Genomic DNA, 144179 nt, shown 5'->3' with positions numbered 1-144179 from the left:
ACTCCACTGTTTATCGGCTACTCATTAGACACATCTCCCTTTATCTATTCAACGTGGAATGCGTGGGGATCTATATAATGCATCATGATGTTGATTATACACCCATCTGAACAAAAATAAGCGAGTAACTACACAGCAAACGCAGTACGGACAACTATATAGCTTCTCCGCGCGGGGTGTGGGGGATACTGACAACAGTGATGGGTAACATATTTGTAGGGGAATTATGAGGGTTTAAGAAGAGGTGAGCGGAGGGTAGCAAAGAAGGGAGGGGTAGGAGAGTGCAGGGCACTGCGTCAACTATACCAGAGAGACAGTGGAGACAGCAAGGTCAATTCACTCCTTAACGTCACACGCCCTAAAGCCCGCCCGTTCCGACGTACTATTATTAACAAACTTCAATTTCAGAGTGCGAAACGATGACTTTTATTTTATTCAATTATTTTAGATGTTTCCTTTTTTTCTATTGTGTTAGTTCTGTTGAAGAGTGTCTCGGCTGGATGCCGAGTTAAGAACTTTCCCCTCATTTGTTAACCAAATTCCGTTTTTAGTGACGCACTTGATTTCCTTAACAGTTATATCAGTGACATGTATTGAAATAATATGAACCCAAAATAATCTTTTGCATTAGTCATGAGAGAGGACAATTTTTGATCACCATTTGTGACATGTTTGTTCACAATGTCATGGTTATTTTTATAATTATGGTGATGGAGACGGCGGCCTTTACACGGTTCACCAAGAATCTACATTGATCTAGATGGTTCCTTGATCGAGTTCCAGTAAATGTTTTAATTTAATGATTACTGTTTAGGCTGAAATCTTGTGAAACTTGACGGGCACAGCCCTAAATAAAGCAAGCTAAAAAGATACAAAGCAAGGTAAAACACAACCATAAAAAACACTAACGAATACAAAACAAAAACAACATCTCCAGTAGATGGAAATGCAATAGTTTTTTTTCTTCTTCTTTGCAGTACCTGTTTGACAGACAGTAAATCGACACTTCTGAAGAGGTGGTTTTGCTCTTAGAAACAGCGATAGACAAGAAGTTAAAAAGAAGCGTCAATAGAAAAGCGTCTAATCACCTGCTCGATTGGAATGTTCGCACCGTGAAAAGGAGACGGAAGGATTCCACCTTAATTTTTAAATTCGTTCCTTTTCCTCCTGTCATAGCTTCATGTATCACGAAGGAGTAGATACTACTGGCATAATTTAATAATTTACACACTTGATGGCAGATGGATTATACAAAGTATGGATGTGGTTATTGCTATGGCAAGAGCTCCATCAACAAGCGTTCAGGTAACAGACTGAAAGATCCACTTTATTTCAATCTTCTCCCTTTTTTTGGCGCGTGTTTGTTACATTTGTGTTTTTGTTGATATATATATATATATATATATATATATATATATATATATATATATATATGATGTAAAAATGTGTTATAATGACATCATAATGATCCGGTTCAGGCAAAACAGGAATTCATAGTGGAATCAGTTTGTTGTTGTTGTTGTTGTTGTTGTTGTTGGTTTTTTTTCAAACACTAAAATCACCACAGAAAGATCCTGAAGAAATTTTCGTCAGTGTGTGTGCATTCGCAAACAACTGAAATACACAAAAAAAGCCCATCGTGTATTGCTGTACGATAATAATATGCGCTACATGAAGCTCCTTTCGATAGCAAACGAATGTTCTCGAGAAGACGGAGCTACTTGTTGAGTGTACCAATTCCTTCAGATGTTTTTAACCCTTCCTGTACCAAAGAGTAAAAGAGTGTGTACAAATTCCACACACACACACACACACACACACACACACACACACACACACACACACAATAAATAAACAGAGAAACAGTGTGGCAGGCAGAGGGTTAATACATGTGTGTAACTTCGATACCTGTGATCACGTGGGTTGAAGGGTGAGCAGCTGCTTGAGTCAAAGATAACAATATCCTCAGTGACGTGATATAACGTCATAATAACACAATAGAGACTGTGAGAGATGATGTGTGTGTGTGTGTGTGTGTGTGTGTGTGTGCATGCGTGCGTGGGTGCATCTGTGTGTGTATCAAAGGAGGTACTACCTCCTTGTTGGTATATCTATAATCTGGGATCTTGCATGAAAACCTCGAGTTACGTATGAAATCTGACTTTCCCATGCGATAATTGTGAGAAGATAGACGACACAATTGTGTAGTCTACACACATTGTGTGTTTCCCACGTCCCACCTTGTCAGCATGGAGCTACTGCCGCTGTAAAACATGATTGATATATTCGCGGCATGTATTTTTCGCGATATTGGTGCCGACGGCCTTTTTTGCGGCATAAAATTTTCGCGAACTGCACTGGCATTCAAAGCATATAGTGTAGACAAGAACTTTCGCGTGCATTTCAATTTCGCGAATCTTGGCGCTCGCGAAATTCGCGAAATTTAAATGCACGCGAATATTCCTCGTTTTACAGCCTACTCGTAGATCCATGCTGTCACCGAGTAGATTCTAGTTCGCGAATGGAAATGAAGAAGAAAGTGAAGAAGAAGAAGTAGACGAATATGGAGACAAAAATGAAAAGGATAGGTAGGAGGAGGAAGGAGAAGAGGATGCTGATGATAATGATGATGGTGAAAAAGAGAAGGCAAAGAAGATGAAGCGAAGAAGGGGAAGGGATAGGGACAGACATAGAAGGAGGAAGAAAAAGAGTACTTCAGCCCCTGACTGGCCCTACTTTCAATGAGGGGTCATAGCGTCATCGATCGCTATCAAATTCCCTATTGATGGAACAGCGCTTGACTTCGCTGCTGAGAGAATCGGAGTGTTTGCACATGACTGTGAAAAGTGAGCGATTTAAGCCATTCCACGGGGTTTTCTTTGATTTCAAAACAGGAATAAAAGAAACCCCTGGCTATGTTGCTGCAGTTCAGCGCGCACGGTATCACCCTTTCGGGATGCTATGGTTGTTTTCGTTGTGTTTTTGTTTTTCATCTAACACTGAACAATTGCCCTTGAAAAATAGACCACGATATCTGTGACAATCGTAATGTCGATAAACAACCTCAGTGTCGTCATGCGTGCAGTTCACATCCTGTTGATCTATGTGTTGATAATCCTAACCTTCTAACAAAAAAAAAAAGCAATCGGCAAGAAAACAAAACCTTTTTTCACCTCTTGAGTGATTATAAAAGGTCAACCCTTTGTCTGCAGGGTGAAATGCTCCATCATAGTTGATAGTGTAAGTGATTTGTATTACTACTTAAAACATTGGTTTATTTTCTCGTCAGTTTGTTTGCTTTAATATTAATTAATACCAACAATGATGTGCGCCTCCAAGGCTACGATTGCCGTGCACTTTGATATCTGTAAGGCATTTATAACACATTTTGTTGCAGTCGCGTTATCAGTATTTTCTATGTTCTGGAAGTGATCGAACACAAGGTGATGAAGTTTGCGGACATGAAACGTGCCGTCCTCTAGAGTACGATAAGAGCACGATATCAATTAGTGGCTATGGACGGGGGTTAACAAGTGACCTCTTTCATTCATGCCCAAGCGTTGGCGGCATGGGCCTCCGCATCGCGGATAACCTGGCAACGCATAAGGGCGGATTATTAGGTGCATTTTCAACAACGCTTTGTTTATCGCTGGTAGAAAATGAAATGAATTGAAGGAAGGGAAGTATATTAATGTCGAGAAAAGGGAGTCCCGTTATCGGTAAGTCGGAAGAGACTTCAAAAGGCATCTATTCGAGATGAATCCCAGGCTTACAAATCAACGTTTGAAAGAGACAAGAATGGGGTAGGAAACTATGAAGGGGTTCAACAACTTCCCGCGAACAAAGCTTCAAAGTTCCGAAAGTTAGCGCGCCGCCGCCCCCATTGTTGCGTTTCCTTAGAGGAGCTTCATCTTCATCAAAGAACGTCTTGCAGGAACAAGGCGGATGAAAGAGGAAGGGGTTGTGCATGCGTCAACCGACTTCAATGGGGATCATCCGCGCTCTATTGACATTAATTGACAACGGACCCTGTTCGGGGATACCGTTATGGGAAGCCTACCAGCTTTTTTTTTCCATTGAAGAGTCAAGGAGGTTTTAACACTTTAAAAAAACGAAGACTTACCCTTTGTAGACAGGCCGCGTGCATCACAAGGATCATGGTTATGGAGCGAGCGAGCCGGGGACAAGCGCCGCCCCTCACTCCAAAAGGCCGGTAGAGATTTCCCATGGCGATGTCCTTTGGACCGGTCATCGTAATCAATGGATCAGATGCACGATGATGCGTATATTCCGATAACGATATCTAATACCGAAATGGTATCGTATGTTCACTTCACATAAATAATACAGACTGATAGTTCACCTTTCAGTCCAGCTCCAAAATGACATTGTCCAGTCCAGGATCTAGAGTTTGTTTCACCAAGTTCCGTCTTTAACAACAAGATTGCCACAACTCCAAAACAGAAAACGACACCACAAAGTTTTCCATTTTATCTGTCTTTCTTGCTTTTGTGTTTCTTTTCAGCTCAGGAAGTGGTCTCATGTCGCTTACGAGTTTTCCCTGCTGCAATTGAAGAATTTTTCTTGCAATTAGGTCTCGATTTAAGATGAAAAATAAGACGAAAAAGTGGAACAGAACCCTGCACTCCTGGCATAGGATGATTTAATAAATCTGCTTGCGATACAGAGTGAATGTATTTGGTTTATGCCGCTGATCCCTTCGCTGTAAGCACAGGTCCATAGGCCCAGCCGAGGAGAGCGGTGCCACTGAGCTTACTGACAAATCCGCGAATGAGGGTTGGCATTAAGTCCTCAGCCTAGCTTGGGGAGAAAGAGAGAATTAAGAAAAAAAAAAAAAAAACGAGAGAGAGGGGAAGAAGGAATCAGTTTTCCCCTGGAGTCAATCTCCGCCTAACATCAGAATCCGCCCACCTCCTCCCTCTTTCCTCTTCAGTTCACAAGAACAAGGCGGGTGTTTCTAGAGTGCCTCAAACGCGTTCTCCACCTAGCTCCCTTTGTTGTTATTGTTTTCCCGTCGCCCATAATACATACAATGCGACTTTCTTAAAGACCTCCCGGTATCCAGCGTGTGGCATCAGGGTATTATCGTCCCCAGAAACGTGAGATGCCGTCGAAGTGGTGGTGTGTGGCGCGAGCAGCAGGGATGAGGTTTGAGCCGAGCAGAAACATTATCCAGAGGACCAGAATTTCGGTCGAAGCGGAGATTTACATGAATCCGAAACAGAACTCGAGCCGTTATTTCCCTCCTGGGCGCGAAGCACCAACTGATGCGAAGAAGAGAGGGAGAGACAACTCGAGCAAATGGGAGTAGGGAGGGATGGGGGGGGGTTAATCAAAGAGTGGAGGAGGGAACAAGAAGTGCTGTAGTGTGAGATAGCGAGAGCCCAGGGAAGGGGGGAAAGCAAGAAAGGATGAGCGCACGAAAATCCGAAGTGAAAACACACGGATTGGTTATTGAAGGTCTTCTTTCCTGCCGGCTGATTTGAAAGGCTGGCGCGGCTTGCCTCATACACACGTGTAACTGCTACGGGCTCGTCGAGTTTCAATGTTTATACCGCTGTGCGCCTCTCCTCGATAAATACGGGTCCACACACAAGGAGGAGTCTACAGAGTATCTTCAGGCTGATGATGCGGCGACGATGATGGTGAATGATCAGTGGATGATAAGCACACTCGTGTTCAACGAAGTAGAATGACACTTGTCAAAGCAAGGCTACTACATTTCTACCCGACCCCCCCCCCCCCTCTCGCTATTTGTTAATAACGTTTTGATTTTCTCGCCTTCGTTTATGGTGATTGCGTAACAAATGCACACAAGCGCGCGCACACACACGAACCATAGTGCCGTGAAAAACGCTGTATGTATTTACATTTCGCCATCGCTTTCTTGAGGATGCGGACGAGGTGGACGCAACTACATCCCATGGAAATAATTATCTTGTACTGTATGTCTCTTTATAGACAATATCAACCTTGTTCTCTATGAACTCCATTAGACGCTACCCCCCCCCCCCCCCCCACCCCCGGCTCTCCATCCATGATTGTGTACATCAGCGTTTGTTTTGTTTTTACTAAAGTATACTTTTCCTGTTTTGTATTCTTGGCACCAAGAGACCTTCGCTGCCGTTATCCTTTCCAAAACGAGAGTGGGCTGAGATAATCTCTTCTGATCTCAGTCTAACCCTCGACATGAACAGGGGATAATCTCGGGAAAATGGGGATAATCTGTCCATCAGTGTTTGGATTATAGAGCCTCGCTGATCCCTCTCATCGCCCCCATAGAGGAGGAAAAGGGGGAGGAGGAGGAGGAGGAAGAAGAAGAAGAAGAAGAAGAAGAAGAAGAAGAAGAAGAAGAAGAAGAAGAAGAAGAAGAAGAAGAAGAAGGAGAAGAAGAAGAAGAAAAAGAAGAAGAAGAAGAAGGAGAAGAAGAAGAAGAAGAAAAAGAAGAAGAAGAAGAAGAAGAAGAAGAAGAAGTCAAATGACACCAAAAACACCACGGAGACAAAGAAAACAAACCATTTTTACTTCTGATCGGGCAATCCTTCCTGAAATTATCAACAACTCTCTGCCATGCACACTCTCTCTCACGCACGCATTCACACACATGCACACACACACACACACACACACACACACACACACACACACACACACACACTTACACTCTAGATGTCTCAATTCCACCAATTGTAGATTGCTCTTATAATTGTACCACAACCTGCCGTGTATGCCTATTAAAATTTAGCGTCATGACTCGAGGGTCGAGGTCAACTTGATATCAAGAAAACGGCCAGAACAACAACAGTAAGATAATTTGGAAAAAAAAAATGATTTCAGTGAGGAAGACAAATGTCAGGAACGTGTGGAAATATCACAGAAATTCCGCCATGTCAGCTCAAGGTGTAATAAGCATTGTGACCAGCGCAATCTGCCGTAGAGTCAAACACAAGGGAACGGAGACGACATGGACAATATTCATTGGGCTCCAATCTTACGCATCATCTCATCTTGGCGAAACGCACCACTGTTGATACGTTAGATCCATTGGACCTATGTGAAAAAACATTGACAGATTGAGTGGCTGACATATTGATCCGTTTCCAAATCAACTGACATTACATACCGCCACATGGCTGTTAGCACCAGAAGGAAATAAATAAATCAAAGTCGTACAGATACAGAAGGTGACCAGAGAGGATATTCGGATCACCTAATAATCATTGAAATCGAGCCTAGATTTAGAGTGTAGTAGCAGCTGAAATGATGCATGCAGTGACCACGGATGCATCAGTTAAAGGAATCATATGAAGAGTTTGCTCGCAAAAACCGATAAGTCCATTTTTTTTAAGATTTTGAAGTACGGTCTCTGTCATAAAGTACAAAATAATACCTTTTAAATGATATATTGGTCACTTCATATAAAGGTACATTTTTGAAGTTATGGTTAAAAGAAGCAAAAATTTTCTTATTATTCTCTCTATTTTTCTTGACCTTTAATCGCAAATATCTCCAGTTGGCAAATATGGACTTATCGGTTTTTGCGAACAAACTCTTCATATAGTTTTGGTTTGAAACCTAATTTCAGGTTTCTAACATTTCTTTTTGTGAGATAATAGAAAAAAAAACCCTTATGAAATATGAAAGAAAATGTAATTCCAAGAGGGATTCCTTACCTATTTTATGAAAATTGGTTTTGAAATGGCTGAGATATCCAAAACAGGGCAATCCTAATAAAAGGTCGGATCCGCATTTTAGCAGTATCGCTTTGCTCGACTTTGTTTTTGGATGTCTCAGCCATTCCAAAACCAATTTTAATCTGATGAACTTGAATTCCTGTAGAAATGGTATCCTCTATGACGTCATCTCATGCAGTCATGGGTGGTTTCTTGGTATCTCTCAAGAATATTAAAGCATAATCCTCACTTCCACCAATACTATACAATCCCTTTAACACCTGCTGGGCGACTACCACCCTGGTTGAGGCGAAAGCTACAGCCCATCTTGTATGTTTGCTCTCAGTGATCATGTCAAAAACAAACAAACAAACAAACAAAGCAAAACCAAATAACACAAAATGAGACTCTTTCTATTAGTATTTTTCTTTATGATCGGTGCGGTTTCAGTCAGGATGTAAAAAAAAAAAAAAAAAAATCATGCTTAATTTGCGTCTGAATTCCTACCAAGACGGAAATTACGATAAGAATTGTTCTCATTAAGCACAAACAACCTGAAGATCGATAGTGTTAAGTCCCCCTCGGAAGGCTAGGCAATATTTTCGTGAGGATTTAAATTTCGCGAATTTTGCAAATTACTGTTGGACCGCGAATTTAACAACACGAGAAAATTTCGCCATGCGCTCTAGGATATACAATAGTTCACTCACTGAGTGTCAATACGCGAAAACAGCATCTCGAGAAAAAAAAAAAATGTCCTTGAACTCCTCATTCACACACACACACACACACACACACACACACACACACACACACACACACACACACACACACACACACACACACACACACACACACACACACAAAATATCTTTAATAGCATTAATCTAAAATAGCAGCTTATACTTGTAGACTCTGTTCATGGCTTAAAGAACATTACCAATGATGGTGCTGATAAGACCAGGGAGGTGAGCACCTCCCTGATTAGACCCAAACTGGGGACCCTGCGATTGAGCATCCACGGGTTTACCACTGGGCCACCATAACTTCTTTTAATTCTGCTCAGTACGATGACTTGAGATGCAGTAACTCCTTGCCTATACTTATACAGTAGCCTGTTATGGCCACGCGTGGGAAGTGTCAGAAATCGCTCCTTCAGGTGACACTAATCTATTTCTGAATATCGCCGAAGACCTCTCCTTTGAAGAACAATGGACATTCTTATCTTCTGAGCTCATCACTTTCTTTCTGACCCTAGGACACCCTCTCAGTCTTGTTTAGTCTACAGATAGAGATGGAAACGTGTCAGACGATGACGTTAGTACTGTAATTATATATTTTTGTGTCTGTTTCATTTCTCTCTTCGCTCCTTTGTCATGTGCGACGTTATTGGTGTCATTCAAAGATAAGAGTTCTAATTAATTCTAAAACAATGGTCTGAGTTCAAGACCCGGGAGTCCTTGTCCTATAGGCAGGGATTTTATTTGTTGTTTTATCATTATTATTCTTATCTTGTTCTCAATGTAATCTGAGATTACAGGTTCTACTCTTTATTTTATTTTTTTTTGACCGCACACGCACGCGTATAATATTGGCATTGTGTTGCTACTATTATTTGAATGATATTTCATAAATTTTATACATAAGAGGCAACTGAAAATGAAGATTAAAGAGAAAATCTTGAATGATGAGGTCATTGACCCTCCTTTCTTCTTCTTGTTGCTCGTCTCATACTGTTTCCTCAGTGTTTTCCTCTTTCTCACTTACCGGATTAATTGATTTGTATAAGATACCTTTGTGCCATTACAGCTTTCATTTTATAATGTTGATAAAAATAACTATACCTCAGGGCTTTCTTTCTTCTTCTTTTTTTTTTGGGTGGGGGGGGGGGGGGTGGGGGTGGAGGGGGGGGGGGGGGGGGGCTTGGTTTGTTATACCGTAGTCTGATTCTTGCATCTTTTCCACTGTTTTTTCCCCACTTCACATTTTCAATACTCCCTTACTCCCACCTCTTCTACCATTATCGCTTCTCGTTGCGCGTCTGACAACAATTCCACTATTTACCTCCAGTAATGACGGTATAGCTTTCCGGTTCTCGCTGTTTGATACAGTGAAATCGACACTTTTTCTTTCGTTGATTATCCAGTACTCCAACTTCTGCTGTTTTTGGGGTGATGCTGCGCATAACCTTCAACTTCCATTAATGTTTGTAGTACTCCTCGGATGGGTAACAATTACATCCAATCTCTATGTCATACCAAAAATAAACAAAACAACAAAACAAATAAGCTAACATAATTGTAGAAGAGATGGAGGGTGTTGTTGTTTTTGTTTTTTCCTTAAATGGTCGAACAATTTGCGAAATCGTGGATTAAAAGCGATCGGTCACATTTCCGTCAATACTACAGGAAACGCCACTTCCGTCTTACTAATGGGTGCACCTTTTAGCCTTACCTGCCTGCAAAAACGGTTTAAGGAATTTAAACATCAACAATTTTATTTTTTTTTTACTCTCTTTCTTCGTAATAACCGTCACTTTTTTTTACCGTGCTCTCATTTTCGTGTGTTTCGTATAGACTAGTTCTAGCAAGAGTGTTCTACGTGACTACTCTGAATTAATTCGTCGTTCGTCCTCGGTTTTAACTCGTTGTGTCAATGTCAAATGTACTTGCATCTTGAATTTACGGATGTGTAATAATTGGCCTTTCGAACGTGTCTACGCTGCCAACAAAAAAAAAAGATAATTCTACATAGATGGAAAGATAGATAGATAGATAGATAGATAGATAGATAGATAGATAGATAGATAGATAGACCGATGAATAGAAAGACGGTTCTTTAGTTAGTTAGTAAGATATAGAAAGATAGATAGATAGATAGATAGATAGATAGATAGATAGATAGATAGATAGATAGATAGTCAGATAGGAAGATAGATAGTTAATTAGTTAGACAGATAGAGAGAGAGAGAGAAGTGAGAGAGTGAGAGAGAGGGCGCGTTGCTTAGTAACGGAATAACGCTACAAATCCATTAAAAAGTGGAAAAGGAGTGGACGATCTCACCAATTTGCTAGAACTTGCGTTTTGTCTTTATCGCTCAATAGAAGATGCATTAAGGAATCGATATATTAAGTAGGATTATCTTTGCACTTACAAGGTTATAATCACGTTAAGCCTGAAGCCTTTACCCGCCGTGGGATGGCGCTCTTCCGTGAAATTATTCTAACCTGTAGCAGTTAGTCAATGTCAATACGGCTCATTTTGAGAGTTAGTGAGCTTCAAGGTATTCTGCGGGTTTTAACCGCCTTCTAACGTCATCAATGATAGCATCTGTTAAATTATACTCGTGGGATTTGGAATGGAGTGAGAGAGGCTGTAATGTAGTTAATGTGGCAGTTTCAGACTTTAATGACTAAGAGTGGGTGTGTATCGTCACATGGAGAATGATTATACCATGACGATTATCCATCTTACTCAGGGAAATTTAAAAGGGTGTAACCAATTCAATTTGAGATCTTATTTTTTTGTTCTCAGACCTAGTGCTAATGAGAACTCGTTAAGTAGTATGATACAATGTAACTTAATGGGAGGAAGAGAGAAAAATGTATTGAAATAAGAGAGTGAAGTCTGGGATATATTCATATAGGAGAATTTGACTGCTGACAATAAGAGAGGCTGTACAAGGCATTAAGAGATAGTATAGTTATCATAATTATCTCTCTCTCTCTCTCTCTCTCTCTCTCTCTCTCTATTAAAGAACTTTATCAGTATTACATACATATGAAGGGGAGAGAGAAAGGTGATTTTTTTTTTGTATCCTTGCCACTTTCATAGTAAATTTATGTTCATAGTAATCATTGTTCATAATAATCATTGTTCATGATAATCATTGTTCATGATAACTTTATTCTAGGTGTTTAATTCCCTGTGAATAGATAGATAGATAGATAGATAGATAGATAGATAGATAGATAGATACATAAATAGATAGATAGATAGATAGATAGATAGAAAGATAGATAGATAGATAGATAGATAGATAGATAGAAAGATAGATAGATAGATAGATAGATAGATAGATACATTGATAGATAGATAGATAGATAGATAGATAGATAGATAGATAGATAGATAGATAGATAGATATATAGATAGATGGAAAGATATATTATATATATTCCTCCCCCTCCCAATTGTCGATCTAGGTATGCATCCATCTCCCTCGATCTATAACATCTCCTACTTCGGCTCGTTCCCTCTCTTTTCTCATCAGAACACAATATCTCCGTCCTGCCTGTCTCATCTCAAATGGAGGTGATTTTATGAGGAGGCGAGAGGGAGACGGGTAGATGACACTCAATTTTCATTTTATACCCCAAGTCCATATTTTTTTTTCTACCTATATGTAAAATGCTCCTTTATGACCAGATTTCACTGACTTGTTATTCTTTTTTTTCATTCTTTTTTTTTTTCGTTTTGTTTCAGGTCTACATTCTACTCTATGCTGTGCTATATGTGCTATGAAAGGGTTTACGTCACCCATGTATTGTGTTACAACAGTAAGCCTTAGAGGGGCTTTAGGTATCTTTGGATGTATGTATAATCAATAATTATTATTGTAATATTGTTCAGAGAGAGAGAGAGAGAGAGAGAGACGGAGAGAGAGAAAAAAAAAACAGGAGAGAGTCTATGACTTTAAACAACGGGACAGCTTAGTAGCGACGATTGACTGGATATTGAATAATGCACAGCTAATAGTTTCAGTGAATCTAGCCTCCTAGCTGTGTCTGTGTTTCATAATTCATGTCTCATTGTATTGCTTCACAATCTCCTATTCTTGGACTTTTTTGTAGCTTTTTTTTATTCATGCAAACAATCGCCAAGGCAAAGCAAACAGCGTAATCGTGATATGAAACTATACAGGATCAGAATGTAATGTAACATTGAGTACGATCTCATCAAAAAGTATAATTAGTAAAAATATTCATATAATAAATAATATAGTAATGTTTTCATCATGACTTTATGTAGTAAGTAGGGCCTACATCTTTCAAATATAATTTCGTAAGAAAATTATACATTTCGGCTTCCTCCGCTTGCTTCTTACATAAAGGGTACATGTACCGGTAATATGATACCCCCGCATTTTTTCTAAAAGAAGTAAGTCAAGCGCTTTTTCATTATGTTAGAAATAAGATAAATATGTTGAGTTTCATTACATTTCAATTATATCGTTGCCGATGCGTGACGTCAGGAAATGCTGTAGTCTTCTCATGCAGGAATGAAGGCATTGAACTCTAAAAATATATATATATTATAAAGTTTGAATGAATTGTGAGATTTTCCTCAGACGTTACTGCTGCATTCACTCATTCCGCAATTTGGGGCTTTATTCTTCTTTGAAAAAAAGAAAAGAAAAAGAAAACGGGATCTCTTTATGTAATACTAATACGTTAGTGGTGGCGATGAAGTAAAAAGATCGGAAACACCGAGGAATCTAGGCTACACACTTGTAAATCAAATTAGTGCTTCACATGAGTAAGTCTTAGAATTAAAAAAACAATCATACACACAAACTAACAATAACAAGCAACGACGGCACTAGAACTAGATAATACAAAAAAAAAAAAATATCTCGATATCGTCTACCAGTCTTTACAGTATAAATACAAAACCAAACACTGTGCATATGCGTACGCGTTTTTCACCAAAGACGAAGAATACACCGCCCTTGCGTTTCTTCGTACTAGTGTTACGTGTCAGCGTATATTCCAGCAACGCCTTACAGATTTTATCATATAACAAGTGAAAACTAGCGATCGAAACACAAAGCACAGCTGTTTCTCCCAGGGTACAGCTGAACGTTAGTGATACACACACAATGTAATGCATCACAATATAAAATTCCTTCTCCTCTTTGCTCTTTTGTTTTGTTTTGGTTTTTTTTTTTTCTGTCAGACAAACAATATTCATTACAATCCCGTGACATCGCAATTCTGATGCTGTATCATTCAGTCACAGTAAGTGATAAAATTCGTGCCGAAATGCCGTCTCTGAAGCGGTAAATAGAGATATGGGTTTATCATAATGAACTAGATAGTACCGGAGAACATGAAACTTCGACAAACAAATACATTAAACAAGCAAACATATGTTACATGATATTATGTTACTAAAGCGTTCGCTAAGATTGTTATGAACTTGTTCGATTTATATAATTTATATGCTAATAAATTAAAATTATATTTATATGAATCGAACAAATTCATGAATGTGAAAAAAAAATTTCAACTGGACAAAAATGTTTATGTTTAAGCATTATCAAGGTACAAGACAGCCTGAGAATGTCATTAGCCCATGTAATGCAGTTAAGACTCATTCAATTCGTTTTACAGATGCACATGAATTAGATTCAATTAGTCCAGATATCAAGTCCAGCACTACACTTTCTCGCTTTAGAACACTGTAATTCAAACAGCACACTTTCAAGAACTGTTATTCATGAATTAGAAGATTGTTGGTTACTATCATAGATTTCTTCTCTCCTCTGCTCGGATCCTTGCATTGCATTTGAAATGTGTGTGTGTATGTGTGTGTGTGTGTGTGTGTGTGTGTGTGCGTGCGTGCGTATGTGTGTGCGTGTGCGTGTGTGTGTGTGTGTGTGTGTGTGTGTGTGCGTGTGTGTGTGTGTGCGTGTGTTTGTGTGTGCGTGTGTGTGTGTATGTGTGTGTTTGGGTGTATGTTTTGTGTACCAAAAGAGCATTGTGTGTGTATAGCGAGTGGCTGGTGTGAAAACCTGCTTCTCATCCATTCATTATGAATATTGCTACGTTTTTTTCCCCCACTTTTTCACAATGCGTATTACTATCAGCCACTGATTTGTCTTGTATAAATCTTGTTTTCGGGCACCACCATTAATTCACAAGCTCTATAGATGATGCAAAAGGGTCCAGGCGTTGATTTGTTAAACACATGCATGTATACGCATTGCTTTTGTTTCATTGTCTACATAATGTACTCACTTTTTTTTCTTCTTTTTTTTGTGCCGAGTGAGTTGAATTGAATTAACTGAATTGATCAATTGAAGCAACCAAGCAAATAGATGAACAAGCAAATAAACGTCAGCAAAAATTTAACTTTCATGGAGGAGGCAAAAAATGCACTTGAATAACAAACACCCCGTTTCAGTATGATCACCACCGACAAGGCGTAAATCTTCTAACGCCGCATTCATTTTGAGATGTCAGATGAGATAACAGGAGAAGATTCCAGCAAAGGTCGCATTAAGAAACAAACAAATAAGAGAGACATGTTGAGGATTACCTTTAAGTGCAAATCTATTTGAATGGACTTGCACTTAAAGGAACATTGTTTAAGCTGACTCCTTTCTTCTTCTTCTTCTTCTTCTTCTTCTTCTTCCTCTTCTTCTAATACTACTTCTACTACTACTATTACTACTACTACTACTTCTATTACTACTACTACTACTACTACTGCCTCTATTATTACTACTACTACTACTTCTACTACTACTTCTAGCACTACTTCTACTACTACTACTACTACTACTACTTCTACTACTACTTCTACTACTACTACTACTACTACTACTACTTCTACTGCTACTACTTCTACTTCTACTACTACTTCTACTACGTACTTCTCCTTCATTGTCTGCTTCTTCTTTATCTTCTTCGAAATACTACGATTCCACCATTTAAATATAGTAACTCCCGGTGGCCACGGCAGTCACGTTTCAGGCTATAACACGTGGGCAAAGCGGGATGGACGTGAGGCAACGCGGGGGGACGGGATGAGCAAACGCGACAGGCCGTGATTGCCATGGATGCCGTGTGAGATTCATAAACTGTAAAAAAAAAAAGAATGTCATGACAGTGAACGGAGATCATGATAAACCTAGTAGACCGTAAGAAAACGGTTTGTACGCAACAAAACGCGACAGCATATAAAAGGCCGTAACATGTTTCAAGTTTCAAGTTTCAAGTTTCAAGTTTATTTCATATTTCCATTTCTCAGTGATGGGATCACAAAATGATTGACAATAAAACAAAAGTACAAAACATATACAACCATATCTTATGTTTGAAGAAAAAAAGACAAACTAACATTACACACAAATATAAATGGTCATTTTCATCTGAAGATATCACAAATAAATGTCAGAAATATGATGGGGCCTACATAAAAGCAATGACGCTTGTAAAAACTGTAGGTTCCCGAATTTATAGGCGTGAAATTATACGGAGAACGGACATGTTTATCTCGACCAACTTAAATTGTACCAGTGCAAAATCAGTATTAAAAACGAACTAACGAACCACATGAATACTTTAGTATCGCTTAAGCGAGACTGTACATATTTCGCCGTGTTTACACACACACACACACAAAGTGCTATAACGGTATCGTGAAGTAACTTGGAGCTGCAGACAAAGACAAAAGACTGGGGGTATTAAAAAAGAGAATGTTGCTAAGAGCCGGGTAGTGTGTATCCACTAAGTAATAGCCGTTTTAGTTTGCGTTTGAAGGTGAATAAGGATAAGGAAGAAGTAATATCTTGAGGGAGGTCATTCCAGTATCTGGGTCCAGTAAACATACATGTAATTGTTTTCTTTGCAAAAATAGTGCGAGTACGGGGAAGGTGATAGGCGTCACTCTGACGAGTGGGGTAGCAATGAATAGAGCGATTTCTTTTGAACATGTGAATAAAAACGGATGGTAATTCATTAGTTGTTAGTTTATACATGAAAATTCCAAGATTATAATAAAATAGGTCTGGAATTTTCAGAATTCTGTTTTGATGAAAAAAACAGTTGGTATGAGCAAAATATCCGGCGTGGTTTATAATTCTTATTGCTCGCTTTTGAATGCGAAGAAGGGAATCTAATAGTAAATTGATTGCGTTTCCCCACGCCAAAATTCCATAATTAAAGTGTGGAGATATTAAAGAAGAATATATACTCTGCAAAATATAAACAGGGAACAAATGTTTAAGCTTGTTTAAAATTCCAATATTTCTGGACAAAATTTTACTTACAAAATTAATATGAGTTTTCCAGGATAATTCTCGGTCAATCCAAAGCCCTAAAAACTTCGCGTTATTGACCTGCGTTAAACATATATCATTTATTTTGATCTCATGTGGGACAACTCATGAGATCTCATGTGGGACATGTCGACATGGAGCTTGATCAGAGGAACGGCGTCTGGACATGGTATGCTTACTTGAGGTCTCTAGTGATTTGGATGACATAGCAATATAAATACTACAAAATATATCATACCAATATGTCTGGATATAACAGTTCTTATATTCCTTGGGATATGATCTGGTGATTTTCGCCAGACTCATTTATAGCCGAGCATGGAGAGAAATAAATTGCACTTTAAAAATTTAGTATGTCGCGCAGACAACACAGTGTGTCAAGATCAATAAACCGTTGGCAAATTGCACGAATATACGCACGTCACACTCGGCCGCGTAATTGTAAACATGATAGTTGGCACTCCATGTAGTAGAAGTTTGGTAAACATGGGTCAGACACGTTTCATTTTCGCCATTTCGCACGACTCATACGAGTCGACGACCTTGCCCGCTGTACTATGGGAATGAACCTAGTGAAGCCATGTGTACCATGAAAGCTGCGAATTACGACCTGAGACAATACCCATGCTATAACGATGTTTCAAGAGTGCAACTAATATATTATTTAATCATCTGTAAAGGGTTGCTGTTGTTGCTTGTGTCCTTTGCCCATGATTGCGTGCGCTTGTGTGTGTGTGTGTGTGTGTGTGTGTGTGTGTGTGTGTGTGTGTGTGTGTGAGTGTGGGGTGGGATGGAACACAAAACTGAACGTAGCAGCATATTTCGACCTTTCCACCCGCTACTCTTTATGAGATCCAACCTTTCCCTACAAGGTACCCCCCCCCCAAAAAAAAAAAAAAAAAATGATAAAAAACAATACAGATGTGGTCGAATGAGGAGAAGTAGACTGCTATTGTAGCAGCGGAAACAGTCATCCCAGTCACATGATTCAGATGATAGTCGAATAAATATGATGTAATGGTCTGAAAGTTGATTCATTGAATGTAATGATTGGTGACACGGCATTTGCTCCACTTGCGACAATTGCTCCGGTCTTACTTTCTCCAAAGACTTGTGATGGGTTTTAGGTTTTTCTGTGATGTGCGAATTAGGGTTAGGGTTAGGGTTAGGGTAAGGGTTAGGGTTAGGGTAAGGGTTAGGGTTAGGGTTAGGGTTAGGGTAAGGGTTAGGGTTAGGGTTAGGATTAGGATTAGGGTTAGGGTAAGAGTTAGGCTTGTGGGCTAGGGTTAGGGTTAGGGTAATGTTGTGGGTAGAATTCATGCTTGTCCGAGCGTACAAATATTTCCTGGGAGCAATTGTCGCAGGAGCAAATGCCATGGAACCAAATGCTTACCTTCGCTGAGCATGCGCAGTGCATGGCTCCACAGGGCCATCTGTCGACTGAATAGCCGTTCACCCCCATCAGTATGTTCTTCCTTGCATCTAGAATACTTGAATCCATGCCTTAACGAAAAAAAGGCGTCACAATGTGTACTATGCAATTATGATTTTTATGTCTCTCGACCAAACTGACCAATAAACTGACAGCAAAATTCCCCATTTGTATATTATGTTTGTCTTATTAAATTGGACACATGGACATCGTTTACGTGATTAACAGCTTATGCATTCTTATAAAACCTGTAATTTGAAACGGGAATTAGACAATGGTGCATTATTGAAACAATTATCAGCATCGTTTTCCGTGATTAACAGTATACGCATGTTTTGTTTTCCTTCGGGAACCTTAAAACACGCAGCGACTAATTGGGTGACCTCTGCTCTGAATTGTCAAAGTACCTCTAATTGGATGGGATTGCAACTTGGCTTTACAAGCATGACAAGAGGGGTATCAATTCTCTCAGGTCAATACGTTTGTTGTAACTTCGTTACGCATGCGTTATTCCTTCAAGTTTCCTTTCCGCCTCTTAAGCTTTACATTTGCGACGCGGACGTTTGAGACGACGATTGCGCTGCGGACGTTCTCTTCATCTCTCCCTGCGTCGTGCTGAAAAATAGCATTAGATTAAGCGAGGACGCAACCCATAAAAAAGAAAAGAAATGGAGCCCCCATTATTACGATCGGTGCGTCAAGTTAATGTAGCTCTCTGCGTCGTAAATTGAGCGAACGTATTTTAATAACCCAGAACGCGTTGTGGAAACTCAGATGACAATTTTGCGCATGTTCAGAACATTTTTTTTTTCTTCCGAACGTTCGCGTCGGGAAAAATCTAAAGCTCCTTAATATCTATCCATGCACCTTGGTGAGTTATAACGAGTTACCTTCTCGTCCTGTGAACAACAAATATGCTTTATGCCTTCTGTGGTTATTCTTTCTCTATTTTACTGCATAAAGAGTGTCGAATATAATCTCCCCTTCATTATCAAGCAGTCTGTATCCACAAAACAAAAAAGCTCTGAATTCGTATCTCTTCTAATTCCAATCTCCAGCTCTGCACAGGTATAGGCCTGTGTGTATGTGTGTATCCATAATATGTGTTTATACATGCATATGTATAATTGTGACCCGCCACGTCAAAAGGATCCGAAAGTCGCTGACGGCTGAGCCGAGCCAGAAAGTAGAGTTTGAAGTGAGGTCATCAAAATCGGTAAAAAACACCGAATTTTTGTTTACGGTGTAATGTTGTAATCTAATGTTTCGCCTATCATCTGCAGAAATTGCGAAGCTAAGTTTAATGATTAAAGGAAAGGCAAGAAACTAGCGTTATTCTGGACCATGATTTTCCGACTTTCTGTGGAACAAAAACGTGTTCGAAGATTTGGATTTTAATAGCGCCGCCGCTAGACCATAGCAATGAGGGAGTGATCTTATTGGTGAGTGGGTTGCATCCTGGTTTACTGATTGGTCGTGCGTAGAATGCTGGCGTTAAGCTTGAATGAACATAGCGGAGGTTGCTACGAACAGACCTTCTATTGTCAAAAGGTGAAAACTGTCTTTGATCACGATTGCGTCGGAAAGAAAACTTTGAAGGCGGTTTTCTTGAAACGCTGACTTCCTGTAGACCACTCGACATGGTCTCATTAATCATCAATATCTCCGCAACCAGGCACTATTATAAGTCGTGTTATACATGAAATTAAAGCTGAAAAGTAGGGGAATAATGTCATGTTATTTTCAGAAAAATCGACCTGCCTCGACTTTCGGATCCTTTTGTTGCAGTCACAATTCACAGTCACAATTGGTTAAGGCGTTTAAATGATAGATTTAAGATTGATCAAAATGTTGATTTTTTTTTTTCTCTACCGTATTTCTTTTAAATAATCTGTTTCTTTTATGACAAAATTTGTAAGCGCTCTGAGTCTAATGGGAAGAGCGAATTAGACATTCATTGTATTGTATTGTACTGTATTTCAAGTGTGTTTCCAAGTTTGTTTTTTTTTCATCTTTCTATTTTTTTGTTTATTCTGTTTCCTTTTTTTATGCATACCGGATTGACAGAGTGCGCTTGTCCGAAAGCACACGGATGAACTCCTACTTCTACGTAATTGGCACAAACCAATGCATGTGCAATCCAGCTGCTGCCACATGGGTTGTTCTGCTGAGCGACGAGTCTGTATGGTGAATTGCTGTAATAGCCGCGAAACGCCTCATAATGACACTTCGTGTACACAATAAACGAATGCTTTAAGGGTGACTGACAGCGCCCTTATAGTTGCCAAGTTTCCAACACATACATATCCAGACAGACAGACAGACACACACACACACACACACACACATACACATAAACAAAAAAAGCACAATATCATATTGTGCTGTATTAACTTTACTTATTCATAATGATGGATATTATCCGGGGTGGAGCTATGAACTAAAACCAGCATTACAGGGATCTGGCGCCTCCGTCATAGATAACCGGGGTGAACGCGTTCGAAAATTGGGCAATGAGCCGGGGGTCGACACTCACGCATGCGCAGTACGTAAAAATACGTCATAGCACGGTGACGCCGGGCTCAACGTGCAAATCGAAAAGTGCCTAATGAAGAAGGTCACAAAGTCCACACTGACGTCGCTAGTTATTAGCTTAATCACGGTGAAACTAACCACGATCGCTGCGTGAAAATGTTGGACTTTATTGGTAAAAAGGTTTTTATAATTTACATCAATCGTCCTCCTCTTAAACTAGAAAGTAGCTGTACTCGAGGGAGGTATCGTTTCTGCCCCTGTTTTTGAGTCCTCGCTTCGCTTTCAGCTATCCTTTATACAACATCCACAGAATATGCAAACACTTTAGTGACTAAAGTGTAAAGAAACACAAAAGAAACCGGAGTTCCCTTTACGTAATAATGATTGTGGATTATTTTTGGATAAGTTATGACATTAAACTTTCTCCCCACATGACTTTGTGGTGGCAATAACTTAACAATTATTATGATAGTAAACAAGAGTTTGAAGCAATTATTGTTCCTTAATTGAAAGTTTCCTAGCAAGTTTTGATTTAATTGTCACGAAAATATGATGAAGTGATGGGTTTGGGCACGTATCATAGGAAATACAATGGTCCGCTATCCTTTATTATTATTTATTTTATTCTCCCTCTTGTCAATACGAAGTTAATGGTAATTATGTTTGTTAGATGATTCCTTACTGGACCGATTGGCAGACTAATCCAAACCTGTAATGTATAGAAAGGAAACGCCTCAAAATATTGAATCATTTAACGCAGTTTGATGTGAACACCTCTTATGATGATTTTAATAGAAAAATACAATATTATTATGATAAAAATTGTCCATTGGTAAAGTTTAAAAAGAATAATAAACATGGGAAGAGGCCTTGGATAACAAAATCGATATTACGTTCAATACATACAAGAAATAGGCTTTATAAGATTTACATAAATGATCCTACTGATTTTAATTTGAGAAAATATAAGATATACCGAAATAGATTAACAACTGTGATAAGAGATTCACGAAAAGTATATTATTCTGATAAGTTGAGACAAGTTAAATCAAATATGAAGGCCACATGGAAAATTATAAATGATTTGGTTGGGAAAAAGAACAACAATTACCAAAAACAGACTTTAAATTAAACGATTGTATTATTGATCAGGAAAATGTAGCAGATGCATTTATTTTTTTTTTTGTTAATGTTGGTCCTAATCTGGCAAAAACATTCATGATGTAAATGAAGATTTTTTGAAATTTTTGCCAGACCCTATTTCCTCATCGTTATTTTTAAACCCTACAAATCCCACAGAAATTATTAATATTACGAAAAAGTTGAATTCTAGTAAGGCAAGTGGATGTGACAGAATAAGCACATTTAGTACTCAAACAAATTATATATCAAATTGCTGATCCACTTACTCACATATTCAACCTTTCCATACTATCTGGAAAATGTCCCAATTCTTTAAAAATTGCTAAGGTAAACCCAGTGTTTAACCTGTTGAGGACGAGTCCCGAGTATACTCGGGCAGGTGTCTATGGGAAATGCATGTTGTAGCAAAATCAAACCGTCCTCAACGGGTTAAGAAAGACGATTTTTGTCAAATTAGTAATTATAGACCCATTTCTATTCTTCCTAGTATTTCCAAAATTATATGATAGGTTTTATAAATTTTTGCATAATCAGGCAGTTTTGAATTTACATCAATATGGTTTCCGAAAGAATTATTCTACCGATTTGGCTTTGGTCCAGTTGTATGATCAAATGTGACCGTGCACCTCAAAACGAACATAAAGTCGCACACACTGAATTTGCGTGAGGACTGAAAATAAGTGAAATGGGTAAACCTAGCCGAACTTGACTTTTTCATATTTTCTGAAAGAGCGGGTCTTCTTTTACGTAATGCTATAATTTGGTATCATAAAACGGCCAGGAAAGTGTGTATTTTAACAGTTTATCTCGAACATTTTTGGTAGAATAGTGTGATTAGGTGTGTCTTTAGGATCCCTTTTTCATTTCTGAAAAACCTCGCCCACACTCTTGACTTTCAACTCTAATAACATTTGAAAGGATAGTGCTACTACTTTGAAAGTTGGCATTAATTATGAACAGAATGTGTTAATGAGGCATGATTAATTTCACTTTAATCTGATAATCCCTTCATTGTTGTTACTCTGGTGGTTTACTTCCTGTTTTTTTGTCCCATTCATCGCACAGCCAGCACGGTTTGGTAAAGATTAAGCGCTTGAATAGACACTGTACTTCAGAGTCTCTTTTCTCAGTTCACACTTTTCCTGAGTTTGTGCTTTCTTTCCAATATTTAGATAGGTTAGGAGAGTCCATTTGATTTGAGTTATACATCATTTTAAAGCTTAAAGTCTGCTTTTTCAGAATATGGTCTTAACTAAAAATTCATGTTTGGCGACTTTTTGTTTCTTTTGAGGTGCAGGGTCACAAATTACAAACGCAATGGCAAGTAGAAAACATGTTATAGGAGTTTTTATGGATTTATCTAAGGCGTTTGATAAGTTACAACATGATATTTTACTTTAAAAGTTACAGTTTTATGTTGCACTCTCGTGGTTTAGGGATTATTTATCATGTAGACAGCAATGTGTTATACATAATGACATGTCATATAATTTTTTACAGAAAAAATGTGGTGTGCCCCAGGGCTCAATATTAGGTCCCCTTCTCTTTTTGTTATATATCAATGATATTGTTAATTCGTCGTCTATATTATCATTTATATCATATGCCGATGACACGAATATTTGGTATAGTTGGTATCTACACTTAATGCAGAGTTACCAAATGTATCAAACTGGTTTAAGAATAATAAATTATCACTCAACATTGATAAAACACATTGTATTTATTTTAAGCATATGAAAACTTACACAGATGATCTTGTAAATAATATTAGGATTGATAATGCATTTCTTGAACGTAAAGTTCTATTAAGTTTTAAGGCATTTTTGTTGATGAAAACCTAACCTGGAATGATCATATACGTTATGTTACAACCTGTATTTCTAGAAATATGGGTGTTCTTTCAAAGATGAAAAGTTATCTTCCTGAACATACTCTTTTTATGCTTTACAATTCTTTAATCCTACCACATATTATGTATTGTAATCTAGTGTGGGCTACAAGTTCAAAAACTAAACTCAACCCTATTTATTTTAATACTACAAAAGAAAGCCATTCGCATCTGTACTGGATCACAATACTTAGCCCACACCAGTTCACTTCTTTATCAGTTAAAACACTGAATATATTTGATATAAATACATTACATTCTTTGCTTTTTATGTTTAAGTATTTGAACAACTTACTTCCAAACATTTTTCACGATTTCTTTAAACTGAATTATACCGTTCATTCATATCCCACTCGTAATTCGCAAAATTTTCATTTAATAAATCCCAATTTATTAATTGCACAAAAATCTATAAGACACAATGGACCAAATCTTTGGAATACACTCCCAGATTATGTTAAATCATGTAAAACTTTATATTCTTTCAAGGCTAGATTGAAAACTACATTACTGTCAGATTATAATCTATGAATATAGTATTTGAATATATATTTTGTTTTGTTTGATCACATTCCTTTTCCTTTAAATTGGATTTAAAACTACAATAAATATACGCAATGTTTCTGTGTCTATCATTTCATTTCATTCCCATTATCTTCAGCATCACCACTATCACTTTCATCTTCATTATCACATTTTTCTTTATCATTACCCTGTCAACATCATCATACATCATCATCATCACCATCATATTTCACGTTACTCTTATTCGTATCTATGCACTAGGAATATAAAAAAATAATGTATTTACAGTGTTTTATATTTTGTAGTATTTCTCCATTCCGCAAACAATATAATTTTTTGTGTATTATGTAGATAGGTCCCTAGGCTGCCACGTGCTCAAGCTTTTGCTTGTAGTGGCAGTCCTTCTTCCGCATAATTTCTCAGGTAATTATTTGGAAAATTGGTAATACGATTTATAATTTGTTAATGAAATTAATTTACACATCGATTTTCCTTCTTTGAATCATGTACTTGTAATCTGCTTATACTGATATTCCATGTGATATTACTGAAAATGATTTTGATTTATGTATGGAATTATGTTGGAAGAAAAATAAATCAAACAAACAAACAAACTAACTAAAGTACGTATCAAATCATTGAGAAATGTATATCAGAGCTAGCAGTTGGTAACGGAAATGGACGATATAACAGTAGGCATATGTAATCCATTATGCTCTGACAGAAGGCACAGTTCTAGCTGAACCCTTTTGCCGATTTCCGATGCCATCGAAGATTTGCACTACCTGGCCTTCACGAAGTTTAATTGAACTGCCGAATGTTGATAAACAGCAATGACACGCGAACCTGGAATGAGGCCTGTTTTACAAAACACGTTAAAAGTAGACCCCTTGGCAGTATATACCTGCTTGTCTCCATTGCTAGTCCCCTACGCATAAGGCAGTATCACTTCCATTCATCGTATACTGTCGATTACAACCCAGTTCACTTGGAGATCGGAATACATGTAGTGAACTAGTTTCCCGCGATCTGCGCGCCCTCCATATAGCTAGGCACGTGACGCTTTTCGCATCCACGCCACGAAAAGCGGGGCAATTGGAAAAAAAAAAAGCAGTGAAGAATCTGAGTTGGATGGAGAAGAGCGGAAGGAGGATGATGGGGTGGGTGATAGTTTGTCCCCTTTGGCACACGTGAAATTACCACTGCACGTTTCTCCTTGCTTGTGTGTAAGGCGAGTGAAAGAGCTCGGTGTCCGATAGAGCAAAGTTTGCGTGTCGTGGAAGGATAATCAGGGAACGATCCTATACTATTCAATTTCAATCCAATTCATTTTCATTTTTTTTTTTACTCTCTCGATCGGTAGAGGTTTGATTGAAATGTATGATGTATGAATGGATCTAAAATTGGTAACATTATATTTGACGTTTTATCTGTATTTTTTTTTTTTACGTTTTCAATCAAAAACTAGGTACCACTGTAAAACCAATCTCAAATGACAGACTAGGCGTTTTCACATCAGCCCGATGTTTCGAAATAGCGCGCTATTTTCTGAATTGGGAAATAGGAAAATATCTCGAGCTTAGATTTTTATCGGGCTGATGTGACAACGCCTAATGATGACTAACCCAATTTCGATCAATATAACTGAATTGTAACAGTCGGTAATTGAACAACTTGTGGAAAACGAAGTCTATATTATCAAGGCTACTCATTTACTTTTCATCTCAAACCTTCATTATTATACGAATATCTTTGTCACTCAATACGTTACGCTCACTCACGCTCGCAGTCCTATAGGGTTAGACAAGAACAACACAAACTATCACCGACCCAAGATACAATATTATTAAGTACCTGCCATTGTTTAGGTGGCCTTGATATTGAATGAACGCAGAAATACTTGGCGAATTGAAATTCCGCCACAACCTTATATCGTCAACCATGGTACAGTTCCGGTTGAGATGTACAACGTAGCTTCAGGTTTCCAACGTTTTTTTCCTTTAATGATGATTTCTGATATAATGAGATACCTGTTGTGAAATATGAAAGAGAATCTAATCCGAAAAAAGGATATCAAAGTTTATTTGATGAAAATTGTTTTTGAAATTGCTGAGATATTCCAAACAAAGCGATCCTAGTGAAAGGTGGGACCCATCTTTCATTAGGATCGCTTTGCTTTACTTTGTTTTGGATATCTTTGCCATTTTAGAACCGATCTTCATCAAATACAGTTTGAATTCCTCTTCTGCATGCTTTTCTGCATATCATAAAGTGGTTCGTAAGTTTCTCCCTAAAAGTTAAAAGCTGAGTCTTCTCCTCAATCTATGCTATACCATCCCTTCAAAAAACGAACCTTTGGAATAATGAACTCTCGGAATGACGAACATCACCCGTCTTGCCACGTCAGTGGGTCTACTGAACAACTCGATTGGACATCTCCGAGTAAATCTGGTTTCAGAGTAAACTAGTGTGTTTGTTCACAAACCAGAGTGCCCCCCAAGCAGTGCTGTTCTAGAGTTCCAATATAGAGAGAGTTGCGACAACCATAGATTTGAACGCCGCCATGTTTCCAGAAATTGCACTATTACGTAAATTTTCTATTCACGCGCGGTGAGAATCTGTTTCTTTTGAAAAGAAAGAATTTGAACCTCCATTTTGTTTCCAAAATGTGTTCAATTTCGGACCTCCCATGTCGCAACACTCTCTATTTAGGGACTCTATGCTGTTCGAATTAGCCAGTTCGGGGTTAGCTCATGGGCACATGGGTACAAATAACCTTTCTTCTTTCTCAGTTCATTAGGCACTCCACTAGTTTCAAGCGACAGAAGGCATAAGCTTGCCCAACGTAACAATTTATGGAATTCATCAGTCATGTTCAAACAAAGGATGAACTTGCGTAGAACAGATGACCAGAATGATCCTTCCATTGGCATTTTGGAAAGCATCCATTTCATTATTTTGCATTGAATGTATTCACAATCTCTTCCATTAATATTATCAGATACCACTTTTGCTGTCAGGTGGATGTGCTGGCAAGCACCACTTAAAAGGATTACTTGAATAATCATTACATCACAGATGCTTATCTCAGTGAATTTAGAAACAACATGCTCTGCTGGTACGATTAGCTTGGCCTTTTTCTGCTCATCGGCTCAAAGTGGAACCCCGAACTGGCTTATTGCACAATCTACACAGGTTAATACACATCAAAACAAATACGTCGTGATAGCGAGTTTGAGTTTGATAATAGAATTTGATTGCAAAACGAGTTAAGAGTCATTTTTAAACGTAATAAAATTTTTTCCAATGACACTTCACTCGTTAAATAAAAATGAATATTCCTTAAGTTACGATAAAGGGTCCCAATTTTTCTCAGAATTTCCTTATTTTTTTTTAGCAAGTTCAATCTCAAATGTCTTTAATTTACCAGAATGAAGTTGAGATCTAATCCTGCAATTTTACACAAAAAGACAGAAAAAAAGGAGACATGAAGTTCGTTTCTGATTTGAAAGCGCTTTTCTTTCGCTTTAATATTTCTTAACAAACGTGTTTAGACATACACATAATAATTATGCTTTGTTCAGTAACACAATGTGATCAGAGTTACGCGTGACACACAAATGTATATGTTTTATACATGCCTTCTATCTGTCATTTTACCTTTGTATGATCTGGTACAAAATATACACTATTTACACATATACACACCAAGAAAATAAAACAACAACTGATGTGAGTCTCGATATGCCAGAATTTACAATTACAGCTGGTAAACAAACAACACAATTTACACGCGTACACAAGGCAAGCGAGCTAAAAAAAAAAATATCAATAAAAAAGGCAAAGAAAATACTCCAAAACATTTATTTCAGATCGATTACGAAATCACTTTGCGTCTGCAGTAGGATGTCCAGGTATTCTGCAGTAGGATGTCCAGGTATTAAGCCTCGGTCACATATGTGACCGTGCACCTCAAAACGAACATAAAGTCGCACACACTGATTTTGCGTGAGGACTGAAAATAAGTGAAATGGGTCAACCTAGCCGAACTTGACTTTTTCATATTTTCTGAAAGAGCGGGTCTTCTTTTACATTATGCTAAAATTTGGTATCATAAAACAGGCAGGAAAGTGTCTTTTTTAGCAGTTTATCTCGAACATTTTTGGTAGAATATAAGTGTGATTAGGTGGGTCTTTAGAATCCCTTTTTCATTTCTGAAAAACCTTGTCCACACTCTTCACTTTCAACTCTAATGTCTTTTGAAAGGATAGTGCTACTGCTTTGAAAGTTGGCATTGATTATGGACAGAATAGGTTAATGAGGCATGCTTAATTTCAGTTTAATCTGATAATCCCTTCATTGCTGTTAGTCTGGTGGTTTACTTCTTGTTATTTTGTCCCATTCATCGCACAGCCAGCACGGTTTGGTAAAGATTAAGCGCTTGAATAGACACTGTACTTCAGAGCCTCTTTTCTCAGTTCACACTTTTCCTGAGTTTGTGCTTTCTTTCCAATATTAAGATAGGTTAGGAGAGTCCATTTGATTTGAGTTATACATCATTTTAAAGCTTAAAGTCTGCTCTTTCAGAATATGGTCTTAACTAAAAATTCATGTCTGGCGACTTTTTGTTTGTTTTGAGGTGCAGAATCACATATATTCATACGAACGTAAATCTCCCTCTTCGGGTGTTTGTAGTAGTTTGTAGAAATCTATTAGGGGAAAATTGAGCAATATGAATCCCATTTTCTTTGCTCAATTTTCCACAAATAAATAATATTCATTCCAGCCAGTTTTTCTGTTTGAGTTTGTTGAAATTCGTACGAATGCCTATTAATTCGCAAAAACAACTCGGGACTTTTTTGAGAAACGAAGTGATTTTCTGTTATACAATGACCTTTAGAGTCCGTATGTTGTTGTTGTTTTTTTTTCGCAAGAATACCTGGAGTTCTCGTTACGTCATAGTTACGGCTATGTTACGATTGTTGTCCCAAGATAGTCGTATATACGTGCAGCTCATGACGTCATTCTCAAGTCATTCGTAAGAAGATCTTTTGCAAACAGACGCTGCCGTGTTGATAGTTCCGTATTTCTTTCGTAGATAACAGAATGAGGATTAGAACTTCGTTTGGCGTTTCGAACGTGGTTGGCTTCATACACTTTTGTACGCCCTAATACCCAACAATTGCCGAAATTGTGTACGTACTCCTTACGAGCAGCTTATACGAACGTCTTATGAAGGTTTGGAGTGGATCGTACGGACTCAATACCAAACTCTTTCCTACGAAAGCCGCAAGAGCCCTTCATGAACAGCTGAAAGCGTTTTTACGATCATATCAAGAATTTGAGGCTTCTAGAATTGTCTTGTGATCCTACGAATCCTACAAAAAATCTTGTGTGGTTCTTACGTTGTTCTTACGACGTTCGTACGGCCGCTTTACGGTGGTTTCTACGGTGGAAATAAGTGTTCTACGAACACTTATTTCTTCCGGCCTTCTTAAGAATATCTTACGAAATGGTCTAAAAATTGTTCATACGGCGTTCGTAGCAGTTCGTAAAGGCATTTGTGACCGAGCCTATTAGAACATGTATGTGCAGTTGAGATTATGTAAGTCTATTAAGTCAAACGCTTCATAGATAAAAAAAAAATCATTCAAAATGATTACTTGATTGAAGACAGACTAGACAAACAAGCAAAAAACTGAACTTAGCAATTACGTACGTATGCAAATAAGTGTGTATTAAAATCATGAGTGTATGTAGTTATGGGTGTCTGTGTGTGTGTTTGAGAATGTGCATGATGACGTTAAAGAACAAATCTAATGTTTATATTCCCTCATGATATTACCCACATCGATAGATAACGTCAGTCAAGGCAAACACACAAACGAACAAACAAGACCCAAATACAACAGATTGGAACTAAAAGCAAAACAAAAGTAGAACAGAAAGAAACTAGATTTGAACTCGTCACTGAGACGAGTTATGTGATACGCAGGACCAGAAACTTAGTTTGCTGCTAATTCGTCATCTTTGAAACTGGGAATTCACATATCAACAAAGCAATAACAAAAATGTCGTTATGAGAATAAACATATTACCCAAAATACCCTCTTTAGAAAAATGATAAAATGTGTGATGATATTGATAGCAATAATAATAATAATGATAATGACAATAATAATAATAATAACAACAATAATAAGAATGATAACAATAGAAATCACAATTTATATTGCACTATTTCTATTAATGAAATGCTCAAGACGCATTCGTAGATGAAAGTATAAATATTAAAAGAAAATGAGAAAGGTCTAATATTATAAAACAAATAAGCCTTCAACTTTATAGGTCATTTATGACTGTCATTTGCATGACCAAGGGGGAGAGACATAACCTGTAGACAGGGAATTTATCTTGAGACAAGTTTGTCTCGAGAAGTTCTATGTGTGATGCGCACAAAATTTAGGCACATTTGGGCGAAATTCTTTCTGAGATATTTGTTAAAAAAGAAGAGAAATTGCGTGTGTGTACGTTTTTTGTGTATCTGCGTATCATTTTAGAATTTAGTGCCATGGTTTTCTTGAATTGTTTATGTAAACAAAGTCTTGCAAAATATACAGGGAGAGTTGAAAATGTTGATAAGATTAAAGTAAAATTATGTCACAGGGTGTTTTAAAGATCATCTTCCCTTCAAAGCTTGCATTTTTGAGAGATCAACTTAGAATACCGTTCAATTCAATTCTATAGTTCACTATTTGACATAAACATGACATACACAGAGAACAATGTAAACAATACAATGTGACGTTAACAAAGTATACAAGAATGTGAAATGAACAGTGCATACAGCAATGAATCCATTTGCATAATCAAGATGAATTTGCATAACGACTTCATTTTTTTTTCTAAAAATATATTAACCAGTTCAACTTCTATATGCAAACACAATTTGAACACATTTGGACAGACTCCTTCCAGCAATATAAAGGGAAATTGCATGTTAGTGCTAATTGAGTGTGTGGTGGTGTTATAAGTTTGGTGAATTTAATGTATAATCTATACCATGAGGATTTTCACATGAACGGAATCAAACATGACACGAAGTGTTTTAAAGGTCATCTTCACCTTCAAATTTAGCTGCTACGACATGAGCTTTGACCCTAATTTTCATAACCAAAATAATATTGTATCAATTTGCCACTTAGATAATCCAATTATAAATGGATTATGGGTTAGAAATGTTGTCAGCTACCACATATCGAACTTTCAAACAAAACAACGCACCCCCCCCCCATAAGGGCAAAGTAATCAAGAACTTGATGTCATAAGTTAAATTCCAATATCTAAATTCAGATGGCTTTTGATGACGTCATGATGACGTCATAATGTACAATGTATGTAATGATGAATGAATCAAATTTTCATCAAATATTCTTTTGGAATATGGAACGGAAATGGCGGTCTCTGGAAGATCTGGCGATCTCTTGCCGAATAAAAAAAAGACTTTATCTATAAAAAAAAAAATCATAATTGCACAAGAGGGCGAGTAGGGATTGTAAACCTTGACACTATCGTACTTACAGGATGACCGGAATAGACACGATGAATGGATATGGCTATGTTTGTCTGAAGAATCCTGCCATGAAAATTGTTCATGGACATTTTTGTGTGAATTTGTCGCGTCGATTTTGAGACAATCGACTTTACAATTGAGACTGAAGATAAAAGAATAAAGAAAAGCTGACCCTGACAATTACAAAAAAAAAAGAAATAATAATAATACTATGCTATGACCAAAGCGGATCTATTAACAAAAATAGAGTACGGATTTCATAGAAAACTTGAGAACAGAGTTCTATTTTCTACATTTTCTATAAGGAATCTACCACAAAAGAGTTTGACATGATTGTGCCCTCTAACAATCGAGAGAATTCCTATAAAACCGGAAGAATGGCGTGTAGAATGTGTCTGTTTTTGGCATGGAACCATCAAGATTTTCGTAGGGAAGAGATGTGTGACTTCGAGGACAACAAAAGGTCGTGTTTTCAGTATTTGGAAGAGTGATCAAGGAGAAACCATAGAGGTAGTTATGAAAATGGATGGATAGATCGATGTGTGATGTTAAAGGGACAGTATAGTATTGGTTGAGGTGAGGCTTCAGCTTTTAACATTTTGTGAGATACTTAGAAACCATTTTATGAAATGCAAAAAATCAAACAATTCTAAGAGGAATTCAAAGTCCATTTGATGGAAATCAGTTTTGAAATGGCTGAGATATCCAAAAACAAAGTAAAATAAAGTGATCCTAGTAAATGATGGGTCTCATCTTTCATTAGGATCGCTTTGTTTTGGATATCTCAGCCATTTAAAAAGTAATGTTCATCAAGTAAACTTTTTGTATTCCTCTCAGAATTGTATGCTCTTGCATATGCATAAAACTTCTCGTTGTCCAAAAAAAAAAAAAAAATGAATCATCACCAAAAAGCGTTTAATCTGAAGCCCCATCTTAGCCGAAACTGTACCATCTTTTTAATGCAGGCAAATCACCTGGCAGATAGGCAGACTACAATGTAAGGATGAACCGACAGGGAGACAAAGAGTGATAGGCATGCGATAGAAAAATAGATAAATAGATAGATAGAAATATAGATAGATAGATAGATAGATAGATAGATAGATAGATAGATAGATAGAGAAAACAGAAGAGAGGGAAAGGGGGACAACGAAAAAGAGAAGGCTCGAGTCTAGCAACTTCGAGCACGGTGTAAAAAAAAAAGCGAAAGGGAGAGCGACAGAGTGCTTTTAGCTCGGTGTAAAAATGGGTATAAATGCAAACGAGAACAACAGCAACAACAACAAAATGCAAACAAAAGAGGCAGTAATAGAGAGAAAGGTATATTTCTTTTGTTTGGGGGTGCCAATTCGGTTGTAACTTTTGAAACTGACAATTTTTACATGGTATTGTTGTCTTGTTTTGTTGTTGTTGTTTTTTTTTGTATGTACATTAGGCATGAAGAGAAAGACGGTGATACATCCCTACTGGAAAGAACACAGTGTCCCACAGTGTGTACACAGTGTGGTCACATAGGCAACCATGTGAAAAAGCTCGAATTGAACAGTGTGGAGATGATTTCACACTGTGCTTTGGTTTCCACAGAGTATTCATGGTATAATGTTCTGTGTCACACTGTGAACTGATGATTCACAATGTGTCCACACTGCTAAAACGTTCGAATGTAACAGTGTGAAGAGATTTTACACTGTGATCACAATGTGTTCACATTGTGTTCACACCACACACTGTGTTTCTCACATTGTGGGACACTGTGCTCTTTCCAACAGGGATATTCATGTTAGTAAAAAACCACTTCGTATACACTGTGGGGTGAAAAAAAACACCGCAACATAGGATACATACGAATTCACAATGCCATGTTTGTTTGTTTTTTAATATTATGGTAACCTACTATCTTACTTGTTGGTATCTCACATAAAGTTAATGAAAGGAAGATAATCACCCCTAGAAAATGTGTTAAAAATACATGCAGAGGCCAATCCCTCTTGCAGTATACACGTGGACTCAAAATGACCACTATAACTTGTCGCAGCAATAGCTCACAAATTCATGCGCAATGAATTGATAACAATTGGTATTTTCTACCTTTCAAATTCCTTGGTGACATTTAAGTAAATTACCTGTACACCTGGATCTCATCTGGCAGCATATCCGCCATTACTGCGGTGTCTCATGCGCGCATGTATATGGTGAACGCATGATAGCCCTAGATATTGCAGCCTGTGTCCGAGCAAGTACATCATCGTGTATTCACCTCACGCGTGCGCATTGGACACCGCAGTATTCATGGTGGATGTGCTGCCCGGTCGGATACGTCAAAAGTATGCAGCATCGATGCATTCCTTATATCTTCTTCTATTTTTTTTTTTCATGATTCAGTTCCGTCAACACTCATACATGAATAATTTCACTTTCAATTGTCAAACCTTCGGTTAACACCAGAGCCTGTGATATCTTTTGTAAAGCATATCAGCAAATATTGAGTATTGATATGCATAGTATTCGCTCAAATATCGATGTTCTTTAAAGCGACATTAACAAGAAAATTCACTTGAGTATTCACAGGTAAAATTTCTTACGACAGCATTAGCTTTCATGATCTGACACATGTTGAACGAACCATGCATACACAAAGATGATTATAATATTTCAGAGTGTAGATAACAACACATCGTATGACCTTTCAAGTTTTAGGGTGTACATAAAGTTACTTGAGTTTGGCAACATTCATGTGCCTAAAAATATGATGTGGTGTCAAGTGCCAAGTGTTAAGTGTCAAAGGCCGTCTTGAAAATCTCGGACGCGTTTCAGACTCGTTGAGAACGCCATCAATCAACTCTGGTCAAAATTAAAAAAAAATTACTACAGTTTGGCCAAAAAATTTGTGTGACGTGCTAGGTCACGTTCGTACAGCGCCACTTGTATCTTGTATACTGGTTGTACATGTAAACAGACGGATGAATTGTGAAAAGTCGGATCAAGGACTCCGTCATAGAAGATACACGCATTCCTTATGGGCAATATCTTAAAACTGGGGTGTTCCATTTTGTGAAAGAATGTCGGGGTTAATCAAGAAGGGATATTAATTAATGCAGAAGGAGTTAGTTCTCTCAGACAATACCAGCTCACCTGCAGTATTTAAAGATGTGTCACACTTGACGTTTGAATGTATATTGATTACCTTTAATGGGACATTGCAACATATTTTAAGAAGGCATCTTTATCATTTTGAGACAAAAGACCTGTGATTAGGGTGTCGCTTGTGGTGTATGATGATGTTGCCCGTGTTGATACTATCGCTTCTTCCATGATTGGTAGATGTGAAACAAACGACAAGGAATAAATCAAATTTGTAGGCATTGATGTGGATCTTGCATTAAAACAGAAGACAAACAAACACATTCGATACAGCATGCGTTTGATCACAAGCCAGACAACGGTAGACAAATTTCGAAAGATCAGTGAGGTTACGCTAGCAGCCAATCAGTCTTCCTCATGCATATTCATAACCACTCCTGGCATTGACCTAAGATTTAAAAAATCGCAATAATGATCCGAAGTGAATGCATACGTTAGAAGGAGCTGGCTTTTGGCTTGCCTAGTATAAAGGCAACCATTCGATGCATATTATCAAATATCATCTATGACGACATAACATCAAAGTATCCACGACTTTCACATTGTTCAAAGTATGATGATGTGTACTGGAAGCTGACAGTGCAACATTTTTTTTTTTTTTGGACAAACGTTTGAAGAAGTCTTGAATACAGCACAAGGTAACATGTTCAGTGTTGGCATCCATTTTGAATTCCAATAAAAAAAAAGAAGTACAACGTTGTCGTTTTGTAAATGTGTTCATACTGGTGCTCCTGTTCATTTACCATGCGTTCGCAGCAGACGATTTCCGGTTGCTATTTTCTGTTGTTTTTGTTTCAGAGTAAACCAGTTTAATCTGCTCTCGGGACGACGTTGACGTCCACGTGTTTAATACGATGAGCTGCGCTTGTTGATCAGTGGCTTCAAGGTGAGCATGCCATAATAGTCTTGTAACGGCGATGATAGAACCAAACTAACGATCTCAGAAAGGGACGGTGCATTAGACTTGTTTTCTGCGCATGCGTTCAGGAGGAAATGTCGGACAAATTGTAAAATTATCAACCACCGTTTGATTTCCTCATTTTGGACATTGGATGAATTGATAAGAATGATACCAGACTATCAAAGCGAGCATGCTATATAGTTCATTGGTTTCTCTGGTGTCAGCCTTTACCGATTGAAGGCATGCAGGACGAATCCTGTTCTTTGGGGAGAAAAAATAGACAACGTGATCTAGCGACCATAATCATCTTCTCAAGCGCATTGTTAGTATTATTTATATGAGTGTCTCAGCACACAAGTTGATGCGCCGTTAAGTGTTGCGTTTCGTTCGATTTCGCTGGGGTATCATCCGGGTACTTGACCTCTCCCGCTGCGCGCACGCCCGTCTGGGGGCTTCCGTTGCTGTTCCCATTGTCCAGCCTTGCGGAACCCTGGCGTCTATTCTTCAGCAGTGGAATATCTTCCTGAGCGGGCGATGCGCATTGTTTCTCCGCTTCCTTGTCAATCGGGGGTTTTTCCGTCATGGTTCCGAGCTCGTATTTCTCGAACTCGTCCGATTTCTCCTTGATCGGCGAGTGGGCCGGGGCGGTGGAGACGGGTGGGCACGGCTGCTTCTCCACGTTCCCGCTGATGCCCCCGTTCAGCGACGCGGCCATGTCGGAGTTGATTCGGCCGCCGTTCGGATGGCGAGAGGGACTGGACCGGAGGGTGCTCAAACACGTGTTCTCGTCGGTGAACCACCGCGAGTACGAAGAGTTCCGTTGGCGGCCCCCAAGTCGACGCCTCATACACGGACAGTCTTGCTTTCGCATAAGCTTCACTGCAGTGCGCTTGATTGACGATTTGACCTGTGGGAGAAGACAGATGTAAAAAATAATAATCATTATATTACATGTGTGATGTATGGTGAACATTATCCATATCCATGCACTATTGTTAAGTCATAACATGAAAAAATGCAGACATATTGCTTGCTCAAATTTTAAATGGTTTATCTTTGCCGGAACCATGTCATCGGCATTTGACTTGAACATTAGAAATCGGATCCACTTTTTACTTTGTTTAACGTGATTGCTATACAACATTTAATCCACACCAGGTTTCGTGAGTAAGAAAAAAAAACAATGTTGGTGCGGTATGAGTTAGGGGCGGCGCAGCCGTGGGGGCCGTGGGGGCTTGGGCCCCCACACTTTTTGTGCACCATACAAAGGAAGACATAAGGTGTCATCACTTTGGGCCCCCACACTTTTTTCAACCCGGACGTACGTAAGTGGCACTAAATGGGATGGGAGGGGAGAGAATGAGCTGAGGACCCTTTTTTTTTTTTTTTTTTTTTTTTGCTTGTCAGCTGAAGAAACCCGGAAGTGGACGCGGGGACGGGGAGAGAGGAGCTGAGGACCTTTTTTTTTTTTTTTTTTTTTTTTTTTTTTTCTTTGCTTGTCAGCTGAAGAAACCCGGAAGTGGACGCGGGGACGGGGAGAGATGAGCTGAGGACCTTTTTTTTTTTTTTTTTTGCCTGTTACCTCATCAAACCCGGAAGTGGGCCCCCACACTTTTGAAAACAGTGCGCCGGCCCTGTGAGTTCGAGTAGGACAGCCGTGACAATCAGAGCAATTAATTTCTGTTTTTATTCAATATTATAATAGATGTTGTCATGTAAAAAAAGTTATCACGTCCAATTCATTATTTATTACCATTCTCACCAATAGAGGCAGAGTAACCATGTTTTAATTGATAGTAAGTCACTTTTAAAAGATCCCCTCAATATTTCCATCATGAATTAGTTCGTTACTACAAAAAAGAAAGAAAAAAATACTAGTAGGTCTACAATTACACGTTAGGAGACAATTAGATATTTTATACAGATGGTGAAGATTGAATATGCGCATGCACGAACGCAAACGAAAAAAGAGAGAGAAATGTTAGTAAGTGATTGGATAATAATTGATTAGCTGGGTATCTGATACAAAAATGGATTAATAAAACACAACAAAATTAAATAGAAGGGCTACACATTGTCCACAATGAAAAGATACCAGTACCATGTCAGTTCCATTGTATAACTGATAAGGAAATAACGGACGACCACGTTAAGCATTCGAATTGTTTGCATGGCATTAGACAAACAAAATAAGACACGTGCGATTTAGCGCCTGGGAGTGCGACTTTAAAGGACCATGTTTTTGAGGGAATGTAAAAGGTGAGAAATAGAATGCGAACTTGAGGAATCGGCCAAGAGCGAATAATCTCGCTTTGTCGGACAGAGTGGCGAAGCGACGCGTCGCGACGCCCGCATGGCAGCACGAAAAATGTGTATACTATTTCCATTTGATTGCAAACCCATATCATAGAAAATCTCTGCGAAGTTCTTCTGTTTTGTCTAGGTCTACATAAATATTTAATTTCATTTTATTATGTTTTCTTCATAGATATTAGCAGCCCTTGCGAAAAAAATAGGGTCCTACTTGTTACCACTTTTTTCTGCAAAGCGTTTTACATTATCGCTGAAAACGTTTCGAAACTTATCTCTCTTGTATGTAAAAGCAAACACTAATGATGTACGACGATTTTGTGTTACCAGCATTAAGTCTTACTGGCTTTCCGCAAGTCAACAATAATTATTATGGATTACGTCATACCATGACATGCGCAGGAGTTACACTTCTTGGCCATACTTATGGTATAACTATGTTGTCGCTCTCTGTACGTTTTACCAGTTATCAATGTTGCCTTTTTTTTCTTTATATAGAGGATGACGCTTGCAGCTATTGGGCCGAGAATGTCGGCAAGACGTCCCATAATTAGCTTTGTTTGTTTCGTTTTGTTTTGTTTTAAAATGAGGTAAAATGACAGTTACTTGATCGCCAAAACAATAGGATACTCTGCAGCAAAAGATTAGGTGGAAAAAAAAATGTGTGGAAAGGATGGACATACACACACACTCAACAAAAACAAACAAACAAACAAACAAAACGATAATAATGGGGTTAACATGATGACAAAACTACATTTTATGAATAATGAAAATGTAAAACATTACGCTGAAAGTGAAGTTTTACGTAGGGCGTCCTGATGTATAAAACCTTGTACTTAAAGGGGATGGCTAGTAACTGATCAGTGGGAATCAGTGGGAATGCTGTGGGATGATTGTTCCAATCCTTGTGGGATTCATTTAAGAGTATATATCTACTGTTGTGTGAAAATTATTTGCTTCAGAATGGTCTCATATTCAAGCAATGTGCAGTTTAATGTTTCCAAGTTAGCATGCCTGTACAGTGACGGGGCATTAAACTGCACATTACTTGAATATGAGACCGTTCTGACGCAAATAATTTTCACACAATAGATTGTACTCTTAAATGAATCCCACAAGAATTGGAACAATCATCCCCAAGCAATTCCACTGATTCCCACTGATCAGTTACTAGCCATCCCCTTTAAAGTAACACCAGCAAAATTGTGGAAGAGAGTTATAAAAAAGGAAGGATGGGGAGTGGGAGAAAAGGAGAGATACACTATAATGTTTTATGACAGAAAGATGCGACGAGGGGAAATGCAATAAATGAATTGAGAAATAAAGTGGTGGGGGATTAGAGCGGGTAAATAGAATTAGTGGATAGAGAACAACGTGATGTAGAATCACGAGTGCGTAACAACATCGGAAAAGGAGTGATACCGTAAAAAAAAAACATTTTGAGAGATTTACCGAACACTGTAAAACAGAAGTCTATATAATCGGCAATAATTAGGACATGTCCCAGATAGTGTACCCACGTGATTATCTACAACAGTTTAGACCAATGAAGCTTGGCACCTGCATGACTCGATAACAGTTCCAATGTCGTTGTGAATGAGGATTATTGTGTCAACAGAGTGGTTACATAAGGATGAAGACAGAAGAGATGCACACGATAGTAAATGCTTATAAAGTAAAGACGAGTTTCCAAGCAGAATAAATACACACGTGATGAAAAATATCCCTCCTAGAATCATATCAAATGTTCACGCTTAGATACCCTCCGGAGTTGCGCAGATGATTTTATTTTTTAATTTTTGGTGTTTCTTTTTTCCTCGAAGCAACAACTTAATTCTGAATTTCTTCCACGAATATGTCTTTTTCGTCTTCTTAACCCGTTGAGGACGGGCTGATTTTGCTATACAACACGCATTTCCCATAGACACCTGCCCGAGTATACTCGGGACTCGTCCTCAACGGGTAAGATTAATTGTGTTTGTTTTTTTCTGTTTCCTTTTTACTGTACCTCGACGACCCCCCCCCCCCCCCCCCCCAACAGAGAAAGATTTGTTTGTTTTTGTTCGCTTGTTTTTTTTCTTTGAGAAGTTTCCTTTGACAGAAGATGAAGACGGACACTCTAATGTTTACTGACCTGATCTTAATATCACGGGAGTCTTCTCTTTTTATTTTCAAATTTATAATTGAAAGATTTCATCGCAGCACGAGCTAACTCCATTCTTGTTAAGTTGAGATATTTGTGATTAAAGTTGTTACAACAAAGAAAATAATAAAAATATGCAATATTTTCAATCATAACTTCTAGAATATTCCTTATGTTACAAGTGAGGTATCACCGGAAATGTTTATTTCGTTCTATCTGACAATGGACATATTTCAAAATATTTAAAAATGGCGCTTAGCCCATTTTGCAATGAAACCCTTCAATGGTTAGATTGATTTGTCTATTTGTTTGCTTGTTTGTTTTGTTAAAGATAATCTTTTTTCGCTATCAGTTACACAAATGAAGAGACCTTTTTCTGCAGCTACTAAAACATTTTTTTTTTCATCAGTGACAAACATTCTGGTTTTGTTTTTGTTTTTCCAGCAGGAATGCTTATGAGCGTTCTAATACAAGAGAGCACGCGGACCCTCCCCCCTTTTTTTTACCTGTTTGTTTGGATTTTTAATTTTTGTTTCTTTATTCCTGAGTATGATTATGCATAGAAACAATTTCTTCGCAGTTCATTTCACTGCGACTAGACATTTTCATCGTGCAATGTAAGTACAAAAAAAAAAAATCTTGCAGTTTTTTGGAAGATATGTTATGTTGTTTGTCTTGAAGGGCCATTTCGTAAAAAGTTCAAGTTTACATCACGAGACATTCACTGCCCAAAAGTAGATTAAAAACGGCAAAAGTAATCCAAGTTAATTATTCTCTTGGAGGAACTCGTTGTGTGAAACCATCGATTTTGACAAGATAAAGTAAAAAAAAAAGTGAACGCAAAGCAAATGATGAATAGTAGAAAATGAATAATATGATTCTAATACATAGAAAGTGGAAGTGCACACAAGCAAGATTACGACTTCAGGAGAAAGAAAGAAACAAAGTACGTATAATGAATGTTTCAATAAATGCAGTATATGAGAAAGGTGATAATATGAATTCGTGATGAGCGAGTGGAATGATTAAAATCGTGACAATAAGAATTGATAAATAAAAATAATATGAAAAGTAAGCGCAACGACAATGGCAACGACGCGATAGATGGATGCGTAGATAATGATGACGAGTATGATTACGATGAAGATGACGACGTTGATCACGAAGACGACAATGAAAATTTAGCAACACGGATGACGAGTGTGTCGGAATGAAATGAAACGATTGTTTGTTAATACCCTGTTAATTGAACGCATGGTGGCGGGCGGGCGGGCGGGGAGCTATTCAAGGCCGCTTTGTGCGTGAGTTTTGGTTTTGTTAGAGCATGGAGCTGGAGGCTGTGTTACGGAGGCTTTGCCGTACCTCGCTGTTGAGAAAGACGTAGATAACGGAGACCTGCAGGCCCTGCGTGCTCGTCAGCAGCGTGTTGATGTACTGGAGCACGAGCGTGACGGTGATGCCCAGCTGCGACTCGACGATGGGGACGATGATGAGGAAGACAACGTAGTGGACGCCGAGGAGCACGACCAGCACCATGGTCGCTTTGGCACCTCGCCTAAATCGATGGTTGATTACAGGAGAAGTATGTTAAACTGGGCATGTAAATAATGATGCATGTATTTCGTACGTGACTAATAATAATCATTACTATACAAATGATGCACAGGATAGAGTGCGTTAGTGTAGGCGTATAGTGCACTCGAGGGTATTTACAATTGTGAAACATGCACGAGGCGAAGCCGAGTGCATGTTGCACTACATGTAAATACCCGAGAGTGAGCTACGCTTCCACTAACGCCACGAAATAATCCTGTGCATCATTTGTTTTATAAAATGGGTCGAAAATTCGAAAACTAACAGCATTTGTCAGCGTTTTTCACGTACCTTTGTGGGTCAAGACGTCCGAGGATGTTCGTCCCAAACGCCACATGATTGTTGTGCACAAGAAAGGCCGGCTGGCAGCCCGAACGAGAAGTTGTTTACAGGATTGACAGCGCGTATGGTAGCGCGCGACGCACTTGTAACAACTGATTAAGTACGCACTGCTAGTTTTACGCTTTTTTGCAAGGCCGTGCATGATAGTAAAAATTAATGCACGCACACGTGACTCATTTCAGCGCTTCCAATTGGCTACATTCTTGAACCCATTTTATAAAGTTGTTTATTGCTGTGTACCGCAGCTGTAAATAATCAGAAGTTTGAATCAAAAAAACAGATAAACGTCATTTATATTCTTTTTTAAAGGAAAGTTTAATAATCATCAAATAGTGCAAAATAAAATGTTGTTCCTTTGATACTGCACTTGTTACAAAGATATTTTTTAAAGATATCATTAACATTATCCCATACATTTTTTTTTGTTCTTCAGCAGATGAAATCTCAGAGATCTCAAAGTGTTATAGATTATGTCTGTCTTTGTACGGAATCATCTTGGAATGAATGCGGTTGCTTTTGCTTCCAAGGCAATTCTGCTCTAATCGTCGAAGCCACAAGAAATCATAGTCCTTATGAAAAAAAGAAAAAAATACTGTAATTATCAAAACCGAGGGAAGAGTGTGAGAGTGAAACTTGTGCGGCCATTATAAAATGTTTTTTTTTTAATAACTTTTTATTGGATGTAAACCAACAGGTAAACAACATACAATGTATTTACATTATTTACAAAAGGTACACATAAAGTCAATATCAGCAAGGTCAACAAATCACATGCTAAGTATACAGAATATTGGTTATACCGAAGTTTCAGCTGTCAATATCTTGTGGGAATTGGGTGTTATTTATAAAATTATCAAATATTACAATATATCATCACACAAAACGGGCGTACAATTTAAAAAAAAAAAAAAAAACATTATGGAGGGTTAAGTTGGATTGTCCATTTATTCAAATGGTTCGGTAATTTGTCTTTCTTTTCGGCAATTTTCTTTTCAATATTTTGTTTCATTTTTACAAAAACCAGAAATGCCTCAAAGGTTGGATGGCGATCTTGAAATTTGCACACACATATAAAATACTTCAAACATAAAAACAGAAAATTGATACATGTTTTATGTTTTGTTTCCTCATCAATACCAAACATTAGATGAAATGATAAAAAATCCTCATTCATACCGGTTTCTTTTGAAATCAAATCATTATAAAATTTTTACATTTACATCAGTGCATTAGTCTTGTTTCTGAATATCACTCCTATGTATTCTTTTCACCTACCATGACTGCTGTTCCTCGTTTCGCATTTGTTCACGTAATTTTTTACACAAGCAGCGCATAATGTTGAACAGGAAAATGCAGTTTATCTGGAGTGAAGGAGCGGAAGAGTAGATTAAAAAAAGAATAAAATGTAAGAAAAAGAGGACTCACTTGCAATGGTTTACGTAAGGAAAGCAAACAGGCAACATTTAACTACAGGATCAGAGACACAATTTATTTTCACTGAAACGCACTAATTTCTCGTGTCGGCTGGCACAGTACGACGCCTGGGACACACACCACTCAAACACAATACCTTATTTTGTATGATAATAATTCGTTCAATTTCCATCTTGGAACAAAGGTATTGGCCTAGAGGTCTTGGTACGGGAGGTAGGAATCCCAGATCATTCAATCAATTTGTCTGTAATGTCGTCCGATGAATTGACCCTCCTTTAAAAGATTATTCAGTTGCAGTTTATTTCACGAATGCACTAACAACAGCAGTAAAGATATCGTTACCACTACAACAACTGCGTTACCACTATGCCACGACTTCTTACTAATAAAATTGTGAAGACCTTTTTTTTTTTTTAATCGTTCTTGTTACTATAATACTAGTATCATGCATTATTTTTACCAATACCAGAGTGTATAAATGTACTAATAGCGTATATGAAATCTTATTTTTTGGCGAAAGGTGTTCAAACTACATGATTTTTTTTTTCATGTTTTGTTTAGGAAGTCCTTGTGTGTGTGTGCTTTTTCTTTACAATCAAATATAACAAAAGAGAGGAAACACGTTTGATTAAAAAAAAAGAAAATGAAGTCACCTTACCACACAATAAACGCACATTTCATTCAAGCAATTACTTACAAATAGAGCCAGTCCTATGGGACCTATTACGCAGACATAGTCTTGGATACTGCCGTTTTCTGCCAAGGAACCCGCAAACTCCCTGTTGATCAATCGAGAGAAAGAGAGGGAGAGAGAAAAAAAAAAACCACGAAAATAGCGCCATCAATGTTCAGTGCCTGCTACGTCATTCCAGGGAAGCACTTGAGTACAACGAATCAATTTTGTAATCGAAGTTATGTTGATTCTCATGCTAATATATTGGAAAGGAAAACAAAAAGTATAGTGATAATAACAACAACAATAATGATAATGAAGATGATAACAATAAAAATAATAGTTATGATGATGATGATGATTATAATAAGAAGAATAATGAACTAAAATGGTTGCTCTGCTTTAGTCTCCAAAGTAAATGTGATTAGAGAATTTTGGACTTCGTAGAGCTTGTTTTATTTACCTACTACTTGCTCAAATACAAGTGGTAAAAATCGATGTTTCAATCTTCGAGCAAATTGCAAAGAAAAGCAAAACAACCTAAACGCCTTTACCATTGACAGAATCCACAAGTTGTCATTCCAAAGAAAAACAACAAAAACAAAAAAAAAAAGAAAATGGAAGGTATCTAACATGTTTGAGCTCCACATTGCAAAGCAAAAAAGAGAAACTGCGTTATAAAGCAAACCAACACAAAACATTTCAACAAACAAAAAAGGAAGGCAAACTGAACTGAAACAAAACAACAACCGCTAAACGGGTTGAATGGCACTCAACTTGTCCATTGCAATACCTACTTTGTTGTGAAATTATATTTAAGGGCAAGGCAGTTCATTGAGGCAATATAAGAAATATAATAAAAAATATTGTAAAGATAAGCGTTATTACAGCATTACCCGTACTGATAATGGTACTAGCAAAACTTGGCTTTGTAGATTGAAGGGATGGGAAAGTTTTGGTTGAGACCTAGGGCCCGTTTCATAAAACTTGTCATCAGTGACAACTGCCACGTATCTATGACAAATTTGCTCTCAGCCAATCAGATGCAAGGATTTCAGTAGCTTGTCACATCTATGACAACTTGTCACTGATGACAAGTTTTATGAAACGGGCCCCTGGGCTTCAGGTTTCTTACTTTTTTTCGGAGGGGGAGGGGTGAGATAATGAGAAACCTCGTATATGAAAGGGCATGTAATTACAAAAAGGCATTCAACGTTTATTTGATAGAAATTGGTTTTGAAATGGCTGAGATATTCGAAACAAAGCAAGAATGAGTGGAACCTCTTTTTATTAGATCGCTTTCTTTTACGTTGTTTTTGGATGAGTATTTTGTAAAAAAAAATATAATGTAAAAGCTTATCCTCATCTCCACCAAAACTAGAACATTCCTTTAACCCTCTGTCTGTCACGTTTATTTCCTGTCCGTAGGTTTATAATATGTAAAATTTGTGCACATTTTGACTAAGTGGCACAGAAAGGGTTAAACATGTCTACAATAATAATTATGTTCTTGGGAGCAGTCACATGTACGTAGACGTTACCCTCAGTTTTCATCGCTATTCATTTTGATTTCGTAGTAGGACGAATGGTGGCGCTCTTTACTCACCCACTCGTAAAATGAGACACGATGGCCCAGATGGACACGAGCATGGCAGGCAAAACTGTAAAGACGTGAGAGATCGAACAGAACGAGTAAATGAGTGTTGAATTCCAGATAGAGAGGGATAATAATGAACGTCACCTTCGACTGATATAAAATAGTAACTGTTGTAGTCCTATAAAAACCTTCACTACGCTTTTTTTTGTGTGTGTGTTAAGCATGGCAAAATTCTGATAATTATTATCTCTTCTATTTTCTAAATGTCTGTTTTATTGCACCCAGACTTTCTGTCTGTCCGTTTTCGATTATGTTTCTTTACTTGTTTGCTTTTATTTCTGTCGAGATCCGTTGATTACTCCCATATTATTGTCGACCGCTTGTTCTCTGCTTACAAATGAAGAGTTTTATCGCAAAGCGAGCTAAATCTATTTTTGTTAAGTTGAGATATCTGTGATTAAAGCTGTTAAAAACAAAGAAAATAATGAGAAAATACAGGATGTGTTTAATCGTAACTACTAGAATATCCCTTGGTATGTTGCAAGTGAGTTATTACTGGAAAGGTTTAATTTTGCTCTGCATCCGATGATGGACTTACTTTGAAATGTTTGAAAATGGCGCTTAGCTCATTTTGCAATAAAACTCTTCAAATTAACAAGATGATATTTGATGTAGAGATAATACTTACGCCATCCAATAAAGATGTAGATGAGGAAGCTGATTCTGTTGGCGTCTATCCTTAGGGCGAAGACCACCAGCGTGTGCAGATAGAGGCCCTCTACGAGCATCCAGAAATAGTTCGTCATCAGCGAGTAGTAGTAGAGCGTGTCCAGAAGTCCGGATAACCACTTGGGGATAAAAAAACAACAACAATGAGAACAACAAACAAACAATTAGTGAATTAGTTACGGTATTCAACGAAAGACGAACGATCGAACAGAAGAGAAACTTGTTTTTTAAAAAAAACCCAGATAGTTTGCTATCTCGAAGTCCTGTCAGAATTCATCACTTCACCCAATGTCCAAAGTTCAAGCGCTATAATAAATCTTGTTTGTTTATAGTTTGGATTCTCCAGTGTTTAAATAAGTTATTGTGTGCTTTATGGTCTTGATGTAAGGGGTGGACAGATCGTGATTTACACACTACAGAAAAATTAAGAGTCTTCTGAACATACAAAAATAACAATGTCGGCTATTGGGCGATTTTATCAGGCTTTCTTGTTAACTGGTCACGCAATAATTGAATCTGAATAAGAAAGATAAAGTCCAAAGTCCATTAGACAGATTTTTGAATGAATGGGAATAAGAACAACATCTTGATATTCTGAACGTTCAGTTATGGTTATGTTATCTATCTTTATCTTGCGCTACTTTGCAAGGGTCTTCAAAGATGACAGCCAAATTTGGACTTGGGGGCCCTTATTGTATTCCGGTATTCAATAAACCAGTTCGGAGTTAGCTCATGGGCACATTGGTTCTAATAACCTTTGGTTTGTTTTTTTTTTTCTTTGTCGGTTAGGGGCACTTCACTCGTTTGCAGAGCGACATACATGTTGTAATAGGCTTTACGTAACAATTTATGAGATTCATCAATACTGTTCAAGCAAAGAATGAACCAGATACAGTGCTATTCAATGTCATTCTCCCATTACAGCGCAGGCTTCATGCTTGAAGATAAACACACTTTTTTGTGTGGGTGGTTAGCTGGTGGTTAGGTGTCTAGATGACCAGAATGCCCGTCCATTAACGCTTGGGAAAGCATCCATTTCATTATTTCGCATTGAATGTATTTACAATCTCTTTCTATCAATATTGCCAAATACTACTTATGCTGTCAGATGGATGTGCTGGCAAGCAACATTTATAAGGATTACATGAATAATCATTACATCATAGATGCTTATCCCAGTGAATTAAAAAATCAACATGCCTGTTGGCACGATTGACCTTTTTTTCTGCTCATGCGCAAAGTGGAACTGCGAATTGGCTTATTGCGGTTTGGATGAACTCCACACACGAGGATAATAAGCGCCCTCAGTGTCTCATGAGGGAAAATGGCAGGGTACATTATCCGTGAAAAAACAACAGCAACAAAATAATAACACAAAAAATCAAGACTGCCCGTAACCATGGTAATATACCTTAATCTTTCCTTCATACGCAGATCTGATGCCGAGAGCGACGAAATAGACAAAGTAACTAAGAATGAATGACGAGATAAGATGCCAGTGAATGTGGTTCCTCCTGCACCAGAGACGTCTATTGAGAGAGAGAAACAAAAAAGAAGTGAAATGAAATCTTTCAGCAATAATGATGAATAAATATCAAAGTAGTTATTAAGAGTTTAATAGGGCAGACACCGACATAATCTATTTTCCATTAAGCTTTGATGTATTCAAGATTGAAGCTGCTGAAAATAAATATGGATACAGTTGTAATTCTAATATCTTTCAAATAGTCCTTGTATTGTAACGACTTCAGTATCATTGAAAAGATCTAATAACGTGTTTTTTTTATTTGATAACCTTACGTTGATTTATTTTGCATTTAAATACTCCATTAGAAATCATATATATATATATATATATATTATATATGTATTCTAATTATTATATAATATATCATATATATATATATATATATATATATATATATATATATATATATATATATGGAGAGAGAAGGGGAGGGAGAGAGGGAGAGTGAGGTATAAGACCATAGGGTGATGAGTATAAAGACAAGAAGAGCATCACCACCGAGTTTGACCCATGTTTCGTCTTTATTTATATCTATTCAGTTATCATCGTTATTCTATTTTAAGTCATCGTCAAGATGAATAACTCATTTGTTTTAACTATTCATTTGTAACTACATTGAAAAAAAATAATGATAAATTGCACCAAAAAATATCGTGCAGAACATGTTGACGATTAATCGGTTGACTGTTAAATTCACACTGTTTTGTTGATACGATTTCTATCATTGAAGAAAGTGTGATGCATGTTATGTTATTTTTATTGTCGAAAAACAGAAATAAATTTAAATTGAATTGGATTGAATAGCTGTGTATTTTCATTGGCAAGGACTGGTGGAAAACGCCATAGTAGATTTTTCTTACAGTTTGTATGACAAAAAGCATGATGATAGTACAACGGTTCAAGGGAAATATCAATTATCGAGACTATATTGAATCCGTCGTCACCCTCATGACCATATATAGTGACTTTCTGAAATAATGTAATGGCATGCATCTCCATACTGTAAGGATGGTCAGTACAATTGTGCTCCGCACATACTCGGTTAGCATTATGTAAACTTGCAATGCGTGTTTTTTTTTGGTTTTTTTTTTTTGTTTTTTTGTTTTTTGTTTTTTTTTTTGGGGGGGAGGTTGTTTTCCTTCTTTCCTGATTAGATAACAATATCAATGGCACTCGTAGAAAATTCTGGGTAGTTCTTTGAGTTTTGAATTTCACGTACACCTTTGTTTTGTACTTTACGTACACCTTTGTTTTGTACGCTGCATTTATGACATGCCTTTCGGCAACGTATCACTTGCAAGATTGATGTTCCACCTACCTGCTAAAGAGGAATATTAGGAAAGCCACAATACACGCCAGAGCGGAGAGACCACATCCAAACTGATTTATGGTTGTGATTATCTGAAAGGCCACAAGCAACATTAGGCAAATTACAATCGAACAAAAGAAAAAAACAAAAAAAAAAAACATACATGCTTCCATAATCTCAACATAACACTTACGTTGTAATCAACTTAGATAATACTAAACTTAGATAATGCAAGCTCAGCTTAAATGATACTAACACTTTTGAGAATGCTAACATTTTTGCCTTACATAACTGTTTTACCAGTTATATAACAGATGACAAGAAACAGACGTTAAAACCAAAATGACAAAGAAAAAATGCGGTAAAAATTACATCATAATTACGAAATTTATACATGTTGCAACTGTATTCCATGAGTGAAACTAAAGTTATGAAAGAACAAAACTCTATGACAAAGAAAAATTTAATCGGCTGTTTTCTTCCGAGCTTCCAGGAGACAGCTGCCGTTTACTACTCACACAATTAAATGAGTATTGTTCCAAAAAACCCTGGACACGTTTGTGACATCATGTCATGAAACAGCGCCATCATTGTTCAACTCCCAGGGAGAACTGTTCTCCTTGGGAGTTGAACAATGATGGCGCTGTTTACATTCACGGCGTTTGATTACTAGTAGTAGCCTGCATGTTGACAGGGTTGGCCTTGAGCGTTCCGTACATCCAAACTAATGGTGATTACTGTGCTCCGCCTATTGGTTTACAACCACGACAACGGTTGATTGTCTGCTCTTTAGAGTTAACAAATGAATGATCTCGTCACTCTTACCTCACAATGCAGGCATTTGCAGTACTTCCCATTCAAGTACATCTCCTCCGGAGATATGGATGTGCTCCACGTCCCGTTGAGGGTGCACTCTCGAAATGCTGTTGAAAATGGAAGAGAAAGAGAGGAGATAATGGAGTAATCAGCACGCATGAATTGATTAAAAAGAATATCATTCAGAATAAGCATAGAATCTGCTCATCCTTTACCAAGTTCTTCTGACTGATGTGTTAATACCAGCGTGTCGAACATGAATAAGAAAGTAGGAGAAAAATACAATCCTGGGCATGCACTCTTTACCCATCATGCATTGCTTTTCATGGAAATATCATAATTGTAGAATAGATTTGCAAAAGAGTAAAATGAAAACAACAAATAAACACAAAAGCAAGAAAGAATGACACAATGTGAAGCAGGGTGTGCAGAGCACAATATATAGGTGATTCACAAGGCGCAAGGGTCATCGGTTTCTCTGATGGTACTAGATGATAATTCAACTCTACGGACAATACAAAAAACAAAACAAAACAAGACAAAAAGGGGCATAAACAGAAAATAAATGCAAACAAACAAACTAAAAACAAACGAACAAACCGAGATCTTGCATGGGTCTGAATCCCATGTGGCGACACACATCCCTGTACAAGCTATTGTGCCCATGCTGCCCTTTCTAATGTATGTACTTACAATGCCACGCGTAAATCTGAGTACCTGACCAAGCTGGGTGGTAATAACGGTAACCTCCGTTGACTTATAGAGCTTACAGTATTAAAGTGGCTACCCTTATGGGGTCTAGGCCATTATCATTGTGACAACTATTATACGACTACCATTACTAGCTTTTATCTTAACCACGGATACGGTCTTTTCTTTTTCAAAAGTATGTCGTTTTTACTGCTCTTTATGATGGATTTGCGAAATATTACTCAAGCGTTGGAGGTATGTACCCGGTCTATGCATTTCCGAGAAGTGTATCATTGAGGACAAAACATGCTGTCCAAGGGTACGAACTTGAGACATTTTCCGTTTTAAAAAAAAAAGAAAAATATGAACACAATTCACTCTAGGTTTGTTTATTTTTTTTTCGTGTTTCCCATTTTCTTTTTTCATTCTCCCAGTCTTGCTGTCAGAGCTGCCATTAGCATTAATTACAACTATCCGTGTCATGTTTATCAATCTGATCATCATCAAAATACACTCCATCACCATAAGTGCCCACACATATTCATTTCATGATATTTTTTATTGTAAGTAGAAGTAGTAATGGTAGTTGTTGCCGTAGTGGTAGTAATATTAGTAGTATTAGTAGTAGTAGCAGTAGCAGCAGCAGCAGCAGCAGTAGTAGTAGTAGTAGTAGTAGTAGTAGTAGCAATAGAGTAGTAGTAGTAGTAGTAGTAGTAGTAGTAGTAGTAGTAGAAGTAGTAGTAGTACCAGTAGTAGTGGTAGCAGTAGTAGTAGCAGTAGTAATAGTAGTAGTAGTAGTAGTAGTAGTAGTAGTAGTAGCAGTAGTAGTAGCAGTAGTAGTAGTAGTAGTAGTAGCAGCAGCAGCAGCAGCAGTATTAGTAATATCAGTAGTAATGGTAGTACTGGTACTAGTAGTAGTAGTAGTAAAAGTAGTAGTAGTAGTAGTAGTAGTAGTAGTAGTAGCAGTAGTAGCAGTAGTAGTAGTATTAGTAGCAGTAGTAATAGTAGTAGTTGTAGTACAATTTTAGTAGCAGTAGAGTAGTAGTAGTAGTAGCAGCAGCAGCAGTTGTAGTGACAGTGGTATGAGGATGACGTTAGTAATGACTACTGCACTAACGATAATGATGATAGCAATATCAATGGTGATATTAGCAATGATAGTGATTTTAATAATGAGAAGAATCGTAGAATAGTAATCAAAATATAAGTGAAAGTAGTAATGAAAGAAGTTAATGTCGGAGGAAGATTAGCATCAGACAAAGTAGAAGCATTAACGGTAATTATCATCGTCATCGTAATTACCCATGGTGGTCTGATACTGGTCGGCGAGCTCCGGGCATGGCAGATACGTTGTCTCGCCCGCTTTGGTCGGCGGCCAGCAAAGCAGCAGGTCGTATTCGGCATGGCAGTGGACCCCTGGAAAGAAATTGAGAGAAAGAAAACGTAACGTTGAGAGGTCGTTATTTGCTCAAATCTAGTTAAACTCGCAGGTAGTAATAAAAGTGCAAAATGGCATATCATAATAATCGATGTATTTATTCATATGTCATATAGATGTGGGTAGGCTTATGTAGGGAGTGAAATAGCTGCATCGGAAGTAAACGAGAAAACGGGGAGTGTAGGAAAAATGTAGATAGGCAGATAGATAAAGAGAGGGGGATTACACAGAGTACATTATATTACAGAGTTATAATTATTGGCAATATGAAATACGGCACTCCCACTGGGTTGCAGCGCATGAAAGATAAACATTGCTTCAATCTGCGATCAATATTTGAACATCCGGCACGAGAATGACCCTGTGGGCCTAAAGACACGGCCTGTAATTGCATCTACTGATGAACCGTTACGTCTTCCGTCGGTACTGCTCGAGAGCAGGGGGGCAGCGGCAGCAGTGCCCACACATGCATGCAAAGAGATTAACGTTCTCCCATTAATTTCTTTAATCACCCCCAACGTCTGGGCCACCGAAAGTTAATCTAGGCATGAATATTGCAGCAGCGGCCCTGTGAGGGCGCCTTTTCACCTCTGGGACCGAAGCTGTCTTCCGCGCCGGCTGGCGTTCATTCTCGTTATGAATGTTTTCCCGGTTCATGCCGTCGTCACAGTTCATCAAAATCTCTTTTGAAAACCATCAAGGTACGAAGGGCATGAGCTCGTGGGGTTTTAAGAGAATCTCCGGGACAGAAATTGATATCGAACTAAAGGTTACCCAATGTTGTCTCATATACATAGGCAGATAATTTACGGACAACAATTTAATCTATTTCAAAAGTCGATCAGCTTAATCTCGACAATCATTTTTCCGGACAGATCGATTTGGGAGTATCCGTATGGGTATGCATTGCACATCTTTCTCAAGCAAGGTGCAATGCTGGCGCTGCATGGTTGTAAAAATGATTATAATCTAATTGCGTTTGTAGTTGTTGTTGTTGTTGTTGTTGTTGTTGTTGTTTTCAGCCAGGGTTAAGTTGTTATTCCTCAAGACTGTGCCAATTTAATGTTTCAGATTCACACAAGGTGGATCGAGGCTGACTCCGACAAACATTTTGTGAACGCACAAACGTATTAAAACTACAAACGTTTGGAGTTACCTATTATAGACAAAGTAGCCAGCCATGCGTACGCTATACTTCCCGTCCCCTCGAAATATGACTACAAAAGGATATAACAGCAATAACAACAACAACAGCAACACGCGCGTTGTTCAATTATGTTTCAAAGCAAAACATAAGCGCAGAGACCATTAAAACGTCTGTGCGTGGTCCCTTCATCTGTCTGTCTGTCTGTCTGTATGGTTTTAACTGAGACAAGCAAAATGATACTGACATTTTCCATTTCAATCAAAGATCTTCCAAAAAAAGAAGAAAAAAATCGTGCTTGAAATTGCTCAATCTTCGCATAACTCGACCAGGCCAGACGTTGTGTTCATTGCACCTTATTGAGTCAACATAAATGCAAACTGCTAGATGCAGATTTAAGTTGGCACTTTCATGACATGCTTTAGGGTCATGGACGCATTCTAATACACTGATATTAAAACTCGGGGCCCCCTGCTCATCTGAACCTAATATCATGAAACAGAAAACAATTATAATGCAGTCTAAGCAACAGCTGGGACCCATCATTGTAAACAACAAAAACAATGTTCTCGAGGAGAAGAAACAGATAAATCAAACAGAATCATGCTGGTATTATAATAAGACGTACATCTCGTCAATTGGTAACAGAAATCCTACTTTCATGAGTAGGCTGTGAATCTCAATTTCAGCAATGATTATAATACTTTATTATAAAACAAAATGTGACCCGCTACAACAAAAAGGTCCTGAAGTCGCGCACGGTCGAAGCCGTGAAAATCGAGTTTGAAGTCAGAGCATCATATTTGGTCAAAACTTACGATTTTCTGATTTTGACATATTATTGGAGTCTGACATGTCTTCCATCATCTGTTGAAATTTTGAAGCAAAATGATGAAAGGAAAGACCAAAAAATAGCGTTTTTCTGGGCCATGTTTTTTGGCGTTTCAATGAAGCAGAAACCGATTCGAAAATTTGGATTGAGCGCCACAGATAGGCTCCACCCCTAACAACGACCGGAGTGATCTCATTGGTCAGTTTGCTGCTTGCCGCTAACCGAAGTGTGAAGCTCGCACACTGCTAAGTCGACTGGAGCGTGCGGGCGGGGTGCGCTATGCCCAGCCGCTTCTCCTGGCATCCTGGTCACTGAGTGGTCGGTGAGGAGACGGGCGACGCTGTGCTTGAATGAGCATTTCGGGGGTTGCTAGGGTTTACCTTCTATTGTCCGTAGGTGAAAACTAACTTGCGTGTCCCTTGATCACGATTGCGTTGCAAGGAAAACTTTCAGGGCGCTTTTTTCGAAACAGTGATTTCCCAGACGTCTCGACATGCTCTCTTTTAAACATCGATATCTCCGCAGCCGATTATTTTCATAACATGAGTTATATATCAATTTAAAGCAGAAAGATTAGGGAATTTTGTCATGCAATTTTCAAATAATCGACCTCGCCCGACTTTAGGATCATTTTGTTGTAGCGGGTCACAAATGTTCATCAGACCTAACCGATATATTTTCTATCTTTCCTTTTGTTTCTATTTTTTCTTTCAAACTGAGCGAAAATGCGAGCTCGCGAAGAAAATTCCAATTAAAACTCAAAAATTCACAATTTTACCTCCGAGAGAATTTACATCACAATTATTTTAACAATAACGTTGTTGCAATAAAAGAAAGCACCAGGATCATAAGGAGAAGGAGGGGGGGGGGCAGACATTATAAACGATCACGACAGTGAGCTAGAAAGAGCTTGTGCACTCTGATTGTTTCGTGCACTACCAATCTATCTCCTTCCGAATGATTGTACCACGTGCTTCGATACTGTCATCCTGACCAAATTATTAGCAACGTCTCTGACAGCTTGGTCACCACCGGGTCTGACAGGCAAGACTACACCTGCGAGTGATACATGAGATCGACACTTCAGCCGCTTCCTAACGTGAGCGATCTCGAAATCTCTTTTCATCATTCGGAAGGAGTTTGTGTGAGCATCGCAAAAAAAGAAAGAAAGAAACAAAGATATAATAGTAAGAAAGAAAAGAAAGAAAGAAAGAAAGGAAGGAAGGAAGGAAGGAAGGAAGAAAGGAAAGAAAGAAAGAAAGAAAGAAAGGACGGACAAATAAAACTGACAGTTCCCTTGTCAGACCACGTCCGCATCACACCAACCAAGGTGCTGCCATCATCTGGGGTTCTCAGAGGAGGAAAAAGAGGTGTTGGAGGTGTGTGTGTGTGTGTGTGTGTGTGTGTGTGTGTGTGTGTGTGTGTGTGTGTGTGTGTGTGTGTGTGTGTGTGTGGGGGGGGGGGGGTACGAGGAGGGGTAGTGCCGATTGCCAATTTTTTAAAGCAAAGAAACTAGCACTACAACACTTTATACCAGGTAAGACATCTCGGCGTGGACGCCTTTTAGCTCTCTAACCAGACAATCAACATGCCTCTTTCGATTAATGAACGGGACCAAGCAACAGCACCAGCAGCTGCGGCAACAACAACCATAACAACATCAACAACAATAACGGCAACAACAACAACAACATCGACAAAGAGAGATAAAAAGAAGGAAGTAAAGGCGAGGGATATAATAACTGCAGCAGAAAACAAGGGAGGGAGATAGAAAGAAGACGAGAAATACAATAATCACGAAAGAGACAGGAGATGAAAAATAAGAGAGGAAAGAGCAAAGGGGGAAGTATTGCTGATAATAGAGAGCAACAACAGATAAAACGAGGTTACTATCTACGTACTAGGAGTTATAATTCGATCATTCTCAGTAACATCATTCTCTGTATCGTATCGTACTGTCATTGAGAAGTACGACATACGTGATTATAAGTTTTATTGCCATTTTTATTGTCATTTCAAGGCATGGTATTACGTTACTGAAATTCGATTTAAAGAAAGTAACATGTCACGCCACCAAACACGATTTGTAAAGAAAAAGTGGAAGGGTCTCTATGAAATGGAGGTCCTGCCTTTAAGAGCTCGGCAGCTCCTGTTTGAGGGTTTTTGATCGAGAAGCTCGGGGGAGCACTCGGGGATAGTGTCCGTTCATTAACTGCAGCTGCGCGGCGTAATGTGCAGCCGGACTTAGGGGCAAGCGGCCGCCTTCTTTTGTACCCTGCGGTCTCTTGTTTTCGTTTCGGAAGTTCAAGGCAGAGCGGCGATTGATTCAAGGGCCCAATTAGTTTTGACCATGAATACAGAGCTTGAGACAAGGTAAAACAAAAAGAACCAAACCAAATCAAACAAAGTATAGATGGAAATACGTATATCTATAATGCATTTCAATTATACATACTCACACAGACACAGACACAGACAAACAAACACAAACACACACACACACACACACACACACACACACACACACACACACACACACACACATACTTCCTCGCGCATAGACACACACGCACATATACACACACACACACAGCAAACAAACACGCACGCACAATCGGAGAAACAAGATATACCAGCAGCAGCCAGCAAGTCTTACAACATTATTTTTTCCCCTCCATATGGCTTACCACTTTGAGCGCTACGTCATGAATTATAATTTCATACGCCGTGAAATATCCAAGTTAACGAGTCTGCCATGTGCGTACAAAATGTCACAGTCGTATTAAAAAAAAAATAGCACTCTGCAACATATCAATTGAACATGTATTGGCAACCGTCGAAAATGATATCCAAAAATAGTGCAGAACATATAGTGATAATTACACTTTCTGCTATGGGATAGCATTCACACTGTAGGCTAATAATCACCAGCGACAATTCCAAATATATATTTCTTCTTTTAGTTGTTTTTTTTTTTTTTGACCGATTGCTAGAAGCTGTATATTCATAAAGCAGAATACTTTGATTCCCTGCATGGGAAACTTAAGCCAGACATGATAAATGTCCACATAAATACATGACGATGTAATCATCGCATGTTGTTGTTGTTTCCGTAGTAGTAGTAGTACATATGTAGTAGTAGTAGTAGTAGTAGTAGTAGTAGTAGTAGTAGTAGTAGTAGTAGTAGTAGTAGTAGTAGTAGTTGTAGTAGTAGTAGTTGTTGTTGTTGTTGACGTTGTTGTTGTTGTTGTTGTTGTTGGTGGTGGTGGTGGTGGTGGTGATGGTGCAGGCAAGCACACTTCTCGAGAGCTAAAATATTCGGCAATTTCTCTCATCCTCCTGTCCGATCGAGTCCCATGATTAATTCAGTATTTCTTTTCCATTAGCGCAAATTCGAGGGAAAATCCGCGGAGGTCCTCTCAACCATCTACGCACCCAACTCTTGAGTCGTGCTCACCCCTGTGGTTTGTTTTCAGATCTTATTGTAGGATCTGTAAAAAAAAATGCATTCAAATCAGCGCTGTCTAGGTAGATACTGTTAAATCTCTCAAAGCCATGAGACAAATCAAAGTGGTAGTAAAGGCAAAAAAAAAAAAGATGCTCAAAATGCAAAGGCGAGAATATATAGCGAAACTCGTAAAAAAAACGGAAACGGAGAAATTTCTTGTTAAGACATCCTTGTCGAATCGTTAGAAAAGAATGGATATACAGAAGAAGAAACAGAAGAAAAGAAGAAGAAAAAGAAGAAGGAGGAGGAGGAGGAGGAGGAGGAGGGGATGAGGATGACGATGAAGATAAGGAGGATGGATACGAAGGAGGAGATGAAGAGAAAAAAGAAGGACGATGGAGGGAAACTGAGCATTTATCAAGGGTGCCAAAAAAACTTGATGTCTAGCAAATGATGGATCTTCCAGCGAGTGAGCAAATATCTTGGGACCAGTATAAAGATCGTTTATCAGAATGCTCCCGTTGCTATTTGACAGATCCCTCCATGAACTAATCGCATTCCTTCGGTCGGACAGATGTACAAACATCTGGAGGATCGCAAACATTATTAATTACCGCCGTAAACGTGAAATAATAAATCGTCCCGAACGCGCCGCGTATACATCGACATGCACGCCTGAAAATTCGACGTCCCCCCCCCCTCACCCTTGAAAGAAATGATAAAGAGAAAGAACGGGGTAAAAAAATAAAGCCATAACTCATTTTCGGAACTCAGCGGAAGCAAATAACCTAAAATAAACCGCTTAGAAGATGATTTTCCTACTGAGACCCCGGCGTGTCTGCGTGTATATGCGACGTGTGCCAGTGCGTACGACGATACATGTATGTAACATCGCCAATATCATCATTATCTTTCTGCAATGGACTCGTGATTAATCATCCACGGGAACCTGTCGGGTCTTGAGCAGACTCATCGAGAATTTTAGAAAACTCGTATCGTATGAGAAACAAAAATAATCGTTTGATATCTGCATTTGAACGGACAAGGTATGAGTAGGAATATCCTAAACGGACAGTGTGACATCCAAGCACTGGGAAGGCATTGCCTTTTTTCCTGTGTTCTCCAGAATGCAGAACACCGATTATGAAGCGACATATTCTTTCTTTAATACCCGTGAACATATTTTTCCCTTGTCTTTCAACTACAGATTTGACATGCAGTCGACATTGCCAAAACCAATCAAACGCAGAGGCACGGCACACGTGTTACGAGTTAAATCGCGTAGTGTGCAATTTGTTAGGGCGCACTTATCTTTCTTCCCTATAGGCCTACTTGTCATCTTTACCTCCTCGCTTCTCCCTCTCTCCCCCTCCCTCTCTCCCTCTTCGTCTGTCTCTCACCATCTCTATCTCCCTCTCCATTCCTTCGTTTTCTGCATTACATCATTGCATTGTTACCACGTGAGGGCAAATTCGAGTAGCGCACTTTTCCCCGTCGAATAATACGGTAACCATTCAGAGAATCGCAGAGCAATTTTGCAGCGTCTAATAGTCTAGACGTAACCGGTTCTGATGGTTATGTATAGCTTCGGATATCGTTTGAAAACATATCTTCCGTTTCGACACAAACGGCAAGTCGCGAGTACTGCCTACGTACTGAAGTATGAACCGTTACCACTGAACCACGGTAGACATCTGCAGTGAATGTACATAGGGTGATTTATATTTTGTCATGTCATTTGGGACTAATCAACTTTCTTCAGTTCCTTCTTTCAAATGACGTGAAAAGAAAGTAATAGCCTAGGAATGACCTTCGCAAGCAATATGTACAGTTACAAATGACGGGTGACATGACCTGATGCAGTCAAGCATAAAACGTGAGGGGGGGGGGGGGAGAACAGAAACAAACACAATGAGTAAAGAGTGAAAGCAATTTAATACGTCAATTCCCAAGCATTCTTATCATTCGAATTGCAACAGAAGGTATGTAGTATCAAACCTTTCTTTATTTTTCTTCAATACATAACTGTAGTCAATGTACTAAGCCAATAACAAAGTTCATTGTTTACTACAACGCTGATCACACACACACACACACACACACACACACACACACACACACACACACACACACACCATTATTATTATCATTATTATCATTGTTATTATTTTTATCATTATTATGATGACGATGATAATGATGATGAAGTTGGTGAGTAGATTCAACAAGTCAGACGTCAACCATCATCACGACATTGATATTAGTTAAACAGCAGTCAATGAAAATTAAATCAGAAAAAACAAAAACAATTTGGGAGATCGGACTTTACAAACATAACGCCATTTTTTTTCAACCTATTGCATTTGTTTACTTGTTTGTATGTTTGATTTAAAGCGCACTTCCAAACATTTAAACAAGCTGTCATACACAAAATAGGATCAGATAATATCAAAATCGAACAAAAAATTAAAAAAGGTGTGGAAAGTTCTAGTTCACATGTTTTCATCCACGTGGTACTTTAGTCAAGATCACTCAAATCTGCAGTGGTGATGATAACAAGACTAGGAGAGAAGACAAATATATAAAGATATTCGTCTTGATTTCATGTTTTCCCAACGCGTCGAGATTTATTGGATTTCTGCAAATGTCAATGGGAGATATATAAAGCGTTGATGTTATGTTTTCTCTTATCTGCGCAATTTATACTGATCCATGTGTCACCGTTTTGAGATATCGCGTAAACTTTTCAAAATTCCATAACGCTCTTACTTTGCATACATCCTTCGGGTCTGGATTTGATTGAACTTCAACTAATGTTGTTTGTCTGAGTATACTCCAGTCGTTATAGTCAATTAAAATATCATATGGAATAACTCTTCAAACGCATAACCTAAGCGTGTATCACTCCATACGATATTCTCAAAAAACAACAGCCCCCTTTTTGACAATTTATCTTTATTCTATCTTCTTCTTTTTTTTTTTGTATGCGACTGCTCCTTGCGTCACCGTTTTGCAAATTCGGGGTCAGATCTTATCCGTGAAAACATCATCTAATTCTGCTCCTCCGTGTATACCCCAACCCTAGAAGCCAATTAAAAGATGATTTGAAATAAGCTCTTCAAGAACCTAATCTTAGTATGCATCGCCGCATGCGATATTCTTAAAAAAAAACACCAAAAAGAAACAAAAAAAAAAACTGCTGCCTCCTATTTTTGACTTTTCTTTTGTAGGTTATCGGATAATAATTGGAGCAGATCTGACATCACTGAAGAGCCTAGTGTGTAAAAAGTCTAAAACTATTGGTATCCCATAAATCGATGTTTGACGATGTTATCAGATTTTTTTTTTCCAAGATGATGAGCCAGATATTTGAAATACTTTTAATATTTAAACATCGATATCTTGATTAAATCACCAGGCAATTACATATTGTGACTGGGAAGATGTGTCATAAGAGCAAACAAAAATTGAAAAAAAAAAATATCCAACAGATTACAGAGATCTACTCGTACATGTAGAAAAACGGCCGATTTGCCACCCAGTTCATCAACTGGCATGTATTGACATGTTTGATGTGTGGACTCGAAAAGTCTCAGAGAGGAGATATAGACATATCATTTTCGTGCAATATAATATGATCATGATAACATAAAGCTATCTTTCTCTCACTCTCTGTCCGTTTTTTTTCCATCTATGTAACTTCTTTCTCTTTTCCTCCCCCTCTCCATATGTATCTATATATTTATATCTATATCTATCTATCTATCTATCTATCTATCTTTCTATCTATCTGTCTATCTATAATAGTATAGCGATCTAACGCTATTTAACCTACATCTACCTTTTTCATCGTGTGCTCTTGTGGAAGTGTGTCTGTCCTTCTCTCTCCTTCTTTCTCTCTCTCTTGATACATATATATATATATATATATATATATATACATATATATATATATATATACTATATATTATATATATATATATACATACATATATATATATATATATATATATATATATATATATATATATATATATGTGTGTGTGTTTGTGTGTGTGTGTGTGTGTATGTATGTACATATAGGATTATATGTCGCTGTCTGCGTCTGTTTGCCTCTGTCTGCGTCTGTTTGTCTTTCTCCTCCGCCCCCCCCCCCCCCCCACCCCCGAGATGGGACTCACACGACTATCAAACCTGCCCCCACGTGGCTGCCCACGGATCCAGCCAACGACTCCCTAGGACATCTGGCTCCTGACCCTTAATGAATGACTTCGACAATGTGTGTGCTCTCCACTTGAGTTATGACAATTACACTTTTTTACTCCCGCGCTGTTAATCTTACGCAAACGAGTGATGATTAACTGGTCATCTACAATGCCCATGAAGTTTCTTCTACACGACCACAAGAATAACGTCAGTAAATTACAATCATGTTAAATTAACATAAATTATGTCACCATAACTCAAACATTTATCATTAATGTGTGTGTTAAATGATAATTATATAAAGAGAATATGAGGAGAGCGAAAGAAAGAGATAGATAGGTATTATCATACTGTACATACATAGATACACAAAAACTGTAGTATTTCAAGTCAAAAGAAGAGACAGATAGATATACAGATTTACAATTATTTACGTTTCCGATCTTCTTTTGCTGGCACCATATTATACCTCATTATATCCGCCTCGTGTTTTCTTCTTATTACCATCTCATCCGTATTTGAAGCAAACTAAGCTATACCATCGCTATTTTCTGTCGTTTTCAGTAAGTTACATCTAGAATTCTAGAGCTACATGCTGATAGACGAGCAATTCCATGAGCATAGATATGTAAAACAATTTATTTTACTTGGCACTTTGAAAACGAAAAGCTCGCCTCTAGCATCAAGGGGAAGGTCCATAATGTTTTCACACACTCCCTTTTCATCGACACGGGGGCGTGGCAAACTAAGGGGTAACGCAAAAATGACACGTAATTATCACCAGGGAGTATACTCTCTAGTGATAGTGAGTTTTTTTTTTTCTTTTAATGCACTATTCACAAGTTAAAAAAAGAAGAGCCTTTCACACGCTGCAATGGGGACAATTTGACACAGCAGGGAAGGAAGAGTCAGACAGACAGAGACAGAAAGACAGACAGACACACACACAAACAAACAGACAGAGAGGAAAATACAAAACAGCGAATGCCGAGAAGATGTCTCGATCTTGACTTACAGACACTCCAGGAGATAGCAATTAAAATACAGTCTGAGAGTTCGCTCTCCACCTCGATTTCCCCCCCCCCCCTTACATTCTCGCGCATACAACCGACTAGAGATCGCGGGAAGGTACATTCTCTACCCAGCGAGACGTGTCAGGATCGCACTGTTTGTCTTTGTTTTGTGGAGAAGGTAATCATCACATGTCAAGAACTCGATTGAACAAGCCTTTCTGGAGTGTCACAGCTATGCGTGGGAAATGAACAGATGAACGAGCACTCTCGCAGGTATCGCTAAGTGCTTATCGTCTTCTTCTTGTTTTTCTCCTCTCCTCATCATCGCATTATTTTTTTTAAATATAATATTAGATATGTTTTGAATCATCTTTCCTCCATTTTTCCGGGGGCGGTTGAGGTATAATGAAGGTTCTACAAATCTTCATGAAACTAATACTGAATAGCCATTGTATTCTTAATTTTTTTTTTCTTTCAATGACTACTACTAACATGAATTTCTGTATGTCTTTATTGGTATGATTATTCAATAACTTACAAGTAGCTGAAACCCAGTCAATCAATTCCCCATGGCTTACCTCGCTATAATATTTGCTAAATGATAATGAATAACATGTTTTTGAATCATCATTCCTACACTTTCCTGTGGGCGGTTGAGGTAAAACGGAGAATCTACAACACTCTACATAAAGCCCATACTGAATATCCATTGCATTCTTAATGACTATAGTATTAACATGAACACCAACATGTCTTCATTGGTATGATGTTACAATAACTTATACTGTAGCTGACATTCAGTCAACCAAATCCCCATAGCCTACCTAGCAATAATCTTTGTTAAAACTTAAAATGATTAAATGAAACGAAATGAAATCAATGGCCTGAGTGGCATTGGGAGGGAAAGGGATAGAGATACATTCGAAGGAGAGAAAGAAAGAAACGGATGACTGCAAATACCAGAGATGGTAATAGGTCGACCAGTGATAAATGATGTTCACTGCATCATATCCTCACTTTCATTGTCCTTGGTAATTATTGTAATCGTGACACTGTAGTGTAGTAGTAATATAAGTAGTAGTAGCAGTAGCAGTAATATCAGTAAGAGTAGTAGTAGTAGTAGTAGTACTTTTGTAGCAGTAATAGTAGTAGTAATAACAGTAGTAGTAGTAGTAGTAGTAGCAGTAGCAGCAGCAGTAGTAGTAGTAACAGAATCAGTAACAGTAGTAGTCCTAATAGTACTACTATTAGTCGTAGTAGTAGTATATATTGAAATATTGATATTATATAGCTATAGTAGTAAGAGTGGTATCTGTAGTAATAGTAGTAGTAGTAGTATAGCTGTTGTAGTACTATATGTATATAGTAGTACAATGTAGTATTAAACATAATAGTGGTAGTAGCAGTAGAAGTAGTAGACGTAGTATAGTAGTTACAGGTTATTGATGAGTCCGCAATTCCCGAAGGACGACACCTTTCCAAGGTAAAACAAAAAGTTATCTGATTACACAAAAATGTTATCTATCTAAATCTTCTGATTGCACCAATCTCCTCACGCGTTCTCATCTAAGGTAGATGGTAAAACACCACGTGGTTTCAATAACCGGACAAATAATGGTCGTCAAATATGTTTTCTTTGGGTCTTTCATGGGCACTTTGAAAGCTAAAATCAAACACATCCCCTCTCTCACACACTCTCTCACCCCCCTCCCTCACACACACACACACACACACACACACACACACACACACACTCACGCAAACACACTTACACACGCACGAAAACAAAAACAATAAAAAATTATCATCTGCAAAACACCTTGTTTAAGGTGTCAAAAAGCCTACATGCTTTACGCACATCATTAACCTTTTGATGGTACATGAATTGGCGTGACACAGAATGTGCAGTTTTCTTTTCTTTTTTTTTCATGTTGTTAATTGGCAAGCGATTGCTCAACAGCAGCTATTTGCAATACCTCGACCATGTAGTTTCCGTCTGCCCTGCTCGATATTCCTCTTTAAGGTCGGACCACCTTTTTTTTTCTTGTTTCTTCAAGGGTTGCCAAATGCAATGTAGCGATGATTTCACATGCGGCATCCATTTTCCTTCTCATCTCCTACTTTTTTTTTTTTTTTTGTAAACGGGAACGCCCCGCCGGCAGTTGGTTTTCCAATTTGTCTTTGCCGTTCTACACCTCCCTTATCGCGCAAACACATGATGCATATATTCACACATCCTTCATCATACACGCAGATCCCTTAAAGGAGCAGGCGGGAAGACGAATGTTTCCGAGGGCTTCGAGCGCGCCTCCCGTCATAAAGGATGCACGATGGCCGTGACCTCACAATGACGCTTTTCTCTTCGCATTTTGAAACCAGCGAATGGTATGTATAAAACATGTTTCCCTTCTCCCCCGCTCCGTCTATATCCTTAGTGTTTCCTTATTCGCAGCTCTTTGCCGATTTAACCTTCCGCGTGCCACAATAATTTCCAGTCCAAGTTGTGTGTGTGTGTGTGTGTTTTTGTGTGTGTATGTGTATGTGTGTGAAATGTGAGCATATATTACTCTTTGGCACAGAATGGGCTAATGAGGGAAGGGGGAGGAGGTGTTATAGCAATAAAATTCTGATGTCCATATTTTCGATATACAGTTCCACCCCCCCCCCCCCCCCATGCTTCTGAGCCTTGAGCAAAGGGCTGGAACTAGACTGTCATAACCGAATAACCATTCATATAATTATAACATATACATCAACATTGGGTGGACAAACCCCATTTCCTTACCGGTCATTTTTGACGTAATCCGTTTTACTCACCAACCTCAACTTGTGAGTGAAGGTTTACGACTTTAGAAACTGTAAAAAACGATCGAAGTAACCCCTAAGACTCCTTTTAAGCCTTCTAGAAGACATTAAATTTGGAGATGTGTATATATTGTGGGGGGGGGATGAGAAAAAGAGGATATTGCTTTTTTGCCTATTGTAAAACTTTCAGAGAGTATCTGTCTTATCATATTATCATATCATTTTCATTCATTTTCATCTAAGAAACTATCATTCGTTCTTTTGTTTCTTTACTGTAGGATCCCTCTTCTATAGGGGAAACTAATGGTTATGACGAATATGCCCCCTATTTGCCGATTGTATAAAAACTCCAGAAGAATATATGTGTATTATCAGATATCATTTTCCTTCATTTTTATCGAAGAACATTAATTTGTGAAATCTTCCGCTTCAGTAGGATTATAACGAGATGCCCTTTTAATGGACCATGTAGCATCATGTATGTATGTATGTTTGTATGTATGTATGTATGTATGTATGTATGTATTCTCTCCCTGGTCCTTGCTCTATCTGGAAAAAAAATCGTAATGGGGGTATCTCTCCTTATTATCGGGTAGGGTGTAGTCAAGTAGTGGGGGAAGGGGTGCATTTATTCCCCGCCCGGACGTCAACCTGTGCTCGTGTGTACGTTTATCGCGTCCATTCTGCCTAGAGTAAGAATTAAGAGGACGTGTAATGGATCCCCACCGTTTGAGGGGAAGGAAAAGAGAGAGAGAGAGAAAAAAAAATCGACGTCCAAAGGAAAAAAGAAAGAAAGAAGAAGACGATCGCATCGCGCCAAAAACTTGTGCAATTTGACACCGTAATAGTCAATCTCAAAAACCATTCAATCAGGCATGAGCACTCGCCACCGGGTTTTTGAGCTGCGGTGAATCTGGTTCTGCCTGCAACATGCTGTTAAAAGAACTGCAATAAATGTAAATAGACGAATCAATAATATATATATATATATATATATATATATATATATATATATATATATATATTATATATATATTATATATATATATTATATATAATATAGATATATATATAACTGAAACCAAGTACATGCTGTAGTCACAAATAGTTTTTTTCAGCACACAAATTTTCGAGCGATTCGCTCTTTCTCATGTGTTGATACAACACATGAGAAAATGTGTATATATATATATATATATATATATATATATTATGGGCGGAATTCAAAACGACAGTGAATGTTTTGAGCAAATTGAGCCCAAGTGACAAGCCCCTTCGTAAGTTCTTCCTGACATTTGTGAGTCATGTACCCACAACGACCAATTTCAGATATCAGTATGCTTTGTATTAAAAAAAAAACCCAATATGTAGCTGTTGAAAGCAATCAAGTTGGTTCAAGTAGACCAACACATATCAATCATAATCATGATACAGATGGACATATAAGTTTGACCAACTGGATAAGCAGCTTGTATACTTCCAAGATAATACGGGATCAGAGCATTCCCCAAAATCTGATTAGATTTTCTCCGAATGTCTCCAGATAGTCACAAATTATAACAACTGAGATAGAAGCTGTAAGATGGTGGTATTCTAAGTCGAGGCAGGGATTATTCTTCTCACATTGAATTATCACCACCCTAAAAGGAGAAAACTAGTGGAATTGACAGGAGGAAAATAATTATTATCACCTATATGAGGTAGTTTTGCGGGGCAATTATAGTTGGTATTTTGATCGGTCGTCAAGTTCAGCGGGCAATATTAGTGGGTATCACCCTTCTTCCGGGGTTCGCCATTCACTTTACATGTAAACATTCTGGTCAATCACAAAGAGGAGACATTCACAAATCCGGGACACACGCACCGCAGAAGAACACCAATAAATTAACTCATACAAGGTCGACCTCTTCCAGCAGCACTACGCGTCAAACAATGATGAGTCCATTTGTGCTTAATAACTGCACAGTGACCATCAGTTATTACAACTCTCCAAGTTGAAACAGAAGCAAAAACAAAGTGTACATAGTTCAGAGATTTGAAGTTCGCCTGTTATAACTACATAATATGTATCTTGGAAGTTGGAGTTGAATGATGTACATTGATGAAAAATTTAGCAACTATTCGACATGTTGGTGATGATCTACAGGTAAGTCAAATGTGGCTTGATCTATATCACAGTGTATAGCCGTATTCACATATTTTCCTAATTTACCTAGGGGAAAGGTAATAATTATGATATTGACTGGCCTTGAGGGAGATACCAGAAAATATTGCCCGCACTGAAAAATATTCTTTCAGTTTGGGCAATATTTTCTGGTATCTCCCTCAAGGCCAGTCAATATTATATAATTATCAGACATGACATTTAATGTGAAAAGTAGAATTTCGAACTGTTACTTATGATGTTTATTAACGGTTATAAATGGTTATAAATGGGAGTCAGTTTACGAATGACCAGTTCTAACAAACGCTCGTCTGCGTTCACCCTCCCCCCCTCCACTGCTTCGCCTGTGCATTATACCTTCACAATGCTCCAATTCTGTAAAGGAGGTAGGCCTACCTGGTAAGATTGGAGCTGGTGCTGGCTTGGGAATCTTGGGAATATACCAGCTGAGGAATTAAGATCGTGTCACCATTTCATAAAACAAATAATGGACAACTCTTGGTCTGGCGATAGTAAACCATGAAACAGTTTCGAATCACTCTCTCAAAGTTATTATCCAACGGATAAGTTTATTGACGCCCTGTGTAATGTGAATTATTTGCATACTTACTAATGACATACATGATTATAACAGATTTTTTAGCCAATTATTGCAAGGCAAAGGGATTATGTAATGGCAAAAAAATGAAGTGAAAGTGTTCGTCATTTCGTCAAGCATAGTCTTTTGAGTGGGTACCTCCACTTTTTTTTCACAGAGTGTATAAATAGAGCGTATGCTTCTTTTTGTACTTAACATGTAGACATGAACATGTTGTTATCCCTGTCTGGCTATGTATATTATCAACGACTCGCATGTCAAATTTATCATGATGTTTCTTGTACATTCTGTTGGAAAAAAAATGTGAAATAAAGTTTGAATTTTGAATTTGAATTTGAAAATATGTGTGTGATTTCATGTTTTATAGAGATTGCAAATGTTTCAATGTTTAGTACATCTTGTGTATGAATATGTGTGTGTACAGCATGTGTGTATGTGTGTGTGTTTTTTTTTTCTCTCTCTCTCCCTCTCTGCTTTTCTTTCTCTTTTTATTATCGTCTGTCAACATTCAAACGTCTTGGGGGCGCGGATGGATTTCAGGGGAACTCGCCATTTACGGCCGCGCAGTTAACGCCACTGCGTCTGAGTCGGGTAGACAGGCAAGATTAGCTATCCGGTTCGCGTGTGGCATTTCCGCAGCTTTTTTTTTTTTGGTTTCTTTAAAGACACCATAATTACTCGTTTCTACCCGGGGACGGCGGATGCATATTCGCGTTGCTCTGTTGACTATGGCTACACGTCTCTTACTCTCTCTCTCTCTCTCTCCCTCTCTCTCTCTCTCTTTGTGTCTCCTTACTTTTTTCTTCTTCGTCTTTTATTTCATGCCATGAGATAGCTGGGTTATCAAATCATAGGAGCGAGACACATTACAGACGATAAATAATCTCCCCTCCGCCTCCCCGTGGTTAGCGAGTAACACATTTTTACTCATTCAATCTATAGGCTAGAGCCCCTTTGGTTAGACTGCATAATACATATACCTCCTTCTCGCTTAAACCCCAAATTGGACCATTTGAAAAAAAAAAAATCGCGGTCAGCACTGTAGAATCCAATAATTTCCCTTCATCCGCGACCTTATTAGGACGTAATCGCCTCGATATATCTTGTCAAAATAAATGAAGATGGACAAAAGTGCATAACTTCTCACTTGTTTGTTTTTGCATCTGCGAGTCGAAAATTGAGTGCATTATAATATCCAGATCGCAAAGCTGGTAGAAGCTGCAACCCATACAGATAGCTTAGGTCAGTTTATTGGTATTAATCATTTCAATATTAGTGAATTATTTCTTTCCCACCCATCCCCACCCCCTCCTCAAAAAGGAAGATAAGTTCACCTTAAATCGTACCCTTTAAAGCTGCTTTAAATTCCCTACTATATAGTCGTACGACAATGTTGATTGACTTGATGATCGACCGCTATGGTAATACAGTGATCGTCTGCCAAGCAGGACTGTCAACACCACCGGAAGCATTACACTACTCAGCTATAATGATTACGACTTTCAAATGGATGTGTCATGCGTATATTTGATCACCTTCGAGGGGTACACGTTTCAGTCTATCTAAAACAGGACGCTATCATAGTCAAGCTATCTTCAAAGCATTCGACGTGTGCAATTTGTCATGGAAAAGAGAATGTGCTTATCTAAGCATGTATCACTGTACCCACGCGCATGCTGATTGTAATCAATACGTCCCGGCAGTCACGACAGGGTTCATTGCTTTAAATAGGGGTTCATGATGGGAACAGAACTCTAGTTGAGCGCAGAATTTCGCAGATATTCACTGTGAATTTGAGTAAAAGTCACACATTTGCAACCCAAATAAGACATTATAGGTATTTGAAGATTCACTTCAAAACGACTTTAAATGTCAGTGCCAGTTTGCGGAGGTCAAGGAAGGAATACTGAGAATCGGGAGAAGTTGATTATACATGTTTTGAGAAGTGACAGATTACCAATTCGCGAAAGATCCGTGATGTAAGTATGATAATAAATAATTATCATTTTGCTTACAGATGCTCATAAATCCTGAATTCCAGAATTAATGCAACATTAAAATCATATTACCAACATTAATGACAGACTGCGCCTGAAAAACAAAAATTAGTGTTAGAACCTTGAAACGAATGATTTAATTACCAAAAAGTTCTTTCTTTATAAAGATTGCCCTAACCGTTACTTAACCGAGAAAAAATACGATATAAAAAAAAATAAGCACAGATGTATTTGCCAAGGAAATGAAAATTCGTCGTAGTTTTGTGACGCATAATACATTATATTCTCGTTTGTTTAGCAGTGACTTCCTTGCATAACTTTTATCCTCGTTTCACCTTTTGCAGGTGGCAAAAGTCATATTCTTCATCGGATTTCAATGGGCGTGGCCAAGAATAGATGCCTGTTTGTCGCCAACGATGATTGTTTAGTAGATTCAAAGTGAAGTTTCTTGCTTGAATTGATGTAAATGTACTACATACACAGACATAAGCAACACTATAACAATGTCCATTGATTACGCAAGACATGGCAGAAGTAAAAATAGAATTCGTCATCACTAAAGCCATACAATGCAGAAAAAATCTACAAAACTTTTTTTTTTGGGGGGGGGGGAGGGGTGGCAGATTTGAATTCGGTAGATGGAAAGCTTTGCATTGATATGATATGGCCTACTTCCATACACGGAAAATATGAACGAACTGAAAATAAGAAAAGTGTAAAGGTTATATTCATACATTAAATATTCATTCATTCATCCATCCATTCATTCATTCATTTATGCACCTATTCATTCATTTTTCTTCATTCATCAATGTATTCATTTACTCATTCATTCATTTTTTTTTTCAAACAGCCAAAGTCGGCTTTACGCGCATTAATTTTTCCTTGCATAATCTCCGACTTCATACACGTCATTTCAGTAACGTAATAACGCATATAATAATCATTATATCATAATAATCATGACAAATAAATAAGAAACAAACCATTGACGGCAGTAAGAAAAAAAGGGAAACACGAACACATAATTTTCCCATGAGAGAGGAAGGCATCTCTCGTTTCATCATGCTCATTTAACATCCATCAATTTAGCTATCAAATCTATTATTAGCTTTCTTCTGTACACATATTCGTGTCAGACAGAGAGAAAGTAGGACAAAAAGGGGAGAGAGATGGAGAGTGAAAGAGACAAAGTACTGTGGGACCCTCTGCATATGTCGCATCAATTTACAAATGTTTTCCATTAATATTGTTAATATTTAACAAAGCAAATAGAGACCCACCAAAAAATGGGAAAAATACCGAGACGTAGTGGTTTTGTTTTTTCATTCATTTCTTTTTTACAGAAGTTATAAAAGTCTGATGCTTTTGATGTGCACCAAACGTACTTTGGTGAACACAATACCGAGAAGGATTGGAAATAAAGAATGCGAAAGCAGGCAAAATAGGTTTAAGGGTGTGTACAGTTCTGGTTGAGGTGAGGATTTAGCTTTTAACGTTTTGTGAGATATCCATAAACCACTCTATGAGATGTCAAAGAGCATGCAATTCTAAGGGGTATCAAAAGTTTATTTGATGACAATCGGTTTTGAAATGGCTGAGATATCCAAAAACAAGGTGAAACAAAGAGATCATAATAAAAGGCGTGGCCTGTCGCCTTTTAGTGTTATCACTTTTTTGGATATCTCAGCCATTTTCGTCAAATGAACATTGAAACCTTCTTAAAATTACATGCTCTTTCATATTTCATAACAGGTTTCTCATTATCTTACTTAGGAAGTTCAAAACATGAATCCCCACCTCAACCAGTTAAAAGCCACAGGGTATAAGCAAAAGGGAAGAACCCTAACCACGACGAATTACGGTGTATCGGAGGCAGCGCGTATTAAAAAGCAAGCCAACTTGTAAGTATAAAAAAAGTAAACACTGTTTCAACAGTGTGTGGGTTTTTTGTTTTGTTTTGTTTTGTTTGCTTCCGTGTGTGTGTGTGTGTGTGTGTGTGTGTGTGTGTGTGTGTGTGTTAACTATATCCAGTATAGACGTACCTCTGATCAACGAATAACGAGTGACCGGTGGAGAATGAAAATACTCCCGCGCAGATTTCATTTAAATACCGACCCTGATCGCCTCTTAATGATTGTAAAAACAATAACAACAACATCAACAAAAACAACAGCAACAACAACAACAACAAAAACGAAAAAAAAACAAGTTTAGCAACAAAAAAGACGACAGTTTTATCCATTTCGAAAACAATGAATCTTTGTAATAACTCATTTTTTTTTTTAAACTCAGCTGAGGGGAATTGATTGTTGAGTGGTGCTCAATCATAATGTGAAGTTAATGATATAGACGGGTCTTTAGGGGGTAACCTTTTTATGACGAACATCGCTTATTTTATCTTCGTCATCGGCGCTGAGCCTCAGCTTACGTCATTCAAGTTATTTGCATGTCATAAACCGGTGATGTAAACATGGCAATGATGTATGACACAACTGTTGCGAAGCTAAACTTCATCGGCATCATAACAGTGGTCTTATGATGTCTCGCCATAGGTACTGTCTTTTTCATGCTCCAACCCTACTTTTACTTCAATCCTCTTCTTTTTTTTCTCCAAGGTTGCTCAATGCTTTACCGTCGTGTTGCCCTGTCTTTTTTTATTACCTTTTCATTTCTTTGACATGTGGTGATCGTGTGATCATGTGATCGTCATGATTATTAAGGAGCGAGCTTGTATGACAGTGACCTTACAGCTTTTTTTTTTCTTTTTTTTATCGCTCTACAGTGCACACATTCTCGTTTTGCTGTGTAGTGTCTCATCATTGTTATTTCATAAGATTCTTGACACTACAAGAACAGATGGATGTATTCAATTAATCAATTCTGGACTGTTTCAAGCCAAATATTATTACGTTCTTTGAGTTATCAGTTATGGATACAACATTATCACACGTGTCTGTTACTTCTAGAGTTTGTTTTCTTATTCTTACATGAGCAGTAGCTTCTTTTTTTCTCTCTTTCATATCATGAAAGTTCCGGAAAAGTGACGGTTTATTCAAAAATAATCATTCGACGGAAACGGGAAGCGTGATCGACGCCCGCCAGATGTTTTGTCAATGTTCATAGATTTGTATACATTGCATGAAAAAAAAAAATATTGCTCTGAAAGGTATCCTAACTTGTTACAGGCAAACGCTTGTACTCAAAGGCGTACACACTAGAATACACACACACACACACACACACACACATCATATCAACCCGCCCCAGACGCATGAACACGCACACACACACACACACACACACACACACACACATACCCACCAACGGCCACCTCGGGCATATGAAGCAACATTAGCCTATTAACCTCTTGTTCTTTTACAATGATTCTGTTTTCTGCTTTATAACTGCCCGCGCCTCTTTGGAAAGGCGACGCGTATAATCGTGGCACCTTTATTTCACAGAGATAAAACGTACGACCGGCTGACACACTGGGTACTCGAGACTGATGAATTTGGCGTCACTGAGGGCGGTAGAGTAGCACTCGTAATCTGTGTTAAAGAGGAAACGCTACTTCGTCGTCGGCGGCGCACTCGTATTATGTAGTTTGTTTTGCCTCGTTATGGTAGGCCCTCTATACATGTTTTTGTCCCCCTCGTTCTCCTTTCCCCGCACTTCTTTTGAGTCTTCAGTTGAGACTCGGTAAGTGATGAGCGGGAAAGTTCCGCAGTTTAGCACGGGAGTTTAATTGCGGTGTGTTTACTGGGACTTTTATTGGGACCAGGTGAAGGTGATCGATCAAGTGAAATGCGGATAGTAATGTCTCGTTGGCAAATGAATCAGCGTTAAACCAAGGAAAGCACAAAGAGCAAAAAAAGAACAGAATTGAATTTGCTCGGTACCTCCATCGCCATCTATCTTAATGTGTAAACAGGCATGTAATAAATTCTCACAATGAAAGAGAAAAATAAAAAACCCGACAAGAACGACCTTGTTAATTAAACGAATGTGGGAAGTTGTCCACAAATCGTGATATTGGCGGGACGCACGCTTGAGCCATTGCGCTCCCGAGTGATTTAATAGCCGAATGTGTCATTGGCGATTAATCCGCCATTAATAGGTGATGGCCGCGCGTAAACGACGTCGGAAGGGACAAATCAAGGCGACATTACTACAGAAATTTCCAATCCTCGACGATCTATCACTCGGGATGAGTTCTCTTTGCGCGTAATGGTCAGGTTTACTATAATATGCCCGATCAATAAAACACGCCAATCTTTCAAGCCAATCATTTGAGGCCACTGCTTTTTCTGATTTTTACCTTTTTTTGTTGGTGCTTTGGTATGTTTTTGTTTTCCTTCCCTAAAGCTGTATTGACACTAACTGCCCTCTTATCTCAGTCTGTCTTCGGCGATGAACCGGAATGAAGAAGAAAAAGAAAAAAAAATAAGAAAAGAATTGAAATGAACACTGGAAGAGTGAGTGTTGTGTTCGGACCAATGGGCCTTCGATGAACGATCACGTGGATACACGCCCTTGTCTCTAACACGTGACAAGCAGCCGACTGGCAAGTTGTTGAAGATGTAGGGCGTCTAGTTGCACTTGTAACGAGAACGATAGATCATGTAGATGAAAGCGGACGGGATGAATTAATGAAAGGTTGTCTGGAATTATAGCAGAATTCGAAGATTACTCCAGGCAATGTTTCTTTAACGATGGCAAATCACTTTTTAGAAAAGAAATCGAGAAAAAGTTCTTTGAAGTAGATAAATAAAAAAAGAATAAACAACATAACAATGATGTAAAAGAAGAAGAATTCTTGTGTGAAAAAAAATAAAACGAATTACAGAAATCAGGACAGCTCAAATGAAGTCAAAGACTGACAGGCATGACGCAAAGGAAGAAAAAAAAAACTACAACAGAATGGAAAAGAGCAGAAAATAGCAGAAGAAAAGGGAAGGGAGGGAGAGAAACATGGGGAGGAAAGAAAAAACAACAACAAAATGATTATAACAGTAAAAGCAAGGATGGATAAATCACAAGAGGAGATGGTGTCGGAAAGATAACTGAAATAATCAGGTTTATCTTTCTTTCTTTTTTCTTCTTCTTTTTTTTTTTGTTCTCTTTTTGCCGCGCGGCATCCTCTAAGAATCATAAACAAAGTCTGGCAACACAAGATGCAGCATTTCAGTCACGTACCAAGACGACTGACAGTATGTCACGGTATTGCCTCCCCCGGGACTAGGGGGAGCTGTTAGCTAAATGTCAGCTCGGACTACCGCCAAATGAGTCGGTGTGCGGACTGCGAGGATAGTCACCGAAGGGCGGATAGATATGGTTATTATTTTCTTCCCCCGTATAATACCCAATAACGATTTTTTTTTCCGATTCGAAAGCACCGCGTTGCATAAGTTGGTTTTTTTCCCCGTATTTTTAATTTATACATAATGTATATGAATATCTTTGTAAGATCAAGTGTTTGTTTCAATCCATGAATTTGTATAATGTCATTGTTAAAATGTTCTTTTTTTTTTCACAGAAGGAATGTACTCCATAACCGGATGTATACATTCTTTTTTCATCATGATGGTAAGGCGTGATCATCGTATCGATAACTGTGTGTATGATGGTTTGTGTGCATGTGTGTGTGTGTGCTTTCTTTAGTAATTAATCACAAAACTTTACTTTGTCGATAATTCACTGTCAAATGCCAAATTTCATAATTATTATCTGGTCATGCATACATTCAATGACACAGCCTTTTCCTCAAAACATCAGTTTCCGTGTGCTTGGTGGCGTCTCTGTGGAGCATATGTGTCCGTGGGTGATCATGCTGTACTCTTATCACTGAATTAAGAAATAACCGTGAATACATTTCTCAACAGGGATAGGTTGCGTTAATTCCAAGCAGGATATGGTAACATGTATTTCTGTCATAGGCACTTAAAGGGATGGTAGAGTTTTGGTTTAGATGGGGCTGCAGGTTTCCAACTTTGTGGTGGTGGTGGTGGTGGTGTGTGTTTGAGGGATAGTGAGAAACCTCTTATATAATATGGAAGAACATGTAATTCTTAGAGGAATTCACAGTTTATTTGTTGAAAATTGGTCTTGAAATGGCTTAAATACTATTGAAAAAAACCCGATCCTGATAAAATTCTACAAGGCACGGCTTTTGTTAGGATCTCTTTGCTACACCTTGCTTTTGGATAGCTCAGTCATTTCAAAACCGATCTTCATCGAATAACTTTCAATTCCACTTATAATCGTATGCTGTTTAAGAGTGGTTTCTAAATATCTCGCAAAATGTTCTCACCTCAACCAATACTATACCATCCCTTAAATAATACCGTCACGTGAGTTTCTTGCGTGTTTCCTTTCGTTATTCCGCTTTCGTGGAGCAGGCCCCATGTACTAAAAGGTTTTGGAGATTGGAGGCCATTACGTGAAAGTCCGATCAACCTTCAGCGGTCACATAATTATGTGATATGCATCGTCGCATCAAAATGATGCGCGCATACATACACTATTTTGTTCTCGTAAAAACAATATTTGTGACCCTGCACCTCAAAACAAACAAAAAGTCGCCAGACATGAATTTTTAGCTCAGACCATATTCTGAAAGAGCAGACTTTAATCTTTGAAATGATGTATAACTCAAATCAAATGGACTCTCCTAACCTATATAAATATTGGAAAGAAAGCACAAACTCAGGAAAAATGTGAACTGAGATAAGAGGCTCTGATGTACAGTGTCTATTCAAGCACTTAATCTTTACCAAAACGTGCTGGCTGTGCGATGAATGGGACAAAAAACAGGAAGTAAACCATCAGAGTAACAACAATGAAGGGATTATCAGATTAAACTGAAATTAAGCATACCTCATTAACACATTCTGTCCATAATTAATGCCAACTTTCAAAGCAGTAGCACTATTTTTTCAAAAGTAATTAGAGTTGAAAGTGAAGAGTGTGGACAAGGTTTTTCAGAAATGAAAATGGGATTCTAAAGACACACCTAATCACACTATTCTACCAAAAATGTTCGAGATAAACTGCTAAAAAACACACTTTCCTGCCCGTTTTATGATACCAAATTTTAGCATAATGTAAAAGAAGACCCGCTCTTTTAGAAAATATGAAAAAGTCAAGTTCGGCTAGGTTGACCCATTTCACTTATTTTCAGTCTTCACGCAAAATCAGTGTGTGCGACTTTATGTTCGTTTTGAGGTGCAAGGTCACATTTGTAATCTTGCTCACAAATAAAGCACATTTCTTTTGGATTATCATTATTATGATATCATAAATGCATAGACTCACACGTTCAAGGAATGTAACTTATCATGGTCCAATGTCCAGTCGCTTTAGTCAGAGAAGGTGTATAGGCTTGTTTGATCCAAAAGTATTTCAAAATTGTGCCATGCCACATTAACCCATCGCTTACGGGAACTCACATGCGAAATTCATTCGGGATTTACCATACATATAGGACGCAACGGGTTAATTATAACAAGAGCTTTAATTCGGTATTCGTTGATTTCACCAAAAGTTGTCATTTCTGTATCATCTGTTTTTGTTTTTCTCTTTCGATGCTTTATTTACGTCATGGCCAACGTGATAATGAATTCCTAGATTATCGTCACATAATGTCACATTTCGTCACATTTTCAAAACTCGTTTTCAGTGCGGGTATCAACTCACTTGGGATTTATCTATTATCATTATACTGCCCCGGCTGTCGTACCGGATTCATTAATTCATTTATTTTTTTCCCCAATTTCCAACAGGAAAATGCTTTTTTTCTTTTTCTTTTTTTACAGAAATAGAGTGCATGAATCAACATTACAATTACAATAAAGTTTGCAAAACATTGAATTGAATTGAATTGAATTGGATTGGATTTAACTGAATTTATTTCCACATCGTATGTGTAAAACAATTTGATTAGCAGAGCTGGTTTCCATAAGGGTCCCCCCAAAAAGAATTGAGTATATGGAAACATAAGACTGGAATCACTAAATTACGTGTTTATGTTACTCCATCTGCCGCCTGTTTGACGAATTTCTCCCTCCTGAACCGGCTCACCCCCTGATGCGGTTTTTGTGTATTGATGAAGACAAGAGTTTATGACAGGCGTGACAGCATTTAAGTGATCGATGCATCACATTCAGTGAATTAATTGAAATCAAAGACAAGGTCAACACGTGGGCCTACTGTAGGGAGAGAGATAAGATGAGATAGATATGGCGGGGGGGGGGGGAGGGAGAGAGGAAGGGAGAGCGCGATAGAAGTGAACGAAATATTTCATGTGTTGCCGTGTATTCCGCGCGAGTACTGCCTGACGTGCACAATTTAACATCACGTTTCATTTGACCTCGATTAAAATGTAACATCGGTAATAACAGAATCGATAACGATACATGCATGTTATAATGAAGAATTGGACACGACACGAGGTAGTCACGGAATTCGAAAAGTCACATGTTTTCTTCGAAGGGTGACATTGTTCGCAACAGCCTGTGCATATCTTACAATGTCAGATGAAATGGAGATATGATAAAATGAAAATGACATTTCTCTGTGTACAAAAACATTACTGAAATACATCACATTGGTGTATGATTTGGCGATGGGAAAAGTAGTGAGGCAGTGATAATCTTCTTACCTGTGAAGTCACCAGACATGGATTTTTAGTTAAGGGCAAATTCGGAAAGGGCAGACTCTAAGCCTGAAAATGATGTATAACTCAACATACATGGACTTTCCTATCCGAAAAATGGAAAGAAAGCACACGCTCAGGAATAGAAGTGTTAACTGAGAAAAGAAACTTTGAAGTTTACAGCCCTATTCAAGTACTTAATCTCATCAAGCTGTGCTCTGTGCAAGGAATAGGTCAAAAAAGTTGGTACAACTATGATAACCACGATAAAGGAATTGTCAGATTTAGTTGAAATTTTGCACACTCTAAAAAGCACATTCTATCTATAACTAATGCTAACTTTGGAATCAATGGCATTATATATTCCTTCAAAAGATATCAGTGTTGATGCTGGAGGGAGTGTAAAGGATTTTTGAGGGAAAAAAGGGGCCTCTTAATCATGCCTAATCACGCTATTCCACAAAAAAAAAATAAAATAAAAACAACTCTTGTCCTATAATACGAAACTTAAGAATATCTAGAAGGATTACTCTTTCAGAAATAAATATACAAAACTAAATACTGGAGTCCTCACGTAAAATCGGAGATTGCGACTTTTTGTTGCTTTCGTGATGCAAGATCACATACAGTAGTTATGGTATCATTATGTTTGTTACACAAGACTATTGTTTCGTATAAAGATGGGTGACTGTAACGTTCTACGACTTTCTTATTCAACGTCAGATTTTTTTTTTCTACCGTTCTGATTGTTCGACATTAATGCATGTTTAGGTTCTCTTTTTTAAAGATTGCGCGCATTGCTATAAGGGACTGCAATTTAGGGTTACAGTTCATTATACCGAAGTTTCGCTACTGCGAAGGTTCGTTCTTCGGAAAATAAAACAACGTGCATAATTTCGAAGATGCGTTTGATATGATTGGAAAGCTCGTTTAGTGCGCACCTTCTTTTCATTTTCAAATTAACCCGTTCCTTCCGCAATTCTCTGTGTGCCTTTAATGCCCTCAAACGAGATTCTTTTTGCCCGTCGACAAAGGGGCAGACAGGTTGGTAATCCAGCTGTGTGAAGGCAGTCAAGCGGTACATTGTATCCCCCTTTCCACGGTCAACTATATGTGCCAGTGAACAATGGAAATATCGATCGGGTGCGAGGTATGAAAAGAGCGTGCGCTGATGAGCTCACAGAATCTTTTGTTCTACACAAAACCAGGTACCTGAATGAGGTGACTGGGGTCAGCGAACCCAAATTTCTAACTGATCTCAGCCTTGATCGCTATGTACGTGTTCGTACGAGTTTACAGTAGAACAAGCAAAAAATTAAATCAGGAAAAGGTACATAAATCTCTTAAACACGCAATTCCCAAACAGAAAGAGAACAAATGCTGATAGAATAAACTCTGATCTTTTTATCAAACCCACTTTTCTGGGCATTAAAACACAAAGAAACATGAATTTAGGCCACTAAAGCAGGCACTCTTGTCTTCATTTTGGGAACCTGGTAAACCAGGTTCCCGTATATCAGTTGCTCCCGCGGGAACCTGGTTTACCAGGTTCCCGTAAGGAACGGGTTAAGAACCTTGTTCCATTTTCAGACTAACGAACGTGCGAAATATCGAACTTGTTTTTTTTTTCTTTATATTTGGACTAAAGAATCTTCTGAATACCAACCTTATTTCATTTTCGAAGTACCGGGCATCTAGGTCATAAGGAATTTATGTGTTTCGGAAATATGAATATTGAGAATTTTCGGATTAACCAACCTTCAGAATGATGAACATCACCCCAATTCAGACGCACTCAAAAGAATAAACGAAACACGACACATACGCAAACTCAAACACAAAACACAAACACACACGAATACTTAAAACAAGTAACAGAGAACGATATTCCCTCTCCATATCTCTCCTAAATCAAGAGCCAATTCTCGTCCTGATGATAATTTTTGTCACACCCAATAAAAGATTTCTACATTGCATGCATGGAGTTAAAATGTAGGAAAAAAAAAAAAACGAACTCACTGTTCAACTTCCTGTAAGGTACGCTGAATGAGAAGTGACACATTAGATGTATGACATGCTAATTAAGATTCAGTGCGGATACTCTTTTTTTTTCTTGGTCTCCTTCTGCGATAGAATCGAAGAGAGAGTTCGGAACCAATAACTTAAAGTAGTAAGATGACAGTGGATCCATGCCATGCATACTCGGGGGGGGGGGGGGGGTAGGGGGGAGGTGGAGGTCGTAGGTAAGTAGGGAGGATGAAGAAAAAACTAATTTTGTCAGAGAGCTCGAAGCAACTTTGCGCTGTCATATGCCACGACTTATGTGTGTGTGTATGAATCTGTCCTTTATGTTTGTGTGTGTGTGTGTGTGTGTGTGTGTGTGTGTGTGTGTGTGTGTGTAAGTATGTGTTTGCAGAAACTCATCGATTCTCTTTGCATAGGCAAACATGATCCAAGTGAAGAAAGAGAAACGAAACGAGAAAGAGAGAGAAGAGAGAAGGGGGCGGGGGTTGAGAGAGAGAGAGAGAGAGAGGGGGGGGGGTGGGGAGGGGGTGGGGGCAAAGGTAATTAGAAATGTTCCGGTTGGCTGCTATATCGCGCTGCAGGTCCAATTATCGATCCCGATTATTGCCAAGTCCTTGACTCGTATAGAGCTTGGTCGAATATCTAACACGTCTAATGGCAACATTAACCTCTCTCTGCTGAACCTCCACCAATATCTACCGCCACCTATAGCTGGCGCGGGCCAATAACGGACGAGTGGAATGTGATTACGTGTGACATTCAGCCATTTAAAGGAACAATCCATGTATTCCATTTTATTTTGTTCAGCTCCACAAATACTTATTGCAATAAGGGAAAATTTCAATTTCAATTTCAATTTCAATTTATTTTCATACTTCTCAATGAAGGAATGTACATCAAATATAATAAAAACATAGTGAATCATAATATCCGGCTTGGATGTACAGTAAATAAATGTAAGAACATAAAACATATAGTGGTCAATCATCGTACGTTTGGTTCTATGTATAACGCTAAAGAAATATGACGGAACCTACTTAAAAGCGAGCTTGTTAAGCGTAGGTCCCAAATTCTGAACAGAGTGTAAAGATGAGGAGCACGGATGCAACGTAGGACCAAAATAAAGAGAAACAAAAATGAAAGGCAAAAATACCTGGTGCACTAACAGAATCTTCTCAATACATTAATAGTGATATACAGACAACCACATTCTGCAGATGTAAGAACAGTTGATTTAACAATGTTGACAATAGTGTAGTAGTATGATTTGAATAATGGTGAAACGACTTTGGATCGCCAGACATTACACTAAAAATGGAACTCAAACGATCAAACTGTCTCACAATTGGTTAGAGGGGGGAAAATAGATAGATAAATATGAATCACAAAAAAGAGATAGATATAAAGATGTAAAACGTAGAAATAGAGAGAAAAATATAAACATAATTTATATAGAGAGAAAGACAGACATAGAGATGGGGAGCAAGGAAATTAACTTTATTCGACCCCCCCCCTTTTCCCCTTCACAATGACTCTTCTTAGAATATCCAGAAAGCAAAAAAAAAAATAAAAATAAAAAGGCAAAACAAAACAAACCAAAACACTGCACAAAAACAAACATAAAAAAGAAAAGAAAAGAAAACAATTTAAGGAGTAACATACAACCTATAACAAGATAATAATTATGTATGGAAGGACCACTGTATTAAAGTCATACTGCATTCCGGCGCGAAGGTGCGATAGAAGTGAAAACATTAATGATTCTAACAACCATGAGTACAAGTGCTGTTGAGGCGAATTGTCTCGTGCACATGCAAAACATACTGCGCAATCAATCTCTGCAGAAAAAAAAATGGTATCTATACTCCATGTCAGATTGGTGAGCGACCGACGAGAGGTTCAAAAGGTTTCGAACATCAGAGGAAGACCGACAAAGTGAGTTAAAAGGGCATACGTTTCATACTTGAGTCATATTGGGAGCGATAACAAGTGCAAGTGAAAATACATGCTCTCTCTCTCTCTCTCTCTCTCTCTCTCTCTCTCTCTCTCTCTCTCTGTCTTCCTTCCCCATTTTTATTTCTCTTTTTTTCTCCCTGCCTCTGTAAAGATACGAAAATAGACCTTCTTACAGATTCTTCATTGAACAAAATTCAATGGATGGGGTATTTGCACACACATACGCACACACACATACACACACACACAAACACTCAAACACACACACACGCATACACACACACACACACACACACACACACACATACAGACACGCATCCACATACAAACGTGCCAAAGAACGATCTTAGAGCATGTCAAAATGAAGAAATCAGAAAAGAATAAATGTGACCCTGCACCTCAAAACAAACAAAAAGTCGCCAGACATGAATTTTTAGTTAAGACCACATTCTGAAAGAGCAGACTTTAAGCTTTAAAATGATGTATAATTCAAATCAAATGGACTCTGCTAAGCTATCTAAATATTTGAAAGAAAGCACAAACTCAGGAAAAGGTTGAACTGCGAAAAGAGGCTCTGAAGTACAGTGTCTATTCAAGCGCTTAATCTTTACCAAACCGTGCTGGCTGTGCGATGAATGGGACAAAAAACATGAAGTAAACCACCAGAGTAACAACAATGAAGGGATTATCAAATTAAACTGAAATTACGCATGCCTCATTACCACATTCTGTCCATAAACAATGCGAAATTACAAAGCTGTAGCATTATCCTTTCAAAAGTTATTAGAGTTGAAAGTGAAGAGTGTGGACACGGTTTTTCAGAAATGAAAAAGGGATTCTAAAGACACACCTAATCACACTATTCTACCAAAAATGTTCGAGATAAACTGCTAAAAAAACACTTTCCTGCCCGCTTTATGATACCAAATTTTAGCATAATATAAAAGAAGACCCGCTCTTTCAGAAAATATGAAAAAGTCAAGTTCGGCTAGGTTTACCCATTTCACTTATTTTCAGTCCTCACGCAAAATCAGTGTGTGCGACTTTATGTTCGTTTGAGGTGCACGGTCACAAATATACAAGCAAAAAAAATCTAACAATCTTTACAAAAGAATTTAAGGATTATACAAAATAAATGTAAAAGCATATTTCTATGATAACTATTATGTTGATGCTTGGTCCTTGTCGAAGTGTAGGAAAAATGGAGACAGGGGGCGTCAAGACACAGGACAATTTTAATCATCAAATCCTATTCCGCTTCCTTCCATTCCTCCTTTTTTCCATTTACCTTCCCCCTTTCAGGTTGGCATGTATGGAGACTACGGCATATTATTTCGTTGTTGTTCTTGTTCATAATGCCACCCTCCTTTAAAGAGAAGTAACGGAAGAGGAAAATACCGCCACCAGTAACAACAAACAGACGAGAAGGAGGAGAGAGGAAAGAAAGGGGAAAAAAGACACCTCTGAATATTTCTCCTTTTATTCTCCCAGCAGGCCAACACTGTGTCTACTTCGCAGAGCACTGGGACGCTGAACCCAAAATGTCAATAGATTCTGAGTCAATTGGGCACTAAATTAAATTTGACCGCTGAATGCTCCGCGAACGATTTTTGGCGGAATCCCCGCCAAAGCCCACACGTCCCTGCCTGCCGATCGCGCGCTGCGGTGGCATTCGATCGAGAGACCGCGAATCAATTCACCGACATACATCTTAGGACATCCGAAATAAATGAAAGAAAAAAGAAACAAGCAAACAACACAGTGATATATAACCTTGGAAATTGGATCACATCAATATCCGTCGTCGTTATTGATAACATCCTCGAAGCTGATCCGGAGCGGATAGTAAAAAGATGTCGCTTCGAACGGCGCCCAAGAAAATAAATTAACAAACAGAGGCAAAAGATGCAAAAGGCGAACGAGCGCACAATTACAGGCGCAAAGGTATCATATCACAATCAGTGAGCTGCATCTGCATTGAAACAGTCGAAACAACAACAACAACAAAATCGGGCTATACAAACAACCTTGTATTATTTTTACAGTGTAATTCTACATATACTAAAGTTTTACACTTGCTGAAACAACTCCAGTGAATCAATCGAATGAAAATTAATGTGTAGGTTTTCTCTGCATTGAAAAAAATATATATATATATTTTAAGGAAAAATTCAACCTAAGTTTGCATCTGAATTGAATAAATGCAGGAATCACTGAAGTTTGAGGACAATCAGACAATCCATTCAAAAGTTATGAATTTGTAAAGTTTCGGTACAGCCATCTCTGTGCAAAAAGCCTGCAACAGTTCGTGATGTCACAGTTGGACAATTATAATTGAATATAAAGATTATTCAAAGAGAATTTAAACTATTTTCCTATTAGAAGGCAGGGGGAATTACATTACCCTCGACATATGTCAGGAACAAGTGAAAGGAATGTATACATTTCATAAAAAACGAAAAGGAAGAAAATTCTTATTCTTTTTATATCCTTGTGTATCCATATACAACACCACGCATTGTTGTAAGCGTATGTTCAAGCGATTGCGGTATACCATAACTGTAAAATAATTTCATAACTTTTGAACTACTTGTCCGATTTTCCTCTAACCTCACCGATGATTTCTACTATAATTTCTTCATTCAGTCACTTTGCATATAATTCATTTGAGTTTTGTTCCCTATTGAATATTTCGTACTATAAAACAGAAACACTGACTACTTGTTTGGGATGTATGATACAATATATTGACGGTGTCCTCTTCCGTTTTGGAGACATATCATCAACATAGCATCAACTTTAGTTGTTGTTGTTGTTGTTGTTGTTGTTTAATTTATTGTGGAATCTCTCTGTGCATACTTTGTATATCCGTCATTGTATCTGACGTGTGCCTCGCTCGGGTGATCACGCCACTCTCTAGAAGTCTTCTGTTGCAGACATTCTTTTCTTTTCTTTTCTTTTTTTATATTCTTCGACGTCCGTATTTCCTTTCTTCATAAATTGTCACTCCTTTCGACTGTAAACTTCATGTGAGAATTCATTTCATATCAGCATCTGGGAATCTACACCCTACAAGCAATGCTTCTCTGTAGATTCCTCACATTTATGCGGCAGTTCACCCATTCATTTTCTGTTTGTTATGTTTATGGTTTATTTGTTGAAACATGGAATATGGAACAATAAAAACAAACAAACAAACAAAAAATTGCACATTATTGTATAACTCAGCTGAAGCTGAAGAAATAGCTGAAGAAATAGCAACAGAGAGGGGGAGGGGAGGGGGCGGGACGGGAGAGAAAGATATGGGAAGGGATATCTCAAAAGTTCATATCTTACCCTGATAGTGTTCGTCGCCCTCCTCGAACGTGAAATTGACGTACTGAGCTTCGCATTGCTTGGCCAGTTGCAAGGCTTGCTGGAGGGTTTCGTCCTCGTCCGCGACCGAGTCCTGGCCGGTGACGTGCCGGATGCCGGCCGCCATCAACAGCAGATAAAGAACCGTTCGCAGCATCTGTAATGATCATTTCAAAATGCATTATAAGACGAATGGAAGGTAAGTGGGTAAGAGCGCAAGGTGTTAACGCCATAATCTTCAACGTCATCGTGGTCATGTGCTATGCTGTTGTGCTGATATAAGGAATCATAATCACCGCTACCAGTGCTGAAATTTGTCTTGATAACACAAAACACAAACATGATGCTACCTTTGATGATGATAATGATGATGATGATGATAATGATGATTATAATGATGATGATGGTGGTGGTGGTGGTGGTGGTAGTGGTAGTGTTGATAATAACTTTGTATGTATTCATATATTTTGCATGTGTGTGCATTACCATGTCTCACACTAGGCTAATGATTCTTGATGGAAGAAAGTTATAGCCGCGAATAGAAAGATTTATCTTCATAGGGAGCAAACCCATCGGGTCGACCTTGGAGGGAAGGCGCCAGAGGATCGCATCCCTTGTTCATGAATATTCAAGGTACTGAAATGAGATCCTCTTCCCCAGCGCCCTGCCTCTCCCCACGCGCGCTTCCTCCTTTTCTCCTGTCACAATACCAGGGAACACATCAGGGAACGAGATTTCGAAAGAGAGAAAGAGAGTGATAGAGAAATATAAAGATATAGGCAGATTAAATAGATAGATAGAGTGATAGATAGATAGATAGATAGATAGATAGATAGATAGATAGATGGAAAGATAGGTAGATAAATAGATAGATTTATAGATCGATAGATAGATAGATAAATAAATATATAGATAAATGAATAGATAAAGTGGTACATAGATACAGTGATAGATAGAAAGAGAGATAGACAAAATATTTTGATTAATAGTGGACGGATGGCTATGTTGTCATATATCAATGGCTAAATAATGACAGGAGTAACATTTCCTAAGTTTCAGCTTCTAGAATGACATTGGGTTCTAATGTATTCTTCTGTATGAAGTAAAACTCAGGAGAATAAGTGAAACAAAGCCAAACTGTGATCAAAATCATTATTCTGCAATGATGTTAAAATAGATCATGGATGCACTTTAATCCATTGAGGGACATTGATGTCAAATACTGTAAAAACACGCAAACATTTTCTTTCGATCCTTAAATGAAAGGAATGACGTGGATACATACTTTTAAATGCTAGATATGAACGTATGCGCACACAAAGTCACACAAAATGAAAATAATCAGAGAATAGTTAAAACGCAACCCTGAAAACAACGCAATTAGTAAGTTAAGGCACTTCTGACTCTACAGTATGACGCAACCTAATATGAGTACATCAATATTCGATTTCACCTTCTCCCTTTTCTCATAACTCCACATCCTTTAAGGTGCAATGTATAGAATAATAGCGTTGTTGCTGTGGCTGCTGCTACTGATGGTGATAATGTTGTTGCTGTTGTTGTTGTTGTTGTTGTTGTTGTCGTCGTCGTTGTTGTTGTTATCAAACCTAAAACTCGAAGGATATGAGAATAATAAGATTTTCAAGTTTTCGGAAATCGCTGATTTGAATGATGCGATCACATCTTAAAGTATAGGAAATTAAGATTATGACTTGGTACTAACTCACAAGCCCTTAATTTACTCTTCATAGTATTATAGATATTTTTACTAAATCACCTGAGTTCAAGTGAAATCGGTACGTATGTTTATTTTGCATTTGAATCCCGCAGCTTTGTCGTACGTAACCTAGCAACGATGACACACAGGCAGGGGAAAGGGGTTGATGTTGCTAAATCTTCAATCTCTCAATCGCAGAAATAACGTTTCAGTTAACCTGTTTCGTTTATGTACGAATGGGTCAGAGAGTTTTGAATTCATTACATCATTGCCCCTTCCAAATTGTGTCGTCTGAAAACATTTGTAACTTTAAGGATAAGATTCGATTATTTTCTCATCTTGTGTGTGATTTCGATTGAGCTCATTATCATTCTGTTAGTCTGTTTTTTTTCTTTCTGTGGTTAAAACCATCGACCTGGTGTGGAATTGTGCGCTTCAAAATGAATCAGACGGCACGAACATACATGTAGCAACGGTGATAGTCGGCAGGACCTCGCCCCTTCTGGTAACTTCGTTTTCCTCCCACTCGACACGGAGCTATTCGAACCTCGGACTACACATTTTTTGTAGTGCAGACGCTGCTCCCATTCCGAACCTCTCAAGGACGCTGGCATCCCCGAGGCAAGCCGGGGCGAATGGGGTCAGAGTCGATGCAGCGACTTTCCAACTAGCGATGCATTCTTTTTTTTTAACGTAGAGATCTATCTCTGTCTCTTTCTCCCCCTCCCCCCCCCCCCCCTCTTTCTCTCTTACATATATTCGGTCGCCATCAATGCATTATGCACGCTCCTCCGCCCTCAAATGAGAATGGCCCAATTGGAAGATTAAATTACTCGTCAAACGCCTCTGGGAAATAGTACTATTTCCTTTATATCATTTCCCTTCGCCCCTTTTTTTGCTTCTATTTTCAAATTCCTTGTTTGCTTAATTCTGCTCGACATACTTCAGTATTCGTATGATTGAAGAATCCAGCTTAAACCCCAGTACCCGCACAGATGAGGAAGAAAATGATGTAATCGAGGAAGAGGAGGGGGGGGGGGTAGAGAGAAGAACATAACGTTGATGTTATGAAGATACGATAAAACATGTGAAACGAATCAGGGAGGTGAGCATCTCCCTGAACTAATTGAGACAGGAATAGTTAAGTTGAATGACAAGACCAAGAAGAAAAAAATGAGAGAGTGGCGTGGAGACAAAGTGGTTTATACACTTGGCTGGTTAAACAAAAACGACTCCAGCATCGAAGTTTATGTTTTGTCGCCCAGCGCTGGAGGAAAGTGAAAAGAGAGTTTTAGAAGAGATAGAGAGGGAGAGAGAAGGGGAAGATATTGAGATGGCGGTGACCTTTTTTTTATTATTCTCCTTCGCTCATAATAGCGGCCCCCCGGTTTGATTGCGTTGGTTTGGATTTTGCGAAACATGATAAGACGCCATGAGTTTAAATGGTCACATTTCGCCCAAGGCGCGGGGACTGATAATCAAATCTGCCGAAGGTATTTTTACGCGGGAAAAATATGCAAACGTTTGCGGCCTTTATACGGAAGAATGCGCCCCTCCGGCGCAGAGAGAAATCGGACGCGCGACGATGCTTGGAACTGAAGTGGCGGAATTGCGCCATCGGTGGCGTTGTTGACTTTTGTTGGAATCCGTTTCTCTCCGCATCTCTTTCACTTCCTGATATTTTATATTATAAAAAGAGCCTTTGTGTCTCACTGTGTGTGTGTGTGTGTGTGTGTGTGTGTGTGTGTGTGTGTGTGTGTGTGTGTGTGTGTGTGTGTGTGTGTGTGTGTGTGTGTGTGGTGTGTGTGTGGTGCCTGTGTCTGTATTAATGTCTGTTGTCTATGCATAAAGTGAATATGTGTGTGTCTGTGTGAATATGCGTCTGCACAGAAAGAAGAAGAAAAAAAAAAAACCCACAAACACGAATGAGCAATTCTGGTCCCCTTCAGTTGCTTACATAATTATTATAGCCAGGTTCAAATTACATTGATGTAACGCACATATATCATAACTTAACTTGATTTATGTTGTGTTTTAGTCTACCAATGTCTGTGACAAGTAACTTTATCTCCGCAGATATCATCTGCGTCTATCTCTTCTCATCGGGACTTCTCTCGTTCAGTAAATCAAAGTGGCCGGTAGAGAGAATGTCTGGTGATGCAGGTTTGAATTCAATTCATGATTTAATCTCACTTTTTAGCGTATTTGCTTTCCAGCGGTATACAGCGCACTTATTGGCTAGATACATTACCTGCGGAGATCCTTGCAATGTAACTTGATGATATACCATTGGCTATATCACACCGCAATCGCTGACACACGCATCGAAATGTGAGAATTGTGTTGGGAAAAAGGAAGTCACGACACCTGCGTATCTCTTCGATCTATGCTACACTGGATTGGGATGCAGAATTTTAATTAAAAGAAAAATGATGGTGCGAAACTCACCTGTTCAATGTATAGCAGAGCGCATCCTCAAGTTCAGGTGAGAAAAAAAAATACGAGGGAAAAAAAGACGACAACTACCACACCGGGTTTTAGAGACTGAAGCAGCTCTGGCGGCGGCGGTAGTTTTGAGAGCTGGCGATAGCGGTGCCAATATGTGAAATTCATCTCTTTTCGCTTTATAGAAATGTCGTCACGCCGAAAGCTTGTCGGGGCTGGGGATTGATTCATTTCAATAGCGTATGTTTCGGATCGAGAGTAAAGAAAGAAGAAAAAAAAAAAGATGTCCAAATATACCCTCATTTCTAGCATATAGGAAGTGAAATATGACCCAGATAAAATGCCTAATGGTAATTACTTCTGTTTGACCCCACGCGCAACTTTTTTTTTTTGCTTGTTTTTGTTTTGATTTGTTTTGTTTTTTTCGCTTTCGGGAATTTGTTTGTGTGATGACGGAAGACTGGCATTTCGATGCTGTCACAGCGAATGAATTTACCTTGACTGAGGATATGCACGTTGCGTAACGAAAAAAAAAAAATGACCCCATTATCTATCATACAATACACACGCATCACACACGGTTATTGATGTTTGTGTGTCATACGTCACCACGAACACCATATAATTTCGGGAAAATGTTTTTTGTTTTGTTTAAGGTAGATATGAAATTGTCGGATGCTAAGCCTTAAATTGATATGAATAATTATCATTGACCCTACTTCATCAGAAAAAAAAAGATATTTTTGAAAAGAATTAAAAGTTAGAAAATGTGAAGGTTTTATTGGCAAAGTAGGCCTTATGAACATTATTTCTTCCTATTGTGATCCGCAACTTTGTTCAGGTAACGGTGTAACACACCACTTACGTATGGATGTGGGTTTAATGTTTAAAGGGATGGTATAGCATTGGTAGACATGAGGATTAGGTGGCTTTTAACTTTTTGTGAGATACCAAGAAACAACTTTTGAAGTAGTATAGAACATACCATTCTAAGAGGACTTCCAGATTTATTTGATGGAAATCGGTTATGGAATGGCTGAAACATCCACACACAAAGTAAAACAAAGTGATGGTAATAAAGGATGGGTCCCACCTTTTGCTAGGATCGCTCTTCTACACATCTCGGTCATTTCAAAAGCAATATATTTTCATAAAATAAACGTTGAATTCCTCTTGGAATTACATGCTTTTTCATTTCTTACAAGAGGTTTCACATCGTCTCACCCCCCCCCCCAAAAAAAAAATGACATAAACCTTAAAAACTTATGATCTCTATAAAAAGGCCTATTCGAATATTGCCCCTGATGCAGTGGGAGAGAAAAAGACAACGAGAAAAAGGAAGAGGGAGAGATAGGGGTGGGGAGAGAGGGGAGTGAGATGAGGGAGGGGAGAGAGAGGGGGGAGACATAGGGAAAGACAGGAAGGGGGGTGTGGTTGGATACCCCCTATACGATGTTTAGTTTGAGGAGTTGTGTTCACACAGGCGGAAGGACAACAGAGTGACACATTGGTGGCAGACGAGGGAATACCCCTCCCTGTGGTACGCGGGGCGATTGACGGGGTTGTTGATTCAGAATACCTGGGCCGGGCCACCCCGGGGGCCGCCACACTCGCAGTGCCCCCCTTTATTTTTCCCCCCAGAGGAGCCCGCCCCCTACTGACAAATCAGATCATTGCTGCTCATTACACCGCTTAACCAAAGCCCATTCCTCGATTTTTCCCCATCTTCAGTTTCGGAAACTGAAGCGTGTCCCACTTCTAATCGAACGGTATCCGACAGGAGCAGAAGAAGGAATAGAAGAAGGAGGAAGAGAGGAAGAAGACGTAGATGCAGTTTCTAGCCAACGGGCTGTGATGAGGCGAACGGTGTTTATCCTGCATCCGAGACATCCGAACATTTTTGTTATTGGTGACGCCAATACATCTTCGAGATTGCGATTACCGTCTCCCCTTGTTCCCAACGACGCCGCACACTTTGCGACGCGATAGCGACTCGGCAAGCCGACACTCCAAAACAGCCGCTCGTGAGGACCAAACAAAACTTTATAATCATCCCTGGAGCGAGACACTTTAGTGGGGAAAGTAAAAGGGTAAAAAACAAAGCAAGAAAACAAGCGCTCGTCTGGCTCATATAAATCGGGTCGCAAACGTGACTGGACGACCAAGTAGAAAAAGGAAGAAAAAAGAAAGACCAATGATTCCCTGTTCTCATTTCTGATGACGTCATCACGCCATTCTTTTTGTTTTGTTTTGTTTGTTGAAATCAATAGAACCCTGCTATAAACTCCCTCTTGAACAACACAATCATTTTGCCTCCCTTTCTGGGGAGTGCTTGACAAATTACGAACATGAACTTGATGCCTTGTGTTCTAAATCTCTCTGTCTATAGCTCGAATTATGGTCAGATGAGCTGTGGATAATAGGAAGGTGATGCCTCTTCGGCCCTGTTAGGATGTTGTTCCTCTTTCATGAGGAATGTTCACCCGTTGCTTCATCTAAACCACGGGAATGTGGTGTGCCAAAATAGTTACTAAACTCGGCAACTCGATACGACATGCTTGGAGGCAAGTGGTAAAATCGGTAAAATCGTGAGCGCTACTCATCGCACTAAGGTTTCAGAGCAGTGAGTTTGGTGTCTATTATAAAGCAACGTTTTACACCGTATGCATGCGTTCGACAAATAAAAAATGTGTTAGTGTGTATCTCAAACAAAATTAGCAGCGACGTCTAAAGCAATGAGGACAGAGAGAGTGACAGAGATAGATACAAACAGACAGACTGACAGGCATAAAAACAGGCAGGTAGAGAAAGACTTACAAAGAGAAAGAAAGTTATCACCGCTGCAGTGTGATTTTTAATGCGAACACTATTAAACCAGTGTTTCACATCAATTTAATGATCGTGTTAACTGATATGTACGTTAAAAGAAAACTCTCAACAAATACACTGATATCAATAGTAGATACATCGTTGAGTTAACCCCAGCCTTTACATGCAACGGCACAGAGCTAACCACCATTCAAATGCGGCTTTTGAATGAAGACCTTAAAGTCCGCGCGATGGACTGATGTTTGATCGGACGGTCCGCCGTCTGAACATTATCGTCACTTCGCAAACAATGGGGCGCACTCGAAATGATGAAGTACCAAAAAAACACCGAGAAAAAGTCAGAAGTAACATAGGAAGAAATGCTTGGACCTCCGAATAGAAGTGATGTCCACTACATCGTGCATCGGCATGCCAGGTCACGCTCAGTGATTCTCCCAGGAAGAAGAAAAGTTTGTGCAGGTGCTGCAATGACGCGAGGGCCTCTTCGAACGAGGTGCACCCGATACGCGCAGGTCGTTTGGTCCGTAAAAAGCACCCCTTTTTTGCGCATCCTCGAAACCCAAGCCTTACCATTGATTTATTTCACTCGTGTCGTTTGATCCCCCCGTCAGGACCAAGTAGATCCACGCAGTCACGCCGGTAATGATTTTTTGTTATATTTCTTTTTTTTATTCTACCCTCTTTTCAATTGTCCCTCCGCCTCCTCCTCCTCTTCCTCCTTTTTCGCCTCCTCATCTTTCTGCCCGTTTCTTTAAGAGTCCCACTGGTGACACCATCCGTCTGAGGTCTTCTCGATTTACATGCCAGATTGATTAGTGGACAGCGGACGATCACGGTCACCCATCAAGGACACACACACACATACGCACACACACACACACACACACCCTCTCTCACACACAATCAATACACTTCCTCGCGTACACACACACACACACACACACACACACACGCGGGACGTCTTCCAGGTGTGTGTTGTGCGACAAGGTGGGCGCCGTTGAGCAACATCAAAATGTCAATACGCCGTTTTCCGTGAGTAGCTTTTCTAGTTGCATGGCGTGGCGTTGAGACGGAAGTCCACCAGAGGGTGAAAAAAAAGTGGCCGTGATGATGGTAGGGGACGGGGGAGGGGGGGGGGGGGGGGGGAGGTATAAAAAGGCTGTAGCAAATGCTTATCGTGAGTGGAGACCAGCGCTGTTTAGCAATGTTACGGAGGCCGACGCACCTGGTTTACCTTTTCATTGCAAAGATCAATGGCTAGGGAAGATCAATGAACTCAACAGGGAAAAAAAAAAGTTTTAAAGAGCAATCCTATACTACAATTCAGAATGATTTTTATCATCAAACATTGTCAAAGCAGCTTTGAACTTTCAACAAAATAGTACATGGTATAATTATACGTGAATCTGCATCACAAGACCAACAAAAAGTCGCCAGACATGGATTATAGTTGGGGTCTGATTCTGCGAAAGCAGACTTTAAGGTTTAAAATAATGTTAAACCCAACACAAATGGACTATCCAAAAACAACAACAACAAAAATTATTGTGGAATGCGAACGTTTTACATACAATAATTGTTTCAATCGAATTGGCGATTATTATCGATGTATAACTCCCGCAATAATGTTTGTACGCATTAGCATCATATCAACATTCAAAGCGAAAATAAGGGAATTGTTAAATTTCGTAAGGTAACTAAATTATTTCCGAAATTTAGAATACAGTAGCCTTACTTGTTTTGATTTTTTTTAATGTTAGTCTTTTGAGTTGGATTCTAGTAACAGAAGAACACAGAAAAAGAATTTTGCGGACGGAATTAGAATATAATTATTAGAATCCATGTAATCTTAATGACACGTCTTGCAATATGTTGGTACCCTATATGCAATGTCTGTGTAAGTGTTTTGGTTTGCTCTGTATTGTCCTGTTTTGTTTTGTTTTATTTTGTTTTGTTTTTTCTACTCCGATTTTCCCGCCCTCATCCGCCCCCCCCCCTTTTTTTTTTCCTCCGCAGTCCAACGCTGATGAGCTGGCTGATTTATCTGGGTGATTGATTGAGCGAGCGAGCGAGCGGCGCGTAATCAGCGAAAGTAATCGGTTTCAGCACATTAGGAGTTAATACATCGTTTGTAAGTAAAAGGGAGTAGTTTTCAATGCACGACGGAATGATGACGGGGTGTCTTTCTAGCCAGCGTCAGAACAAAAAAACAACAACAACAAACCCTGCAACAACAACAATAACGGATAAGACAAGAAACAAAGAAAAGAAAACGCAAAGAGGTCATAGAGAATCGGAATGCGCATCTCTATTATTAGGTCAATCGTGCATTCTTCGGTCTATTAATCAGTTTATGTTATCTGCTCAATCTTCATCTTTCCTTTCTTGGTATCCATCTATCGATCATCGGTATTACAATAACAGTAAAAAAATAATCAAACACAATGAATGAGGAGTTTTATCGCAAAGTGGGTTAAGCGCCAGCTTAAAGCAATTTAGATAATGTCCATCATTAGTTACAGCAAATTAAACCTTTTTTTTTTTTCAAATGACACCCCATTTGTCGCAACAAGAATTCTTGAGGTTTTTATAGGAAGATTCATATTTTCACATCTTTTTCTCTTTTTTCGTAGGTTTAAACGCAGATATTTTAAATTGACAACAATAAAGTTCACTCGGTTTGAGGTCAAACTTTGCAAATATAATCATCTATTCTCATCTCTTAAATCTACTGAAGATACAAATACATTTTCCATCTTTTTTGTTTACCTTTTCGGCAAATCTAGATGAATTTGTCTTTTTTTTGGTTAGTGCCGATAACCTGACTACTGTTAGAGAACCCTATGGTGTATTGAAATATAACTAAATAAAAACAAAGAATGATCTTAGAAACCAGGAGATCTACCTATTGTTATATTGCTTATTTAGCGCACATAACATGAGCTTGTATTGTGGGAATACCTTGGTGTACAGTTGATGGTATCTAACCCACCCCTCCACCCTCCTATTATTTGTCTCTAGATACTTAGGGTTCTCTAGGCAAAAAAAATAAATGTGACGTCAAATTTGGCAACGATCCCACGTAACGACAGACAAAAGGAATAATTGAACAATAGGCCCAGAAGCAGGACGATATCATCATCTTTGATAGTTTCGACACTCTGCAAAGGCGTTTTTCTTCCTGTTCAGGCTATATAACAAGCATACTATACATCATTGATGCCGGGCCTTATGAATTTACATGCAGGAATGTATCTATTACACTTGATTGAGAATGCGATAAGTAAGCCGGGGTCAATTGCCCTGAATGAAGTGGGTGGATAACCGCGTGCTGGGCGCGTGAGTTAAAAAGGAAGGACATTTTACGCCCGCACAGCTTGAGTGGCGAGTTTTGTTCCAAGTTCTTCTCCTCCGGCTGGCGATTGGCAAATAGCTCCAGGTTGATTGAAGAAAAGTGGTCGGCTGCTGTGTCTATTTGCCGATCTTGCTGATGGCGAAAGATAGGTTTGAGGTTTGAACCAATCGTTTCCTTCATTGGCTGTCAGACACGCCGAGCGACAGATGAAACACGAATCGAAGAATCCGTGCGTCGAATCTGACTGTCCCAGATGTAATGTTGAAAAAAAAAAACACCCCAGCAATTGTTATGGACCCCTTTTGTGAGTATAGGTTCCAGCCTGATACACTTACAACAACCGATTGTCAAATGAAAGTACGCGCTTCTGGATGTTGCACTGTCGGTGAATTACTGTATGTCTCATCAAACAGCTTCGTTATCGCCAACATTACAGCTGACCCATTAGGCCTACGTTTGTTTGTTTGTTTGTTTACTTGTTTGATTTTTGTATGAGAGTGTAGAGCTGATAGTGTTTTGGTGCTACAAGGTGATTGGGTAACATGCGGAATTGGTAATTGATCGATGGACAAGTTGATGGAACTAACACGGAATATAACACACATACAAAGGCATTACATATAAACCATACATACACACACTCGAATGATATGACCTTCTCTAGGTCGTTGATCTCATGGAAATCAGACACTGTACTTTAATGAAGAATGAACAACTTTTAGACTACTCATCCAGAAAGGAGAGTGGATGCAGTTGTAGCAAGGCCGGGGTTTGACATCCTGAGGATGACTGTGGCAACGGAGGAAAAAAAAAAAACTAATTAGCGGAGCAATTAAAGCAGTGGATAGAGGGCAATTCAGAGTCTAGTCATGATACGTGTATAGAAAATAAGATGGAAATAACAAGTAGGCGGCCTTGGAGGCAAGAGAAGACGGGTAAATAAAACATAATTAATGTGACTAGATGGAGAGGGTATTAGGCACAACAGCTGTTGGCACACTGGCGATAAACCGCTTTATACCCGAAGAACAGAGTGATATACTAGATACTAAGGAACCACGGCGTATTATTACTTCTAGTCAGCCAAACTCTTTAGCTGCTCGTAGCAAATGTTGTCCGGGACGTCTTTGATATTGTACTGTTGCTGTCGTTGTTGGTGTTTTTTTTTTTGCCTTGCTTAGGTTTATCTTTGTTGCCCCTTCGTCTTCTCCCTCCCTATACACGTATTCTCTTCCCTATTTTTTTAATGGCCTATAAAGCCAGACGAATTTGCAACGAGTTTAACGAACATCCTCGCTCTTCTCATTTTCTTTCTATTTTTACATCTTTCTAGACGCTTTCGCCGGAACAAACTTGTGATTTATTTCCCGTCGTGATCCGCGAAAACGATGGCCATAAAATCAGACCACGCCAGGACTGGAGTTCCAAGCACGTTCTTCATTATAAAGGGCATACAGCAGAAGACACCCCGATCGCCCCTTTTCTCTGAATGTATGGTATCGTCAAACAGCAAATCTCGAGGGTGTGTACATGCACCAGCGGAGCAACAGCTAAGTGCCGACGCCACGCTCGCTTAGGCGCGCGGATGAATATATAGCAACGCGCATCCGATTCGTCTTAATAGCAATCAGAATACTTGTTTCCTTTTTTTCTTTTCCAACAATCTTAACCTCCAAAGTTTCTTTAATTCAGGATAGGCGTTCATTGCAATATTTCTTTCTCTTCTTTTCTTTCGCTTATTTTATCTCTTTTCCCCCTCTCGTTGACCATATTCTGGTTAAGTGCTTATCAAACCAGGTCGGGAGAGGAATGAAAATGCACGGCTATCAAGAATGAGAAAAGACTAATCATGCATTTGGAAAGAGAGAAATAACGGTTTTATTGCCACTTGGCTTACTATTAGATAATTTACTTTCCAGTTCGTCTAACATCGCTACGGCTAAATTCATTGGTCTACTATCAATTTCGACAAATGCCCGTTTAGCGGTGAGTTGGCTCAATCGGTAGCGCGTCTGCCTCCGACCCAAGCAACCCGGGTTCGAACCCGAGTCTGGACTGAGCAATGTTGTGTGTAATCATACCGTCCCCGCAAGCAAGAGGCAAAACACTCTGTCCCTCGGATAGGACATAAAATGGAGGCCCCGTGTGTCAGAGAATCACAACTCATGCACGTAAAAGATCCCGCTTCATTCATTCATCACGAGCAGGGTGTTTAACCAGGTGAAGTGGTCCCGCCTCACATCCAACTGGACCCCATGAAAGACTAGCTTAACATAGCTGAATATGGGCTATTCAGCCATCTTCTCAGATGGAAAAAATGAACAAACAAACAAACAAACAAAAGCCCAGTTCGTCTAAATTCCATAATAGTCAGCTATTCATCTTTTCGTCCAAGGGCATTTTGGCTAATTACTGCTTGGTCCGCTGCCCGATTGGTCTATATTTCAGTATAGGTCTAACAGGCAATTAGTCTCCTGCCATTTCATCTAATTTCCAATTAGTCTACAATCCAATTAGCATTTTCGTCTAAACACCGTTTTGGGTCGTCACCTTCTCAACTAATTGTAATTATTTCCAACAGGGCTTACATTTATGTATACTCTCGTTTCGTCGACAACATGCAAATAATACATCATATCTATAATACGGACTTTGCTGCCGTTGAAGTGACTTTTCTGTGTGGTATTACCAAATAAATTGTGATTTCATCTGTCTATTAGTTCCTGCATGTGCAATTTGCGTATTCTCCGCATGAGATGTGGCTCATATGTTAGACTTCCGTGCCCACATACCTGGTTTGTGGAAAGTTTTAAGCGCAATTGATTTGATTAAAGAAAAAAGACATTCTTTCTCCGGACACCAAAGTTTAGTGTCATAAAATCAATAGATGTCCTAACATGGGGCTATAAAATATAGTCACTCTGTGCATTCTTTTAACTTTCTCTTTGTTTAGCTGAAGAGCGAAGTTCACTATAAAATCAAGTCGGCGTCAATATCAGATAATTTTCATCCCCAGTGATGTGTCATGTGTAGATTAGGTTCATTTTACAGTGTCAGGCGCTATGACGAGGGTAGAAAGCAAAATTACGCAAGGGGGTATAGGATGACATACACATTCCTCCCTGATTCATTTGATTATCATAGACATGAAGATACAATGTCTCATCAGGGAGGTGGAAACAACGCCTCTCTCCAACCTCCTCGATGGATGTATATCTCTTATATGTATTATAAAGTTGTACAGCAATCATACTCCTGAAAAAGGCTATGAAAATACAAAAATAACTTATAAGCAGCTATTGTCTAAATTCCTGTTTTGAAATCAATCTATAAGATTGTGGTGAGGGACCAGTCAAAAATCAGATTGAGACAAACAAACAAAATTACTTTTAAATCTTTTGTATGGAGATATCTAATCTAATTTTGGCTTGGTACTTCATCGCAATCCGAATAATTTAGAGGGTAGCCGTGAGTTTCGAGATGATTATTCTCCCCATCACTTGCACTCCACATGTTGATCTCAAGACGACCCATATTGGAAAAACACAACCTCCAAATTTCTGAAGTCCACTGGGTAAACATTAAATAGTTAGACAACGTGAACATTGGACGAAATGGACATTATACTATAGGTATTTAGACCAACTGGGCATTAGACCAAGTGGTAGATCAACTGGTTAACAGTATAGTTGATAAATAGCCTAACTGGTTATTAGACAATGTTAGACAATATGATAACTTGTCGAAGTGGAGATACATAGCCTTATTGGGTGGATCCCAAGTGCGAATAAGATGGAATGGCAATTAGACAAAGTGGATATTAGACGAATGGGATTGAGACGAATCAAATATTAGACGAACAGGTGATTGGACAATAGGGCATAAAGACCAAATGGCAATAGATTTGAGACTAAGTGACAGTTTGATTATAATATTATGCTTACTTGACGAAATGGTTGTAGACGAAACAGGATTAGACCATGTCGTTTGACGTGGTTGAGACCAAATGGGTATTAAACGAAGTGGGAGTAGACCTGGGCCCTGTTGCATAAAACCCTTACCGCTGGACTTACCGCTCCTTTCTAGCGGTAAGTCTTCAAATTAGCGGTAAAGTTTATAATCCTTGATGCTAATTGGCTGTGACGCCTAATTTTGATGGTAGTTACCATTGAAATTCAACGGTAAGTTTTATGCAACGGGCCCCAGGTGATAGATCCCCAAAATAGAGGAGCGGGGAATTGAGAAGTAAGACAGCCCCTCCCCTCCCCGACACACTTTCCGTTTAAATGAAAGTGTGTCGAGTCATCGTCATCATACAAGTACACAGAAAACTCTGAACAAAATGTGAGGTCCAATCATCTGAGAAGGCAAAACTGTTTCATCAGTTGCAATATACGATGAAAATAGTGTGTAAATTCATTATACGGAAGACTTTCTTTCTCTCTCGCCTACTCTCAACGGCTTTGTAATCTGTAATGATCAATAAGGCATCACGCCGCTGTGACGACACTGACGCGACAGATTGCGTATTCACACAATAGAGAATCATAAGGATAATGATATGAATAGATAATTATCAAGCCTGTAAATTACAGCTTATCAGGTGGCATAGTAATGATTGACGTATACCATTCAGAGAAACTGCGTAACACGCGACACCCGGGAGCAGATTCGAGTCCTATATTAATAATTGCTATAGATGTGTGGGGATGATAACGACATGAAGGTATTGACGTCTAGTCATTATACATCCCCGCAATGTTGTTTGAGCTGTCACTACAAGATCTGAGTACAGAACACATCCTTACATCCTCACACCCAACCCTACCCCCTCACACACACACACACACACACACACACACACACACACAAACACTTACACAAAATGCTTCGCAGGCTTTGGTGTAAAAAAAAAAGAAGAAAACAAGCAAATCTAATATTTCACTTAGAATTGCATGGACACTTTATCGCTATATTTTCTATGTGAATTTAACCGGAAATACAGAAGTACTAGTCATAGCAACCTGTCGTTCTAAGTATTGCATGACACGAAACCAGTTATGTACCTCCACTACCAGATAATACATTAGTCAGTCAGATTTGTACTGGAAATACATAACTTAATTATTATGCATGACAAATTTGTACTCACATTCTTCGAACTTTTGACGCAATAAGAGCAGTATGAATAAATGAATGAATGAATAAATAATAATAAATAGATAAATGAATAAATAAGTAAATGAATAAATAAACAAATTTGCGAGCATATTATATACGTCAAATTAATTTGCAAGCCCTGGCCACATTTCATTTAATGCTCCTTAATTCTGTTGTATATACCTCCATTTATGCTTATTTCCCTATTATACCATGTTTGCACAGACAAATAAATCTGAAGAAGACATTAATATCGAAAGCTTATCCTCACAAATTAATTGGTCTCCTTGGGGTATCTGCTTGCATCAAACTTATAACATCGTTAACTTTCCCATTCCTCATTATGTTTACCAAAACTTGTATCAAACATTTTTGGGGGGCATTGTTACGGGTGTGTTTGCGCGTATTTCCGCAATGTCATATATAACCATGATAACAATTCTACGGATTGAATGCCAAAGATCTAGACAAAATATGATCGAACATACATTTTTTTAAATATATTATACACGATCACCGGATGTATATCTGAAATTGCTACACGAGTGGAAATATCTCCCTTTTGTCAAACAAACAGACAATTTTCAGTATCAGCGTAACACTGCCCTCACACCCAACGTAATCTGTGCCACGACGTCGGTTTTTAAAACTTGACCGAAACGCACGATGGCGCCAGAGCTTCCGAACATTCTACTGGATGTTCTCTCACAACGTGAAGGATAAACACAACAACAACAGCATCGACATCTTGAGCTGTCTGGTTCGCACCACATACCCAACATCTCCTTCTTCCTTTCATTCGTTTGATTTTTTGTTGTCATTTTTTCCCCCTTCGGTGGTGGTTTAGGTGTTACCAAGTCATTATCGTCAGCGCGGTAGGGTTGGGTTCCGCGTTTTTAATCACAGAACCGGGTGTGAATGCAAGTGAGACCGATTAAATAATCCATGAAACCGTGCAGTCTCGGCTAACGCCGCAGCCAGCCAACGACTATACACATTCCACCACTCTCGCCAAAGTGCCGGCTCCTCGGCAAAAATTGGGTAAAGAGAGAAAAAAGAAAGAAAGAAAGAAAGAAAAGGCGATGGAGAAGGTGAAGAAAAGAACAGAAACACTTGCAGCAGCGTGGGACAACTGATACGGTACGGTCTCGAAGGAAATCATGACTATTTACGGTGATAACATCTTTGATTACGTGAGCAAAATGTCACTGTACTCATTCGAGCTGGGTTGCGAAAGGAGGCGGCTCTTAACAGCTTGCCTTGATGCGAATGAGGCAAGCAATATAGCATGGATCATTCGTCCGTCCAGTCATACCCGGTCATGAGATGGTACGTTATATATTGGTTGTTATTAATGAGACTTTTGAACGCATTAACGTGCTATAATTATACTCATCCCAATATAACCAGGATGATACTGCAAACAAAACAGAAATGAAACAGCAAATTAGGGTTTTTTTCCTCTCTACATTCTTTATATAAAATTGCATATTGTGCATAATTGAGTGTGCGTATGTGTGCGTGTGTTCATGTATGTGTGCTCGCCCGTCCTGGCTGGCAGCACTACTTTACATCAAGGCAAGATCTGAATTTTTTTTTTTTCCGCATCTTGTCTTATTCTTCGATACTGCATGTGAACTAGTGCTTAGTTTTCATTTAAAGGAGACCTTCCGCAAGCTTTTTGTGTCGTTCACTGACGTAACCATGCTGGTGACGTAGCTACAATGCTTATCATAAGGCTGTAAAGAAGAATGATCGCAAAGTGAGCCAGGACGGTCGTACTGGTGAGAGATTTGATTCGTTGAACTCACCATGAAATGTCAGTTACGGGTAACACGACAGGGTAACGGAATAATTAGGGGGTTTGTTAGGTTCAGATATATCGTCGGAGACAGGCCGCATTCAGAATGTGTTTATGGAATTATCACGTGCTCAAGGTTTCAAATCAAGCCGGGGCCTTTTTAGCTTCTTCTTCTTCTTCTTCTTCTTAGCACAATTAAGGATATGCTTTCATACGTTAAAACTTCTTGTTGTCTTGTTCCACTTTTGTTGTGCTTCGCATTTTTTTTTTTCACTGTGTAGTCTGCGGTATTCGTTGTAAGTTGCAAGTTGCGTAAGTTATATTAATATGTGGCGTCGTTTGTGCGTGTATGGACAGGCGCAATAATGGGTGCATGTGGTGAAGCATGCATCTGTGTCATATGTGTGGTGTATGGTGTGTGTGTGTGTGTGTGTGTGTGTGTGTGTGTGTGTGTGTGTGTGTGTGACGGAGAGTTTGCATGTGTATTTAAGCGAGTTGGCGGGTCGCGTATGAAGCCATGAATCATGTCGGCTAAAAATAACGGTGAACGTGAGCGCATTTTGACAGGCGCGAGGAGATACACATCTAATCATTTCCCAAACTTGCCCAAATAAACTGTCAGGAATAACTGACGCTGCTGGCAAGTAGAAGAAAGTTCGTCCCTCAACCGCCCCTAAAACAATATTCAATGATTTAATGTGTGCGTGTGTGTGTGTGTGTGTGTCCCCTTGCTGTATCTTCTCTCTCCCCCCCCCCCCCTCTCTCTCTCTCTCTCTCTCTTTCTCTAATGTATATATATATATATACAATTTGTATATATATATATATATATATATATATATATATATATCGATGTTTATAACGATAGCATATTATTCAGTTATTGCCTATGTTTCTCAGCTGGAATAGACAAATTATACAAACAAAAGCGTAATATTTATATGACAGAAAAGGAGATCGACTTGACTTGAACTCAGAATAACTTAAAGGGTCTATGCACTGCAAATGAATGCTGACTTGATTCATGATACCTGATCATCACTTTTGCGACCAAAAGAATATCTAAATACCTGCCATATAATTCTTATTTCATAAAAATTTGTCCACTACTATTCTACAGATTTCTTGGATGCGCTCACAAAACAACAACTTCCACGGGCTCTGCTTCTATAGCTTCTATAGCTTCTATAGCCCTGTTTTAACAGACCTTACCATGACAACATCGCGACAATGTCCGGAAAATAAAATTCCTCGCCTCTGGCAATAAAACCGCAAGAGAGAGCTAGAGGTACCTTTTTAACAGACACACACCGAAAAACTTCTCCGGGTAGTTTTCTACTAAGGGGGCGTGTCCACTGATGCAACTACCCCGCCCACCGGCCAATCACTATTCAGTGGTCACAATGGTCGTATCGATGCACGTGATCGGCGCGCAGTGTGTCAATCATTTTTCTATCTGCAATGTTGCACATGCATATTCAATGTATCAAATGAATTTTACCGCAGTTGCGTTCTAACAGAAGGGTTATCTGGGTAATTTCAGGGTAATGTCTGGGTAATGTCGCGGTAATTACCCTAGCTTGGTTAGAATTTGACAAAAAATTATCGCGACAACATAGGAGAAACATTATGCGGGGACCGTTTTAACAGGCAGGGCTTGAAAAAAAAGTAACCTGGACGTTACCCCGGATGTTGTCGCGGTAACAAGGCTCTGTTAAAGATAGCCAATCCCTTTTGCATGCACATTTTTGAAAAATTGGTGAGAACACTTAGGTATTGAAGAAAACACTATTTGGAAACCCCCTGTAAATGTTGAACTGAAGAGGGTCTTTATTTGTTTAGTTAAATTGACCTTTAAGATTTGAATAATTTTTCCGTACTACGCAAAAATTACTAATCTAAATACTAGTCTAGTTTTACAGACCTGTGTGATGCATTTAGTTGTACATGTAGTTCATGTATGTGGTGTGTTGTTATTTGCTATTGATAACAAAGTAAGAGAAGCTAGTGAATTCTTCTTTTCTGACAGCTTTAAAGGACAAGTCCACCTTCATATACATAAGGATTGAGAGAATGCAGCAATATTAGTAGAACACATCAGTGAAAGTTTGAGGAAAATAGGACAATCCGTTCAAAAGTTACGAATATTTCACAAAATTTTACTTTCGGAATAAAGTGCACATTTCTTCGACTTGCTACTGACGTATGTTAAGGGTAATATTATTCCCCCTGTCTTCTGAAAGAGAGAAGTCGAGTGTTCTTTTGTTATGCGAGAAAAATGGAAATATGTTGAATTTTCTTTATTCTTTCTTTATATCGTTGTACTCATGTGACATCACAAGCTATAGTAGTCTTTTCATCCAGCCGTGACTGAACAGAAACTTCAAATATTCATAACTTTTGAACGGATTGTCCGATTTTGCTCAAACTCTCACTGATGTGTTCTACTAATATTGCTGCATTCACTCAACCCACATGTCTATGAAGGTGAACTTGTCCTTTAACATGCATATCTGTTGTGCGAAGTATAAGCATCATATTACAACCACATGAGGATTAACGTATGCAGCTGCGCCTAGTACACAGAATACGTTACGGTGAGCGTTTGGTGCATTATATGAATTTTAACAGCTAACAACCTTCAAATATCACAGAAATGTTATAGATTTACAGTAGTCTTGTCATTCTGGTGGAATATGTCATGTTCTGTGCTATTTGAGAAGGAATGCAAAAGGGAAGGGCCATCTTTAAGATCTCACTGTTAAAGATAATAAAAAGTTTTGGTACCTCAAAAGTTTCCCTGAATTTCCTTGTCTTGGTTTGTGTTTCACGTTAAAGTACGTTGTCTGTGAGAGTTACTCGCCCCAAAGTGCTCTCATGTCTTAGTAATCATGCAATAATGGTTTCGTACCAGAGCCGTCGCCGTACTGCGTCGATAAATATTGTACGAAACCACTGTCTGCGACCAGCAGCGTGCAGCCCATTGTACGCATAGCTAACTGCGACCAGCAGACCCATGCGCATAGCGAAATGGGGCTTCGCATTGTAGCATTCAGGATCATGACAGAATTAGTATCGCGGGTAAATGGCAACTTCAAATCCAAAAATTTCTTCGATTTGAAGACTTACCAATTAAGTTGAAGTATTGAAAACAGGCTTCGAACAACGTTTGGTTCTGCCAATAGTCCCTTTCTTTTCGAATTGATGACTGAATGTGACTCGGTCGAGAGGACCTTGGGAGAGCTACTACACTGACTACTACGGCCAGCGCATGCGCACACAAACATCTTATCCGTTGATGGATTTGAAATTTGTGCGCATGTGATGTGTTCGCATGCACTGGCTGTAGTATTCAGTGTATGGTAGCTCTCCCAAGGTCCTCTCGACCGAGTCACATTCAGTCATCAATTCGAACAGAAAGGGACTATAGGCAGAACCAAACGTTGCCCGAAGCCTGTTTTCAATACTTCGCCTTAATTGGTAAGTCTTCAAATTGAAGAATTTTTGGGATTTTAAGTTGACATTTATCCTGCGATACTAAATCTGTCATGATCCTGAATGCTACAATGCGAAGCCCGATTACGCTATGCGTATGGGACTGCTGGTCGCTACGCATATGGGGCTGCTGGTCGCAGTTAATTGCATGATTACTAAGACATGAGGACACTTTGGGGTAAGTAAGTCTCACAGTGTTAGTTATATGAAAGGTACTTTAACCTGAAAGACAAACTAAGGCAAGGAAATTCAAGGAAACTTTTGAGGTACCAAAACTTTTTATTATCTTTAAATATGCATCAAACAGATAACACTGCCTGGTGGAACATACTTTATGATGTCCACTTGTGATTGAGAACTCAGCGACATTATCCCTTCCAAGAAACCACATAAAGCAGAGAACGATATGTTTTGCTGCAACAACGCAGGGTGCAGTACGCAGTACCAATAAACAAACAGAAAAAAAAAGACAAACAAACAGCCGCTTTGGAGACTACAAGACACACCTGGGACAATGAAATGTGGTTACAAACACGAGAATGACGATCGAGAGAGAGAAAAAAAAACAGACAGCGAGGGGAAGAGGGAAAGCAAGCGACACGAGAATAAATCTGTATAACAACTGAATCCCCTTCCTCCCCGACCACCCCTATCCCGCTCTATTGTCACTCTGCCGTGGCAAAGTACGTCGAACTTGACCCTAGCATATTGCAACTAAATTCATTCCATCAGACACACACGGCTTCATATGTGCTTTTAACCCAGCGCTGTTACTTCTCTCTCTTTTGGGTCGATGTTATGGGTATCAACGTTGCAACTCTTCCCTAAAAAAAAAAAAAAAATTCATTGCCAAGCTATAGCTTTGGAACGCGTAGCAGTTGTCTCCAATCATTTGTTTGCCCAGATCCCACCCCCACCACCGCCCGGAAAAAAAAAAAAAGTTAAGCCAAATCTTGCATTTTGTAAAAGAAAAAAAAAGACACACAAGTGAACGACATGCGTAAAATCTTCCTCCTAACAAACCGGCGCCGTTTCTCTTTCCAATCGTAATGAGAGACAAGAGCGGGGAGACTGGAGGAAATAAGTCACCGTACATCACGGTCATAGAATACACACGAAAAACTCTCGCATTAGAAGACAGGCTTGGTTAAAGCCTCCATTGGCGTTCCTTCACTTACCACGCTTTCACGATCGTCTATGCACGTCTTCTTACAGAGATGGAGTAGAAAAAAAAAAGGGCGCGGTTTCGACGACCACCCTCTGGCCACCAGATGACAGCACTCCCGACGTCCCTCTTAACGCTGTCTGTTTGTTTGTTTTTTGTTTGTTTTTTTTTCCACGCCGAGAAACCAACGGGGGTCGTGATACGAAGCCTGTTGACGAGCGCAGTTGGTTGTTGGGGCGTGGCGGTTTTCTCGTGGCGTGCACTAGGTGGAGGATGATTTATCAGCACACGGAAAGTTGGAGAATAATACTGCCGGTGTAACAAGCAGGTAGATTACAGCCTGTTTTGATGCATGTCATCTGGACGCGCGGGAAAAGTAGTCCGCTGCAACACCTGCATAGAGGATGTTTGAGAGAGGCGTGGTGGAGACAGAAAGAAGAACACAAATAATAAGATAAAGCCATTTCGTATGAGATGGAAGGATTAAGGCTTGGACAGAAATCCGCCTGAGCGAAAGTCTATTTACGCTCATGGAAAAGAGAGAAAGACACGAAAAAAAGACAATTTGTAAAAACAGGAAAACTGAAAGATTGAAAGGGATTCGGTGAGATGATCTCTAAAGTGGTCCGTGGAATACCCTTGCTATATCTTCGTCTTGTACACAGTCTTACTTTGAGGGAACGGCTGTGGGCATTCGTTGGTATTCAATGAAATATAATGGCCGATTGGTTACAAATGGAACAAACAACAATCTATTTCCATCGATTTGCGAGAGAAGTCGTCAAAAAAGAGGACGGGGAGGTGTGTGTTTTGAATATATAAAAAAAATATTATGACAAACTCTACAAAAGATGTGATAATAACGTAGGTCCGTTTGACAAGGGCATGCATACTTCAAATCCATGCTGATAAAATTCCGGCCAGAGGAGAAAAAAAAAATAAGAAGAAAAAATATAGCAGAGTGATCAAAGGAGAGAAAAAGAATAAACAACAAGAAGAAATCGATGGTGAAAATCTCTGCAAAGGAAATACCACACTTTTTTTTTTGCAAAGTCTTGATTATCAAAAATCCTCCACAAGCCTCTACTACGCACATTTTACGGCAATTTGTTGTCCTACCTCCTGAAAAATTCATCTCTAAAATCTACCGCATGGCTGTCATTCCGTGCAAAGTGGATTTCTTTCAAAGTTCGTTGCAATCTGTTTTGCTGTAATCCGTATGATATAATCTCTTTATGAAAGAGGTTAAAAAAATGAAGACAAAAGAAACGGTTGATCAACTAACCTACTTAGTAACAAGATGGGGGAAATACATACGCATACTGGTGAGGACGAAAACTATAGTATGACAATGCAAGGACCAACCCGCACACATGATCAATGCAGAAAGTTTTGTAACTTTCTTCGATTGTTCAGTAATGGCCTTTGCAACGACGTCCCTTTACGACGAGTTTTCCCGAATTTGATCCGAAGACCCGTATCAAGTTCGATATGAGTTCAATAGAAGAAGTCGATAAACTCTTTTACCCCCAAAACACACAGCCTAAAGGTGAAACGACCGCAAACGGAAGCGTTCCTAAACAACGTGAGAGAACAAAGCTGATAGCGAGCGAGATCGCTTCTTGAGAAGACCCCGGAAAGAAAAAAAAGATAGAGCCCTTTGTTGAGTGTGGAACGTATATCAGGTCATCTCAAATGACTGTTGGGTGAAAGGAATTCTATTCAACTCATATGCAAATGTCCCGCTCCATCGCTCCTCGTTCGAGCTTCCTTTTCACGAAAGCACTTAGCGCACGATGAGTGGAGGGGAAACTTTGATCCTCGGACATTCTCGGAGTCTCATGTAGAAGAGAGGGACTTCCAACCCCCCCCCCCTTCCTTCTCCTGTTTTTTTTTTCTTTTCCTCCAACCCTGGGAGAACCCTGGTATGTGTAATGTTGATAGGTGCGCTTTCCCCCTCTTTTCTTTCGTCAGCCTCCAAAAACTCAACAAAGCGACGCAGAACCGTCGCAGGGCGGCTGCCTGTGTCCCAGTAGGCTGGTAGGATTGATATTTTGACTGTCAAACTGTCTTATTAGGTGATCCGAGTATCCTCTCGGATCACCTTCTGTATCTGTACTGATTCTTTGTTTTCCTTCTTCTTCTTCTTCTTTATTTCTGGACAAAATTTGTGTATCGGTTAGCTCAGAAAGTCCTCTTCCTATTAATGTCAAAATTATACCATATATGTATCATGTCCCAAAGACGACGGGTCAAGTAAAATCGTAGTGATCAGTCGACCGTGACGTCACTATGACGTCATTATATGAAAACACATTTTCAATCATATCTCATTAATGGAATGGAATTTTTCAATGAAATTGACGTCACGTAAATTTCAATTCAAGGGAATTCTACTCATGTTTTAAGAATTCATCGCATCGTTAAAACGTGCGCGTACGCGCGTGTTGAAATATTTGTATGCTCCAATCAAGCTGAATTTTTTTTTGCATACGTTTCAGACCATTTGGAGCATTTTTTGAAAAATTGAAAAAATTGGACGGACGCGTACGCGCGCGCACATATACGCATGCACAGCTCATATGCATTAGAAATTTCCCGTTTTTTCACGTGAATCGGATGTCTGAAATATCAAGGAATATTTCTACCAAGTTTCAAGTCAATCTGACTCAATATGACGTCATACGGGCCCGTCAAAATTGAAATTCCGCGCGCGCGTCAATGGCGATATACAGTGCAACAATGCCAAAAAACCGCCAATTTTGAATCCGATTTTACTCGTCAGGATGGACGATGACCCCCCATTTTCTTTACATATTTTGAAAGCTAATGAGTTGTACATGTCATTCCATGGGTTGGCAATGCTGGAAAAATGATGAAAAGATATCAAATTTCTTAATAAAATAAAAAAGTAAATTTTCAAAATGACGTCATCAAGTTTCAAGTTCACTCGAGCGTATCGCACTAATCCTTTGCCAATTTTCACCCAGATTTCAGTATGATGTAGCTTATTAAATATTCTTTTATTACTGTGAAAACAACATTTTGATTGGATGACGGCATCACCTCGTAAAAATGGATTGAAAGTAATCTTATCAAATTTGACCAGTTTACGTGTTATCTCTATGGGAGTGCAGTTTTTTTCTGGAAATGAAAATTGACATGACTATCTTTATCGAGCACTAGCTCCCTTATGCTTCGGTGAATTTCTACCAGATTTTAATATGTTGTAGCTGAGACTTTGGGCTATTGAATGTATGCCCTTATTTTTTCATTTGATGTCGGGATAACGTCGCAAAACTTGGTTGAAATTAAAGCTTATCTTCGATATATTGAGATATTCCTTTCTTTTTGCAACTTTCTTTGCAATAACTAAAGAAAAACAAGCTCTATCCGCCCAATATTTTGCACATGTTTAGTTCATGTCACGTACATTATTTCATAAAATAACAACTACTTGATCAGACACCATGTTGGGTATGTAAATTAGGGTCAAAAGTCATAAATGTTTTATCTTGTATCTTGGTGAATACATGTCCTATCTTTTCCATATTTTGCACACGCAAAGACCACGTTACAAGAATCATTTAACAAAATAACCACTTTTTGCTCAGATGCCATCTTGTGTGTGCAAATAGGGGTCAAAGGTCATATGTACTTTTTTCTCTATCTTCGTTATGACGTGTTATCTCTATGGGAGGGAATTTTTCTGGATGTGAAAATTGACATGGTTGTCTTTATCGAGAACTAGCTCACTTACCCTTCAGTGAATTTCTCCCAGATTTTAATATGTTGTAGCTGAGAGTTTGGGCTATCGTAATTTTGCAATTCATTTTTTCATACAACGTCGGCATCATGTCAAAAAACTTGGTTGAAATTAAAGCTTATCTTCGATGTTTTGTGATATTTTTTTTCTGAAACTTTCTTTGCAATAACTCAAGAAAAACAGCCTTTATCACCCCCATATTTTGCACATGTTTAGTTCATGTCACGTACATTATTTCATAAAATAACAACTACTTGATCGGACACCATCTTGGGTAGGTAAATCAGGGTCGAAGGTCACAAATTGTTCATCCTGTATCTTGGTGAATACATGTCCTGTCTTTCCCATATTTTGCACACGCAAAGGGCATGTTACAATAATCACTTCACTAAATAACCACTTTTTGCTCAAATGCCATCTTGGGTGTGCAAAGTGGGGTCAAAGGTCAAATATACTTCATTCTGTATCTTCGTTAGTGGATACGGAATTCGGTACCAAAGATGGCAAGTCTGACTTCCTTTTCTAAATGAGAATCCAAACATCACACGGCCAATGTCTCCTCGACACAAATGAAACCGGTATGGTCATGCCTATTGGGATCAGGACTCAAATCATTGATTTTTGAAGAGATCGGATCACCTAATTTGTCAGTGTTGACAAATTCCGGTTCTAGTTATTTTATAGATTATGATATCATAATAAGCTCAGATGAAAGATGAAGGTAAGAAAAGCTGAAAGAAATGCAACCAAGTTGAAGATCCAGCACATAGTTATCACATTATAGAAATGACAAATTACACAGGCAGAAATCCTCATGTGTTGTAATCCATACAGTCGCAACATACCGTTACTAATGTTCTTTCCATATTTTCTGAAAAAAAAACACATTAACAACCGATGTTATATTGGATCGCCAAAAAAAAAAGAGACATTGATAAAAGAACAGATACCTTGCATAGTTGTCAGGTGTTCTGAATTGCGATCAAATATCAAACTAAAAATACACTCTCGCCTTATTACCCCACCTTCCCCCGCCCCCCATCCCCATCCCCAACAGCGGCATTTGGCATAAGCAACCTGCCTTTGACAAGTAAAAAAAAAAAACCAACAAATACACGAACAAAAATAAACAACAACATTATAGTCAGACAAATAGAATCTTCTGCAGCGCCGCGCCCCTAACCATGCCCGACGTCAACTCTTGTCTAAAATGTCACGTCATCCATCTGCACGTCTCATCCCGATCCTTTCTCCCGCGCCGTTGGCAGTATCCATCTCGAAACAGAAGAGAATGACCGAACGTTTCTTTGTCTCAAGGGGACAAGCGTATACTATCTTTGTAGTATCGCATTGATCCCCCCTCCCCCCACACACACACTCACACACACACACACACACACACACACACACACACACACACACACACAAACATGCCACCACCACCCACCATCACCACCATCACCACCATTACCACCACTACCACCACCGCGCATTCTCCATCCCGATTCTACATACCCACATTACTACCATCATTACTACATCCAAGCAAATAATGTCTTTTGTCTTGACCCCATGGGCAATTGCGGGCGTCATGTTCGATTCCAAACCCCGGCAAACGACAGGGAAGACTCGAATTCAATAATCGGCCCTGTCACCGCGGGCTCGGATCACGCGCGGGTTTTCACGAAATCCCCCCATCACAACCAACAGTGATCTCTTATTATACAGATGTCACTGGTTGGAAGGCCGTGCCCTGAGATGACATGAGCCGCTCTTTTATGTTGCTGTTGTTTTTTGGGGTCTGTGTTTCCTTCTCTTGCGTCTGTCCAGAAACAAATAAACAAAATGCAATTAGATTGTCTACGATGACAAAATATCACGTCCAATGATCGCATCAGGGCAGGGCAATCTCTTTGTCTTGTTACTGCTGCTGTTATTGTTTTGATAATGCTTTCCAGTGATTGTGTTACAAAACAGGCATCATAAGTCTGATCAAGTGCTATTGAATCTGTAACCTTAGCTTAGGGGTTTTTCTGTCTTTTTTTTCACGTTTTAATTCATGGAAATTTTGTCAGGTCACTCACACCGAGTGATAACAACAGACTATAAATTGACATGCAAGATGCAAAAGGAATCAAGTACGGCTAAAAGAAGTAATGATGATTTTTCATGACCTCACGGCGTATCTCTATTTTCATTCTACAGGCATCAAATTTCTATTAAAATATTGCTACACAATACAGTATATTACAAAGATTACAAAAAAAAAAAAAAACCAAGCAAACAATACCTCGAAAATCCCTTGAAAGATACCTACAGTTTCTTCGATTTCTTACAATAAAATATCACTGATTTATTAACGCATGGGGGAAATAGGGAACAATAGCCATATCTTTTTATATCACTTTTATAGCAAAGCTTTTCAGAAATGTATGGGAAAACATCAATTCCTGACCGAATGCTCTACAATTATCTGGCGGGCAAATCAAACACATCATTGACCTTTAGCGTTGATATATTTAAAGGTTAGGGTCCTTTAAAAAAAGATTATGAGAAGCCATTACGGCATATCCAGTTTTATTAGTAACAATGAGGTTGAAAGAAAAATCATGAGGATAACCATTCAGTGACCTTAACCAAACCAGTGACATTCAAGAAGAGAGCTTGTTCTCTTTTCATAATAGAGATGGGGAGATAACGAGGAAAAAGGGGGCAAAAGGAAAGAAAGAGAGAACGACTGTGAGAGAAAGCGAAATATATTCACCCAATGTGGTGTGCTGTGAACAGATTGAGAGATTTCAATACAAGCAATGCCTTACGATTCAATACAAACTGGTCTGTAAAAACTTAATATCTTTTGTCCGACATTGCAAACATGGAATAAGGATGCCTACGAAAGCTGAATTCTAGCGAACGACGGCTGAGAATTATCTAAGAATGGAACAAGCCCTTACTGGATGCCTGCAAAAGCTGAATTCTAGGGAAGGACCGCTGAATATTATTTGAGAATGGAACAATCCCTTACTGGGTCCTCAGAAGAGACGATCGGAAAACATACATTTGAATACATTATAGGAGACCTGTAGTAGCCTATTACTATTAGATCAGGAACTTTATTGATTGAACTATAACTGTCCGCAAAAGGAGCATCAAGTTTGTAATCGGTAGACACGTATGGACCATTCTGAGCTGTGATATCAACTGGGCGCTTAACCCTCATCGATCCGACATTCCGACGCAGGCATTATAACAGCTATCAATGTCACGTTTTATTCCATTAGTGCAAGCATTTAATGCATAATCTCTCCTGCCCCACTTTCTTCCTTCCCTATCCTTATCTCTCTCTCTCTCTCTTTCTCTCTCTCTCTTTCTTTCCGTGCAGGTATTCCTTTTCTTCTCAAGGAGTAGCTTTGGCGTATTGACACAGACTAAAAGCATTACCAAAGACAAAAAAAAAAGATCTGCAATTATCTGATTGACAGTCTGCAAAACGAAATCTAGCTGAAGATAGTAATGAGCAAAACAAAAATCACACAGAAAGAAAAAAAAAGAGAAGGAGAAATGGTGAAAGAAAGTGCGGGTGATATGAAAAGAAGATCAGAGTGCAAACTGGAATGATTGGTGAAATCATAACAAGAAATGAAGAAAACATATTTGGCAGAGAGCATCCCACGCCATTCTTCACATTCACAACGGCGTCTGCAAAATGAATTCCGCAACGTTCAGCATCTTGCTATTGTTCTCAAAGGAAGTTTTCCATGCATTATGCAGGATATATATATATATATATATATATATATATATATATATATATATATATATATATATACATATATATATATATATATATATATATATATATATATATATATATATATATCAAAGAGATTACATACAAAGATTTAAATTCCTAAATGAAATCTGGTCTCAACAAAGGCATCTGCTTTCAAAAGAAAAATAGAAATGACATTGATTATTATAGCAATGGACTGACTGCGCAACATAGCCACGTATCTGCCATGCTTGTGCTACCAATGCAAATACTAATGCCTAGCAAATCCAAATATTCTCGTTTACAAAATTGAAAAAAGAATCAAGCAAACACAGACGCAACAACTGGAAATGAAGCATTTCACTATCTTCATTAGATATGAACACACATCCAACCTCACGTGTCATTATTTGGGAAAAAATAACATTACAATAAAAACTGATGTTAATGATTATGATAATAACGGTAACGACAATATTTTAACCATGACAGGTTTATGTGGTTCCAAAACATGTATAGCTCCTGCGACAATTGCTCCCGTGAAGTATTCCTCATTGCTCTTTCTTCGGAGGTGATTAATGCCGTTTTTGATTAATGTCCCGAAGTTTCTAGCTTAAAAGATTCAGTGCTTTTATAACACCCCCGTAGAATGACCCAAGTTAAAAAAAAAGAGAGATGGGGTAACAGACGAATAAACAAGGATGAGCAGTAACACAGTAAAATAAGAAAGTTAATATAACGGTAAAACGGCCAAACAAAGATGAGTAGTACATTAAAGGAAAATAAAAGAGACACAAACGAATAGAAAAACCTCTGTTCATAACCCTAAAAGATCAGAGAGACAGAAAGCTTGAAAATTTTAATTCATGAATCCTTGACGTACGAGGTAGAACAGTAACTTCTATAGAGAACGGTTAAAGATAAAAATAGAAAAGCGCACCATTTGGCGTTCAGTATTGGCTTCTATACACAACCTTGAGATCATTCAAATCCAAGACGAGAACATGACCGTATTATTTTTTTTGACCAGCAAACTTTGTGCCACGATATTTTTGATAGCATCTCCTTCTTATTCGTATTAACAGTTCATATCAAATTCGATCTCCCCTTCTCGATCCCTACTGTAGTCTGTTCGCCGATTTGGCACACATGAGTTGCTGAACGGTGGAAGGTGGATTTATTGGGGGAGGGGAGGGAATTGTCTGCTTTAATACACCTGCGCATTAATGTGAATTACATGTGTAATTTGGATGTATCTTTATCAAATCGGTACGACCTGATAGCACGAGTCAACATACCTTGGGTTCGTTGACATTCATTGTTTTAACTCTGCATCTTTCTCCGCGTTCTCACCGCACCGTTTTGAGCTCGGCCCCAGTGGGAAGTCAACGCAATATTTGCAGCTGAAATGCATCTTGTGCCACCAATACGGCAACTCTATTTGAGTCGAAGTCATCCCGTCCCCTCCCTCATTTTTCTCGCCATTTCCTCTCGCAGATAATTAACCCTGGATGAATATTCTCCATCAAATTTGGGAGGTGACTTTCTGCCTTTTGAGGACGGAAAAAAAAAACCCTCCTAGCATTACCATCCACAGCGTCTTTGAGTATAGGTTGCTACTGGTAATGATAGTATTAAGGTTGCCCTAAACGTGGTTGCGGTCGGTAGGGAAATTGATTGCCTAGAATACACATCATGTCTCCCAGAGGGCGGGAGGGGGGTGGGGTGCGAAGCAGCGAGACCGGAAGGTAACCGTGGATCGCATCCTCTGAGTTTCTGCTTGCAGCTAAAGGCGCTTCGTTTGTATTTTTTTTTTTTTTGGGGGGGGGGGGAGGGGGAGGCTGTGGTTTAGAGGGGGAGGAGTGATTACGAAAGTACGCTTAGGCTCATTACATCAATTGGCATTTGCCCAATGCGACATGCACTTATCCTGATGTCCAATTCACCACCATGATATGTGATGTTTATCCGACAAATTAGACGTCCTTAACCCAATATCGTCTCACGGCCCCAACTATTAAAAATGATTACTTCAGATGGAACAGAGATTTTTTTCTTCCTATCTCTTTAGTTCACTATGCCAACTTCTCCAGCAACACATGAATTCAATCGGAACAGGCAACGCATTCAATTGATATGATTCAGACCCAATTGTCTCCAACATCACTGCTTCCATGTTCGACAATTTTTTTTTTCGAAAGCTTCACTGTGTCAAACCTTCTTCCTTTATCCTATGCAATACATGAATGCGTCTTGATTGTTCTGTGGACAACGACGGAATTAGTTGTAAAGATGAGGGATTACAAAGGATGATGTTATTTAAATCATGCGAGCGATAGAATGTTGGCTTTTATCAGATTACATAATATGTGACCCTGCACCTCAAAACAAACAAAAAGTCGCCAGACATGAATTTTTAGTTAAGACCATATTCTGAAAGAGCAGACTTTAAGCTTTAAAATGATGTATAACTCAAATCAAATGAACTCTCCTAACCTATCTAAATATTGGAAAGAAAGCACAAACTCAGGAAAAGTGTGAACTGAGAAAAGAGGCTCTGAAGTACAGTGTCTATTCAAGCGCTTAATCTTTACCAAACCATGCTGGCTGTGCGATGAATGGGACAAAAAAAAAAACAGGAAGTAAACCACCAGAGTAACAACAATGAAGGGATTATTAGATTAAACTGAAATTAAGCATGCCTCATTAACACATCCTCTCCATAATCGATGCCAACTTTCAAAGCAGTAGCATCATCCTTTCAAAAGTTATTAGAGTTGAAAGTGAAGAGTGTGGACAAGGTTTTCCAGATATGAAAAAGGGATTCTAAAGACACACCTAATCACACTATTCTACCAAAAATATTCGAGATAAACTGCTAAACAACACACTTTCCTGCCCGTTTTATGACACCAAATTTTAGCATAATGGAAAAGAAGACCCGCTCTTACAGAAAATATGAAAAAGTCAAGATCATATTTCCGACTTGACAGCAAGAATGCAGGAGCAATCATCTTTGCAATTACCATGACTATAGTTGGATAGTTGAAATATGCAGTAGATGTGTTTCATCTTTGGCGTAGTTTCATTTTTCTTCTCTCTCTTTGCTTTGTTTTTGTATTTTTTAAAGAAAGTGTGTTTGTATTTTTTTTTTCATGGCTCTCAATATCCGAAGCCAAACATACTAACGATTTGACGCCATACTTGTTCTAATCTTCGTTTACTCGTCTGTAATAGAATGCAAATCGGAGGAATATTGAAAGTATCGTCATCTACTCTATATTAACCATCATCACTACTTTACTACCATTGATATTATTATCATTATTATCGTTAGTGCGATAGTCAGCACCACTATCACCCTCATTATTATCACTACAACTGTTGCTACTGTTATGACTACTACTTATACCACTGATGCAGTACTATCCATGTTGTGCAGTTGGAAACTCTTTCTGCAATCAAGCCCATTTGAAGGAAATCGCAAAGATTGTCATAGAGAGTATGATCGGTGCATATAGTTGCCATGGCTGAAATACCACGTATGAAGCTCCACAGCTCTGCATGCGCTATATCCGAATTGTTAAGTGGCCTGCGTAGGCCTGCTGTTGATACAATTTTCCATCCGAAAGAAAAACAAAAACAAACGCCAAAGAAAACAGGCTAAAATCAAATACAGCGTAGCATTTTCATTCCGCTGATAATGCCGCGTCATATGCATAACGCCATTCACGATTCCAGGGTTCAATAGAATCAACCGCATGTGTGTACGCAAGGAAGAAACGTGCTCAATATAGCCAAATCGCGGAGTCGACGAGAATATACCGCGAAAGCTCCCCCTCAATCGATCGATCAACACTCATGGACACGCATACCACGGTATGACACATTATTGCCATTGGCCCTAATGCAAAACGCGCCACAGACGCGGGGAATAAAACACAACAAAACAAAACACAACGCAACAAGAACAGAGAAGACATTTCTCAGGAACGTACTCTCTCATTGCGCTGAATTACACTACCTTCATTATGGCGGATACTGCACTCCGTCTATTATGGCGGGTGCATCTTTTTTCACAACGACTTAAAGGGGCTTTCCAGACGATTTTCAAAAGTTCATATCATGTAGTACACAAATCGACAGCTCCATGTATAGGTTTGTGGAATTCATTGTGGTCCTTGAGCGGAGAAAGCAATACTCTGGAAAAATCTTAAACAAATTACACTGAACAGTGTTGGTGACATAGGAGCCTCACATACAAATGTATTTCAGAAATGTAGCAGTGTAATTCCGTTACAATGCCGCTTGCGAAACAATACATATATATATATATACACGTGTAGAATCTATGCATGACTTCTTCTTCTGTTCTGCTTCCTTGAGCCCTAACTCATGCAGTCTTATGGTGAGGCTGCCACGTCATCACCCTTGTTCATTGCAATTTGTTATAAATTTTGGAAACATTCTTATTCCTCATCCCAATCACTATGAATTCTAAAACTCTATACCCAGTATAACTATAGTTGTTCAAATGTAAAAGTCTGAAAATCATCCGGAGGCCTCCTTTAAGTTATTATCTATATGCCTGTTCCTGCTTCTTCTGTGTTTTATTTTTGATCTACTCGTATCATTTGAAGTTATGGTTTATGAATAATTGTCATTCAAGTAACCACTCGACACTGAATGCACAGTAGGCCCCATAAGGGATTCTGAAAATGATATTGTACATGTTTGACAGATCGTATTCGTAATGTTCGTTCACTTGTTTTTATCTCTTTCTTCCCGTCCTCGTCTATTCTGAAGTTGCTTTCTATTCATGTCGAAATTATATTTTCCCTTTTCTGTTTAATGTCGTAACCATTAAAAATTGTACATTCTGTCTCCAGGTATCACGTATCGTAACCACAGAGCAATTTCCTGAGACAGACATTGAAACGAATTAATGTCTATTAGATCTATTTGTTGTACATGGAAACAACGAACGCTCGCAAGCAACCCCTGGACCTGCCGTTTCGTACCTCCCCTCCGACAGTCTAAACAGTAAGGATAAAGTACCGTGCCCCGAGGCGCAACTACTGCCCAAAACGGGGCTCGAAACAGGGGCCCATGAAAAGTCAATGGTTGTAACCACAGAACCGCACGAGGGGAATCGTGAATACGGAATAATTGTCCGCGAAAGAAATGATCAATGCATATCTCCAATGAGTTATTTTGGTCCTCATATCCAGAGGCCCCGAGGGCAGGGAATGCTTAAGACAAATGACAATGTCTTCGGTGGGGAAAAAAAAATCAAAATGAAACAAAGCAAACGAATAAGCCAAACACACACGAGAAGAAATCAATCCTCAAATTCTCAAGCTGCCTGTATTGAGTGTGCGATGTTGAGTTCGTGTGCACCCATGTATACATTAGTTAGTGTGTACGTGTGTATGTGTCAGTAATGTGCGTATGATATCTTCTTAGATGTGCTCTATATTTATCATCAAGTTGTCGGCGCACAATCTTAACGTTGGCCCTTTATTATGTCTTAACGTCTTTGCTTACCCTCTTTGCACTTCATGCAAAACAAACTTTTATGGGCTTTTTTTTTCTGTTATTCTGAACAAACATCGAGCAACTTTACCTTTACGAAAGGGCACAAAATGACCAATCCCAGCCCCCTTTCAGATTATAGGACACCTGGAAGGGTGAGAGTGTGCGTGGTGGGCTATGTGCGTATCCTTGTTTGGCTAGAAACAAACTAATTGAAGCTAAGCAATCGCCATGACATAACTTTGATTAAAACAACAACAACAACTCGTGCATTAATTATGCATAATAAAACACAAGCAGCGGCCACGACCAAAAAACAAACAAACAAACAAAAAACTAACAAAGTGGAAGAATGAATCCTATACACCGTCACAAAGGAATCCCAAGTCTCAAAATATGCTTTCCATACAAGATTTAATCACAAAGATAATCACAAGCCAAGATTTAAAAAAAAAGTATAAAATAAGGATGCGCCAAAGCAACGGATGCGAAATGACGCTGAAATAACCAGGATAAAGAAGTAACCGGATGCCTCCTCCATTGCAATTAACCCGATGCTCCGCCGAGCTCGGTCACCTCAATACGGGCCCCGCATAACCAACTCCGTTGCAGAACTGATCTGGGATAAAGAGGTCGGTGGATTTCAAATGATGGCTGTCGTACTTAAAGAAAGAAAAAAAAAGAAAGAAAGACAGAAAGAAGATGAGAGGGTTGTGACGAGGAAGAAGACAAGATGAAATGATAGGGATAAAAAAAGGAGAGAGGAAGAGGGGAAGAAAGAAAAAGGGAGAAGGGAAAAGTGATACAACATTTTAGGAAGCACGGGGTGTCAACCATCTCAGAAATCTGTGGAAGCTCTATGCATTTTCTATAGCATGTCACCTTCCATTAATTTGTGTATTACCAGACATAATATCTATTCGTCTGTCGATTGACATTTTATCTATCTATCTAACTGTCTCTCTATCAATCTGTCATTCTATCTATCTATCTGTCTATCTATCTATTTAATATCTATCTGTTTATTCGTCATATTATGTTCTATTGTCTCTCGTCGTTTAGGTCTGGACTTTACATAAAGAATATTTTGAAACATCTGCGACAATGAATCAGAAAAATAGATATATGCCCTTTCTACTTTTAAAAATCTTACTTTGCCTTTGGACTTGAGATACATGTGTATGTTTGTGTGTGGGTGTGTCTGTGTCTGTGTCTGTGTGTGTGTGTGTGAGTGTGTGTTGTTTGTCAATATTCTTTGCAAGAGCCATATGACTTGATAAATATTATGATCGAACACATTTTTTGAATTGTTCTTATAACCCTATCCTCTGAGCACACGCACTGGTACACACACGCGCAAACACGCACGAGCGCGCACCCACACACACTCACAGATAGACGCAAAATGTGCTAATTTAAAAAATCACACGATGATACAGACCCCCTCATTCACTGATAACTGCTGAGATAGAATACGCTGTCCTCTTGCACATGTTTTTCAAGAGGTAAATTTCTGAAACAGCCTGTAAGGTAACGACCGCCATAAAATTGACTGTACGCATCAAGCGCATTTCCCTGTTTTGTCCACTTCACTCCTACTTATGAGTGTAATAACCTAACTAAATTTAGTCGAGTAATTTTGGCCACTTCTTCGAGTTATGGTTGTACCATGAAGATCGGGTCAAAGCACTCTAAGTAAAGCAAAGACTGTATGTAATACTCCCCAAATTCCGTGACGCCCGAGTAAGGCTAACTTGATTGAATCTTCATAAAATTTTCTCGAGCCGTGCTACCGACGATGTTCGTACTTTGCATCGTCCAGTGTACAAATGATACAGAAGTAAACCAGTGATTGTGGTGTATATTTCTCTTTCGATAAGTTGTCTTAATGAGTTGGGTAGAATAACGACAACAAACACGGAGGACGTGTGATTTTTGAGCTGTGCAACTATACCTACACGTGTGTATTCTAGGCTTTTCGAATAAGCGTGATCGAATACCTTCCTCACTTTTCCTCACTTTACTCTTCTAGTCCATGACTTGCATCCAAATTGACATATCTACCGGTATGTCAGTGTATATGCTCATGAAAAAAGTCTTATTAAGAAGCAATGGCTACGCAGAGCCAACGCCCAGACACCAGCACAGCCAGCGGCCGATGCGTGCACGTCAGCCAGCAGCGAGAAGGATACGTTCACACTCGCTGATATCATAAAGTCGCTTCAGGACTCGGAGAAAAGGGTATGTCCGTATTTGGATCAAATACACACAATTTAGGATGTCCTCAACAAGAGAATCGATTTCAAGCTTTCGATAACACAAACTTAAATCACTTTATTTAAACTTTCCTTTTTCACGAAATTACGCGATTTAGCATTTAAGGTAGATGATGAAGCTTTGGTATAGGAATAAAGTGTTATGATCTCCTTCAAAATAATACTAGAGTTGATTTACCACACTGTCCCAGCAGGCGTACGCAACCACAACTTGTGTGCGAAAAAAAAATCCTGCAACCTTTGCGCATGTTAGCATCATGGAAATGCACTAATCAAGACACGATCTTGAACATTTTGAGGGGAATGATAGGTGTGAACGATTCCTCGTTGCACAGTATACGATTTATGATTTCCGAATTTAAAAAAAAAAATAGGCTGGTTTGCAGTGATGTCCTAAGTCTCTATAATTATCTATCATTGTGTGAAACCTCCCCTAATAAACAATTTCGCGTATGGAGAGCAATTTTATCGAATGATGACTTAATGGATTATAATTTAGTGGCGTAATTTTTGACTGCCTCGGCGACATGTGCGCCTTGCGTCGCCCAAAATGTCTCCGTCGTCAAGAATGAAACCATCCGTAATGGTGGCAATTTGGTTACAATTTCCTGCCCAGAATTTCGATGGAAAGAGAAATCAACAGACATTAAACTCGCTCGAGAATGATTAAATGGCAGATGGAGGAGAGAAAATGATTTCTACCATCAAATAATGACTATAACACGCTATCAGGCAGTACATTCACTATGATGATCTACTTGACAACTTTGCTGCCTTTCGTTGTTGAATTAACGTTCCAGTAGCTAGATACAATTTCCTCCTATTATATGTGTAAATTATTTTCATTGTATTTGACATGAAAGGGGCTGGCTAGTAACTGATCAGTGGGAATCAGTGGGAATGCTGGGGGATGATTGTTCCAATCCTTGTGGGATTCATTTAAGAGTACATTATATATCTAGTGTTATGTGAAAATTATTAGCTTCAGAATGGTCTCATATTCAAGTAATGTGCAGTTCAATGTTTCCAGGTTAGCGTGCCTGTACAGTGACGGGGCGATCGCTAACGGGCCGTGAACGTTCGTCCCGTCACTGTACAAGCATGTATTATATATATATGGTCACTGAAAAACAGAGATGCACGTCGTTTGTTTGTTATTCTGTTGATTGGTCTCTTTTTTCCCTTAAGTAGCATCATACTGCATTGTGCTTTAAAACCTAAAAAGAAACAAACAAATCACAAAGGAAACAACAGTGTTCTTCCACTCCCGACCTTTAAAAAAAAACAGATAAAATGAGATGATAATCAAAGGGACAAAAGACGTAAAGCGTGATAGCCAAGCTAGTGGTATGAGAACACATCCAGCCAGAATAGAGCCTGCTTCGAAAAAAACAACGAAATAAAAAGAAATACAAGAAAGGAAAGACAAATCCCAGTGGAAAGTCATGAGGTTCCAGTGTCAGTTTGGCTGCCCGTCATACTTATGCAAAGAGCGCGAAAGGAAAGTTTAGCCCGCCAAATCCGTGCCATCCGGCACACCATATAGCAGACGTTGAAAGGAAAGAGAAAAGAAAACGAAAAGGAAAAAGAAAAGACAGTTGGGAGATACAATGTACGGGACAGTGGCGCGCAGACGACGGGGTCCGCTGGGGAATGGTGAGATTTAAGGGGGTGAGGGACCGGCGGGGATGAGAAGTATTGGTCGACCGGAGGGTGCAAAAACCTATTTTGATTAATCATAACTTGTCACAGCGATATAGGCCGTGCAAGGCATGATGAACACTAATGTGATTAGGCGAGGCCATCCAACAGAACATTCTCGCATTTCCGTTTTGTGCGCCTAGGTGTCTGTGACCGTGCAGTCCACGTCATAATTTACTCGGAAGATTTACTCATATAGATAAGAATATAAAAACTGATATCTCAATAACTCTGATTGACGGGACTTGTTTTGTCTTTTGTTTGTTTGTTTGTTTGTTTTTTTTTTTTTGTTTACAGCTCTCCATTCTAGCACCGTGGTTCTTGTTGATTTAACTGCGATTTGTATAGAAATAACTGTGGAACCTAAGTTGGTTTGTAATGATTTATTCATGGGCTCCCCGCGTTCAAGGAACCACAAAATGGTGCTTTAGAGTTGCTAGAAAGAGAGAAGGTATATCAAAAGTTTCATCATTATTTGCGCAGCTCTCTCGACGGTCTTTTCAAACTGATATCCACTGTGCTGTCGATAATCTTTGCAATGTCGACTAAGTCCGTGGGACGACTGGGCAGACCCACCTGGAGAAAATATCTCGTTACAAGAATACAGGCAGGGCAGCTGTTCGGCGAGAGTATCGGGGGCACACAAACGCCTTATCATCAATTTTCGATCTATTTCTCCTCCCCGGGAATGGGAGGGAGATGGGGACGTCGGCCTGTCGGGATTTTAATACGATCCAGGCGGGACGAGAGAAACCGGGTCAGGATACGATGCCAAAGCTGATAGGGTTTACATCAGATACGCAATCCAGTGGACTGGAAAGGCTGAACTGCCTATTGTGCTTGCAGCGCGATCCCGAAATCAATACATCGCTTTTGTAACGGTTATGACAGTTGGTTGTCATAGCAATAGCTCCAAATTGTCCCGGGATCGCGCGGCCGATTACTAACATCGATCGCATACGCCCGCGATTCGCTCTCTTTTATCTCAAATTGGATTGTTTCCCCGATTGTTCCGTTTCATACGCGGGAGGCCAAAATAAGCGGCGTTGCAGTTACCGGGATGATACTATCGGACTCCCATATTTTGTTCATATAAACCAGAACCTGCATATATTTCGAATCGAATAACAGGACTTTAAGAACTCTTCCGCTTTGACTTTTCTTAAAGTCGTGTGTGTGTTGTCTGTTTTCTCCCATTCTACGATTACTTTTCGGCGTACGTGGCTCCCTATAGCCTGAGCCGAAGCCAAGACTCGGGACGCCAAAATGGGAAGTGAAAACGAATATAAATCGGATTTTGATTGTGAAATATATCTGTGCCTCTGTGCGGTTGAAAGACTGCAAAGAATAATGTTCTCCTTTATGATTCTGAGCATTTTTCTTTAACGCTATATAAAGAAAAAAACATGTGATATTGACATGTTTTTCCCATTGCTTAGTCGGAGCAAATTGTGAGGCGGGGTTCTCGTCTGGGATGAGGATGTTCAATGACTATGTCATGGCCGGTTAGATTATTGATATTGTTACTCATGAATGTCACTGTATCTTTCTTGTGTATGTTTGTGGGGGTGCCTTGGTTTGTCTTGCTTTTAGCTAGAACAGCAGGATTTGAAAAGAAAAATTGTCAGTTAGGTTTAAAGCGAAAGTAAAATTGAGCAGGAACCTATGGCATGGAACCTAAACGTATGTGATAAAAATAAGTCAGCCCCAAACTATGGATGTATTTTTGTCCTGAACTATAGTGCCCGTTGTAACAAGATCCACAACAATAATGTATAAATTTGCAACACTTGTTGATAACATTTTTACCAATTTACACCGATATTTTGATATAAGATATTTCTGATCGCTATCAAATTGTTCGCGCATTAAATTTGTAGACGGGAACATATTCCAGGAATCGAATTGTCATATTCCAAGGTCCTTGTCAGCGTTCGGGTCGTTCTCCAGGGAGTACGATGTAATGTGGACTAGTCACATGCAAGTCAAGATATTAATGTATCTAGTAATATTTTCATTTTCAAAAATCACCAACTGACAGACCTAAACAAAGGAGATCAAACTTGAAAACACTGTAAAATTTATGAACAGGAAAAACAAAGAAAGATTTTGCATTACAAATACATACTGAACAATTTTGATAGTTAAGACTATTTTAACCTCATTGTTGCTCACCGCAAAGAAATATTATTCTATACATAACACTGCCAAGCAATTAACTTTGTATCAAACTGAAACGAAATTTGTGTTACTCATTTAATGGCTTTTATGAAATAGAAAATCACCTTGTAAAGGATTTTTATTGATCAAAGGATTGAGCCTCTGGTCCATATTCAGAATTTGTCTTTAGCAGCTCGCAAAGTACCAAAATGGTATGAAGCTAAGTGAAGTCATTCCTATTCTGAATAAAAAAATAAATAAATAAATTGTTAGTTATTACGAAACAAAATCTTACCTGAATTCAACGTTCGTGGTACTCGAATGTTTGGGTTCTTATATTTCAACAACTGGACTATTTGTTTAATCACACAAATATACCATTCAAACAAAAAATAGCAGTTTGAGTTCGTCAAAAAACAAAGCGCATCGCATGCCATTACTTTTGACATTCATCTTCCGAATTGCTCGTTCTATTGATCCGTTTCTTTATAGTGTCGGAAACCTTCCGGCCCTCTCCAAGACATTCGATTCCGTAAACCATGGCATACCTCTCCACAAATAATCTCACTTTTTCATTCGAAAAAAAAAAAAAAACCTTGGAGTAATTCAAAACGTACCTATCAAACGGTAAGCAATACAACGTGAATGGTTCCTCATTTTCTAAGCATGTTTATCTCCGGCGTTGGAAGGAAGCTTACTTGGAATACTCATATTCCTCATTTATATCAACGATATGTAAATGCCCTCAAACATATGGCAGTTTATACGTCTTTACTGATGATGTCAATGTATTTTATTCTCATTCCATCCGTTTTGAACTTGTAGCCAGGTTGAACAACGAACTCGCTTATGTGGTCGATTGTATGGGACCTAACATACTATGTATCTGTGTTTGTTGGTTGTTGGTTTTTTCGTCCCTTTTATCTACTTTGACCTATCCTCCAAACGATATTCTATTGTTCAAATTTCTTTATTTCTGTTTCTATCTTCTGTGTCCTGAAAAAGGGTGTATATCTATTTACTTTCTTAGTATGTCCACATAGGCCTGATATAGATAGGCCTACCAAGTACCATGTGTTTCATATTTTTGTTTATGCGTCAAAAGATGAAAGGGTATCCCCCTGTAGTTTCTTTGGTTGTTTTGTTGTTGTTGTTGTTGTTTTGACGCAGACGCTGTCACATGATTGTCTGTTCCCGTGGGTTTTTTTATGCTTTTCCTGCAAACATTCTTGTGAATTTCAAAAATAAACCTTCCATTTACAAATATAAGAAAAATAAAAAGAAAAGTGTAGTGTATGTAATGTATGGGGGCGAATCTAATCAATATATTTTTTTAGTCACTACTTCTAAAGTGTATCTGTAGCTATACATTACATCAAAACTGATTGACTGTTTATATAGAACGGTTACGGTGAAGTGTGACGTGAAAGTGTCAAGTACAAGAAAGTGGCCTTTGGTAAGCTGCTACGCTGCAAAAGGTTTATCTGCATCGAATGCTGGTATATTTCTACAGGCTAAATTCTGCTAATGCCACGTCGTGCGTCGTCTCGCAGCGGCTCGGATTTCTAATCTCATCTCGTGATGAAACTGATACCGTCCGAGATTAGATTAGGACGTTAAATACGGCAAGGAGAAGGAAGAAAGAAAAAAACAGAATGAGGACTTGAGAAGGAGAGAGGGATAGACATACGGAGAGACAGACCGACAGGCAGACAGCAAGAGAGAGGGAGGGAGAGAGGCTGAGCAAAATGAGAAATAGAGATGCAGAAATATAAACGTAAGTATATTTACAAATACATACAATATGTACATCATGCATCTATATCTAATTATATATCTATCTATCTATGTCCCCCTCTCCATTCTCTCTATTATGTACACAAATAATGTATACAAGAATATGTGAATATATATATATATATATATATATATATATATATATATATATATATATATATATGCGTGATAACGTAGCGTTTTTCTCTGTGGTATACTGAGTCTTGAGCGAGCTAGGATTCGGAGCTGGAAATATACCAGCTAGTGGCATGCATCAGGCACATCACAGAGTCACCCGCTCTCACAATCAGCACCATACGTTCTCTTCACACATGCACACCGTAGCTCATACATCCATCAACATGATCAAGAAAAAGACTAGTAAATAGAAAGAAAAGTAGGAGCCATTGTGATTACCTTAATTTTATTGCAAGATCACCTGTAGATAGCTCTGATAGCTCTGGTGTACAAGCTCCGGGCTCTCTGGCATATAACTCTGGGCTCTCTTGTATAACTCTGAGCTCATGATATAACTCTTGTAACTCTCTGAATCTCTTGTAACTCTTGATGTGACTCTCGGAACTCTGAAACTCAGACTGCAGTGTGACGGCCTTTTATACTCTTGACCTTGCCACTGCCTCTGTGCTTTGTCCATGGTCAGTTCAAGACCAGGAAGGTAGGATCCAGAGAGTCTTCCACTTTCACAACACTTTCTTTGTTTTAAGCTACTGCCTTATGTTTACTGAACAGGCATAAGAACCCATCGGTGCACCCTGCCAGGGAGAGTACCATGCAGGGAGAAGAGAGAGGGGGAAAGAGATGATGCGTTAAAATATGAAAGGTGGCTATGCTGGGGTAGAGAAAGGGAAAGAGAACGAAGACATGTTAAGATGAGGAAGGATGAGGTGGACAAAGGAGGAGATGAGAGAGGTAGAGAAAAGGAGAAGGGAAGGTCTGATAGGAAGGAGGAGTAGTCTCCCTGCCAGTTGTTTAATAAAATAAGATTTCCGTTACAATACAGAGCTGTCGGTCGATATAGGAAGATGTCGATATGTTGAATATCCCAAGATCTTCCTTATTCATTCACTTGCAATTCGAAAACAAGGGCATTCTTCAATACCTTCAGACTAAAATACAATCTTGAGATGAAGGACAGGCGTATCTCCAAACTCGGGATGAAGATGAATACGAATACACTTGAGTTGAATGTGGATAAGATGAGAGACGGGCTACTTAGAGGAGTAAACAAACCCCACCCCTCTCCGCACATCATCTCCAGTATCCCCTATCAATTATCGCCATCTATCAATAATCCGCGATGTAACACGTAGTGTATGCACGTAAATCAAAGAACTGCAAGGAAAGAAAACCGATTCCAGTCTCCACGGTGTACGTCGTCAAACCAAACGAAGAATTGGTAAACCGTTACATAAAAAAAAAAAACATCAACAGGACAACCCATACTATTGGAAGTGTCACTTTCGTACAATTAATCGCTGGAAGAAAGTAAAAATGGGATTTAAGTCTCAGAGTGCGTAATCCATCCGAAAACAACACCCAAAAGACCGGTCATTCGTCATCACTGCGACAAGTGCGACATGAACAGCTCCGACGAGTATCCAGTAGGATGTTCTACCAAGGACTCATATCATCGACAGCCCCAAATTGGTCTGGAATTGAAGTCGAAGGGGATCAAGGAGGAGGGAAAGAAGAAAGAGAAGATGATGATGATGATGATGATGATGATGATGATGATGATGATGATGATGATGATGAAGTAGAAGAAGAAGACGACGACGAAAAGGAGAAGAGGAAGAAGACAAAGAAAAGAAGATTAAGAAGAAAGAAGATGGAGAAGAAGAAGAAGAAGGAGAAATGGAAGAAAGAGAGGTCAATGAGGAGACAGAGATGGGGAAGGAGGAGGAGGAGTAGGAAGAGGAGAAGAAGGCAATGAAGAAGATAAGTGAGTAGGAGAAGAAAGTAAGAGAAGAAGAAGAACAACAACAACAGGAAAGGGACAAAATATATTAAAATAGGAACTACATTAGAAAAAGGAGGAGACAATCACAAAGGGAAGAAGAAGAATGAGAACACTAAAAGAGGGAGAAGAAAAATAATGAAAACAAGCGCCCTAAATTCTAATAGAGAGAAATAGAGGTTGATAGGGACTGGAGACCACTCCGTTATCGAAAGTAAGAGTCGGGAAATATCATCCCAAAACCCGTGTAGTGTAACACATAACGAGCTCCTTATCTGAGCAATGCCGAATGTGCTGGTCTATTTATTACAGACCGGCCGCCGGCTCATGCGAATGTTCCGTCTTAAAAGTAGACGGGGGTTTGCGATTTCTTTAAATTTGCCTCTCACCCTACGCGATGTATTACTACTAACACAGCATTAATTTCTGCTGTTTATTATGAAGGGAGGGAATAACTCTCCAATGACTTCCAATTGTCTCTTGTTAGTGATTGTTTAAATGCTATTACATGTAATAAATATGAAGCAAAATGGGGCGAATCTGTGGAAAACGTCACAAGCAAATAGCCGTATAGAATCTGTCGTTCGTCATTATTGCGTCAAGGTTTGTTCCTTTCTTAAATTTATTTTTTCTATGTCATTGTCTCCTCCTTTTTCTAATGTAGTTTATATGTCATTCTCTTTCTTCTCTTTCTTCTACTTCTTTTCTTTCTTCTTCTTCTTCTTCGTCTTTCTCTTCTTACCCACTGTACAGTCCGAGTCCAACACAAACAAAAAAGAAAATATCAGGACAAAATAATATTATCTCAAATTCATCAGATGCTTACATTTATTGTGCGATGTGCCTTTCGTGTAATTTACATATTTTCCACCTGAATAGTGGCTTATTTCATGGAAGTAGTGAAAAAATAGAGAAACGAAAATAACATTACTCAAACACACACACACACACACACACACACACACACACACACACACACACACACACACCACTACAACAAAACAACTCCTAAATGGTGTAAATGTGAGAAAGAGGTACATCATCAAAGAGAAAATAAGAAACGGAAAGACAGACAGACAGACAGATAAAGAGGCAGTCAGAAGTGGTAACCTTAATGACAGAAACATTGGTTGATTTCGGAAGAACAGAACAAAAAAAAAACTGATGTAGAAAAAAAACCGAAAAGAGGCGAAGAGAAAGAGAAACAAACACAGACAGAGGCAGAGAGAGAGACAGACAGATGAAGAGATGTGCTAAAAGAAAAAAGGAAGAAATACCATGCCATAAAATATAAGAGAAGGGAAACGAGAGAGAGATAGAGGAACAAACTGAATGAGGAAAAAAATCGCTGGGATGGTGGTTTTAAAGCAAGAAAAAAAAAAGAAGTTTAGGTGTCGAAGCCTTTCTTTGGTTTCGCCATTCACGCAAAGGAAGCCCCGCGGGGAGTAGACAGCGATACGTGAGTGGGGTACAATTCATGACGGAGGCCGCTAGCTGCCTTCCGCGATTTTTGTTTTCTCTTCTCTTTTTAGTCGAAGAGCACTAAAGAAGGAACGATCTCCTAGAGCGTTTGTCTTCCACCCCGATGTGGCCCCCGTGGATGAGCACGAGCGAGCTCGCTGATGAGGTGTTACATTAGAGTAGGTCGAGGTGCGGCGGGAAATGCGTGGCATATTGCGTGTGGCGTTGCGTTGCGTTAATGGAAACCAGTGGCGTGAAGTGATTCGACAAAAATATTGTTTCGTGGAACGGCGGCACCACAGGAGTGACCATAGCAGATAAATCCCAGAAGATTGACTTATGCCTCTTTTTGATTATGACCCCCTGATATTCACCTCGACAACACGCTTCACAAACACACACAAAAAAAATAGATAATTCAAGATGTGGAAGAAGAAGAATAAGAGGAAGAATAGGAAGAAGAAGAAGAAGAAGAAGAAGAAGAAGAAGAAGAAGAAGAAGAAGAAGTAGAAGAAGAAGAAGAAGAAGAAGAAAGAGTAGGAGGAGGATGAGGAGGAGAAAGAGATGAGTAGAACGTAGTAGAAGAAGTAGATAAGAGCACATGGAAAATATGCCCGTAACCATGGCAACCACTCTCAGTTAATAGAACAATATCAACAACGACAACAAACATGCTCCGCAATGTATCTCTGAACATACATTATTGCTAATGATTGAAGTTCATTCCGACCGTCAATATTGAGTAGACAGTGACTAAGTGAGATAATGGTTAATTCTAGTAGTCCGTAGTGAGTGAAAAAAAAAAAATGTTAACATTGAGATGTTCCCGTTTTCTCTGTGTGACGAGACTTGCTGTCGATGTTCACTGTTTGGCCACGCTAGGGAAAATCTCAAGGCTTTTGGTCTCTTTTGCTTGTTGTTCTCCGATTTCTTTCTGCCGTTATCATCATCATTGCTCTGGCGGAGTCAGTGCAGTCCATGCTGTTGTATTACAGACTGAAAGGACTATGTTCCTGTCGTCAAAATGATGTCATTCTATACAACGGATATCCTGCCTAGAGATACCAAAATGGCCGAACTCTTCCTCCGTCTGCCCGTCTCTCTCTCTCTCTCTCTCCTTCTCTCTCCTTCACTCTCCTTCTCTTTCTTTCTCCCACTCTCTTACACACACACACATACGTTTAAACACACACACACACACACACGCACGCACACACACTATCTCTTTGTTTCTCTCTCTCTTTCTTTCATATATATATTTTTTTACTCATCCTTCTTTATATACTGTCAAGCATGAGGTATGACACCGTGTAGTTTGAATTCAAACGCGAGTCAATCATACTCATGATTAAAAAAAGGCATGTCTAAAAAGTCACGGAACCTTAAAGAGAGGGTAAAGTATTGGTGGAAATAACTATTGGACTTATAAAGTTGTTTTTTTTTGCGAGATACCAAGAAACCACCTATAAAATGATACAGAGCATACCATTCTCACAGGAATTCAGAGTTTATTTAGATGAAAATCGGTTTTAAATTGGCCGAGACATCCATAAAAAAGTACAAAACAAAGCGATCCTAATAAAAGGAGGGACCCCTTTTAGAAGAATTGATCTGTTTTGGATACAATATCTCAGCCATTCCAAAAACAATTTTCATCAAATGAACGTTGAATCCCTATTGGAATTACATGCTCTTTCATATTTCAATATCTCACCAAAAATGTTAGAAACCTACAATTAAGTCTCACCCGAAACCATTTTTTAACGATCCGGCCTTTAACAGAGCCTTACGCCTGCGATGGAAATATTTATACCCACAGCCGCTCATTCTGCAGAGCAAAATGCCTCCCTCAAGCTATCATGGGACGTGTCTCAACTCTTTCATCGTTGTTGTGGGTGGTTTTTTTTTTTTTTTTGATGTCCCTTTGTTTTTCTTTTCTCCACACAAAGGTAAATTCCCAACTATTCCCTGCATGGTTTAAGGGATTGTCTAGCGTTGGTTGAGATTGGGATTAACGTCTTAATTTTTTTCGAGACCATTTGGCCCGATAATTTCAATATTTAAAGTACCGGTACACAACTATCACAGTACAGGAATTCAAAGTTTATGTGATGAAAATCAGTTTTAAAGGGGCCGTACAGTTTTGGTGGAGACCTAATTTCAGGTTTCTAACATTTTTTTGGTGAGATAATAAGAAACCTCTTAAGAAATAGGAAAGAGTATGTAATTCTATGAGGAATTTAACGTTTATTTGATGATAATTGGTTTTGAAATGGCTGAGATATCCAAAAATGAGCGGTTCTAATAAAGTGTGGGACCCACACTTTATTACGATCACTTTGATTTACTTTGTTTTTGGATGTTTCAGTCATTCCAAACCCGATTTTCATCAAATGAACTTTAAATTCCTCTTTAAATGATATGCTCTGTACTATATCATAAGTGTTTTCTTGGTATCTTGCAAAAAGTTAAAAGCCCAATTCTCATCTCCACCAATACTGTACCACCCCTTTAAATGACTGAGATATCCAAACACAAAGTAGAAAAGAGGTGCTAATAAAGGATGGGTCCAATCTTCTACTATAGGACCTCCTTGATTTTGGATATCTCAACCATTTCAAAACCATTTTTTGTTTTCTTCAAATGAACTTTGAATTTCTCTTAGAATTCTACGTTCTTTAATATTTCAAAAGAGGTCTCTCGTCATCTCACAAAAAGGTCGAAAAACCTGAAGCTCCATCTCAACAAAACTATCCCTACAGGGAAAAACACAATGTCTCACAGTGTGTTCACATAATTGTGTTCACATAGTCGACTATGTGAAAACGCTCAAATTCAAGAGTGTGAAGATGATTTCACACTGTGGTGTAGTTTTCACAGTGTTCACATAGTAATGCTTTGTTTCACAGGGTGAATTGATGACTCACATTGTGTTCACACTGTTAAAACGCTCGAATTTAACAGGGTGAAGCGATTCCACACTGTGTCCACACTGTGTTTCACACTGTGTTTCACACTGGGTTTCACACTGAGTTTCTCACACTGTGGGACACTGTGTTCTTTCCAGCAGAGATATACCATTCCTTTAAAATCAACTCAGTCTATATACCAATGACAGCGATGGCATGAAGTTTTAATGGCATTCAATCGAGCTCATGAATTCCCCCTCACAAAGTGAGGTGCAATGTACGAATTTTCCCAGCGACATGCCCAAAAGAAAAAAGAAATAAGTAAAGACGTGAACAGTCCTACTTTCTTTCTCACCGAGTCTTCTGGGCAAGTCAAAGACAATTTGCTTCAGAAAGTAGGGAGAGAGCGGGAGAGAGAAAGAAAGACAAACAGAGAGACAGACTGACAAACAGACAGACAGACAGACAGAAAGGCAGAGGGAGAGAGAGGGAGAAAGAGAGAAAAAGAAGAGAACGAAAAAAAAAACATAGCGAGGCAGAAAGAGGGAGATATTAATTGAATGCGTCGATGGTAAAGCGACCTTGCAGCGAACATTTTAAGAGAAGCAACACATGGCATATTGTGATAAAAAAAACAAGAGTTGGATTGTAACTGTCATTAGCTCTCCAATATACTGGCGTTTTAAGTGAAGCATAAAGTAATTATTCTCAGTCACGTAATGAGGTATATGAAACGCATTGTCTACTATAAGCACACACAAGGACAAGCATGACAAGGAGTACTTCCACTTATTTCTAATCTCTTCATCCGTAAATGTATCCATCTATCCATTTATTCATTCAGTCACTACTTTCCCTTATGTATTCAATTATTTACTCGGTCATTCAATCAGCCAATACTTTCCCTTATATTAAAAAATTCGAATGAAAATGTTCACTCTTGAAGGAGTGAATAACAGAAAAGAGTGAATTTAGAGTGAAATTGGAGTGAATTTTGAGTGGAAATGTTCATTTTTCACTCATTTTGGGATCACTCCAAAATCTTCGAGTGATCCCTAATGAGGTCACTCTTAAGTGAGTGAAAATGAACATTTTCACTCTAGATTCACTCTTTTCTGTTATTAACTCCTTCAAGAGTGAACATTTTCACTCGAATTTTTTAGAGAGTACAATATTTACATTTATTCATTCATGCATATATCTACACACATACGCAAACACACACACACACACAACACACACACACACACATACACTCACGTATCAGACCTCTATTCAGTCTCATACTGTCACGTCCTATGACTCTGACCACGCAAGACAAAAGTGCAGCTACTCCGCATTCTGATGGTACATAGCTGACCTAATTTCATTCCCACGGTATGATACGCGGTCGTTAGTGAAGGGGTCTATTTTCGTGGAGAGGGGTAATGACAATCGCAGGGTATTTCGCGGGACAACATCCGAGATTAATGCCCCGAATATCATGGCGTCCGACTTGGATTAAACAAATACCAACAACAAACAGAAAGACAGATAAGAACGGTAGTTAATCCTATCCATCGCATTATTACTCTACAATAGCGAATACTTGTGAATAGAACCTCGCCCCTCTCACTTCGTTGTCTCTGGCGACATAAATGTGTTGTGCTTTACTTTTTATTTGTAGTTGTTGTTTTTGTTATTGCTAGCTTAACCCCTTCCCGATGAATCACAAGATTTCTATTAAAGACAGAAAATCAAATAGGACCGGTGGCAATAATAAGGCTGTGGAGCTCGTTTCACATAATGTCGTTTAAATCGACCGTGTCGTCCGAAATTTGACCGGCTCCATTGATTGGAAACGTCGTTTTTTTTTTTTTTTTTTTTTTTTTTTTTTGGTGCTGTGTGTCTTTGTTTTTGTTTTGCATTTTTTGATTTTTTTTTTTGGTCATGCGTAATCCCTCAAGTACGATTCTCCCTCGCACGTGTGCAGTCTTTTCTACTATACGATTCTCTTCCAGTATTCGACTGTAATAGCTATTATTCTTATAAAGTGCAACCGAACCCGAGATCACGAGTAAAAGAATCACTGGTTTTTGAATGCGACTGGACGAATATAGAAATGACGTATGGGTATTAGAGTGAGGTCAATCTATCAAACCACTGATCACTTGAAAACTGAAGAAACGGAAAATGGATAAAGAAAGATCAAAAATAACAATAACTGAATAAATGAGTAAATGAGTACGAAGACCAGTTCATGGATTTTATTGTATTCATTATCAGTATTTTCACGGGTTACTCAAGAATGGCGAACTTTTTCTTTGCCGCATTTTCGGACAAGTTTTATCAACCGAGATGTTTAAGGTACTCTGGTTTTACTAGCGGAAATAATAACAACAAAAAGAAGATACAATGTAATGCGTGTAAAACAATACATTCAGTCATCGCCGGCGGGAAAGACATAGTAATGAAACCTCTCTTTGGGGTTGTAAACACGATATGCTTGCTTACGGCAATAATGTAATGACAAAGAATAGGATTCCAAATATCACTTTCTATAATCAAAATGATATCGCGCTCTCATTTGCATCGAATCGAGAAGAAACAGAAACGGAACTGAAGACGAAAACGTATAACCATCACTTCGATTTGTATGTGCTAGAGGGCATTGAATATCGAGGGATATCTAGTCATCAGGTTCTTTTCCTAAAATTGTTATCTAGGCGCAAAATTTGTATAAAACTGACGGATAGAGGTGATGGTAACACTTGAATGTGGAGATGGCGTAGTTCACAGAAGGATTTTTTTTTTGTCTTTAGTTTGTCAGTTTTCAGTTTTGTCAGTCTTTTGTGTTCAGTTTGTCAGTCTTGTCCATCCCGTTTTGTCCTTTACAACCTTTTCTTCAGTAGTTGTCTTGTTGTCTAGTCCTGTTTCATGTTTGTTCGCGTCTATGAAAGTGTATATCTGGTAATCTAATTTTCAGTGGGCTTCCAGACTTCTTCCACTTTGTTATTTTCTTTTTATCTACGATGATTCAATTTATCTTTCCATCGATGTTCTTTTCCAGAGGGGCCCACATACTACAAGCTCTGTCTTTTTAGTGGGTCCCTCCATTTTTCGCACTTTAAGCAACGGTATACATGTACTTCACTTTGATCACTTCTGTTTCTTTTTTACTATACAATGTATGATTATTATAGGTCCTCAATTGTTGTACAGTCTTTTTATTTCACTATGTTCTATTTACCTTTATTCTCTGTTATCAAAAGAAGTGAAACATATGTTTTGTCGAAAAATGAAATAAACTTTGAATTGAATTGAATTGAATTGAATTGAAAGGGGAATATTTATTGTGGGCGAAAAGAAAACGAGATAAAACTAGTTGAAACATTCTTCTCGTAAGTATGGCAAACAGACCAGGCCATTTGATGGGTGGAATCCATCTATGACTGACCACCGACCACAGCGCTGCGAGTTACAACATGAACTTCATAGAGTTGGCGATTTCCACAGAAATAGCCGAAAAATGGCATGATTGGGTCTTTTAAGACACTTTTGCGGAGGACTAGCTCGTATTACCGCTTGCACTTTGCGTGGGACTAATTTCGCAGGTTTATTGGATTCATGGCCTGCAGATTGAACACATGATATCAAAATCAGATATAAGAATGTACACGAAAAACGAGGGGGAACAAGAACCAAACCGCACACGAGGCAGCAACATAAACAGACCAAGTGCCTTTTTAGGACAGGCTGCTAACTCAGACCATGTCCGCACTGATGGTAGCAGTAGCTCGGGAGCAGTTTAGTGAATTGATGCAGGAACTTTATTTGACTGATTTGAACAAGTGCGACTCGTTTATAGCGAATTTTCAAATCATAAGATTATTGACAGCAAAACTGTCATAAGTCATAACGATATCGTATATCAACCCTTACCAGAGGCTGCAAAACGTTTCAACTTGTGTGTGAGGGAGGGGGTGGGGATAGGTGAATGGGCAGTTGCGGGTTCGGAGGGTAGTCACATGTCACTGATCCCTCTCCCACTTGTCTTCCGGACTGAACTCTTGGAGAGTCATGTCTTGTCGTGATCTTTTAGTTTATGTTAGCAGAGTCCGCTGTTCCACGGACCCTGCTTACATAATACAGGGATCATGACTCCTCCCTGCGTAATACTATAAATAGCACACATCAGTGACGGCGTTCGTCAGAATTGTCCCTACAAGGTACCCTTCCAAGGAGCAGTTTAACCAGGGAGGTTCACCTCCTTCGTCTAAACAGGCGCGAGGTGATAGCCGAGGGTGTTTGGATTGTCGAAGGTACCGGGTGTGGGCAATACTAGCTAAAGCCCGAACAAAAAGGTAATGAGGTGTCTTATTTGTTTTAAATCAAAATGAGAAGCCGATTTGTTTTGTTTTATCAATCACCTTCTCAAAATCAAAATCTCGCCCGGCCACCACAACGACGTGAAAGTGCTAGTGACCGGTCATATACTAGTACTTCACTTATGACAGGTCATGTGCAAAATTACAAGTTTGCATGTAAACGCTCTCAACCAATCATTTCATGCAATTTGCTTCGTTATTCTATACCATAACATCAAATTTGCACATACCTGCACATTCCGTATAATTTTCGGTGTATGTATTGGTATCAAGAATGTTTAGAGAATTTTTGTGAAAAGTACGGTATAGCATCGTCTTGTTTCGTTTTTCTCCATTGTTGTCTATAGTATGTGCTATAAACACACTGAAAAACAACCATAGTATTCCATGTTGCCTTTACACACGGCGGACATCTGCAATGATTCAGATTGCGTGCAATCGATTAATGTGTGGCCTCGGATACAGTTTCCGGGTCTCATCAAATTAATACATCTGCGCTAAAAAGGTCAACCCACGGTAATTACCTAAATTGATCTCGTTGTGTAACAATTTTGATTTTCAGCAAGCGACATAATCAAGATGGTGTATTTACCGTCGCAGAAGGAAATGAAAGGGCATACATGAGGCAACAACAACAATAACAGCTGCAATAACAACAAACACAGGAAAATGGACGCATTTTTTGGTTTCTTGGCATTTCGTAAACGCACTTTCGATGAAAGAAAAGTTCGCGTTGCATCAAAAGCCAGATTAGACGAAAACGTCCTGACTCTTTGCTTTTACATCATTCACCGACTCAAAAACAACAGCACTGACATGACTACACCCCATCCCCCGCTCCCTCCAAAAAAAAAAAAGGCAAAAACAACCACAAAGAAAACACTTGCATGGAAAAGAATCAAAATTAGCAAAAAATAAAAGGTATATAAACCTGCTTCTGTGTGTGTGTGTGTGTGTGTGTGTGTGTGTGTGTGTGTGTGTGTGTGTGTGGTTATGTGCGTGTAGGTGTCGGGTGACTGTGTGAATGTGTGCATCTGTGTGTGTGTTTGGGGGAGGGGAGGATAAGTCGTGGCAATTATTTTCGAGGTCTCTATACTTGCACGGCGTCAAAGGTATAGAGAATTAAAGAAAGAAAGAAAGAATATTGCACACAGTCATGTAATTCAAAATGTTAGTCATGCGATATTACGTATGATAAGAGGAAGAACGGAGGCTCGAAAAGCGGAAGAAGGTTAAAATTTAGTATAGCTTTGTTTTATTTATTGGAAAACGCCGTTTCGTGCATTTTTATTTCGTTTCTTGTATTGTGTATGCGCCTTATTTTAGATAATATGCGCCGTTATTCGAGTGGTGTCTGATTCTGCTCATTTTAGAGTATATAGCGTCTCAGCTTACGGTCTCTGGCGTGTCGACGGCGTTCAGGTATCGCTCTGAGAGGGGTGAACATCTTTAGCGATACAGAATCAACCTGTTAACTAGATTGCCCACATGAGTGCAGATGCGTTTTCCTTTTGTATGTATAGATTTGGGGAATGTGGCCGCTTACGGCATGGTAAGCGGGTATCGTGTGGCTTCCGCATTATCGAATGCTGCGGGGGGAAACGGGGTAGAGCAGCGCATTGGTAGGAATAACCGCTTGGATGAGGTTAAAGTAGAGGGGGCAAGATTTTCAGGAGTGTGTGTGACATTTCGGAATGGGGTAGGGGCAGGTTGGAGCAGTTTGTGGATTACCTTAAGGGTCTCGAGTGCCGCTTTATGTTTCACGAGGATAAACATAAAGAGGCTGCGATATAGATGTTCGACAAATGCGTGGATGTAAACATGATACTTGGATTTGTTTTGAGACGACACAGGACGGGGGCAAAAGTGAAAGAAAAGGAGAAAAATGGTGTGAATGATCGAAGTTAGTGAAACACCGGGAGGGTGTGATAATTATGAATTTTCACATGCAAAATAATGGCTGGACGTGTTTCAGCGCTGTGTGGTTGACTTCATAAGGAGAACATACGTGCCGTAAACATTGAAATTTTTTTACAAGTTCGGAAATAGTGTGAGATATGAAATACGATAATGTGATAAATGTAACCATTTATCACGAGAGTCTATTGAAATAATTTATCTTAGATTATGTAATTTTACAAGTATCCGAACTCTTAGGTTACCAGTGGCCGATAGTCAATTACAATTCTTTTCCGAAAACTTCTTTTAGAGACGGTTAGATGACAGGCCATAAAGTATATTCACCGCATCGAGTGTTAACTATTCTCCTATGTTATTTTCATTTGGAAACAATGATAACGAGAAACAGAGATGTTATAACACAATGTTGTCAAAATAAGGCACTGTGTCTTTTTATTAATCTGTCTGCTCGTTTCTGTGGTTACTTCGTTTCCTTGCCCTACTTTTTGTTCATTTCCTCTTCCTTAATTTCACGAAGGATAATGATGTAGCAGACGAGAACAAATACAAAGCACCAGCAAAACGTAGCGCAGATAAACAAGGGGTGTTGCATGGAAGGAGTGATCTTTAATAGTCAACCATACCTAAGCTGGTCGGAACGTAGTAGGATCTTTTTTGTTTTCGTAAGAAAGAATTTAAGTAGTGCATCGCAAAGAAATGGAGCCAAAGTTAAGGTGCACTTAACAAGGCCTATGAGAAGATCAGAAAATACATTATAAAAACAGACCGTGGCCAGGCAAAGTTGAAGGTCAAAACACTATACCAAGAGATATGACTAAAATGAGGCGATATTGAATCCCTGATGGGGGCAAACGCAGCAACGGTAAAATGATCTGATACCAATACAGCATGGGAAGGGGAATACCTTTTAGTTTTTGTATTACCCTGGATCACGGAGAACATACGGCAGCGAGGAAAGACCTCAGGTAAAATGGAATATCACGAAAATAAAGGCAATTTTAGGACCACCAATAACATCATAATGGATAGTCAATGTATCCAGTGTTGTTTGTTTGCCTAAGTTCAACCTCTGCTGAAGTCTTTTCCCCAATGTCCTGAATTTATCCTATTCCTTTTGAAATTCAAGGGTGCATTAAAGGATTCCAAAAGCAAATGGGGGAGAGCGAGGGTCTGTTATCATGGCTGCACCACGCGGCGAAGTCGCAGTACAATGTACGCTCCAATGACAAAAATTTACATTCCGTGAATTGAGGGAAACATAAGCAACGTTGGACAGAAATTGGAAGAAAATAAAAGACACTACAGGACTGGTCGTTCAGACATCCGCTGATGTATTCAACAGGATGTCCACTGTGCACTATGTAAGCTTCGACCTGGTCTTAAATCACTGCGTTGTCGCTCCATACGGCTTCACAATGATTACATTATGATTCTATTTTCTCTTTATGTAAGGGAAAAAAATCTTAAATATCATAAACATCACGATGGCACTTCCCTTTAAGTTGAAATTCAGATTTTGACGGGTCTTACCTTTTCTGTTTAAACTATCGCACACCATACATTGCAAGGCATGCCATGTGAAAAAACCCGCCATCTACAGTAGATATGAATAAATCACAGTGTACGTTGCTGAATTGTCGCCCCTTCACTCCCTTTTCTTCGTCAGTTACCTCTTCTATAGACGAGTTTCCGTGACGTCAAATGACGCTTTGGCTGAGGGGCAAAAATAAATTACATGCCTATTACGCGCATGGCTCAAGTGCGCTGTACGCGCAGCGTATACCCGCCTGCCTATTTTGCCACTCAGCATGACTTGGTGACGTCATTGGAACCTCGTCTGTAGGTTACTCTCCTCAACAAATATCATCATCGTCATTACCTACAAG

The 144179-nt window shown here is 38.9% G+C and overlaps 1 protein-coding gene across 1 annotated transcript; it reads right to left on the bottom strand.

The window, feature by feature from the left end:
- Positions 1-35964: 35964 nt before the first annotated feature.
- LOC139730137 (corticotropin-releasing factor receptor 2-like) lies at positions 35965-108796 on the bottom strand. Its single transcript, XM_071641038.1, has 12 exons — positions 108686-108796; positions 86688-86862; positions 52372-52485; positions 50389-50486; positions 49573-49655; positions 48138-48255; positions 46686-46845; positions 46007-46061; positions 44425-44506; positions 43569-43654; positions 41721-41913; positions 35965-36809 (listed from the first exon to the last, which is right to left on the bottom strand). Exons 2-12 carry the CDS (start codon positions 86860-86862, stop codon positions 36249-36251), a joined length of 1725 nt encoding a protein of 574 aa, XP_071497139.1. The 5' UTR covers positions 108686-108796; the 3' UTR covers positions 35965-36248.
- Positions 108797-144179: the final 35383 nt, after the last annotated feature.

The sequence above is a fragment of the Diadema antillarum genome, unplaced genomic scaffold, assembly GCF_040938485.1.
Source record: "Diadema antillarum isolate AM-2024a unplaced genomic scaffold, OU_Dant_1.0 seq00000293_RagTag, whole genome shotgun sequence".
Classification (NCBI taxonomy): Eukaryota; Metazoa; Echinodermata; class Echinoidea; order Diadematoida; family Diadematidae; genus Diadema; species Diadema antillarum.
Note: the sequence above shows the minus strand (reverse complement) of the source record. Positions and strands in the feature narration are given on the sequence as shown.

Coding starts and splice junctions, on each gene's coding strand:
- LOC139730137 (XM_071641038.1), bottom strand. CDS start 86,862: ATGCTGCGAACGGTTCTTTATCTGCTGTTGATGGCGGCCGGCATCCGG. Junction 49,656..50,388: donor GCAAATGCCTGCATTGTGAG/GTAAGAGTGACG, acceptor GTGGCCTTTCAG/ATAATCACAACCATAAATCA. Junction 48,256..49,572: donor CTAATATTCCTCTTTAGCAG/GTAGGTGGAACA, acceptor CTCTCTCAATAG/ACGTCTCTGGTGCAGGAGGA.